The sequence below is a fragment of the Nyctibius grandis genome, chromosome 12 (assembly GCF_013368605.1).
Source record: "Nyctibius grandis isolate bNycGra1 chromosome 12, bNycGra1.pri, whole genome shotgun sequence".
NCBI classification, from domain to species: Eukaryota; Metazoa; Chordata; class Aves; order Nyctibiiformes; family Nyctibiidae; genus Nyctibius; species Nyctibius grandis.
Window position 1 is genome coordinate 3,575,691 of NC_090669.1, and position 110,124 is coordinate 3,685,814.

General features: G+C 45.4%; 6 protein-coding genes and 1 pseudogene across 18 annotated transcripts in view; 4 read left to right on the forward strand and 3 right to left on the reverse strand.

The window, feature by feature from the left end:
* The first annotated feature begins 2,081 nt into the window (after positions 1–2,081).
* PHAF1 (phagosome assembly factor 1) lies at positions 2,082–38,384 on the forward strand. Of its 3 annotated transcripts, none has more exons than XM_068411179.1 (18): positions 2,082–2,103; positions 2,462–2,589; positions 7,514–7,596; positions 11,430–11,513; positions 16,305–16,348; positions 16,643–16,722; positions 21,448–21,542; positions 24,291–24,388; positions 26,082–26,194; positions 28,207–28,340; positions 28,957–29,040; positions 30,144–30,226; positions 31,032–31,075; positions 32,855–32,898; positions 34,271–34,329; positions 35,864–35,936; positions 36,397–36,857; positions 38,190–38,384. In XM_068411179.1, the coding sequence occupies exons 2-17, from the start codon at positions 2,526–2,528 to the stop codon at positions 36,484–36,486; spliced, it is 1,272 nt and encodes a 423-aa protein (XP_068267280.1). In that variant the 5' UTR covers positions 2,082–2,103; positions 2,462–2,525; the 3' UTR covers positions 36,487–36,857; positions 38,190–38,384. The 3 variants fall into 3 exon arrangements, with proteins under 3 accessions (XP_068267280.1, XP_068267278.1, XP_068267279.1); XM_068411177.1 differs by lacking the exon at positions 2,082–2,103 and adding an exon at positions 2,127–2,194; XM_068411178.1 differs by lacking the exon at positions 2,082–2,103 and adding an exon at positions 2,252–2,312.
* Positions 38,385–44,219: 5,835 nt separating this feature from the next.
* Positions 44,220–56,410, reverse strand: B3GNT9 (UDP-GlcNAc:betaGal beta-1,3-N-acetylglucosaminyltransferase 9). 2 transcript variants are annotated; one of them, XM_068411240.1, is made up of 2 exons: positions 56,107–56,410; positions 44,220–47,601 (listed from the first exon to the last, which is right to left on the reverse strand). In XM_068411240.1, exons 1-2 carry the CDS (start codon positions 56,199–56,201, stop codon positions 46,290–46,292), a joined length of 1,407 nt encoding a protein of 468 aa, XP_068267341.1. In that variant the 5' UTR covers positions 56,202–56,410; the 3' UTR covers positions 44,220–46,289. The 2 variants fall into 2 exon arrangements, with proteins under 2 accessions (XP_068267341.1, XP_068267340.1); XM_068411239.1 differs by lacking the exon at positions 56,107–56,410 and adding an exon at positions 48,448–48,491.
* Positions 56,411–58,701: 2,291 nt separating this feature from the next.
* On the reverse strand, positions 58,702–72,267 carry TRADD (TNFRSF1A associated via death domain). 2 transcript variants are annotated; one of them, XM_068411067.1, is made up of 5 exons: positions 72,223–72,267; positions 69,688–69,839; positions 66,906–67,183; positions 65,848–66,040; positions 58,702–64,552 (listed from the first exon to the last, which is right to left on the reverse strand). In XM_068411067.1, exons 2-5 carry the CDS (start codon positions 69,827–69,829, stop codon positions 64,245–64,247), a joined length of 921 nt encoding a protein of 306 aa, XP_068267168.1. In that variant the 5' UTR covers positions 69,830–69,839; positions 72,223–72,267; the 3' UTR covers positions 58,702–64,244. The 2 variants fall into 2 exon arrangements, with proteins under 2 accessions (XP_068267168.1, XP_068267167.1); XM_068411066.1 differs by lacking the exon at positions 72,223–72,267 and adding an exon at positions 71,709–71,788.
* Positions 71,712–80,927, forward strand: FBXL8 (F-box and leucine rich repeat protein 8). 8 transcript variants are annotated; one of them, XM_068411062.1, is made up of 5 exons: positions 71,712–71,729; positions 73,031–73,252; positions 73,350–73,492; positions 76,615–76,836; positions 79,213–80,927. In XM_068411062.1, exons 4-5 carry the CDS (start codon positions 76,673–76,675, stop codon positions 80,186–80,188), a joined length of 1,140 nt encoding a protein of 379 aa, XP_068267163.1. In that variant the 5' UTR covers positions 71,712–71,729; positions 73,031–73,252; positions 73,350–73,492; positions 76,615–76,672; the 3' UTR covers positions 80,189–80,927. The 8 variants fall into 8 exon arrangements, with proteins under 8 accessions (XP_068267163.1, XP_068267160.1, XP_068267159.1 ...); XM_068411059.1 differs by lacking the exon at positions 71,712–71,729 and adding an exon at positions 72,306–72,386; XM_068411058.1 differs by lacking the exon at positions 71,712–71,729 and adding an exon at positions 72,311–72,393.
* Positions 77,326–79,295, forward strand: LOC137669148 (heat shock factor protein 1 pseudogene; annotated as a pseudogene).
* Positions 80,928–84,893: 3,966 nt separating the features above from the next.
* HSF4 (heat shock transcription factor 4) lies at positions 84,894–104,225 on the forward strand. Its single transcript, XM_068411586.1, has 13 exons — positions 84,894–84,958; positions 85,905–86,056; positions 87,188–87,315; positions 88,351–88,475; positions 90,723–90,798; positions 92,262–92,326; positions 95,224–95,323; positions 96,064–96,188; positions 98,084–98,308; positions 100,195–100,300; positions 101,742–101,807; positions 103,256–103,343; positions 103,937–104,225. The coding sequence occupies exons 1-13, from the start codon at positions 84,894–84,896 to the stop codon at positions 104,131–104,133; spliced, it is 1,518 nt and encodes a 505-aa protein (XP_068267687.1). The 3' UTR covers positions 104,134–104,225.
* A 5,068-nt stretch (positions 104,226–109,293) lies between these two features.
* The window catches only part of DNAAF1 (dynein axonemal assembly factor 1), a 13,566-nt gene continuing 12,735 nt past the window's right edge, over positions 109,294–110,124 (reverse strand). For both annotated transcript variants that reach the window (XM_068411493.1, XM_068411494.1), the window contains one exon: positions 109,294–109,794. In XM_068411493.1, coding sequence (XP_068267594.1) covers positions 109,396–109,794 — 399 coding nt within the window. In that variant the 3' untranslated portion in view covers positions 109,294–109,395. The remainder of the gene's footprint in view (positions 109,795–110,124) is intronic.

The following is a 110,124-nucleotide window of genomic DNA, read 5'->3' on the forward strand; positions in this document are numbered from 1 at the left end:
CGGCGTACGGGGGGTTTGGGGAGCAAAGGCCACCTCGGCGCGGCCGGCAGCTCCCCGGCAAGCGCTGGCTCGGCGGGAGGGAAAAGCGAATTACCCCTTGTCCACCCGAGCGCCGGGGTGTCCAGGGCAGGCTGGCTCGCTCGGGGCTTTCTGAGGATCGTGTGTTTGCCGGTGACACAAGGAGCACACGGAGCATCTGATGTGCTGGTGGGAAGGAGATGCAGTGGAAAACCTGGCAGGAATCCTGGTTTTATCTTTTTTTTTTTTTTTAAATGGATGGAGAAAGGATTGAGAGCAGCCCTGAGGAGAAGGACTTGGGGGTGATGGGTGACGAGAAGCTCAACATGAGCCGGCAATGTGCACTTGCAGCCCAGAAAGCCACCTGTGTCCTGGGCTGCATCCCCAGCAGCGTGGCCAGCAGGGCGAGTGGGGGGATTCTGCCCCTCTGCTCCACTCTCGGGAGACCCCCCCTGCAGTGCTGCGTCCAGCTCTGGGGCCCGACATCAGAAGGACATGGAGCTGTTGGAGCGAGTCCAGAGGAGGCCACGGAGATGCTCAGAGGGCTGGAGCCCCTCTGCTCTGGAGACAGGCTGAGAGAGTTGGGGCTGGTCAGCCTGGAGGAGAGAAGGCTCCGGGGAGACCTTCTAGCACCTTCCAGTGCCTGAAGGGGCTATAGTTGCCCAGAGAAGCTGTGGCTGCCCCCTCCCTGGCAGTGTTCAAGGCCAGGGTGGATGGGGCTTGGAGCAACCTGGTCTGGTGGAAGGTGCCCCTGCCCGTGGCAGGGGGGTTGGAACCAGATGGGCTCTAAGGTCCCTTCCAACCCAAACCAGTCTGTGATTCTATGAAATACAAGAACCCCAAACTTCTGTGGTTAGCTGAGTGAAGGGTTTTTGTAAATGGTTTTTTCCACCCTGCTGTGGGATATTGTGTGCAATGGTGCTGGCCTGCTGCAGACCTCCTCTGGGACGTGCTGGGCACTTGGGCAGCACGCAGGTGGTGGGGTCAAGCGAGGACCGAGCATCACCGCCCCGAGGGATGCAGCAGAGGAAAGGGGACAGGAGATGGGTATCACCTAAGGAGAGGTTTTTCTCTGTCACCACCCTCAGATAAACATGGGAAAAATGCATCTCCCACTGCTCCCTGCCCCTCCTGGAGCCTCGACCTGCCAGCAGAAGGAATTACAGCCGCTTCCAAACCCTCTGGACCCTCTTGACTTTTCCATTGAGTTTTCCATTGCTTGTGCAGCCCTGCTCCAGCGGCTGCATTGCTTCACGTGAGTCCGTACCCTTCATCTTTCCCTTGTTTATTTTTAATTCCCTGCTTGTGCTGGGTAATGCTTGACCTGATGCCCTTCATCTTGGATCAAGTTTCTGCTGTAAAAACGGGTGATGGTCTGACATGGGGTGTTTGAGGTGGTGGCAACATCATGGCGTTCTGGGAGATAAGCTCCGTTATCCTCGTTTGCTGGGTGGATGCTGACTGCTTGCACCTGGGGTCTTCGGGATCTGGGCAAAGGAGGTTCGTGTCTGGTGACCACCACCCAGGGGAACCGTGGACTTTAGGGACAAACACGTGGGTGGCACTACCCCTGTTTTCTCAAGTAACGCTGCAAAGCCAGTGACCTCGTTACTACTTTCCTCCTTACTGAGTCATTCCTGAGCTTGTTCCAGTAACTGTGCTCGTGCCACTGACTAATTGCTCCGTCCCTCTTCCCCCGCCCTGGCCTTGCAACTGGAAAAACTGGCTGCAGCCGGGTTGGTTTGGGTTTGGTGTGGGGTTTTTTAATCCTGAGCTTACCGTGGCGGGCTGTGGCACGGTGTAACCAGGGCTTGTGCTGTAGGTCTGACGCTCGTTGGGCGACAAGGACGGGGGGGGGGGGCAGTGAGGCTGTCCCCACCGTCCCCAGGGAGGCTCCGGCTGGCCTCGAACCCGCGGGCTCCCCCTTGCCAAGCCGACACCTTCCCCCTTCACCCACGGCCCGAGGGGCGGGGCGCACCACCCCGGCCCCGCCCCCGGCCGCCGCCCCGCCCCGCCCCGCCCCGCCCCGCGCGCGGGCTCGCCTGACGGCAGCTGCAAAGCACTTTTTCAGCAGCCGCAAGTGAGGTGAGTCGCGGCCCCGCAGCGCGGGGGGGAGGGGGGTTGTAACCCCCCCCCACCTCCGGTCCGTTTCCCCGGCGGGCGGCGGCCGCCGTCGGTACGTCCGGGCCGAGCGGCGGGCGGCGGCTCCCCTTTCCCCGGGGGAGCGGCTGCCCGTGCTCCGTGGCCGGCCCGGGCAGGGCGGGGGGAGGCGCAGGCAGCGGGGCCGTGAGGCGGTGAGGAGGGGGCTTGATCGCTGTGGTGACGGTGGCCGGGGTCCCCCCTCGGCCCGGCTCGGGGGGCTCCGCGGCGCCTCAGCGCTGCCCCCCGGGGTGGGTGGGGGTGGCGGGGCGCAGGCTGCGAGCTTCCCTCCCGCTTCCCGCAGAGGTCCGGCGCAGCGACCGGGTGACCTGCCGTGCCAGCCCGCGGCCTCCGCGCTACCTGAGCCAATGCTAGATCTGGAGGTGGTGCCCGAGCGCTCTCTGGGGAACGAGCAATGGGAGTTCACCTTGGGTAAGTGTGTGTGTCTGTGTGTCTGTGTGTGTGTGCGCCCCCCCCCCCCGACCCCTGGAGCTTTCCTGGCCGCCCCGGGGCCCTGTGTGCGTGAGCGGGGTGATCTGGGTCCACTCGTGATCCGGCTCTCGTGAGGTTTCTCCCAGCGCTTTCAGGGAGCTCCAGGAGTGAAAGGGAGAGAGAACCGAAGCTCATCTTTATCACTAAAAATACCAATGTACGAGCTTTAAGGATTCCATTTTAGCGTACAGTCTCATCTTTAGCTTTTGTATGTTGGCTCATGCTTTGTTTATCAGCTTGTATGCTTTCTTCTACTCGTTTAACTTGTTTTGTCTTGCCTTGCCATCTTAGACTGCTGGTGTTTTTAAGTAACTCCTAAAAGAGGAGGCATGAATGTACTGATGGTCATCTGAATATATGTCAGGTGATATCAGCATCTTCATCTATGCGCTAATACTTAGCATAAATACTGGGCTTTTCTGTGCAAACCCTTCATACATATGAGTTGAGTTTCACAATTTCTTTGTATCGTTGCTGGGTTGCAACATTGTAGTGGAGAAAGTAAACTTTTGAGAGGTTTTTCTCAGGGTTAGATAACAAGTATTTCTTCCCCTCAATGATTCTTATTTTTTCATCTCTCTGAGAGGTCCTTCCTTCCCAGCCATTTCTCTATTTACTGTGATGAGAAAGGACTTTCCCCCAGCTGATGGAAATTTGGCTGGTGCTCAGCCTAGGGCACTTAAATGTACAGTTGAAACTCAGATGGTGTGGAATCTTCAGGCGATGTGTGTTTTCAAGCAGATACTGGTAGTCCTTAAAACTCTCAGAAAATACTGTAGCTGTCACATTTGCCGAGTGATTGTTTGAGACACCAGCACTGGACTCTCGGGGTTTTCCTTCTTTGCTGTTGCTCTGTCTAAAGCACAGTTAACGGCAGTGGTAGATTGGCTCATGCAAACAGGGCTCTGCGTGGCAGCTGTCTGTATCTGCCAGAATTTGAGTTACACTCCTGCTGCTGTTGTCACCTGTGACAGCACGGGACAGACTGTTCCTTAAAACCACTGCTACACAGCTGCCGTGAACTTGGGTTGCACCAAAGGAGGGGTGCTGTGACGTGGAGTTGTTCACGTGAGCCCATCGAACACAAAGGGCTGTTTATGCTGCTGGGACTTCACGAGTCCAGTACAACTTGATGGTTACAGAGAGCGTTAGAATGGCTTTTGGAGGCTAATTATAGTACCTCGGGGCCCACCCTTTGAAATCTGGGTGATCTCCTTGTACTGCTAACGTGTTACTGGGCTCTCTCAGCTCTGCGTGACCTTCCGTGATCCTTTAGTGCCTGTATTAGCTGAAAAGAAAAGCCAGCTCGCATTAGATACCCTGACAATCTTCATAAATATGTAGTGCCAGCTTCCACCCATTCTCCTTATAAAAACAAAGAAAAGGGAAGAGAGAAAATGGTTTTAATTTTCCCAAGAACCCCCAAAGAAGCCCGTTAATGCAATCTCATGGTTAAAATTATATACTGTCTCTGTCTATGTGTACACACATGCATCGATGTGAGAGGGAGGAAACTCAGCTGTAATTCTTGGAGTAAACATAGCCACCACGTGATGTGTCTAATATATAATTAGCATGACCTGCTGGTATAGAGCAGGAGGCCGACTAGGTATTAAGATACTTAACTTTGTCCTGTGCTAGCGATATTGTATGAAAGTTATCCCTGCTGATAAAGCTGGTTCAGCTGCGTTAGTGGTGGCGAGGCTGGGAGCGCCGGTGTAAATGGGATGCTGGCTGTCAGCGGTGTTCTACTCAGCGTTCGTTTAGATCTGCTCTTAGCAGAACTAATGGCAGTATTCCTGAACTGCTGCTGACTCTGGCTTCCAGTATTGTGCCCACAACGGAGATGACTGAGGGGAAATGCCAGAAAAATTTCTTACATGAGTTTTTGGATTCTGTTTCTGGCTCCAGTCTTGACTCACTGTGTGACCAGAGCGTAAAAAATTTAACCAAGGCTGAGTTTTGTGTTCAATGAGATACCTGTGTCACTGCACCTCTCGGGCTACATTCCTGCCGTTCTAAAGGAGAACAATTAAATACTTATTCTGTAGTGCCTATAGCTGTATCATTAGCGTTTGAGATATATAATTTATAATGCGTACTTGCATTTGTGTTGCTTTTTATACTTTCTTTTCCCACAGTTTCACTTCTCTTTATTTAATGTGTTACGATTCATCTTCTCTTGGATTTTCTTGTGTTCTTCTCTTTTAATCGTTATTCACTCCTCTACCGCCCTCCCCTTTAACACACAGTCTTAGCATAGACTGACGCTTCAAGCCATGTTCTTCATGACCAGTGTTTGTGAGAGGAGCATCTTGTGTCAGTTGTAACACTCCAGCATTTAGAAAAGAGAAAAGTCTGTGACAGGAGAGCCCTCGAACTGGTCTTTGTGGGCTTTATTTGCCACGGCTCTGCTTGGTTGACTGTCTGATGTGCTGGAAACCATGTTTGCTTCCCCGTTCCCCCTGACTGGTGAGCAGGGGAAAAAGAATTCTTTGTTTTCCTCTTTGACTGCAAAGGCTGACGAATGTTGAGGAAAGGGGGGTGTTGTGTGTGTGAGAAGGGTGGAGAAAAATAACCCAATTTCTTTACTCCTCCTTTGGCTCTCTGCTAATGGAGCCAAAGGGAGGACAGTGGCTCCTCCACACATGTCTTAGGTTCTGTGAGCTCTTGAAGAACTGAAGTTGCTCGTCATAGTTTTGCTAAGCAGCTCTGTGGCAAAATCTGCTTGGTTCTCACATGCTGAAAACTGAACAAAATCAGTCCATGTCCATTTGCTTGCAGCTTGAGAAAGCTCTGAGTAAGAGAGTCACATGAGCCATCTGTTTGCACACTTACCAACCCCAGATTGCATCAGTTTACATCGGACTACAAACTGAACTTCGTGTTTGTGCGCACTTTTTTTTTAACCGCGTGCTCTTTTACCAAAACCTTACCTGCTCCTGGTGCTTGCCGTCAGTGTATGGATTCTGTCAGCTTGTTCGCTGGCTTTGCTTGAGCCTTTGACACTTGTTTTTTCAAAAGAGCTCATGGGCTGACCTCTGCGAGTCTCCTAGAAATATGAACTTTGAAAATGGGTTTTATACTTTTAAGTCATCTTTACATTTTTGGAATCAGCTTTTCGTAGGTCAAAGAAATGTGAAACTTTCACAGCAACATCTTTGATCTTAGCTTCTTGCTGTTATTTATGTTTCTTGTTCTATTTTGAAAATATTATCTAATAGATAATAACTGTCTTTTTAAAACTCAGCTACTTAGACTACAAAGCAACTGCTATTTCCTAGATAATAGGGAACAGTGCTGCTTTATTGTGTGGCTCTGTGCATTTTAATTCTGTTACCATTATTAAAATAATAACTATTCTTTTTTGTTTTGTATCATCTTTGGTGTATAGTTTCTAGCTGCAAAAAATTGTTTCCAGGATTACAGGCTAACGTGAAAAACAACATCACAGAAACAGTTGTAGATGGTATTTACAAATTGAATCACTGTAGGTCTAACCTATACGCCTGTTCTGCCAAAACTTGATTTCATTATTGCACAAAAGCTGCAATGTATGGGTGTGACAGGCACGTCGTTTAGTGCAACAGTGAAAATAATTATTTTTTTTTAGTGTTATGCCAGTATTACATTAAAACAGTATCTATGGTGAGCTAGGGGTGTGTGTGATATATATATATATATATATATATGGAGAGAGAGAGGGAGTTTTCTCACTTTGGTGCTGTGGATAATGTCTCAAAGGTGCTTTGGAAAATGACGTGTGGTCTGAGTTGGAGAGGTGTAGCTAGTAACTAAAAATTTGAATGCCTGAGCTGTTAACTAAACAGAAGTGTGGGTCCCATGGTAAATCTTCCCCAATCAAGGCAACTTTCTTAATGTTTAAAAACTAGAAATAGAGAAGAACGGGGCAAGGAATGTAAATAAAATGTCAGATAACTAATCTAAATTGACTTACAGCAATTAGTAGGGAAATAAAACTTCACAATTATGATCTCATAACCCCTCTTTATAAATGTGTGCTTTGAATCCAGGAACACGATCACGTTTCATTTGGAAAGGCAACAAAGGTTTTAAGCATGATAAAGGATGGGATGGTGTGGTGCTATTCTTTCTGCAGAATCAGCTGTTGCATTCCACTTTCAAAAATTTATAGCTGTAAAGATAAGATATACACTGAAGAAAAAGAAACAACAAAAAAAGCCCTTGAAATTGTGTTAGAGGGTGAATGACTATTAAGTGTATTATTTCAATTGAACCAAATTGTTCAGTATGTTTATCTTGTCTGTAAACTGAGAAGATGAAGTTCCTTCCTTGACACAAACGTAGCTGTATCAGTAGCTAATGTGGCCTGCGAGGTCTAAGGAGAATCATTGTTCCCTTCTGTGTATCTACTACGGCTGCTCAGTAGTTTATCAAGCTTGATAAAGGCTGTGCCATAAAATGCGGTCTGGGAGCCTATTGAATGTGAGCAGGAGTGCTCTAGCCAGCTCTAGGGGAGTTTGGCATAAGCTATTTTATCAGTTATCGGATTGTTGACCCCAAAAGCAGAAAATTTTGTGCAGGGATTGTAGGAAGATCTGTGCTTTTTCTGCCTGAACTTTGCTGTTTAATTTCGTGTGTAGAGATACTTTTCTTTCGTATGTGCCTAAGAAACTGGTAGATAAACAATGACTTTTCTGTTTCAAAAACAGGTCTGTGCTGATACCATGAGTCAAGGAGGCTTATTTGTTGATTGCATACCTTTCTGTTGTAATGTACTGTTTGCTGATGATGGCCCTGTTACCTCATCTCTAACCTTTCTGTTAAAAAACATTGTCAGCTGGTGTCTGAACTGAAGAAATGCAACTGTTCTTATTTACAGGAATGCCGCTGGCTCAGGCTGTCGCAATTCTTCAGAAACACTGTCGCATTATCAAAAACGTCCAGGTTCTCTACAGTGAGCAGGTGAGTAGTGCACGGTCTGGCCGGGTCGTTCACCTCATTGTGTCCCAGAGTTAAGGCGTTGGCGGGTATACTGGTACTGTGTCACTCCACCGTGTGGATTGTGGAGCTACTTGAAATTGAGTAACACCAAATTATTGCCATCACATCAGAGGTGTAGCTTTTATGACAGTTTCACGTCAAGTGTGATAATCCTCAGCACAGTGCAGTGATTTAACAGTTTTGTGTATGCGGTGGTGGGGTAGTATTGCTTTTCCTTTAAGAAGGGAAAGTTCTGTAATTAGCTGGATAGTTTAATTGTAGTCTTTTTACATTACCATTGCAGATTGTTGCAGTATTTTTGAAGTACTGAATCACTCATTACTTTCCGCTTTCGTGTTTGGTTCAGTGGTGATGAACCCCCTGAAAAGGCTTCCACACTTTGTGGATCTGCCATTTTGTCTGCAGAAAGTGGATGCAATAATTTAAACCAGCTATAGCTGGTTTAATTGTTCTTCGTAACTAAGCATTAAGTTCCTAATATGTTTGACTTCCATCAGAAAGGGGACTAGAAGTGAAACCTTTCTGCTAGATCAAATAAAATGTGTTGTATACCCACCTTTACCTTGAAGGAAGTGGAAGGGAAGAGGAGATGGGACAAAGGAGGATTGTGGCTCTCCAAATGTGTATTATGTGAAGTGCACGTTAATCAGAAGATGATACTCATAGGTTGTAGATTACAGATTTTTGCATCAGGAAAAAGGCAAAGTCTTGCTAGAGTGTCAGTTTGTATCAAAATACTGCTTGAGGCCCCATGCATTCGCGGTGAATACTGAGTGGCTAAGGAACAAGCTCCACTCTGGCGTTTACTGCTGGATACATATTTCATGTAATTAAATGGATTCTCCTTTTTTGTTTCACATTATGTAGATGTGTAAGTTTTATGATGACTGAATTGCAAATTAAAAATCTAGCTCCTTGTACTTAACGCACAGGAACATCCATCTGGCGGTGAATGCATTCCTTGGGTTTTGTAGGCTTTGGAGGTTTTTTAGTTTTTCTTACCACAGTTCATTCCAGAATTATTTCTAGGTTTGTTTAGAGAAATGATGAGATTCCCGTTCCTCTCAGGCCTGTAGAATCACAGAAGGATTACTGGTCCAGTGCTAGAAAGCAAGGTATACCACTGCTTGGCTCTACGCCTTTTGGAGAGCTACATTGTGCTTGACCATGTACACTGAATTTTTATTCTATCTGCAGGGGAGGGGCTTAGGGTTTTTCTTCCCAAACTGTAATAAATGTAAAGATGTTTTTAACATCTGCATAGTCCAACAAAATAGTAGTTCTCAACTTTGTGGAATAGTTGTGCTGATGATTTTTTTTCTGTATATTATTCTGATGTGGTGCCTGATACCAGTGCAATTTTTTCCACACGCCACTTAGGGCCTGCAGCTGGCTAGCTATATCCTCACCCTCGTGCAGAACATCATGCACTTCGTTAGCAGCTGAGCACAGAGAGCTGCTGGTGCAGTTCTTGGGAGATTCAAAGCTTTGAATAAACTTTGCCATGCACAACTTTTACCTAGCTAAACCACACCTGAACAGCCTTCATGTCTATCGTCTTTGCTTTCTAGAAGAATGCCTTTGAGCATAGTGATCAAATGTTAGTTAAAGCTGCTGCGTCTAAAGCGCTGAATTTCTGATCCTGGAACTCCAGCAGCGAGTATTTCCTTTCAAAAATTTATATGACAATTAAATGCAATTAGATCTGCCCACAGCTCTTTTTAACTTGACATAAATGGGATGCCCAAACTGTACCAAAAAAGTGTGATGAACCCTCTTCCGTGACTAAAGAATTTTAACTCCTTTTTGGTCAGTTTAAGTGGAGTGCTTAATTGCCTTCGTATGTTTTCCTAAGCCTCTTCCTCTGGAGTTGTGTCGATGGGGCTGTTCAGTGCTAAGTTTTTCCTGCAGCTTTATGTAGATTAGCAGTGTAACTGCACATCTGAGTTGTTTCCTTCAAGAAGGACTCTCCTCTTGCTTCCTGGCATCATCTTTCATACTTGAGGTTCTATTTTGTGCATTGAAAGTCACATGAACTAAATTTGTGCCCTTGAAACTTTCATTCTATTAGAAAATATGCCAGCATAGAACAGAAGCTATTTGCTGTACTAAATATCAAGCTTTTCCTCAGATGTTTTTTTTTTCTCCACCCACTCAAAAGTACTTGTAATGCTCTCATTAATTTTGGAATAACCTTATGACAATTCTGCTTAGAAACCAGTGAAATGCAGAGCATATCCCATATCAGAACAACTCTGGTATATTTAAATGCAACGTGGCACATGTTTTTTTGATCTATCTGTATCCTTTGTAAATTAGATTTATAAGGGATTTAAAAAAAGACCGTCAGGATCAGCATTAGACCTTTTTATCTCAGGCTCATGGCTATATTGCAGTGCTGCTTCAATTCTGCACAGTATCATGAAAGTTTGCCAGCAGTAGTGAAGTATTGATGCCATTGTGCAAGGCGCTGTGAGGATTTCATTTATAAGACAGCTTACACGCTAGAGCACCGGTGTTCAGGAAGGATGGGCTCGAACTGAACCTGCTTCAGGAAAAGCTACTGGAGTGATCAAGAGGAATGGGAAATCTGCGTCAGAGGGGACTGAAAGCCCTGTGGCTTGTTTTGACCTGGCGATGTGAAGTCTGGGGTCTGATTACTTAAATATATGGTTTGGGAAGGGGTGGGAGATGCACGTGAGAATGCACAAAAAGTATCCAGGCTAGAAGACAGTGCTGAAGTGAGAATAAAGAGGTGAGAAAATTCAGGATGAAAATTAGACTTCCGACAGTCAAAACACAGACCTTCTCCCTGTAGAGCAGAGGAGAGAGTAACAGTTTTTAAGAGCTTATGCTTAATTCATAGGAAGGGCTGTATGGTGGCTGCCCACATCAGAAGCCTGTGTATGCCCCAGATGTCCCATCCCCATTCTGTCTTTTGCTAGATAACTGGTGCAATTCTAGGGCATGAATATTGCTGCCTGCCTGTCGTTCAGCCTTTTTTCTCCTCTGAGGAGACAGTTGTGGAGGGTAGAGCTTTTTGAAGCCAACGTGCTTTAGATGGTACACGATCAAATAGCTGAATTAGGGCCAACTGACTGCATGCGTGGATTGTACCGGTGCGGGAGGGAGCCGCTTCCACAGCGTCGCAGCAGACTGAGATGGCGTCGAGCCTGTACAGACACCCGTGAAGCCGGTGGAATGTCTCCTATTGACTCCAGCAGACTGCAAATTAAGCCTTTAGTTGTTATGATTCACAGTAACTAAGGAAACCTAAATTCACAACACGAGAGCCTGAAGCCTGCCTTTTGAGGCCTGAAAAAGACTGTGACACTCGATTTTTCCAAAGTGGAGAGCCCTCTCACCATCTTTTTGTCAAGTGTATGCTTGGTTCTGATGCGAGACTCGGTGAGATGGGCTATTATTTTTGTGCACCAAGAATGCAACAGACTGTCCCTGCATGATGTCTCTGATGCTAAACTTGGAATGTTAATTTTCAAGGTGGTTTGGGTTTTTTTTTCCCCTTCACTTAAAGTAATGGACAGCTACCCTTTTGGGAGTTCTTGCAGGGTGCACATCTGACACAGGCACTTCTATTTCTTTTCATGAGGAAACTGAAGGGGTTGAGAGGCTTGGCCAACTGTATTTTCGTTATGCTTATTTGTTGAACAAGTGGTTGTTTTCTGAGGCAGTTTTGTTTTTCCAAAGTAACCAATTTATACTTATACAATGCTCTATATCTTAACAAAGAAGCCTTGAAATTAAAAGCCTAACAGCTTTTTTTTGTTTTACAGTCACCTCTTAGCCATGACCTCATCCTTAACCTGACTCAGGATGGAATCAAACTGCTGTTTGATGCTTTCAATCAGAGACTTAAGGTAATGAAACACCCTTTCTGCAAACAAAACAATGCAAACCAAAACCCTGGGTTGTATTGGCACTTAGCAGAGCATAAGTATGTGGTTCTTTTAGACATTGAATTTGCCATATATAGTGCTCTCTTGTGATAATGAACCGCATTTCTTCAGTTTGGGGGTTAAATCTTTGTTTATTAGGACTAAGACACTTCAACGTTGCACTGGGGACTGTAAGAGTGCTGTGGGAGTATGATGGTCCAGCGTGGTCTCACTTGCCCATCTTGTCTCAAGTTGCAGCAGAAGCTGCGAAAGGCCGTTACTAGAGCTAAGCCTAGGATTTGAAATCAGATCATTGGCTAATGCAAGCCAGACAGTGTTGTTTTCTGCCCAGGTTATTCCTTTATCTGTGCTGTCATTTTATTTTTGAAAGTAAACTTACTTCCTCCTGTTAGTTTTCAGTTGGGTTAAGTTCACAGAGTGACTATGAGTGCATGATTTCTCCTAGAAAGCTGCATGCAGGCCTGTTGTGAGCAGCTGCCTCCTGCACTGATTTGAGTTTGTTCTGGATGAGTTTTTAATCTTGTGATCAAAGTCCTCAGCCCAGCAATTCTGCTTCTGTGCTTTTAGGTGACCAAGTGTTGATCTGCCTCTCTCTAGGATGCTTTGTGTAGTTAAGATGCAAAATAAAGGGCAGGCTGGTCACTAACCTCCCATGGCATTTATGTTCACAAAATATCTGTTACAAAAGTGGTATGTTTCATCCATGCAAAACAAGCAACTGTGGGGCTGTAGAGATGTGACTAGATCAGTACAAAATTTTGAAACTTAAGTTTCTTAACTGAAACATTTAGAATATCTGTATGTAACTTCTTAGTTATTCAGGGTGGTCCTTTTGGCAGGACCAGCTGTGCTGAACAATTGTCAGCACAGTGTGGTTCTCACCTGATGTGCATAAACTGCTCTGGGTGTTGATTGGGCTAATTGGGTGAGAGTACTGCTCTAACTGCTGTGCTATTTAACATTTGACAGCAGAAGTGTGGGGTTAAATGTGGTGCTAGAAAATACAATGCTTACCCTTTAGGGTAAGTCTGGAATATGGTGCTCACATCCATACTTCCAAGTGTTGGAGCAGTGGTAGGTGGAGCCTTGTTCTCTTTATTCACTCACATCTCCGATAAAACCAGCAGCAAAACGACACTCTCCAACATGCCAGCCTAGTGCTTTGTCAGAAAAATGACTGTAAGAGTGTAGCAGTGTGCCATCAGCTGAGACCTGAGCTCTTCATGTACTCTAAATGAGTATATATACACTTGTTGAATAGCAACCCACATTAGTAGTTGTTGAAAGTACTTATTTCTCTAGTAGTAACCTGTAACACCATAGTATGTTTGCTTGTTTTCCAAAGAGTCTTTTATATTATCTATAAAAAAACACATTTTGAAGAACAATTTTCAGTTCAAATTAAACTCAGGTGGGGGATGGCTGAGCTTTCTTTTTTTTTGCCAGTTGTCAGTTTGTAATTGCCTTATGGAAGTGTCAGTTCATGGAGTCATTCCTGTAATAATTTTTGTTAAGATCTAGAACTTAGTTATTCAGATTGCATATGTGAATTTACAATTTTTAAGAGAATATCTTGAAAAATTTCCTTGTCAGATTGGATATTTTCAACATAAGCTACACCTGCTGTACGAAATCTTTCAAAAAATGTATTTAATTCTTAAGGAGACTGAACTCAAAACTGGCATAATCACTTCAAGTGCATGGCTTGCTTACTGATGTTTTGTGGAATGTCACAATCTTGTAGTGGTTTTGAAGTGCTGTACTTAGTGTATGCCAGGCCTCTTTATCTCCAAACAGTTTTTGAGGGTCTGGCTTTGTCGTTTCAACACCCAGTGTTCTAAGAACTATGTAAGAGCTTTTCTTCTCACCTTTCTCCACAATGTGTTTTGAAGTTTGTTTAAAAAACAAAACAAAACAAAACAAAACACCAAAACAAAACAGAAAAAGAAAACCCAAACCCTTCTGGTATGTGTTTTTTAGGTATGTTTTAAGAAAAAATAGAAAAAAACAATCTCTCCTGGTGTCTGTCATGATTCAGTGCTCTAGTGATACCTCTTGTATGTTTGTTTCAACTGTGAAGAGTCAGGCTGTGTAAATGCATACACTGCTGTGCAAACTTACACTTTTAAAAGCGCTCAGAAAGTTTTATGGAAGAAATTCTATGGGGTCAGTTCGGAAGTGAGCACCAGGACTTGTTAAAGAATAGTGTAGGTGTAGAATAAGTAATGCCTGTTCTTAAGATGGTATGACTGTTTTCAGTGTTGCTCAGCAGCAGCAAAACTGGAAAAATCAGGATGCTTTTTTCCTTCACTTTGTGTGTTGTTTTTTTAAATACATGCTTGCTATTAGATTTGATTGTGAAAAAGGCATTGAAATACAGGCTGCTAAAATAGAAAGACCTGACAGACCCAAAGAAGCTGGTGTAGGAAGAAAGCCACAGCAATATTCCTAAAAAGTTTTCTCTTTTTTTCCAGGGAGGGGAAGTGTTAGTACATTAGTTTTGAGCTAACGTGAGAGTAGATCCGGGACCAGGTTTTGAAAACATTACTGTGAATTTTAGCAACAAGGTCTCTTGCACACACTCCCTCTGAGGTGGAGAAAGAGTTAGATTTCACAGCGTTGGTCTGTTATTGCTGGTTAGTAAATACCTGAACGTTTTTGAGTCTTACTTAGTAGTAATTACCAAAACAGTGAGTGTGACAAAGCATCAGGTTTTAATAATTTAAACCAGCTGCCTTCTGACTGCGTAGTAAACCCATCACTGAATAGTTCTTGGTCTTCTCAATTGTTTCTTCCTCTGCACGTAGAAAGAATCACATTAATGCTTTTGTCACCGTAGCTTCTGTAGTTTAAAAAACAAATCCTTTCCTAGTGCTATGGTCTGTTGCAGTATTTCTTCAATATATGCATCTTTCATTACTTTCATGAGATCTTTTGACTACCTTTAAATTTTGCTAAGTTGTGATTGTTTCTTCCTCTGCTGTTAGCAAAAAGAAATGTTGACGTGGATAGATCTGTCTGAATCATGGGAAGAGGGCTCATGGCAAATCGGTGCCTGTTGGCTGCTGTCAGGATGTTTCTCTCATGGGGGACCTCGTTTGTGCAACACGCCATTCCTTGTAACACTGCTCCTTCCTGGTGTTCGACTCGTCCTTTTGTCTTCCAGCACTGCAGGAGAGCACCCGATGCTCTCTGGTAGTTGCTGCAAAACTAGATCTGTGTGTGGGGTGGCTTTCTCTGTTTTCAGAAACGTTTTTTAGGGGGTAAAGATGATGTGCAAGGTCACAAAAAAATGTAAAATCACTCCTAACTTCTCATAAAAGTAACCTTTGTTTTTAACAAGCTGTGCAGTAAAGGAAACCTGGACATGTCAAACTGCATTGGAATTAAAATACTGGATAACGAGGTTTTTCCAAGAAGCATAATTCAAAGTATATTTATTAAGAAGAAAAATTGGTTTGCTCTTCTTGAGGTTGGTTCTGCCAGAAAGTTCATTTGTTACTTGCTTTGTGCTGTGCTTGTTGCTTATATCCTGAAATGTGTCGGCTTCTCGAGCAAACAAAGTGCTTCAGAGAACTCTTCCAACTTTTTATGAGTCAACAGCGCACCATTAAATGTTGGGTTTTTTTTTTTTTTATATATATAGTGGTTTAAGCATTGCAAGTTGTTTTATTTAGGGTTATTTGCCGGGCATCTCCCAAAACCAAGACTTCCGTCTTAGCTGGTGATATTTTTAGGCTTTAAAGCCACATTTGGTAGCAAGCTCCCTGGGGAATTCTGCTTTATTCTCTAGCTGAAGAGTGAGTCCTTTCTAAATCTGCCAGTGATTTGTTGGAGGATTATACAACGCAATAAAAAGCGCTTTACTTTTTCTTTACAACTCTACGTATTTTCCTGCTGACACAGAAACACATATGTAGGGTAGAAGCAGCTTGTGTTTGATCAGGGTTACACGCCAAAAATGATCTGCTTGAAGCCCAGTCTAGCCTCAGGATCCAGTAACAGTCACATAAAAATCATATGAAATCAATCTCAGGTGCACGTTTGCAGTAATGTATTGAGAACAAAGGATCCATACCTAATATTATCTGCAGAGAGGGGAGCTCCTTGGGTTATTCAGTAAGGTCTAAAATCTTCAATAAATATCAGAACTAGATATTACGGCTTGCTCTGATTCTTTGCGGGCTACTCTTCTGATTATCATCTGTAATGCTTGGAGATGTCTTTTTATGTGGTATTGAAATGGAATACTACTACTTAGTCTTGCTGTGTTCATCTTTTACTTTAGAAGGAGTTGGAAAGTTAGAACAGTGCAGTCAGTGCTGGGTCTTACTACCCTGCAGAGGCATTCTTCAGGGTAGTAAGAGCAACCCAAGGAATGGCCTACTGTTTGACATTCATTAGAGGATTCCCTAATTAGCTAACCTTTGCTATTACTTTCCTTTGAACTTGCTTAAGAGTAATCTTTGCAGAAATCAAGATGCTGATGTATTAGTGAGAAGATTGCCTTCTGCAGGTCAGTGCTCATTTACACGGCATCTGGAGGTACCGTAGTGAGCCCGTAGTTGCTCTTCAATGCTTGTTTCAGGTGCGCGGTTGCTGAGTCAGTTTTCGAGTTTTGTCTCTGTCAAGGTGATTTATCCTCGCAGAGTCCTGTTAAGGAGGGGAGCAAGCAGCACTAGCTAGTCTTTGCTTCTGTAATGATTTGCAAATGTGTGAAGTATGGTAATGTTTCTGTTTCCCATGTTTCAGGTGATTGAAGTTTATGACTTGACTAAGGTGAAGTTAAAATATTGGTAAGTGATTTAAGACCTCCCGTTATTTCTTCTTGATTACAGTGACTGTTTTCTCTCCTTTTTTTTAATCCTGAATTATTTTTTTCAATAATTCTTGTTAAAAAAACAAAACTGTCAAAAAAGAATGTAGATAATTATCCTTTCTTAAACATAGCACTTGGTTAAATTACCAGTTTACTCTTTCCTTCAGTCTTGGACACTTCTTCCAATTTAAATGTGGTATTGCCATTAGTAAACGTTTGTAACATCCGTTCAATATTCTTAAAGCAGGATTCATTTTGTTTTCTTTTTCAGTGGTGTCCATTTTAACTCTCAGGCAATTGCTCCAACCATAGAACAAATTGATCAGTCGTTTGGAGCAACACATCCAGGAGGTAAGCCAAAGCATTGCTGAGAATCAGAAGCACGCCTAGATTGACAGACTTCTTTCTAGGGAGTCTTTCCTGTATGTATGCCTAGAGAAATATGTATGATCTGAAATTGTGTTCCAGAATGGTCATATTCTTATAGCTGGGATATCGTGTAAAATCTACTGTAAGTTCAGCTGTGGCTTTCTTCAAGTGAAATAGTAAGAGAGTCATTGGCACAGAATGGTGTGTTCATTAATGATCTGTTTTGAACTGCCACTACCAGAAAATCGTGAGCTTTTTGTTGACGCTGTTGTTTTTACACATTCTTATGCATGGTCAGCTCTCGAGTGTCCTTAGGGATTAAGTATACCATGAACATCCAGACATTTGAGCTGATCTCTGTGGAGTCAGCCAGGGCTGTTTGCTCAGGCTCTGCGCTCTGAGAACATGGTTATACCCCTGCTAGGACAGGATCAAGTCTGAGCCTGTGTATAACTGCTATATATGGCTTGCATCTCCCTGCACCTCCTTCCTGTTACTGGGAGCACTGGGGAGGTGTGAAACCAGCCTACGTGCAGCATGACCAGAACCAGGACAAGTTTAACCTGGCTGAACCCACTCTGACTCTTGCACAGCTACTTGGCTGTTCACCACCTCTGCAGCAGGAAAAATACTATCTTTAAGTTCCTTGTTTACATCTGAAAATGGAGAGTTTATTTCAGGGGTTTGTTAGGTGATGAAAATAAGCTAGTGGTGAATTGAAGAGGATATTTATAATAAAACTGCTCAGGAACCTTCAAGAAATGGAGCCACAAACTGGCATAACAAGAAAGACGATTAACTCCATATGGGCAAGATACCCTTTTTAGAGCATCATTTTCTATTTTTAACTTCACCCAGTCCCTTTGCAGTAGTCGGGCTGATCCCGAATAGGCTAGCTTTCTTTGTGAGTGATGGCGATTGAATATCCAGTCTTTGTCCCTGTTCTCTGCAGGCAATCTCTTGCACATTACAGGACAGGATTTATTAACTGGGGAGGGTCATGTGGCTGAAGTAATATCATTGCATAAAAGTCTGCTTCAGTAGATGAATATCAGATTGAGATAAATGAAGCTGGGAGGATTTCTAGCTGTAATACTCCAAGGACCAGAACTGGCCTTTTTAAACTTCACTTCAGTTATGATCTTAGCATTTCCTCTAGGCTGAAACTCTGAGATCTATAGTTAGGTCTGTTATGGAAATAGTATGTACAAGAGCTTGTGTAGAATTCAGGAAGAGTGAAAGGGGTTCCATGTCCTTGACAGTTTATAATTTGTACTTCCTCTGTGACAATAGTTTATTATGTTTAGAGGTGAAGTGCTTGTAAAATTGTGATATTATGAACTATAAAAATACATAGCCAGCTGTAAGCATTGCTTATGATAGGAATTGCGTGTTTTATTCCTGCATAAAATTGTATGCAAGCACTTAAAAACATAGCTTGGCACCACATGTACTCATGCTGAATTTGCCAGGTCTTGTGTGCCTATCGTATTCAATTAAGAAAACCTGCACACTTGCTTCATCTAATGGTAGTTTCTCATAACATCTTTTGATCCAGTGACATGTAGATATGAAAATGTCTGTATTAAAATGTTGGCCTCTATTACCGTTTCACTAGTGCATTTGCTTACTCAGTTTCCTCACTGGAAATCCAGTATGTTCCATTATTAGCCTACTTAGCAGAAGTAAATGATCTATATTAAACTGCGTGTCAGTTTGAACTGTAGCGTGCAATGCAAGTTTTTGATAATTCTTTGTGTTTTCTGAAACAGAAAAGGCAAAAAAAACAGAATAGTTTTCAGCATGTGAGAGGGATGATGATGGTGTTTTCACATCCCACAAAAATTTGAGCTGGGGTGGGGAGAGAAAGGTGGGAAGAGAGACCTTTCTCTCTTCTGCCCAGAGAAGCTGTGGCTGCCCCCTCCCTGGCGGGGTTTGAGGCCAGGTTGGATGGGGCTTGGAGCAACGTGGTCTAGTGGAAGGTGTCCCTGCCCATGGCAGGGGGGTTGGAATTAGATGGTCTTTAAGGTCCCTTTCAACCCAAACCATTCTATGATAATGTGACAAAAGTACCAAATGCCAGTTTTCATGAAAGAAAGTATGCCATAACCACCCCTTTTCTTCTCTGTACCGATACTTCTCCAAAACCCCAATGCAAGCCCTGTAAGTTTAAAAGTAGTTTATTGTTTATCTCTGTGCGTTACCTCCATTAGAATTTCAAACAAAATGTCATCTTTCACTTAAAACCAAGGTGGTTGCAGCAGAACTTTCCTGCAACAGGATACAGTGATAGTTTCAAAACATATTTCAGAAGGTTCACAATGGTTTTGTGTTGAAACCGACCTTCAGTGAGCAGTTTTGGTTTTGCCAAATCAGTGGTTTTAAAAAAAAAGAGTCATCAGGAAAATTGCAACCAACTTCATTACTTTTTGGCTAGTGTTAGTTTGAAACATGGTAGTATCTTTGTCATGGGACTGACTGAAATATGACCGCTTTGGAGGTCAATAGCTTCATCCAAGCCAAGGTTTTATCCCACATTTCCATGATTCTCTGACGTGACCTCCTGCTGGGAAGCGCTTGCTCTTGCCAGTGGTTCTGTTGAAATCACATCCTGTTCTAAGTCCTTCTGGACGTGGCTGTTCGCCGAAGTGCCATTCAGCACGGGTAAGGGCTGTGGGATTGAACTGAAATCATAAGGTAGAAGAAGGAAAAACATCCTTCCCTCCTGCCACAGTGACCTTGCAAGGACAGGGAGGATGCTGTCTTCTAGTTCTGTAACTCTCAGAGACTTCAGAGGTTGCCCACGCTCCCCTGAGGTGCCAGAAAAGTCATGTGCTTGATACCAGGAAGACTTGACTTTTGGATCTGCCTCTGCTTTTATCAGGACTGTGTCCATTCTGCAGCCTTGCTGGTGTCAGTGGCTTTGTCCCATCCTGCTCTACAAAAACATTTCTCAGCTGGTCACACTCTGCTGCTTTCCTGGAAGGCAAACTCCCTCCCTTTCCCTCACCCGGAGTGCAGCAGCAAAGCAGCAGTCTTTTTGCTTCTGTCAGCAATTTTGAAGAGAATTACTCTGCAGGGTACCTGTGTAGTAAATAAATGAAAAATAATAATAAAAAGGCTTACCTTGTTCAGTCACATGGTTGTGACATATGGTCTTGAGGGAGACATGAGAGAACTTCTTCAGGATAAAAAACATTCCTTGCCCTTTAAGCCTAAGCATCAACAAACATTGCAGGGATGGGAACTGATGCGATTTGTATAATCAGATATCACACTTGGCATGACTAGGGGAAAAACACTTCTCCAGCTGGCTGTGGGCTTTGGAAAAGATGCATCATAATTTATCACATGAGAGAGATTTGTGTAATTTTCCTGCGGATCAAAACATTTCCCTCTCCCTACACATTTTCTTTTGAGTGACAAGCAGGGAAAATGCTTTTAACCAGCACATTCTGCTGAAAAGGCAAATGATGATTTTTGAAAGCTTAATGCTTATTGCTCAACTATTATTTTTCTATCCTGGGCGGTCTGGCATTGTCCAGATATCTTGTGACTTGTCTCTGAGGTTGAACACTTGAAAGACACTTGGGAGGGGGGAATATTTATATACATTTTCCCCTCTATGCTATGTCATCTTAAATATAAAATTGTACACAAAAGAGGTAATATTGAACCAGTTTCCTTTGGTAAAGTGGAAGAAAGCAGCTTCTCTTGTTGGAGTGTTTGTTTTTTGCCTCTGCTGTTTTCAAACTGTTTTGCAAATGAACTGGATTCTGTGTGTTAGAAGAACACTGTGTTCCCTGCAGCAGCTACCGGGCACAGGGTGAAGTTTGGTAGCATCAATCCCAAAACTGTTCCCAAGCTCCCATTCTCCTGGGATTGTTTTTAAGCTTTCCACAGTCTCACAAAACAGTATGTCTTGTTACAGTAAGCACTGGAATGACTTTTATTGCTGTTTATAGTCGATGATGTGCAATTTATTGCAATAAGTCAGGACATCTCGTGCCGTGATGACAGCTGGAAGTCTGTGCATGTTCTCATTTATTACTGCTCTTTGTAAAAGCTGACCGACTGGGGTGTGTTTCTGGTGATACTATTTTTGATTATAATTGTAAATGGCCTAGGACCTGCGTGTCTGAAGCATTTCCTTCTTATTCCATATTACTCAGGAGCACAGGTAGCTGAACTGGAGCATGCAAGAGGGAGCTCCTCCTGGGGAGGAGAGGTGGAAGCGGCAGGGAGGTACCTGTGAGCTCCCACTCGGGAATGTGCTTCCCAGTGATGTGAAATACGGAATTTATCAGCATTCTGGGCACACCTGTCTGAAAGACTTTCTGGTTAATATGGTACAAGTGTTTCACATAACAATGAACAGAATTGTTTTATACTAATAGCTGTTTAAACTACTTGAGGGATATTAAGGTATAATTGATTGTGTCATATTGTATAATTGTATCATTAGGGATAGGTTGGTGCCTACAGGCTTGTATAGGCGACTCTAATGAATCTAAGGTTTCTCTTATTGCTGTGTTTCTACTGCCACAAATTAAAAGGAAAACTATTACTGTCCTGTGTAATTGTGTTCCTCCTGCATCTTGAGATGTAGTAAATTCATTGAGGTGATGAAAGTGCTGTTAGATCTGAACTGCAGAATTCTTGGTTTATTTTGGTATAACTCTGTATTTACTTTCTTTTCTCTTTTAGTGTATAATTCAGCAGAGCAACTCTTTCACCTCAATTTCAGAGGACTGTCGTTTTCTTTTCAGTTAGACTCCTGGACTGAAACTCCGAAGTACGAGGTCAGCAATCATTCTTAGTTCATGGATAGTCTTTTTGCCTCTGTAGTACTTGCAAAATATCACCTACAGCATGTCTTGCCTGCAAGCAAAAGAAACCAGTAATTTGGAAGAAATTTAACTCCTCAGTTGTGCTCTTATTCATGCTATGTAATCATTTCAAAGTTAAAAATTTTCTTCCTTTTAGCAGAAGGCATATGCTTAGAGGTTTTGCTTGCATCATGAACTGGGACTAGCAATTCTGTTGTTGAAAGGCGTCCTCTAAAAATACGAGCACTCTCTATGCGAATACGTAAATATGAAGCAATCTACTGGAAGGCTGTTCTTTTATCAGATATTTTTGAATCTCATCAAAGCGATTACGCAACTAAACTAGGGTAGAGTTCATGAAATACATTTTCCTCTTAAGTGTCCTTCAGTATGAGTGCTTTTAGAAAGCCAAATGAGTGAGCTTTACTTGTAATGCCTGTTTGCATATTCACCAAATGTTTGGATGAGTTACTGAATAATGGAACGTATTATTGTGTTCTCTGAAATCTTTGGAAATCACTGTCTATAGCGGAAGCAAGATCAGAGCTTCTGTGATTTCCACCTATACTAACAAAAATGTACGTATAACTTGTTTTGCATGAGAATGGAAATGCTCTCGGTTGTATTATCTAGGCTTATCAGTTAAAAAGAATGCATGCTGGATGGTAATAAAATAAAAAGGAGCACATAAAGAGCCAAAACAAAGTGGGAGAAATCAAACAACATGATGACATGTGTTTTTATGTCACAGCTTAGTACTTTAGTAGTTGTGTTTTGACGTGTGAGAGAATAGGGGGTAACCAAGGGAAGTTACTATTTAGCAGTAGCGAAGGTCAGTTGGGTTTCAGAAATACTGGAAGGTAAATAGAAGTGATAAGCCAAACAGAAAGAATGTCCCAACAAAGAGTAGTTGCTTTTCATGCAAGGGTTCCCAGGGTGTTTATGAATTAAATGGCTGAGCTGCTAAGAAAGTCAATTGTTATACGGAAGATTTGAAAAGATCATAGAATTGTAGAATATCTCAAGTTGGAAGGGACCCGTAAGGGTCATCGAGTCCAACTCCCTGCTCCTTGCAGGACTACCTAAAACTAAAAGACATGAAAATAAAACTGCTAGAATCAATTTTAACCACTGCATCTGTGTGTCTTGTTTTGGTATGTGATTCAACTAAGAAAATAGTTAGGGTTAGTTACAGAATGCTGGTGCGAAGATGCTTTGAAAGGGACATAGTGGGGTTCTTGGGGATGATACAGTTCTTCATAGCTGCCGGAACAGTGGAGAAAATAATTTTGCATTCTCAAAGTCTTTAATTCAGTTGTTCAAATGAGGTTAGTAAAAGGTTGTTTGCACAGAGTGAAAGGCAAAATTCTCGCCAGGATTACAAATAGGTAGAAATAGGATAGTTTAGAAAACGAGTAGTATGAAACAGTGCACAGGGAAGACTACTATTTGTGGGGCCTCTCAGGGAGGAACATTAGGAAAGACTGAAGAGTGAGATGAAATTTGAAGATGTCAAAACGTTTCAAGTTCATAGAGGATCACACAGGAATGCTAAACTAGTTAGCAAAGCAGTGTAATCTATGCTTATGGAAATGAAAAAACTCTGAAGAACACTTTGGGGTTTTTGTATAGCTGATAACAAACTGCAGGTGAGGAGAACATGAAAACCTCCTCACACTGCTTCTGTTAAGAAATGAGGCTTATATGGCCCAGGCACTTCCATGGCTCTAGAGAAGATTTCTCTGTTGCTAAGGCATATGTTAAAAAGTAATCAAAAGTCTGACTGCTTTAGAAAGCTGTGTTTTGAGGTGTTCATGTTCTGGGCAAATTCAGAAAGAGGATTGCAGTCAGGGCATCTCTAGATTTGCTGAGTAGTGGAGGTTCCCTTCTAAATACCTAGAGCAGTGAAAACCATTGCTCTGGGTTAATTTTTTTTTTTTCCTCAGAATAACTTTTTATCTTTACCTTATGTGATGTCCTGCTAAAGTAGACCAGGGTAATAGCTTGCATATTGTGCATCTTGGTTTTGTTGACTGCTTGTGACAAAGTTAGCTTATTTTCTGTCCGGTGCCTGCAAAGTATGTTGACAGACTTGAAGGTCCTGCCGTCTTCAGAGCTGAAAGAAATAGGCTCTTACTGCACTGAAATAATTAATCTGACTTCCTTAGCATGCTTTCTATTTGATGAGAACACTCAAAATCCCTATCAAAACAGTACATGTAAGAATGTGGTGATAAGGAGAGCGGAAAATCTATTTAATGAATGAGTCTCTGTTCATCAGATAAAGGCATTTTGCAAACCAGCGAAAATGTTAAAAGGCTGAAAGTAATGCAGTGGGAGAGAAAAAAGTTCTACCTTTAGGATAGCCGATTTCTTAGAAGTTAAATACAGCGTATCAGTACAAATACTTTTATATTGCTAGTTGCCAGTGATCAAACCAAGAAAACTTGAATTCTCAGTACACACCATGGTTAATTGTCAGACTAGTGCCATCTTTTGGTGGATGAACATAGCGAGCATTTCACCCCAGCCTGGGAATCCAGGAGTGGGGTAATGTAAAGAAACACCATCTAGAAGGGTTTGTTGTTGTTTTTCCCCCTTGTCTTTGGCTAGAGACTTGTCTGAATTGGTCAGCATATCCTGTATTCCTAATGTTATTTATAACTTTGACCTGAAATGTCCAGTGTGTCATGTAACAAGAATGATTTTGTATATCCACAGCCTAACTTTGCCCACGGTCTAGCCTCTCTGCAAATCCCACATGGTGCGACTGTGAAACGTATGTACATCTACAACGGAAACAGTCTGCAGGATACCAAGTATGTACAGCTGGTCGCGCTGTTTTGATCATTTAGAATATACTTTTTCTTCCTCGTTTATTTGTGAATGCTAAACATAATCATATACTTTTTTAGTTCAGTTTGGGTCTTTTATGAATTTGGTAGCGTGCAGAATGCCTTTAGATACCAACCTCTTCCAAATTTCCGTAGGCATTGTCCTCAGACCTTATAATCAAATATTGGGTTGATCTACGTTGCTATAAAATAAGCTTGGCTCAGGTGTCGTAGGCTAATTCAGTTGACCTGAAAATGAATTCATTAAGTAAAGAAGGAAGTGCAGTGAATCTAGTAAGAGATGCAGTTAGGATGTTCTTACCCTATATTTTGTTTGCATGCTAATGACCTCTCCCTAGACAAATCAAACTTGGTGTAGGCAGTCAGTCATTTTGTAATGTGTTGGTACTATGTGTGTCATGGCAGGGTCCTGCCAAGGGTCTTAAACTCTCTTGCTATATAAAAATAATAAAATATGTATTTTCAGGCTTAAGCCATATGCATAATCTACCATATATTCAATATGTTTGCAGTCACCTGACTGAACCTACCATTCTGAGGAAACTGATTTTCATGCCTTAATACTAATAGTTGTATTTTAATATGGTTAATGTTTTCTATGGTATTGTGTTCTGTCGTCTTTTAAGCAGTAGTTTATTGTACAACATCTGGTGTTTTGTTCTTTCTAAAAACATTGTTCCTGGGGTTCCTTACTCAAGGAAAATTGAAGGACTTCTGTAAACTCTTCCTTTCAGCTTATAAATACCCAAACTGATAAGGTGGCAGCTTTTGCAGAAACAGTTGTGTTTTAATGCTAGGGGAAGATTAACACATCTGTGGATTACTGCTCAGAAGGGAGGGAACCTTGTTTATGCAGATGTTGTCTCCTAATTAGAAATAAGTGCACTTCAGAAAAATGTTGTTGTCTGTGCCCATCTGTGACATGGTGGGCTTTACTGAAAGCACTCTGGGGGGGGTGTGAGAGAGCTCAAAGCCTGACTTTCAGCTCATGTTGTTCACACAGAGGAGAAAGTCACATAAGAAGAGTGAATTTTACAGAGCATATGCAAACTAACACACAAAAAAAGCAGCCTTTCCATTGAAAATATCTTTCTTGGGGCTGTCAGAATTTTCTCAGATATTTTTGTAATTGACTTAAAATGAGAACTGTCCCAGTAAAGCAGAACAATTGTCTGTGGTGTACCTGCACAAGGTGAATTCATGTTCTGGGCTATGGAGTTACCTTCCCAAGAGCAGTGAGAGCATCACAGAGAAGGCTTTTGTGCTGCATTGGGGTGATATGCCTGGTTCAAGTGGTAGGTATCTTTAAAAACTGTACAACTTCCATTTTCCCTGAGAGGAGTCTGAAATGATACGTCCTCATAGGGGTATCCAAAGGTTAGATACAGTTCCTGTAATTTCTGGAGTCTTTGAAACTTACTGTTTGTTTCATTAATAGTAAAGGTCCTGCATTTGAGTGCTGCCTTGTTGTTTCTCTTCCTTTTTCCCCAGACTTTCTGATTCTTGTGTTTAATATAACTTCTAATCTTCGATCTGAGTTAAATGCAGCTTTGTCAAAATTAACATGCTCTGTTCCAGTGAACTGGTACCAGCTTGTTAATGGCAAATTTGAAGATTAAGCAGATCCCATGCACATTTTTTGTATGATTGGTTACAGGGCTCCCTTGATGCCCCTCAGCTGTTTCCTTGGTAATGTGTACGCTGAGAACGTTGATGTTCTGAGAGATGGAACTGGACCCTCAGGTTTACGGCTTCGCCTACTCACTGCAGGTATTAGTGACTCTCAGAACACTGAACTGGTTGCTTTCCTCAGGAAAAGAGGGATAAACCTGTATAAATCAAGCATAGGTTGTTTGTGATGATTTTACAGGTGATATCAAAGTGTTCTATGTACCTTATTTTGAACTACTGAAAACAAAACACAATAAAAACCCTGTGAAGGGAGTCTGCCTGCTGCTGCATTTCCCTGGCCCTGGAGAAATCACGAAGGACTGTAGCCCTGTCCTCTGTGGTTCCAAGTCCTTAGAGTCTGTTTGCAGAAATTGAATTTGTCTCCAGGTGTATGTCTAGAATAAAACAGATATAAGTACATCTCTGAAAAACACATGAGAAATCAAGAAACCTATGTACATGTACTTTTTCTGAGATTCCAGTGAGCTGTATAATGTTGATATTTTTGTGATTAGTTCTGGAAGGCTTTTAAAAATGCCAGCTAGAGACTACATCAATGCTGCAGCCTTAGACTGCACTTTAAATTCAATTCTGTTTTCATTTGCTGTAGGAGACAGCAGCAAAAGTGACTGAGGCTGACGAATGCCTTCTCCTTATGTGTGTTTTCAGAGATGAGGGGGCTTAGAAATTAGGGAAGGTACAATGATTGCAAAGGAGCCTTGTTCAGTCTCTGTAAGTTGAGACTTGACAGGGTTTTTAAGAAAAAATACTGAGATGTTTTTAACGATTTTCATTAGCAGGCTCGTGCTTTTGGCCTCTTCTGATTACTAGCTGTATGTATATTGAGGGAACACTCGGAAGACATTCCAAATATGCAAAAGTTAAAAAGGAGAAAACTTAAGATGAAGAATAAAAACTTATGAATAAAAATGGAGCAGATGTTTTCAAGTTACTTTGCTTCTCTCTTTACAGAGGAAGATAATGGAGAGCTGCCTAGGACAGGGAACATATATCCTCGTGTACTAGGGAAGGAGTTAGCTATAACATCATAATAATGTAAATGATTTTGAGAAATTGGACACTTCTAAGGTAGAGTGTCAAGTTTAGTTAAAAATATATATATACAGATTAAGTGTTGTCAATGAATAAAATAATTATTACAATATATCACTAATGTTCAGGCGAAGACTTGCAGAGAGGCAGTCTGGACATGTGCTGTTCTTCTCTTGCTAAAGTTTGCAGAAACTCCTTTGTAGAACATCTTACATCTGCTAGCACAAGTTTCTCTGCAAGTGTATTAATTTGAAGTAACTCTTGCTTAAGATATCAAAGATGACTCAGTTGGATTTTTGTGATTTATTTTATTGGGTATCTGGCTACATAAATAATGTATAGTGAGAAAAGCTAAGTGTGTATTTGGAGCACATCCTGTAGTTTGCATGCACACGTGTGCAGCAGTTACTGCATTCTCGTAACTGTAAGATGCTGCATTCCTGAAAGCAGATGGGGTCACAAACTGTAAGAACTTCCCGTTTCTTAACATCCAGTAACGTATGTCAGCCATTCGTCTATGTAATGGCTGTTGAGTAAGATCCATTTTTAACGTTGTTTGAGGAGGAATATACTTGCTGTTGATTTAATAAGCTATGGGAATCTTGAGTAAAGATTGTATGTTTTCTGATACAGTTAATGTGGATGAGGAATTTCACTTCATGGGCTTTACTTTTTTAGCTGGAGATACATCTCTAGTTGCTAAAGTAGAATATTTTAAGGATAGAAATAATTCCTGGTACTTAACTGCTAATAACCAGCTGATCAAATGGAGACTGACTAGGAACACAAGTCGCGTTCACATGAACAGCAAGGAAGTGAAGACAGCACTGCTGAAGCTGGAGGTTAAGGTGGGGATCTGTGCAACAGTCAGCACATACGTCACTTGGACAGGAACTGTTTAAACTTGCAAAATAAAAGGCTAAATTTAGTTTGGCACTATTGTCTAAAGAATGCAGCTGGTTTGTGATAAATAGAGGAATGCTAAGCTTTTGGTGTTGATTTGCTGATGTATCCTCTGATGAGGAAGGATGAATTTTGAGTTGTTTTCCATTCCTCAGGTTGTGGCCCGGGTGTTTTAGCCGATGCCAAGATGCGGGTATTTGAGCGTTGTGTGTACTTTGGTGATTCGTGCCAGGACGTGCTGAGCACCCTGGGGTCTCCGCACAAAGTCTTCTACAAGTCCGAAGATAAGGTGAGGGGATTGATTCGGGCGCAGGACTCTGTCTCTGTGCAGTGCTGCCTCGGTTTAATCACAGGGCCCGCGTTTTGCAAGGCCAGTGAGGTTAAACTTCCATGTAGCACAAATTATGAGTGCTTCACTTGACATATAATAGACCAGGATGAACCATTATGTAATTTGATTTTAAAAAGCTTTTTTAAGCTAAATCGTTGCAAATCTGTTTAAATTTAAAAAAAAAAAAAAAAAAGCATCGTTTTAAGTGGTTTAAAAATTGATAAAATGGGAGCGCTTTTGAATCCAAATGAGCCTTAGCAAGTGTGTACTACCTATTTTTTTAATTATATTTATGTAAAATGACTTTAGCATATAATTTGAGCCTTTCCTAATGTTTTTACATAGCAGCATGTGAGTAATCCTTTTACTTCAGATAACTAAAAAAGAAAAAATCTGATGTGTCATTGTGCCTCTGCAAGCAGCTGACGGTCCTGTTGTGAAGCACAGTATCTTACATATTTGAACAAGGGCTTCAAATGAGATTATGGCAATTTGTTTGAATGTAGTGATGTTGTTAGTGGCATGCATCTTTGCAAGCATTATTAAATACATCTGAAAAATGTGTTTCTTGCAGATGAAAATCCATTCACCCTCGCCCCATAAGCAGGTCCCATCAAAGTGCAATGACTACTTCTTCAATTATTTCACACTTGGAGTGGTGAGTGGGAAGCTTCCTTAAATTCCTGTAAAGTTTTGGTTTAGCTACATGGCAAACCTTTCAGAAGGCCAAAGGCTGGGGAAAATGAGAGACTGCAGAACACTTGATCGCTGCCTTAGGAGTCTCTGGATATGAAGAACAACACTGACTTTTCTCTAGCACCTGCAGATTCAATCAGTAATGTTTTATCATCTCCACCAGTGGATGGAGGGCTCTTTATATTTGCGCTTTGACGTTCTCTTAGGTTTTCTCCCTCTGCCATGCCTGATGCATAGACAGACTAGTTCTTCTTTCTGAAATCCATGCTCCTGTCCCACAGAGCTGAGACAGGTGTATAAATTGTGAAAGTTTGCCAAGCTGTGGGATGTAGTTCAGCCTTCATGTCCATCCTTACAGCTATTTTGCTTTACTCTACGTTGCTGTCAATAATATGCAGAAAAACAAGACCTCTTTAGAAAACTTGCCAACAATAGCAAATAAAACTGCAGTTGTGATTGAGTGCTGGAGGAAATGTGCATTTATTTGAATTTACAAATGGTCTCATTTTCAAATACTGCTTTTCATAGTTCCATTCGGTTCCAATGAGGTAGATACATGTGGCAGTAACAACAGTACGCACAGATGAGTTTCAGATCATTGATGAATCTTTATTGCAAGCAGCATAGCTCTTTTTATACAGTACATGTTTCTACTTTCATCGTTATTCTGAAGCAGTGCTTTGTTTAATGTTTCATTCTATTTCTTGATACACTTTGTCTATTCATTTTGCAACTATAAGCAAGGCCACATATCAATTCAGCAGTTTCAAGCGCTCCTTACTCCTATCAGCAAGCTGCAACTTTCTTCCTCTTTCTCATGCTAGCCTAGCACCTGCTTGGCAATCCTCATTGTAGATTCAGCATTTCTCAATCCCTCCTTTGTTATGTTGCAATTTACTCTTGCCCTTGATTTTTCCAGTGAGCTATAACAATATTGTAACAATATTCCCCAACAGATACATATCACTAGATACAGGTACTGTTGTAACTAATCTCACATTAGTTTGGGGAAAGCCACCTTCCTCTACCAAATTGCTTCATGTCTGTCTGTTTTTTCTTCAACAGGATATTCTCTTTGATGCAAACACTCACAAGGTGAAGAAATTTGTCCTGCATACAAATTATCCTGGTCATTACAACTTTAACATGTGAGTGTAAAGAACTGATCTGTTAAAGAGTATTTTAAAACACCTGAAAAGGAAGTCTTATGTTCCCTTTATAGAATTCCAGTATTTTTTTCCCAAGTGTTTTTGGTGTTTCTGGTAACCCATGAAGGTTTCAGATATCATTATTAGCACATTTTTTAATAAATATTTTCTTTTTACTTTTAAGTGCCTTTGTATTGTCAAGTATGTCTTAAAGCAGTAAATCAGGTAAGGTAGTTCCTGGTCCAGCTATAGTGTGCAAACTCTCTTGCTAGAGGCAAACTTTGTATTACCAAGAGTGTCCATTTACTGGTAGGTAGGCTGCTGTCTTTTTTCTGACATTATTACAGTTAGTAATAGAAAAAAAAAAATTCTCTCATGCTTCTGAACATAACTTCTATACTTTTTAAATGTAAATTCTTTAGGGGAGTAATATGAGTTAAGGAACAAGTGATTGGATGTCTGATTAAAGCGAACGTTTTTTCAGGCAGTTGGCGTTAGAGAAGTCTGTACTACTGTTTCTAAGCTGAGTATTTTTCTATCCACTCTGTAACAGCGGAGTAGTTTGTGCTGAAGGACCTTTTGTGTCCTTTAGAAGATTATGTTAGGATGTTGCCAGGCTGCTGCCTTTTTTTGATGTAGAAAATAGAAATGAGAACTTTTCTTCTTAATCTGTTAGCATTGAGCCTCTCATTTTATCATTCATGTGACTTGTCATTAAACTGGTTGTTAAGAGCCCTAAGTTTGTGCTATGCAGTTTATTTTGGGTCTTCTGTTTTCTAATAGCTTTATGATTTGCACTTTCTAGTTACCATCGCTGTGAATTCAAGATTCCACTAGTCATTAAGCGAGGTGAGTAGTTCATCTCTTGTCCTGCTTCAGGGGGCATGTACCTCCAAATGCTCAAAGGGGAGGTATGACCAGTTTTCATTTCTAATGCATGCTTCGTTATCGGAGGATGCCAACAGTGAAAGTCGTTGAGACAGAGGAGAAGTTTTGGGGTTAGGTTTCTATTTGTTAAGTGAAAAAGGTACTTCAGGACAAGTTAGCAGTTCTCTGATTTTACTTACACTACCTTTGTTTACTTACTTGGATCATGTGAATACTTAGCTGCAACATCACTATTCTGTAATGCTGCCACTCTGCTAAAATCAATTACCTTGTGCCTGGAGGCTCAAAATCTGTAAGGCAGTGTTAGTCTGAGCTCATCTATCTAATCGACTGTTGAACTTTTTAATTCTGAACTCTCTCTTGAAAGGGTTATTCATGATTTTAATATAAACTGGTTTAGCTGGGAATGAGAACAAACAGCCAGAATATGTTGGCTCTGTGTGCAGTAGACAAACTATGTCTGTTGTGTTCACTTGAAAATCTCAACTTGAAAAAAAAAAAAATATAATCAGTAGTGCTGAATTCTAGAAGATATTGAGATGTGCCCAGCTCTGTGCATGTAAGTAATCCCAACAATGCGTGGGGAACCCTGTCTGCTTGAAGATCATAGTGATCGAGGTAGACTGCTTTTATGTAAGAATTAATAAGTGTACTGGGAAAGTGTGTATTTTGGTTATCCAGGGAATACTGGATGCAGGCTAAGGTTTTGGCCAGGGGTGCTTTCTTCAGTTTGATTGGTTTTCACTGAAAGTACTTCCTTGTGTAAAGTGCAATTCTCTGGTGGCTGTCACAGCAGTTTGAGCACGTAGAGAAATAAACACCTGGAAAACCAATGTCTGTATGTACAAGCTTAGATGAAAGTTGATTTGTACTTCAACCAAGAGAATAAGCATGAAAGTCCTCACTTTTTAAATTATTTTCCCTTAGGTTATTGTGCAATACTTCAAAGGCATTCATTTCTGATTATTATTATTCACCTCAAGTAGTGCCATGAACCTCTTCTGAATATGTCTGGGTTTTTTGTTTGTTAATTCACCTTTCTGGTCTCTAGCTTATGTTCAGGACATGTAACAAGTTGGAAACAAATGTTAGAAAATTTATCAAGAACCCATCTTCTTCCATCTGGTGGCAGCGCCTGATGCAGCTTTATTAAGTCCCTTCTGTAGTTCAACCTCAGACAATAAATTGACAGCCAGAGTTCAAGTGAACTCTTTCAAACATAAAGAGAGCATGTTTATTTAGCAGGTGGAAAATACAGAGGAGCTTTCAATCAAATTAAAGGCCATTTGCTATGTTTGACTTGTTTAGTGTCTAGGTCTGTTCCCACTGCTTCAGAAGATGCTTTCGGTATTCAGAAGTCCCCAAATGTAGGCATGAAACAGTGCTTGAAACTGCCAGCAAACAATTTATTTTTAAGACTGTAAGCATAAATGTAGTGCTGTTCTCACCTGCAGCATTTTAATTATTTAATAGGTGGACTGCAGTTCCCAAGCTCTCTGCCATCTCTGGTTTTGAAGGAGTGGCATTTCAGTTGATTTCAGGCCTGCCAGCTTCCTTTCCAAGAGCGCTTGGACGTGATGAGTGGCACACCATGTTATCTCAATGGGTGGCTGCGCTAGGCATGTTAACTCAGTGCAAAGAGATGTAGTTTCGTTTACACTGGCATTCTTCTATGTAAGATTACAGCTTAAACATCTATAGTGTTAGAACTATAAAGGCTTTTCTGTTTTTCTTTCCTAGATAGTGCTGATTCACAGACGGAAACATGTACAACATACAGCAAGGTGAGTCTGTGCAGAACTGAATGTTTTTCTTCTCTTAAACCATCTGAATGATCCATGCTGAATTTGCAGTACGCTTTGAAGAAATAATTGCAGTTGTGTCATGTTGTTTTAAAATAGAAAAGTTGAAGGCCAAAAGTTAATGTATGTTTTGTGGTTGAAACATTTTGTTGTGTTAAGGATTAAAGGCATTCGTAATAGCACACTTCAAGTAAACTAAATTGTTGCATTACTGCATGCTTTGTTTTTTAAGGTACCTGCAGGTAGAAGTAGAACAGTAAAATAAGTGATACAGGAAAGCGATAGTGGTGGCTGAATGTTGGCTGAAAGAGGTATTTCTAAACAAAATTTTCAGAGCTTTTCTGCTTAATGTAGCTCTTGAAGATGTGTAGTATTTAAGAAAGGGGATCTAGTGCACTTCCACTTTCTTCTGAAGGATGCCAGTAATGGGACATTTCTCAGGCAGCAGCAGGCCTTACAAAAACGTCACTGCTAGTGTGACAGCTCTTGATGACAGCAGACTCCTTGAAGACGGTACAGCCTTATGACCTAAATGAAATTCCCAACTGAGCAGTTGCTGCTGCATGTTTGAGAGCTACATTAAGTTGAAAAACTTCTCAAAAGTTGCGTTCAGCTGTGTCTCTGTGGTTAACATTCAGCCAGGGTCAGTACTGCTCTCCCAGTTTCTGGGGTGCCAAATGGAGACTTTCCTTGGTGAATTTTGGGTCCCATAATGGGAAGAAAAATTGGAGTCAGCAACCTGGAAGGTGCCATTCTTTGCTTTTTAATTTGAATTACTTACATCCTTCATTGCTTTGACTTATTTCAGTCTTGTGTGTGAAACTGCAGCTTGTTATTAAGTCTGCTTAGAGTGATGAAAACTGCTGGATGTTCTCAATTATTAAATAGTGCAGTTTTCCTCTTCTTTTCCAAACTTGTTGCTTAAATCAAGGAAAGGCTTTTGGGAGAGGTAGCAGTGATGCTGGTTTTCCCTCTGCAAAGGTATGTAAGAGGATATTTTGCTGAGGTTTCTCACAGCTGCTTTGTTCTCTGAGATGTCCCTGAAATGCCACAAGACTTTCCAGCTACATTTTACCCATAAGACCCATAGAATTTTTTATGTTAATAATCCTAATTCAAAGCTATTTTGAGACAAAAATGAGAATAAACCCCGAGAGGATTTCCTAGCCCTAGTAATGAATAGTTTCCATTACTGAGTATGGCTTCAATCACAAAATACTTCTGTAAATACAGCCTCTGTGTTATTTGGCAAATGAGCATGTCATGAACAAAAATGTACATGACTCTCTTCCTAGATAAAAAGAAGAGTTTTCCCATGCTTCATTTTAACACAAAGTCTTTGATGTATTTACAGTGGGACAGTATTCAGGATCTTCTGGGGCACCCTGTAGAAAAGCCAGTGGTACTTCACAGGTAAAGATCTCTATTGTCCTTGCATGCATTGAGCTGATAACAGAGGATGAGTTTAGGCAGAGGAAGGGTGTTCATTGCACTGTTACTTTTAGGCTGCTTTGCTGATATAGTTTCAGACATTTTGGCCACTAACAAGACTAAATAGCTGCTCTCAGACTGATGTGCAGAGTGAAGATTTGGAAAATTTTGAAATGTAATTTCCAAAATTCTTTGAACTGTAAAATCCGGAGAAGAGCTAAGCAGCATTTAAAGAGGTATCTCCATTCACGTGTAAAAAATACTGTAAAAAATATAAAAAAATAGATTTATTTTTTTTTTATACTAGTCACATTTCAACAACGTGACATCATATAGCACAGAGTGTAGTGTATACGATAGCAATCTGTCTGAAGAAACCTTGCTTTCATGAACATACATAGTTGTTCTACAGTTCTTTTAGGCTGACTGAAGATAGAATAGTGTGCTTACACTTGCCCAGTTCCTACAGGGATTGAGCTGGGTGTCAGGTTAAATAGGCATTACCTGCTTGCAGTGCTATCATTCTATGATATGATATGAAACAATGATTATCTTGGGACAAGTGTTAAGTCATGGGTACTGTGAAAATACTGCAGCAATTTCAGATATACCTAACAAGGTATTTTCATCGGGCTTTCCTATTATTTTGAGTTTGATTTCCTCCCCCCGCCCCTAAATCATTGGGCCCTTTGCTCCCCTTTACTGCTGTTCTATTCCAATGAGGTCGTTAGAGCAGAGGCCATGTAAAGTAAAGCTGGGAGGAAACAGTGATGACAGAGAGCGCTTCTATTTTTCATCTGTGTTGTAGAGAGTAGTTCAACCACAGTTTGCTTTACTGAGCCCATCTCAAATGCCTCAGAGGTGCAATTTGAGAAACTGATCAGTTACAAGGCCAAAAGGTAAATATTTTCTAGGGGGGGGTTTTGGCTGCAATCTAAAATGCGTTGCAGCGAACAGGAGTCTGCTGTTGTATATAAGATCCAAAAATATCGTAAATATCTGAAGGACCAAGTGATACTGTTTAATAAAATTTGGTTTATTGTATTTCAACATCTTGCAGGGTAATCTTTTAACATGATAAAATCAGTGAATGAACAGACAGCATGTAGTAAATACATTTGGGAAAGCCTGAGAAGTAAAGTAGATTGACGAGTGGGAAAGGATCTTGCACAAAAGATAATCTGTAATAAATTACATGGTGTTTCTCTCTTCCTATGTATCTGCTTATTTTCAGGGTTCTTCAAGTTCAGTGCAAGAGAGTTTTCCTGTAGAGGTCGTTAGTTACTTTTTGATTACTTTCTCCCTGAGTATTAATAGCTGCTCTGTGCCATTAAGCAGAGATGTCCTCTGGCTCACTTGGAGTCTAGCAGTGGTGTTGCATAACGTAGATCTACTTTCTTTTGATGAAAGCCATGATAAAGATGCCATGATTTACCTTATATTACTGAGTGGTTTTTCTTCCCTTAGAAGTTCCTGATCCTCACACATCCATTTTCTTTTCCTCTTTTCTGTTCAGATCGTCATCTCCGAACAACACTAACCCGTTTGGGTCAACCTTTTGCTTTGGACTGCAACGAATGATCTTTGAGGTTAGGAGAAAAACTTTCATATTTATTTGAGCAAGAGAAGACAAAGAGTTTGCTATTATTACTACGGGCTTCTTATTTCCCACTTCAAGAAAAGCCAGCACTTGGGAGTGGCTGTGTTTTTAAAACTAATGGGCAGAAACAGGCAACTTTCCAATATCTTCTCTTAGGTTGTACATTTGCATGTTAAAGCTGGAACTTGGAGTTTGTCACCTAGAACTCCTGCTAGCAGGAGATGCGTGCACTCAGCTCTGAGTAGTGGTGGGGCATGATGGTGTTTAAATGCGTCATGGAAATCTAGAGACTATTTTTTAGGAACTAGCCTAAGCTAGTTGCTTTCTTTTGTTGTTGGGATTTATTTTTTCAGGCAGATCAGTTCCATATTCGCCACTTTCACTCTTCTGAGTTCCTGTTTGGTGTAGAGTTCTTTTAATTTCCCTTTTTCCTTGCTGTCCTTTTGCAGGTGATGCAGAATAATCACATAGCTTCTGTTACTCTGTATGGCCCAACGCGGCCCAGCAGCCAGTTGAGAACATCGGACCTTCCCCAGTGAGCATCCCCTGCAAAGTCAGCTAATCTCAATGCTACAAAATTAGTACAGCGTGCCTTGATTTGCTGCCACTTATAATATGGAAAGCACGTTATGATTTTTTTTTTTCAATAAGCCTTTCCACCCAGGAGCGGTGTGGAGGGGAAATTCTCTCAACCCTTCATCATGGGGCATGGAACTGTTGATGGAGGAAAGCAGCTTAGGTGCCTGTGCCGTTGTTTATTCCTCTCCGTTGCCCTCATCCTATGCAGCACAGACCTGAAGAGACTGTCCCCCCTTCTCAGCTGGCAGAAGGGGGAAATGGAAAAGGGGCACGTAATGACTGCAAGAGTTAGAAGCACAAACTTTCTGAGCCTTGGAGCATCTGGAAGCAGGTATTGATTTTAGTCTGTTTGTGTTACTGTATTGATGTGGTGGTCACATTTTAAGAAAACGTGTGTGTGTATATATATAGATATAAACACATCGGTATTTCTGTGGCTTAGGACATTGTACCAAGTGTGACAAGGATGTATATATGTCCATGATTTCAGGCACCACATCTGTGTAACTTTAAACCAAGCAAGTAGCATGTGCATAATACTTGGTTGTAACATTTGCACTACATACACTTTAATTACTTGATAAACGTTTATCTTCACTGAGGAGCATCTGTGTACTGGGTGTGAGTGGGGTGAGATGGTTATTTAATGTACGCTGCGCATAAAGCTTATTTATACAGTGGATCAAATTTATCCACCTTCCTGCACTAATATGTACTTGATATGCTGAAACAATTTTTTTTTTCTGCCATGGCTGGTTTACTAATTTTTTTTTCATATGCAGTTTAAAAAAAAATTCTGGAAGGGGTTGTTTCTATGACTGAATTCTGCTTTAGTGAAAAAGTTTGATACAATTTTTCATACTACAGAAAAATTTAATGAAGAAATAGCATTGCCTCTTTTGCCTCTGTTCCAAAATCCTTTATTCTTACTCTGTTTCCTTAGAGAAAGAGAAGCTGTATATAATGGTATCTCAGAAAGAAATTCCCGAGCTCTGCCATCACCAAGAAAACCTTTTCTGTAACTTTTGATGTATGATTTTAATTTATGCCAAAGGTTTAGCCAAAGACATCCTTATTGTAGTTTCACCATTTCTGTACATAGATGCTAACTGCACACCCCACCCCAGCAGACAGGATATAGGCTTCTTTCTAGTTGGGAGATGCTGCTCGCGACATTTTATCCCAGGAGGATACTTTAGGTTTCTTGTTCTCTTACCAGTCTTATTTGGGGGAAATAGGTGGTCTGTCTTTGAAATATTGAACCCTTTTTAAAAATGGACAAGAGAAATGTATAATTTTATCCCATTTTTAATATTTTGGTGTAGCAACTTGTGATACATAGATGACAATTTTGTGAGTTTTACTATGTGTGTACAGATTTTGTAAATATGACATTTTTGTAATTTTAACTCCATGTACAGTGTAATCCTGTATAGTTTATCAATGAATGAGAGATAGGAAATCGAATGTTAACTGAAGTTTTGGATCCTGGACCAGTAGCAGGGATAAATGTGGTGTGTGTGTGTGTGTGTGTGAGATGTTCTTTGCCATTTAGTCTTCCTGTATACTGTGATACTCTAAACTGTTTTGCTAAAACAAACAAAAAAGCCCCACGGAGAATCTAATGGATAAGGAAAAAGTTACTGTTTACCTTTATCCCTAGGTGTCACTCCTGTTGAATCCCTGTTCAATCTGTGCTGTCTCCTGTGATCATTGCTTGCTAAGAAAATTCTATGCCTCAACCTTCCTTTTGTTTCCTCTCTAATTTTAATTTCATTTTACATAGCCCTTCTGTAAATTAAATGGAATAATAATGAGCATGTACACTGAAAGAAAAATAAAATGAGACTCTCAGTTACTGTTTTTGTGTTAAATACAGTTGCTGGGTGTTTTTGTAATAAAATCATGGATGTTTTTGCTTTTTTTTCTTATCAGTTAGTCATTTTACTGTCTTTCAGACGTTTTATTTGAAGTACCTGACTAGTGTTCCTCCTTTACAGCCGATACAGTATGTTCTCCGAAGAAGCAGTATAAAAACTAACATAACTTGCAGTCTGTTTCCTAGTAGATACATGAAAGCATGTTATAAATTGTTACCCTGAAGTGGAGAAGGAAAGTCTTTAAAGTATGGTAAATAACACCGTGGCTTCGGTAGTGTGTTCAAAAATGCGATTGTTGCACTTGCATCAGCCTTTGGGTATCATTAAAATCGATCAAGCTTCAAGGAGTTTGAATATCGTATAACAGAATAGAAGAAATGGCTGCAGTAAGAGGAGCAAACGTGAATTCTCATCGTGCTTTCGTGTGCCCTAAGGTAGGTCAATAGAAAAGCATTGCGAGTCCACTTACCCTGAAGTAGCTTAGAGGTTAATGCAGGGCGTAAGGAATGGGACTCCTGTCTCCATTCGCATTTCTCCCGCCCTGGCTGCAGGGCAGAGCACTTAGCTCTCCCTCCTCTAGCATCCTTCAGCTTTGGAATAGAAATGACCTTGCATAGTGCTTGGCTCAGTGTGCTCTTGGGAGAATTTTATGATCTCTGAATTGAGATAGTGTGCGTGCTTATGCTTGTTGCTAAAATATGACTGCAATCCTGCTAATAATTTCGATTAATTTTGATTAATCCTTTTCTAGTAAAGGCTCCAGATTAGCTGCAGGAAGAGGAAAATTCTTGACAGGACGATTTGAGTAATGGCTACGCAGATGCTACCAATATCCTGCTCTCAAGCATATTCAGTTGAAATTCTTCAGAAGTGTGAGGTCAGGACGCTGCTATAGCATGCACCTCGAGACTTAGGACAGGATGGCAGCAGCTAACCAAAGGTATTTAACACCTTCAGTGACTCCCATCTTCACTTGTCACACTCTGCTGAGTCAAAGCAAATAAAACAATGTAGATAATGAAATGTGCTCTTGTAACAGCCCAGATACTTCTCTAGGTCAGTCAATTAAAGGCAACTTTGCATCTTGGCCACTGCTGATGGGCTGAGTACAGAGCATTTGACTTTGGGGAGAGGCAGAGCTGAAGAAGGGCACGGGGAGATAATGTGGAGCAGGTCTTTTGGGTTTCCTCGCCCTTCCTTTGTGATCACAGCTGTTCATAGCTCGCTTCTCTGAGATGTTTTGATTTGATTGCTGCTATTTGCACTAAGCCAAGCCAAGCTGTTTCTGTGCTGATGCATTAGGGGAGCTGGTGTGGAGCCTTAAGGACTTGCTGGTGTGAAAAGTTAGGACTGGCGGCAGGGAGGACTGATGGAAGGTTTTGAATCACCAAAATGAAGAGAGGAAGGAATAGGGAGCAGAGGAGCTCTAGGGGAGAAGGTGAGGATGGCAAGAAGGAGGGGCTGGGACTAGGCTGTTTATTTAAACCAAAAGCTGTTCCTTACAGAGGAGCAGGGCTCAGGGTGCAGCAGTGTGCCCGCTCGCGCTCCGCGGGGCCAGCTGGGCAGCGTGCATCACCTTCCCCTCCCAAAGGAACCAAGAGGTGTGGGCTGTGTCAGGTCCCATCTCAGCAGGTGCCCTCGTTAGTTATGTATGGTTTGATACAGATCCTGCACATTGGCAGCGTGGGCATTGGTCCATCATTTTGGCTTCATATGATAAAACTGTTTGATATAACTAAGTATAATTACATTTTTAATAAAACACATTGTGCATATGATCCCATTTTGATGTGTGCCTTTTTCCTTTGTATAGAAATTAAGAGTGTATGTGTGTGTCTGCTTGAGTATCGCAGTATTTGCCACGGTACTTCATTTGTTTACCCTTATAAAACTGATTGTTGTGCCCTTCTTTTTGGAGGTGAAGCTGACATTTCTTCCCGTACTCTTTAGTATGGGAAAGGAAGTCCCTGGGCTCCTGTGAGTATTACAGGCAGTACTACATAGATCAGTGCTGCTGTGTGATACGAGAACCCTCTGTTCCCCAAAATGCAGTTCCTGTCAAGAAAATCCAATTTTCTGTTGCCAGGAACCAGCACACTGCTAATTCTAAACAGACTTTTTTTTTTTTTTCCTGAAATAGTAATGGGGTGGTGTGTGAGAACTGATTCATGCGCTCATGATTGTTCGTATTCCAGAACTCCCATCAAACCTGTGTAAACCAAAATCTTCCCTGCGGCTCAGCACTACAGCAAGATGGTGATTCATCGTTATCAGGGGCTGGCTGGGGGTTAGACACCAGCTGGCATTTTCCGAAGGGAAAGCGAGGGTGTTGGTGCCCCCTTCACAGCGACTTTCTACGTGTTGTGAGAGCTGGTTAGTCACTTAGCAACTCTGCTAAGCTGAGCTTCTGTTAGGTTTTGTGTTTGATGGCTCCAAATATCCAGAAGAGTAAATCTGCAGGTGTGTGTGAGGCTGTGTGGCTCTTTGACAGAATGTCCAATCTGTAGCTATTTGCTTGCTTCAGAGTATTCGGACAAGGACCTAGATGGCAGAATTTCACATGGGCTGGGTGTGTTTTACACTTCAAGGTCAGAATAATTTTTGGTGTCGTGATGTAAAAACATGTTATTCCATGCTAGCTCTGCAGATACAATTGTTTTCTGTCAACTTTTGTCCCATAAACACATTTCTTTGTTATTTTACCTCCTTTATCTTGATTACACCAACACAAAGGCACTCTCCTCTATGGCTGATCCTGTCAGACACAACCTGACACAGCACACGTAGCCAAATAAATACATCACTCTCTGTGTTTAGGGAGTTAATAAAATACAAATTAGTTCTGTTTTCTTCATGCAAGATGTGGCCCAGGATGTTTCAGAGATAAGGTAAGGTTGAAGCAAAATAAGGGGAAATGAAAAACGAAGCTTACTGAAGATGTAACTCTTGAGCATTAGAATAGGATCAGGAGTTAATGAAGTAGGGGGCTTTGTTCGAGGCCAGGGTATAACCAGTTCGCCGAGTGAAAACTGCACCTACGAAGGTATTTGGTCTTGCAGGAATGTGTGTGTTCCTTGGAGGGTTCAGGCTGAACTAAATACCATGTTCTCTACCTATGTGAATTTTAGCTGTCATTAAGAAAGTCACTGTTTAAATGTTTTATCTGCCAAACCTGATGTCCAAGGCTTTGAGTTTGTTTGTGGGGATGTGTATTTTTCCAGCAGGCAAAATTATTCCTTTTCCCCACCTTTAAGCACTGACCGCTTGAAACAGCAGGAAAGGTAAGCTGGAGTTAGCAGAGCAGGTAACTTACTGTGGTGTAACAACAGTAACTTTTGTTTTGGACTAGACTGTAGTGCTTTAACATAACTCTTTCTCTTTCCTACCCTAATTAATTCCCCTTTAAACGTTAGTAGTTTGGTCCTTTTAAAGTACTGCATATTGCAATTTCAGAAGCTGGTTTTAAGTGCCTTAATGTTATCACACCTACGCTACGTATTCCACGTAGTGTCTAAGTTTAATTCCAGTATTAATACCCTTCAGAGAGACATTTATTTTAAATACCAATCACAAAAAGAAGCCCTGCATGATTAGGCAGTGTGCAGTTTAATCAACTAAGTAATCACAACAGCCTGAATCCCTGTATTCCTTTTTCACCTCCACTGGTCTCTCGTAGACAAAGTGAAGCCCTGGACTCCCACGTTTGCCCTGTTCCTCGCTGAGCAGCTCTATTGCATCTATAAATATGGAGGCTACTAAGATTGCTTCACCCTTTTCTTCTTCTATGGCCGCAGTGAGTGTTTGTCTTAATATCAGGGCTTTATTCCCAGCCCAGCCCAGTCAGCCTCCCTGGGGAAAAGGCAGTCACGGCCGACCTGTGTTATTTTATGGTTTTTCCCCTTTTTCCCCCTGGTCTTGGCACTGGGCTTGTCAAGGGATGGGCTGGGAAAGGGAGGGGGAGAGAGAAGATCCGTGAGCTGGGTTTGGATGGATTGAAGAGAAAGTGTTGGGCTGGTCAGGACTGGTGGGGGAGCTGTTTGCTGCTCTTGGAGGGACTCAGATGCACTCGTCCTTTGGGTTTAGTTCCCTCTCTCATTTCTCAGTATGGTTTTCTTACTGACCATAAGCCTAGAAAATTATGAGAAGTTGGGATTTAAAAGTTTTACTGGTTTTATCCAGCATCAGTAGCATTAGTAGCATCATTAGGGAAATGGGGTGGGCTAATTTTCAGGGCTGCTGAGACCTGCGACTCCAGCTGAAAGGTACAACTCAGGGGCTCAGCAGTTCTGCAAACAGGGCTTTGGGGTAAACTTTTTTTACCCCCCCTGATCTGGCGGTCTTTCAGCACTCTCTGGGGGAGGTTCTGAGTGCTAATATTCAGTGAGGATTCTCTGAGCTGTTCAATTATTTTGTACTGTTTGATTTTGCAGTTGGAGTTTGCTTCTGCAGAACCTGCTGTAGAAAAATGAATAATTAGACTGCAGACAGGAAGCACAATATTTTAACACTCCATTGCTTCAGAGCTGTCTTTGTCTTTCTCTTTTATGATGTCTAAGTCAGCAGTGGCCTGACCGAATGATGGGTCTTGGCACTCGCTACCAGTTTATGTGTTCAGAGATGCATTCGGAGGTGCTGAATGTGAGGTTCACGCCAGCTCTGCTCGTTATAATGACCAACTCTGACTACTTATGTACAGTAGGAACAAAATTTGACTGTGTGTGGATCCCTGGGATTCAATAAAACCTACTGTACTGTGTTAGCTTCAAATGTTTGTGTCTGTCTTGAGGAAGTCTGCTTGCTTTCCTTGCTACTGGTGGAACCTACTTAGGATGTTTTTACATTTTCTTTTCTAATCGTGGGTAAGTCATGAAAAAAATTGCCAAGCAAGGCTTTGTAGCAAAATCTTGACCGGTGCATTGAATTAGCCAGTTAATAAAAGCTGCTCAGAATTTCATTCTGAAATGGACGGGTTTGGTTTTATGAGATGCATCAGAAAGGTTGGTAGAGGGTCCTTCCTGGCAGGTGTTTATACACACCTAGGGTTTTAAGATGTTCTGAAAAGACCTTCGTCTTTCAGGAAACAGTCTCCAGCTTGGGTGAAGTGAAAGACCTTTTGCCTGCTGTAGCAACAAGTAGAATTTAATAAACCACAGGGGTGCAGCACTGCTCTCCAGCATTTCCCAGTGCTCACAGTTGGGGTCTGTCAACGGCCAGCTCAACTGCAGAAGCAAATGGAAACTTTTAAAACCAGGTCAAATGGGTCATGCAGCAGAAGCTGATGACCAAGAGCAGATGTATCTTTCATTAATAGATACTAGATTTAGTATTCCTTGGTAAAAAGAAATGAGCTGTTCCATAGACTAAGGCAATGGACTAAATAGTTTGCTCTAGCTCTGCTTCTGCTAACTATCAGGGTATGTGCTGGCACAGGTGGATGTTGAACAACAACTTTGATCTGGGACAAAAAGCCCTCATTAATGCTGTATTGTGGGTAGGTTGCAGATCTGAAGACATTATAGAGGGAGGAGCCAATCTCTGTGCATCTCCAAGTTTAAAAGGAGTATCTTAATAAGGACTGCTGAATCTGACTGGCTGCCTTGTAGGAAATAATAAGGTAAGCTGTGGTTATTTTTCTGTCATTACCATTAAATTAAGTCCAGCATAAGGAAAGATTTACCAAGTTATCCAAAATAATGAATAATGTATTTTTCATGTTGCTGTCCTCATGAAAAATACACGTGGTGTTAGTCTTACGGTGTGTGTACAGATGTACTCAACAGACTCACTCTGACAACTAGAGGCATGTCTGCATGCTGTCTTTTAATTCTGGTATAAATAATTTCCCAAACTGTAAACTAATCACAGATAATACATTTCTGTACAAGCTCATAAATACATACATACCACACGTGTTAGCAGACTGGCTTTCTCCCACCAGCAAGTCTCTGGCTTATTTCCACACCCTCCAGAGCTCCTTGTAAAGCTCACATGAGCATTTTGTATTTCAGGATTGCACCCTGAAAATATCCCGAATCAACATATGGTCTTTTGATTTCTATATAGCTGACCTTTCCTTGGAAATGCATTATTGTAAGGCTTAAACTCCTATGATGGATCAAGATAACATGTAAGACTGTTGTTAATAGTGTACCAATAGATACTACCAGCTTGCTTTCCTCCATGTTGTGCATAGTTAATACCTGAGCCTGGACTGCTGGCTGGACCCAGATATGAAATGCAGCTGCACTGCAGGCCCTGTTTAAGGGAAAGCAACTTGCTAGACATCTATGACTGATTGTAGTTTCTTTGAAGCTGCGTGTTTGGGCCCTCCTGAAGAGGGATGGCATCGGGCGTTCTCCGATGGATGGGAGCTTTGTTGAGGGGGGGGGGGGAAATTGCAAAAGAATTAACAAACACAGTATCAGAGGTGAATGCAGGCTCTTTGCCCCATGAATTTCAGAGCTTTTTAACCCTGATTTAGAGGAACTTACTTCCTGTTTGATGTCCAAGAAAAAGATGTTCTTTTAAGGTAATCTGCTGCTGGAAAAAACAAAATGCTTCAAAGTACCGACTATCCTTTGACAAACTAAGCAATCCCGTGTTCTTGTCTGACACTTAAAATAGTCATGAAGTTACAGACTGACTGAAACTTGGAAAGCCCAACAGAAAGATTGCTGTGTGTTTTTGCTTTCTTGCAATGAATTTAGAAAGGCTTTTATTCCAAAGCTCTTGTGTCTGAAGACTACTTTCTCCCTTCACATGACACCCGCAGCAATATGAAAGGTCTTGGCTGCTCTGTGCAGCTGACTGCATGCCAGGTGAGAGCACCGGGGTCTATACAAACCAGCCCAGTCCATTGACAAGTTTTCCTTTGGTTTGAAGAAGCTCCCAAATGTGACGCAAGCATCAGCTCTGTGTGGTTTTACCCTCACAAGCAAAGGCCAAAGGATGTCTCCAGATGCAAACCTTCTGAAGATCTGGATTAGATGGTGAGAGAGATCAGATGCTGTGGGATGACTGAGTTTTCACTGTGTGCCAGTCAGCATAGCATAGAGAGCCTGAGCTCATGGAAGTGCCAAAAACCGGTCCCTTGAGTCCTGAGTGTGTCAATGGAGCAGATATTTGAACTGAGGTGTTGCTACGAATAATGAAAAACCAAGACTCGGAAGGGTCAACTCAAAGTTCTTCATGTCCTTTCTTTAAAGGCCCTTCAGAAGTCTGCCCTTTCCCAGTTGTCTACGTACCTGTCCTTTGCTCAACCAGCCTCAGCCTCCAGTTTGTTTTCTTGTTGTCCATCCTATCTGCAACGTATGGGACCCCATTTCAACAGCTGTCAGTTGTTCTTTTCTTCTTCTCTTACGAGGCCTATAGAAAGCCATCCAGGCAGTAGTGATTTGATTTGAGCATACGCTAAGGTGACTTGATTTCCTTTACTCTAGTTACTGTGTAGTTTGATCATTTCTCAATGAGTCCAAGTCAAGGTAACCAGTTGACAATGATCCCTGTGTTCCTTGGCATCATCTCTTAGCCTCTATCTTCCCTCATATCTCAAATTTCTAACAATGTTGAAAAATCTCCAAGGATTGCATTTTGCAATGTGCTTTTACACATTGGCTCACTAAGCACTGCTATAATTCTAATAAATAATAATAAATTAAAGATACTGTTATGATTATTTGGACTCATTAATGGAGAAGGACCTACACAGTATGTGTGTGCAAATGTGGAATTTTGGCAAATTCCTGCAATACTTCGTCGTTTTCTCTTAACATTGTAAATAACAGGTGCTAAAATACTGCTAAAGTTGGTTCGTTTGGTTGCAGCAGTTTCAGGTTCCCTTTCTCAGCTGGTTTGCTATGTGTTTTTGCTGTGGTCTGCCTGCATTATCTGAGGGGTGATGCCTGTGTTGTTATTTGAGCTTTCTTTTTCCATTGGAAAGGCTTCTTCACTTGCTTCTTCTGAGTACAGGAAAGACGTGGGCTGTGGAGCAGGTTCCACATTAGCCAGATCTCAGCAACTTTCAGACTGTGAACTACCATGAGATCTTTGTAAAAACAGGGGTCAAATGTCTGTAGGTGTGGGGCAGCAGAAGGCTTGACAATGCCAAAGGTCTTGAATCCTTCATGCAAAATGGGTTTGAGGTTGATTCTCTGTAGGCACATGCCCAAAAAAACATCGTCGATGGGAAAGAGTTCCACCTCTCTGCAAGCCCTGGAGAGCTTCCTCATGGTGCGGCTGGACAGCAAAAACCCTCCTCCTCCTGCATAGGCTGGATAGATGCTTAGCCCGTACATGGTCTCTGGGATATAGTATTTGCTCTTTCGGACACGGATAGGGCGGGCATTGTAGATGATGTCCCCAACAAAGAGGTCCTCAGTGGGGTCATGTCTCTCAAGGAAGTCCACAATGTTCTCGACGTTGACAAAAACATCGGCGTCACCTTTAAAGATAAATTTCACGTTGTGGCAGAATTCAGCAGCCCAGTTCAGGAAGTGGATCTCCTTCAGGGTCAGATTGAAGAAAGTGTCCATGAAGTCCCAGAGTAAAATGTCCCGATATGTCTGACTCTCCTGGTGGATCAGGGTGTCCCATGTCGCCAGCACTGTCCTATTCTTTGGCGTTCCCAGGAGGAACACTCGCTGGATCTGCTCCCCGTTCACCAAACCCTCCCTGCCCCAAGTTTTCCGGACAATCTCACGTCTGTCGAAGTCTTCAACTACCGATTTGATAGCAATGAGCAGAAAGGGACCTCCAGGTGTTTTCCTGCATTTCTTGGGCTGGTTAATGAGGAGATTGAAGTTCCTGTTATCCTTGTTTAGGAGATAGCGCTTGAAGTTGAAGGCAGAATCAGTCAATGGGGGTGGAGTTGTAGTTTGGACCCTGTTGTTGGCCACTTCTGTCCGTCTAACAATAGGAGTTACTTGGGATCTGGGTACCGTTGCCTCTGCTGGCATCGGTCTCCAAGGTGCTCTGGGTTCAGGGAATATTTCTGGTGTTACTGAAGGCTGCTTCTGTGTCGGCTTCTTGTTTCCTACTGGGACTAAATGTTCCAGTTGGGAGTAGAGTAAAGAGCAAAGCGCTACCAGCAGGAAGAGGGTACAGATCGCATCCCCTTTGAGACGAACTCTCATTGTCTCTGCGGTGTTTCTGGGACTGTTAAAAGCTGTGTTTGAGCGGCCTGGCACCAATGGCCATCTGTAAACAAACATACAGTGTGTCAGCAACGAGGATTCGGCAGCTTTGAAGCACGCAGGCAAGGCTGACTGGAACGCTATTTAAAAAATGAGCAGCAAAGTGCATTTCATTCGTACAAACACCAAGACGCTTTAAGGAACTTGCCAAAAGGCACACGGGTTGCAAACCTAACACTGATCCTAGTGCTCTGGCTCTGTGACTCGGTTAGTGAAGTCACCAAGCAGTCATCAGTCATCCCAAAAACCACTCCCTAAGCACAATGTGGACTCAGCCCTTCCTCCCCCATCCCTCTCTGCCAAACAGACTTTGCCATTTCGGAGATTTCACCGCTTTGGGAAAATCAAGGTGGAAAATGATGAACAATACCATTCTTCCATAAATAATTAGATTTTTTTTTTTTTTTTTCCCTAACTTGGTAACTGTTTCTTGCTGCTTTTTCCCCTTTTTGAGTCAGAACAGGGAGGCGCAGGGCTGGCTGTTGAAGGCCAGACTTCTCAGCAGCAGCATGTCCCTGGCGTTTCTCTGCACGGAGAGCTGCCTCTCGTAAACCAACTATGATTTGTGCCTTCAAAATGAATACATTAGGCCCAAGCTTCAATGCACGTAGGGCCCTTTCGCTGCCAGTAATCTTTATAAAATATTAAACTGTTATAAATACTTCCATTAATAAGGTTAGAAGGGGCGCGGGTGTTTTGCCTCTGCCAAATCACCGTAACCGATAAGCAAGGGGTGGGCAAATAAATCCCAATACGCAGAAGCAAGGCAGAGCCTGGTGTTAAGAATGTTTTATTCAAGTGTGAGAGATGAAGCTGCCTTTTGAAATACAAGATTTGATTCATTACTTACGCTTTTCCCGGAGATCTTCTGTCTCATTCGATCAGTTCTTCAACTGCAAACAAACAAACAAAAGTTATGAAAGAGTAGTAAGAAGGCCGAAAGCAGCATGTAACCACAGTTGAGGGAAAGAGCAGGTCAAGTGTCTGTAGCTGCAGCAGAGGCAGGTCCTCTCATCTCCCCTGTTTCCCACAGCAGCTCAACAACTAAGTTGGACAGCGGGGACCCGACAGTTGCTCCAGGCTCCTGGAGAAGGGAGGTGACAATCGTAATCCCTACAGTAATTAGCAGGGAGCATGTTCCTAAAAGTTTAGCTCTACCCAAAAATTTTCCCACAAGTGCCCATAACTATTCTTACATAACCCACTGATAATCTCTTACACTTGTGCAATTTCCAGCTCTATCGTGCCTGTGCTGTATTAGCAGAAGCTGCCTTTGAAGGTATTGGTTGTCTGTCTTGAATTAGCTGAGATCTTCTTACCCAAAAACTTCTTGACTGAAAGCTGCCTGGTTGAACGTCAGTCCGCCTTCACTTAAGGAATGCTCCTTACTGAGGACTGAAAAGGGTGGAGGAGCCAGGGCTTGCGGCTTCCTACGCAATTTATTCCTGCTGTTCACTGTTTTCAGCGTTGTTAGCCTACGCAGCACACAGGTGGATGCTCTGCCTCCAGTCGAGCCCCGTAGCCGCTTCATTGACTCAAACATCTAATGGGCAGCTACACGCTGGGTAAGAATATTGTTATTGAATGTGATCGTGACTTAAAACAGGACCCTCTTTAGTTTAGTGGCATCCGTTCCCAGCAAATCCTTTGTCACTGTCATGGATTTTATCACTCGCTCATTGTTTGTTAACCATCAGTTTCCTATCAGCCATAACATTATCTTTTCAAAGCTCAAAATTAGACTGACAAATCTGTAGTTATGAAGTATTGAAACAGTGGCCCAACATTACTTCCAGACCCTGTGGGATCTAGGCAATATTTCAAGACCAATGAAAAAAGCAAAATTAATAAACAGTTTGATTTTTTTGGCCAGCCCCTTTAAAATTCTTAGATGCACATTACTTGGACCTCATAATTTTAAAATATTTTGCTTTTCCATTACTGGTTAACTGCATCTCCAAGTTACTGTTGAAATGGGGAGTATTTCATCATCGTGTGGTATCAGATATCTTTTTCCCAAGTGCAGCTCCAAAATATTTACTGACCTCATCTGCTTTGTCTCCAGTATTACTGAAAACTTTATTGTAGCAAATGGTGTATCCGTGCCTTGGCAAGGGTCTTTGCATTCCCAGTGGATGCGCAGTCACTTCCTCCTTGTCCTGATGACTGTCCTTTTTTCCTCAGGCCGCCTTTCTCACCCTTTTCTGGCCTCTAACAGAGATTGCTGGGGTTTTCTCCATTTGTTGGCTTTTTCTACTGTAGCTTTCACTTCTCTCCTAGGCACGTTTTAACCGGCATAGCTTTGATATTGATAGCAGGATTGTAGAATTTCCTCTGATCTCTCATAAGTTGTTGTTAAAATGCTTCTAATAATCAGAAGCTGTTTTCTGTTTATGTTTTTTCTGCCACGTGACTTGGCTCATAACTATTTTCACCCTCGTGAAACAGTCTCTCCTAATGCGTATAGGATGTTAGTTTGCATTTTACGTCTGTCGCGTGCAGATCGCCCTTGGCAAGTCCTGATTGCGGTGCTCTGCAGCAACACACTGTGTTTCAGTTTTGTGCTAAATCATCCTTTATCTGCCAAGACATGGTTCCCAGCAGGCTTTCCCTCATGTTACCTTCAATAATTTTGAAGGCAAGCTCCGGGGGTATGAAAGGATGGTCCCACTACACCCAAGACACACTACTGAACCGGATCCACTAAGGAGAGAGAGCCTGTCCCTCCCCTGCCCATCACGAGCAAGAATTTTTACTTGCTGATATTCATAGAATCATAGACTGGTTGGGTTGGAAGGGACGTTAAAGATCATCTAGTTCCAACCCCCCTGCCACAGGGAGGGACACCTTCCACTAGACCAGGTTGCCCAAACCTGGTAGGTATTGAGATACCTAAAATAGGAACCCTGTCTTAAAAAGCTCAGAAGAACTAAAATTGAGGCATTTTTGCTCCTTCTGTTGCGATGGGATAAGCTTTATGGAGGTGCTATGCCAGCTCTGTGCACATGGTCTCCAGAGCAAGCAGGAGATGCGGAGTCCCTGGTGGGACCGATCCTGATAGCCTTGGGATGTTTGTGTATCTCCGCTCTTTGTAAAGTCTCATCTATTTCCCCACTGTAACACCATTTTCTTTTCCTTTTCTATACAAAAGTTTGATCTTATTTCAGCTGCCAGGCTCCAGCTGGTAATTAAGGAGCTGGATGAAAGTCCTGGCTCTTTCCTGTGTTTAATTCTATCGGCGAGGGTTTGGAATGAAATGTGTGTGTCATGAAACTCGTAATTTCCATGACTTACAGATTTATCCTGCCAGCATCTCAGAATCTGGCAATAAGCGCCCTTGGAAAAGCCAAGAAAAACCCTGGATTGTTACAAGCCTGGGCTGATAGCCTGAATTTTCTTCTGTATTTTCATTTATTGAAAGAAAAATATCTGAAATAGCGATTTCCATGCTGAAGTAAAACAGTTCAGTGCTGAATATAGACATCTCATTTTCAAAAGAAATTGCCAGCCCTTGAAGTGATTCCTTGATCGAATTATACGGATTTTCCAGTCTTTGTTAGATATTTCCTCCTTTTGAAGGAAATACCCTGGATTATTACACAGATGTGAGCTCTATCCGTGGATGTCAGTGTGGGAAAAGCCATCCTGTTCTTGAATTCAGAGGGATTGATGAGTCTGGCAGACACTCCAGTATGTCTGAAAGCCAGAAAGATTATTCATCCACCTCGACACTGGGGAGGGGAAAAAAATTACAGGGCTACCAAAGCGAGCAGAAAATATTTGATGCCAAACGAGAGATGTGAGCACAGCAGAGCATTTCACAGCACAGCATCTCGCTGCGTGTCCCCATCCAAGGCAGACACGCCTCTGCTTTGTACGCCGCCGTGGGGGATCTCCATCCAACTTGTGAAACGGAGCCGGGGTTGTAAAACTGCTGCATCGCTCAGTGCCCTGGAGAATGCAGGCTTCCCGTGTCCTCCAAGACTGGAAAAACGGGCACTTGTCCCTCCTTGTGTTGGCTACCCGGGGATGGCTCAGTAGGGATCTCGAGTCCAACTCGAGCAGGTGTGAATGGGATGGTGCAGTTTGCCCCAGCAGTGGGACAAGGGGGGTCCTGGGGCTGACCAGGAGTGTTGTGTGCTGGGCTGCAAGCACCAGTGATGTTAGGGCTCAGCTGGGATGAAGGAAGAGGCTGAGAGGTCTCGTATCCATGAGGTGACAACATGGGGAGCCCGTACATAGGGAATGTGCTGGAAGGACCAAGTGGTCCGCAGCCTGCATGGCCCGAGAGGCAACAAAATGCTCGAAAGCTGGAAGCGACCGAGCTGGGCACGGCACCCTGGTGAGCATCCAAGCAGGGAATCTGACCTGCGCTGTTGCACGCTCAGGCAGAAGGCCCAGTCCCCCATCTGGTTTTCATTTATTTGAGAGGAGGATTCTGAAATATGGCCAAGGAGTGCTGCAATAAAAGCAGTTAAATGATGATTTTTAAATTTTTTTTTTTTAAGCTGCTAGTCCTTCGTTCCCAGTTGAATGACGTGAAGCCTTAAGCTCATCATGGAAATGTCCTTCTTTCGCAGCAGCTGTCACGTCTCCATCACTTGTCACTTCTGCTCACATGGGCCCAGGTGGGGAAAAGCCTCTGGATCCTGTCCCTGAATTCAGTCAAGGAGCCTCCGTGATTCTGGCCTATTGCTTCGTGCCTTGAAGAGTGGTTATTCAACCCGCCCAGCCTCGAGAAAAGCAGCTGTGATGGCAAGGCAAGCTGGAAATGTGGTACACCGAGCAAGAGGGTACGAAACACAGCCGTGAACTCTGCTGCACGCTCAGCCCAGCCCGGCTCACAGGAGCATCCGTCCCCACCAAGCACGGCTGTGGGTTGTCCCCAGATCAACTTGCTGCCCCACCGCATGCGAAGCATTTCCAGCTCCCTCCTGGCTCCTCTCCTCGCTCCTGAAGCTGCCACTGGTAGGTTGGGGTTGGGCAAGGGAGGGGGTGCGTATGTTGTGTGGACCACGCAGTATGTGGGGCTGTGGTTGCCGATGGAGATGTTTTATCTGTTTCTCTGTACAATGAGCTGAAGAAAGTGTTTGGGGATCCAGCACCAGTGGGTTCAATGAGCTTTTTTGTAATCCTCAGAGGCACCAGTTTAGTTTAAATGTGTTGTTGAACACACAGACACGAGTAGCACTCTGTTTTGTGTGGGGCTCACTTGTTTTGCTCTCTTCAAACCATGCTGGGCTGCTGTCCTTCTCTTGTTCTTGTACAGAAACCTGAGGTGAAGCGCTAAGGCAAAGGTTTCAAGCTCTCAGCTGAGTTATCTCTGTATGGGTCTTGTGCAGGCCAAACTTTGACTTCGCCCGGCATCGTGTGGGTGTCTGGTCTCTTTGGGGTACCCACAGGGAAATGTGTCAGCTTCCAGTGGTGGGTTAGTTCTGCCCCACACAGAAAAACATGCATGAAACAACTTGGGTTTAACTGTTTGAGCTGGTTTTGGAGTGTTTAAAGGGGAAAAATAGCTGTGTTTGACCAGGGGAGCAAGCCCTGTTTCATTTCTGTGTTTGGCTGTCACGTAACAAGTTTTATTCCTGCATGGTTTCATTTTTGATTTTGTTGCTTGATTTGTTTTCCCCCAGGCAAAGTCAGTAACCTCATCAAAATTGGTGCCTCAGGTGGCTTTGGTGCCGGACAATTCCCCCCTCTGCGTTACAGGGTGTTTGTGACGAGGTCTAATGTGGAGCTGTAGGATTACAAAGCCATGCTGAACAATTAGAGCTTCTTGACTAGAAGACAGGACAGGCTGAAATATAAGAGATGCCCTTCGACACTGCCAAAGCCCTAGGAAAACGAAGTAACCAGAACAGTCGCTACACTGCCTTACCAGAAGAAAGAGCCCATCTCAGTCAGCCGCTTAGAAGTTCTGATGTCTATAAACAAACCGAGAATAGGCCATGGGATTTAATTAGCTGAATGGCTTGAGAGAGCTTTCCCAGGAGCCGGGATCTTGGGCCAGAGCCACAGAGCCAGAGCGCAGAGGGGCAGAGGCTCACAGGGCTGCCCCGCACACCACGGCACTGCTCGGGCGTTGCTGGCCGGTGCCATCGTCACAGCAGCACTCCGGCCCCGTGCGCACTGTCACCGGCACTGCGTCACTGCTGCCGTTACTTGCATGCAGCACCTGGAGGCAAAAGCCCTGTTGGTTGAAGCGCTGCAGGAGCAGGTAACAGAAATGCAGGCCCCGCTCCAAAGGCCGCTTCCACCTTTCCTGTCAGAGCTGCTTTTCGGGCCAGTGTAAACGAAAGGATGAGAGCCGTGCTGTTACAGGACAGGGTGCCTCACAGATCGCTCTGCTTGCCCCAGTCCTGAAATACGTCGTTTCATCAGCTTCCCAACTCGCTGAACCCGTTTCATTGTGGCCTCTCCTGTCGGCGCTGCCAGCATCGCCTTCGCAATGCCAGTCACGGTCAGGCAGCCGCTGCAGATGGCTGCTGTGGCTGCCTCCTTCAGCTGCCACCCCAGTCAGCAAAGCTTTCACAAAGCACACAAACTGAAATGCAAGGAAACTGCAGAGCTGCTCTGCGAGATGGATGCTAAGATGTCTGCTCTCATGTACCCGGGTCCCAGAAAGGCACTTGCACCGTCCCCAGCGGGGAATCGCGTGGTGTCGTGGCAGAAGGCAGCACAGTTGTGCACAGCAGACCCCGTGACCCCAGGCAGCGCTGGCTGCCTGCACCACCGTCCCCACGACCTCCGGGGAAGGCCGTCTGCCTGCACCACTGTCCCCACGACCTCTGGGAAAGGCTGGCTGCCTGCACCACCGTCCCCACGACCTCTGGGAAAGGCTGGCTGCCTGCACCACCGTCCCCACGACCTCTGGGAAAGGCTGGCTGCCTGCACCACCGTCCCCACGACCTCTGGGAAAGGCTGGCTGCCTGCACCACCGTCCCCACGACCTCTGGGAAAGGCTGGCTGCCTGCACCACCGTCCCCACGACCTCTGGGAAAGGCTGGCTGCCTGCACCACCGTCCCCACGACCTCTGGGAAAGGCTGGCTGCCTGCACCACCGTCCCCACGACCTCTGGGAAAGGCTGGCTGCCTGCACCACCGTCCCCACGACCTCTGGGAAAGGCTGGCTGCCTGCACCACCGTCCCCATGACCTCCAGGGAAGGCTGGCTGCCTGCACCGCTCCTCCCATCGCCCTGCTGACCCTCTGGTAAGTCACTCACGTACACGTGGCACGGTTTGGGGACTGCAGCTCCGCTGCATTTAAGCAGTGCAGGGTGTTTCCCCGGCCCTTTCAGGGCAGGACGCGCCGTGGGGCAGTGCCCATGCAGGACTGCGCTGCTGCCAGGCACACCATGGCAGACGCCAGCAAACAGAAAACTCCAGCCCCCTCCTAAGTGCAGCACCGCGTCTCTAACGAGAATGTTGAGCTGCCTGCAAGGTAGGGGAAGGTAACACGCAATTATCTTCCGCAGGCTTAGCAGCCTGGAGAGGTACTTTCCTAAGTCCAGATGGTCTGATTTCCAGAATGACAGAGAGCTCAGCAGCTCAGCTCGCACCCGGGGTGCTTCAGGGAGACAGGCCCCTCCTGGGGCAGCCAAGCACAGGGCGAGGAACTTGTCCTCTTTTGCAAACATTCATTTCCACCAGCCCCAGGAGGAGAATAAAGCCTTGCAGGCTCGTGAAGGGGTGAGAAACAGCCCCACTGCAACCACCACCCTCCTTTCCAGCCCTCCCCAGGCTGCAGCGCTCGCTGCCTCTTCAGCTCCCAGACCCTCTTCTGATCTGATAAATAATTTGCCTGATGTGCCCGAAAACCCGGCAGTTCCAGTGCATTAGTATGGACTTACTGTTGTACCCAGACGGGAGAAGGAGTACATGTACGTGCTGACTTGCCCCACTAATTTCAAGATGATACCCAAGGCATAAATTTATCAGAATCTGCCCAAAAGCTGTTAAAAAAACGTGATCAGTAACTGCTCATTTCACTGGGACTGAACTTTGTTTCCTTCTCTCTTCGCAACACTAGAGAGCTTCAAAATGCCCATGTTTTGCTGACAGCCCTCAGTGGTGTATCGCAGGGGGAAGACTCCTGTCCTTTTACTGACGAGGAACGGCTTGTAAATGTAACATGCCACCACTGGAACACATTTGTGGTTGGGAAGAAACCCTGGCTTGCAGCACTGGAGCCATTCTCTAAAGAAGCCCCAAACTTACTTCTGTGGAAACAACCTAAAACACACTCAGACGGTTCTGTGGGAAAGTGAAGTATAAAGCAGAGGTAGCGGGGCCAGAGACTCCATGCTCGGAGCCTGTAGCCGACCCTGCTGCGTGTTAACAATCACAGTGCAGGTTGCAAACAAGGCAAAGAGAAAAGAACAAGGCAAAAACAAAAGCCGCAGGCTGGAGGGAAAGGAAAGCAAGAAGGAGAGTCTCCAGTTCACGCTGCTTGCTGCATAACTCCCCCTAACCCACCCCGATCGAACATACATAACAGATACTTACATCCCATTTGATAGCGCTGATCCCGCGTCCCCTCGGTGATGTCTTGGCAGCGGGCTGCCAAGTGGGCACATCTGGATGTAGTTAGCGTTAGACATTCCTCAGCCTTTAAGAGAAACCGAGGAAATCCTCGCTGCGTGCAGCAGCCCTCGCTCCCCCGCGCTCTGGGCCCTTCTCATGCTCAAAGCCAGCAAAGTTTCCCCACTCTAGTGTGCCCACAAAGGGGGGTGCGGGTGCCAACGGGCTCTGGGGCGAGACGCCGGGCTCCCTCCTCGCACACCCTCGCTTGCTGTAGCCTGGTGGAAGGAGCAGCCGCGCCAGGGGAAGGAGCTGGGTCCGCTTCCCAGCGCCTGACACGTGATCGCGGGCTGGGGAGCGCAGATGGCCTCCAGCGCCCGAGCCCCGCGTCCCTGACTGCAGGGCCAGGCTGAGGGCTTCCAGCCGCTCTGCTGCTTTACCAGTTACGAATAACCACCACCAAAAAGGCTATTTTTTTTTTTTTTTACTGTAACTTTTTTTCAACAGGAAATGTACTAATTTTTCTGTCTTCTCCCCCCCCCGCCCCCTCCCCAGGACACACACAATTTGGCTTTTTCTTTTAATCCCCTTGTGATTATTTACTTTACCTCTGCAAAGGCTCAAAATTAGAAATTGAGTTTGGGTTCAGCTCAGAAGGAAAATCCACTTGTGGGGTCGGATTCTTTTTTTTCTAGTAGGGAACTGATGGGAGGAGGCTAAAGACAGATGTGAGGGTTCCTCCCAAACCTCCTAAAACACGAACAACAACAAAAAGAAAAACCACCCATTTTTTTCCATTTAATTTGAATTGCTTCAAAACAAAACGTTTTTGTTTGGATTAAATTGCCATCACCACCGATCTGCCAGCTGACTGCAGCCATGGTGTTCCCTATCTCTGTGGCTGTTTCTTTGTCTCTGCAATGGAAACGACGACCCTTATTCCTCTAACGGAGGCCAAGGGTGTGGAGAGTGCCCAGACCATGGGCCCTTGAATATGCAAAGTTTTTCATTTACAGTGAACTTGTCATAAAAGCAGGTTTTGATCTACTCTGTTGTTTTCACAAACACCTGACTGTTTTTTAAACATAATGTAAAAATGCTTTTTTGATGCATTTTTCATTTCAGCTCAAACGTTTTGCTTTATTGAACACAATGTCACCGTGACAAGCTGTCATATGGATGGGTTCCTGATGAGCAACCCTCAGGCCCTGCATCCAGGCGCTCCAGGCTGGGCAAGCCCTTCCCTGGTGATGTGCAGCTGTCTGAAACACGGCAGTGCCTCGCTGAATAGTGCAGCTGATTGGAAACCTCTGCCATAGATGTTACTCAGCGTCACGCTTTCCCTGTGCCGACCCCAGGTACCTTTATCCTTCTCCGCAGCAGCAGCCCCAGGCTATTTTTCATCCCTCCTCTGTAAGGAGGCAGATGACGGTCATGGAGGCGAAGAGCAGAGAAGCGTCCGCCTTTGCTCAGAGGGGCTGGCTGTGGAGCGAGGGGGACCGCTCCCCGAAACCATCGGGGACTCACAGCAGGTATTTCCACCGCGTTCCCCCCGCCCCAGGTTTTGGGACTGCTACCCTTTTTGTGTGCTCCCATGGGGTGACAGTGAAAACGGAGGTGTTCATTGCTGTGCGGTGCCTTTGTGGCTGCCGTGGCTTAGGGTGTCGTGCATGGAGCTTGGGAGGTGGAGGAGTTTTCTCCATGGGCGCTTCTACTTGGCTGTTGTCTCACCTGTACCTTGTTCCCTGGGCACCGATGCATGGCTGATCCATTCTTCTCACTGTCAGCAAAGGTGCCCTTGGTCTGTCCCATGATGTGTCACTCTGTCTTACAAGACTGGGTGAGTGATCTTGTTGACCCTCATCAGTAGGTCAGCCCTGTTGACCCCGGGTCGGTGTGTTGGCACATGGCTTTAAGTGAGCCTTGTGCCAAATGTCCTTCCCCCATTGCAGGGCAGAGCCCTGCTCCCCGTCACTGTATTCCTTCAGGCATCAAGCCATGCGGTTGGGAATACAGCTTTGTGGTAAATAAAGAAGGGCTGATCTTGTGATTTGCAAGTACTGTCTGAGATTGAAGTGACTCAGGGAGAAATACTGCTCTGCTTGAGTTTATGGCAAAAAGAATTTCCCCAGGTTCAGCTTTCAGGTCAGCCAGTGGCTTCCTGTGCAAAGCCGCTGGAGAAGATTTCGTGTCCAAGCTCCCTGGCTCCCTACGGGGCAGGCAGCCTTGTGAGAACGCTCACTAACAGTGAGGCACTCGGGATTACAGCGATGCTGGGGCCTCCGAGGAGTCCCAGATACATAATGGCACTGAAAGAAACACGAGGAGCTCTGCCAGGTTTGTGACAAACCTCCCCTTCTGGCCATGTTTGCTAAAGGCTCATCAAAGCAGCAACTGTTGGGCAAGACCCATTCGTGCACCCAGACACTTCAGCTGGATGCTCCTGAGAGCTGCTGATAGCCAACGTGGCCAGAACTTCAGTGAACCCCTTTCTTACCTCTGCGTTAAGTGTTTAATGAAAGTCTCTGAGGCACTTTTCATCAAAAGTATATATTTATTTATAAAAAAGAATGAGGGAAAAATAGACCAAAGTGCTTTTTTCTATAAAAGACAATTCCTTGGAGGTTGAATGTCCTAGACCTGAGTACACATGGCATTGCAGTCCATAGCGGTAGATGGCTGATCCAGATCTGACGCTGAGTATCACGGAAATTTGGAATTGGGTCAGAAAGGGATTTTTCCACTGTTGACTAAGGGACTTAACCACACTTCTACGGATTTCAGTTAGAGATGTATGGCCGAATCCCTTCAGTGGCTTTAAAATCCAATCCAGAGAAGAAAAACATAATTTTTGACTCTAGGCCTTACATTGCCTCACCATCTGAGCCCATCTCTGTACGAAAGACAAATGGCCAGACCCTTGTCCGCTGTAAAGCAGTGTATCTCCCCAATTTCACGCACACGCTCCAATACGTGGGCTAGACTGAAGAAACCGTCTTGGCTCCCGTTCTAGTCCCTCCTCGGTTTAAGGTGTACAACACCAGAGGTTCACGGCTGTTCCAGAATTTTCAGTTGAACTAAATGAGCAGTTTAAGTGAATTCGAGCTCCTCACTGCTGTACGTGCTCCCTTTTGGTTTCAGAGCCCGTGGGCTGCGGCCGGGGTGTGAGCCAGAGGTGGCTCTAAGGTACCTTTTGACACCACAGAGGGGAGGCGACACGGTGACCCAGGCAGCAGGATGGCTTCTCAACACTGAAGTGGACTTTGAAATGGATGGCAAAATTAACAGGTAAGGAAAAACCTCGCGATTTCCTCACGCTGGGAAAAGACCTTTGTCTGGAGCAGTGTCCGCACCAAGCACCTATGCCTTCTCTGAACAAGTAGTTTCTCTCAGCTCTAAGCCTATACGCGTTTTTCACCTTATGTTTTCTGCATCTTGAGAGTGGTACAAAGAATATTGTTTTCTGCCTCAGCTTCCCCCGAATTTTGAAATGGATACAGTTCTGAGACTTCCCAGCTATGACACTCGAGCAAACTGTTTTACTTGGAGGCTCTCATTTTTTCACCAAGCTCTGTAACCTGCCGTGCTGTGACCCTAGCACCCCATTTTGCACTACAAATAATCCAGATATCCACCTCTTCAATGGGAGGGCTGAAGCTGAAAATGGTAACCTGGAAAGGGTTGCTGTGAGTTGTCGAGATTCGTTCTTAATTTGACTTGCTATGAAAATCTGGAAGAAAGTTTTATTTCTTTAAGGCCCAGCTTGTGATTTTTAGTGCTTCCAATCAATAATGCTGAGTTAATAGTCCTTATTTCTGAGTCAAGCACTGTTTTCACCTGACAAACTGGCCCACTGTGAGCAGCTGTGGCATGTGAGAACTGAAGCTGCTGGAAGAGAGCACCTTCCCTATCTGCCGTGACGGTGCATCGTTGTCTTCAGCAGATGAATTAATCTATGGTATATTTTTAACAGGCATCTAAGAGGGTTAATGTTGGCCTTTCACTGACTCTGCCCTCCAGGACAGTTTGATATTTTTCCTTCGTGACAAATTTATATCAGGGTATACGCTCAGGTTTACTTCTCTCAGATGCCTCACGTCAAAGTGTATCTGGTGAGCAGTTTAACTCTCACTCTCCTCTCTGTTACTATCCACTTGAACACTGTAGCTCAGCTATGCCAAAACAAACCATTCAAATTCTCCTTTGGATGGACCTTTTATTCTTTCTGGCAGACTGAAAGGAGCCTCCTTCAAATCTGAAACATTGCTAAAACTACAAAAACAATCTGTACCACAGAAAAAGCCCTCTTGGATCCCTTCTTGTAAGCGTGTTTTGGCCTGGGTTCTCCTGTTTGTTTTATACTTTGTCTATTTCATTTTTTTTATATGCATCTGATTAGCATCTTTATTTGCTTTTAATATTGTGTGCTGGTTTGCTGCATGTTTGATTCTGAAATACCACCACCCCCCTGAAAATATATTGTTTTTTTTCAGACATATCTCAATAAATAGAGAAGAGCTGTTATGGGGTAAGGTGAAATTCACCAGCGGCAGCACTGCCCGCGGCTTATCTCCCACACTAGACATTAGCTAATCGCTATAAATAGTAGTAAGGGAGTGTCGCCTGCATGTCTGGCATCTGAGTAGGTGCAGTATACGTGCATCTAACTTTGCACAGGCAAGGAAGAAAGCATGAGCGTGCGTCTCTTCCAACAGCGTCACAGCCAGGCAGTCACCGGGGGTGCACATTGTAGCCCTTGGTCTAGCATATAGTGCTGAGTTTCTGGTGGATCACCAAGCAGCCCCAACATCTAGCTCACTCTTCAGTTCCACTCCTTGCATTCCTATCCAAGGTAAAGACACGCCTCTAATTTCTTCAACAAATCTCTGCTAATGTTTTGTTCCTCTGTGAGTGCTTCTTCCTTCCCTGCGTGATGCGAGTCCCCTTGTCTTTGCACACCAGTGCAAAACTGCTGTAAAATCTTCTGGGTGAAACAGAAGTAAAATTCAGAGTGAAGCCCCAGCCAAATGCCAAATCAATGCAAATGACATCGGATGCTCAGGATCCAATTGATCTACTGCATTCTCAGGCTTCTGTGAAAACTGTCTCTGTCTATATTTGTGCCAGATAATACTAAAAATCCCTACTCTTTTAGCAGGAAGGAGTCTGCTTGAGACCAGAATCGAGTTTTCATTGCATCTGATGATGATGATGATGATGATGACAACGACTGATCACAGAAAAGAAGGTACGAAACAGCCACTGCTATGGTCCCAAATGATGCCATGTGCTCAAGACAATTCCACCATGGAGTATCACTGGAAAACCCTTTTTCTTCGAGTCTCTGCAATAAAGGCACCTGTGAATGCTGTTAAAGATGATATTCCAGAAAGGTTGCCAGGAGCTCCAGCACTTAATGGCACTTTTGAGAGGGAATCTCTGAGTAAAAGGAAACACATATGCCAGTTGCTGGCAGAGGAATAAAATGCACAAGGTTTGCATTAAGAAGAAAAGCATTCATGCTTAGTCCTCTGGAATACAGTAATAGCAGCAAAGAAGTTTTTTGGACTTGAAGTAGATGCTGAATAATAAGCCTTTCTCTTTTTGAGCACTAACAGATGCTAGAAAAGCTAGCAGTCCTCACCACTCAGTGGCTGCCTTATAACGGCATCTGAGAGTTGTGCACATGAATAGAGATTAGAAATCTTCATTACAAATGAGACAGCAGGCTACGCTTATGAGCTTGTTTCTAAAAAAATCATTTTTGCAAAATCAAGAGCAAACCCTCTTGCTGTTAAAGTAATTTTCAAGTTTCTGATTTTTTTGTTTTTTTAAAATACCATTTGCCAGGTGGGTTGGTGCCAAACAGCATTCCCTAGCTGTGATCTGGCAGGAAAGCTAAATGCTTTGAGGTATGGTTCCACGGCAGCCTAAACTAAGATCAGCATCGCTGCGCTGGTCCCAAAAGTCCAACTGTTGGAGAGATAATTGCTTCATTTTGGGAAGAGCTTTGGTACTGCTGTAAGGGAGAGGGTAGGACAGGGAGCAGGAATGGGAGAGATGAGACTGCAACAGCACTGACATAGAATGGCTTAATAGAAGGTCACAGAGCCACAGTCTTTGTACAGATGGTGCCTACATGAAGTCCTGCTTCCTTTGAAGCTAAGGGCAAGAGAGAAACAGATTCACTCGCACCCTGAAAACATTCTCCCCATCTTTGGCCCCCTCCATTTCCTTTCCACACTGTGTACATAACCTTGGGGATTCAAAATCTGCAGAAAAAAGACAGGTTCCTCAGGCTTACCCAGAGGAACGCGATGCTCAGCACACCTGAGGCATGTGGACCCCAACTGGGCAGAAGCTGGCCATCTCAATCCTCCTAATCTGGCTCTTCAGTTAGCTGATGCTCGCAGCATGCGTTTCAGCAGAAGCTAAGGGAGCGGCACCAGCCCCAGGAGCTCGGATCTGAGCCCACACACCTGAATCCCACGCTGAGTCCCTCCTTACCACATTACAGCTTTGACTCCAGGAAGGATTAAGATGTGAGGTGTGGTTTAAAAGGCCATTGGGGCTTGCCTGTCTGAAGGCTGGTCCTACCGTGACTGCAAGTGGCCCAATACTTGCATGCACACACAGGCTTTACGTGTGCTGGCAGAGCCACCATCTGCATCTGAAATCATTTCCAAGGCCCACTGGCTATCCCCACAGATGGGAAGGGCAAAGAGGGATAGAATTAATGAAAAAGGATAAGTAAAAACATATCAGGAAAGTATAGGGAATATGTCAAAGATAATCAAGCTGTTGTGCTTCATGGTACCCATGTCATGCTAGATACTTGTTGCTTTGTTACGGGCAAAGGTGTAAACTCTGCTCTGTTGCAGTCTGCATCAACCATGCCAGGAGAGAGTCGGGAACTGGAAGCACAAGTCAGCCCTGGGGTGTGGGTGCTTTGTCCTTTAAGCCACTTTTAACCCTCAAAATCAGGGCAGGTAAATCCAGGCACGGCAGCTGATGCCCAATTGTCACACAGTGACAACACCGCCAGGGAAAGGCTCTGCGCAAATCCTGACTCCTGTGAGATGCGATGGCGTAAGCTGTCCTCTCTGGTGAACTCCGCAGGCCGAGGGCAGGTGGTTAAGAAGAGGGTGAAGGCACTAGAAGCCACGTGCTCAGAGGCAACAGCTCAGCTCTGCGGGCTGGGGTCTGGGTGGTATTCGATGCTGTAACACATCTTAGAATTGCAGTTCCAAGCTGCGCTGCACAGGTAACCTCCTGACTAGGAGACTCTCTTCCTTCCAGCACTCTGTTTTGCTTTTCACAGCTGCAGGGTCCCTCGGGTTGGTGGGAAAGAGCTAAGTGTGATGTAGTCAATATTTTATTGTCCACCACAGTCCAGAAAAAGTTGGGAATCCTTCTCTGAATTTGTGTTTGTCCATATTGCTTGTTCAGTGTCTGAGCTTTGTTCTACAGCAGCAGTCTTGTGCCCTGTGGAAGAATATGACTGTCCCAGGTAAAAGGGAAACCTTCAGGTGGTGAGCGGTGGGAAGGAGCTATACTAGGGTAGGGCAGGACAGATGCACTTGCCACAGATGTTCCTTGTTTGAAGAACAAAGAAGGAAAATAATATAAAATTGACTTTTCCTTAATTTCCCCTCTGTCTTTGCTTGATGTCATGCCTGAGGGCATAAATGTCTTCAGTATGAAAAAATATATTGCAGCTCTCCAGGCGATGGCCCTGGGCCACAGCCTGAGAAACAGTGGTGGTGTCTGCTTCCAGAGAAATTCTCTGAGATGCCATCCTTGCTTTTCTCCTCTCCCCACCCTCCCCTATGGCTCTCTACCTGTCTGGCTGCCTCCCTGTGACACTTCAGTCCTGAAGGAAGTCAGGCTGAAAGCCTCTCTCACCAGTTCACGGGAAGGTAACATTGACGTCTGGGAACAGAATGAAATAAGGCCAGAGGCCCGTGCTAGCTTCTGCGAGCACAGAACCACTCCCCCAGGCATTCCCATCTACACGGAAACCTGCGGTGATTTTCAGGACTTTACATTCCCAGACACCGGCAGCAGTCTCATACAGTAGCTAAAGCAAGAAAGCCCTTAGCAATGCCACTACCCTTCGGGCTCTAGGAGCAGTCCTCACTGGAATGGAGGCCCAAGAGCTCCTCAGCCAAGCTGATAAGACCATTTTCTTCCAGGGCTGCAATCAGCCGTGCTATTGTGGCCTTCTTCCCCTCCGACTGGATAAATCTGAGAAGCAGCTGATAGGCTTGTTCGTATAGTCCCTCTCGGTCATATTCAAGGGCCAGATTATCAATGACAGGATCACGCAGGGCCCTACAGTTCTTCTGCAAAGAGCGACCCACTTGCTTCCATTTCTTGGACACGAGCTTGGCAAATTTCTGGTGGTCGTCTGGTGTGAGCGTTCTGTTGGCTGAAAGGGACAGAGGGCAGGTAAAACACAGGGGTTTCACGGCTGATGTCATGCAGCTTGGGCCAGTCCAAGGTTTGCAGATACCCTGTGGAGCAGGGAATCTGTTCCATATCCACAGCACGTCATTAAACTGCTGTGGAGCTGCTCTGCTTGTCCGCCAGTGTTTTAACACCAGGGCAGCGCTGTGAGTTTGGAGCTGAAGTGCAAGAGCAGGGAAGCGAAAGAGCCTGCCCTGCCATGGGCAGGGGGTCCTGCACACGGGTCTGTGTGCTCTCATGGCAGCCCTCCACCACCGGGAAGGGAAAACCAGCTGGAGTAAGCCTCGCCGCTTAGGATGTCCCTGCTCCCTGTGTACGAGCTGGATGTATCCGCTCTCCCCACAGTCTGCCATCCCCAGGGCAGTGCTGGTGCCTCGGGTGGCAAACTGCAGCATGTGGTGACACGCGTACCCGCTCACAGCCGTCTGCCCGGGCACATCTGAGCTCCCTGCCTTGCTCAGGCTGTTCCCTTACTGAAATCCTCCCACAACATCAGAGTATCTGGGCTTGCCCCCATCCTGCAAGCTTGGCAATGCCTATTTTCCTTTTTATTTCCCTCCCCCAGGATGGGATTGTCCTGTGGTTTGCCAAAGCTCGTTGGTTTTGTTCTAATGGCCATCCTCTTTATTTGTTTCAGCCTTTCAAAAGCAACTTGGCAAGGCATTTCTGACCAAGTCCTGAAAATACTGAAATGCAGACAGGAGCTCTCTCCTTGGCTGTTTAGCACTGGAGACTGTATGCACAGCTTAATGATCTAGCTGATCTCAAGCTAAAATTGCTACATGAGACTCTGAGAGCTCTCTGTAGGGGACAGACCCCAAAGACAGCCAGTATGCTGCAGGGAGCCTGGGCAAATCAGCCCTGGCTGAAAGCAGGGCTGATGGTGTCTGTAGGAACCTTCCCAGTCTGATCCAACCTATGCTATGAATTCACCTCAACCAAATGACGTGGCGGAAGAGAAAACTACTCTGTGTTCTTCCTTTCAGTATTAAGGAGTTTTAAAATGTGAGGAATCTGGAAGGGACACAGACTCTGAAGCATCTGGTTCTGTGCCACCCCAGAAATAAAACAGGTTGAGGCCCCATCTGAAGCAGTACGGCAATATCTTAGGACTATTGTAATTCCTTCCTTATGGGATGCTGGGGACAGCCTTGATTTAGCTGAGGCAGATCCCCATATGTCATCACATTAATCCTCCCTTTTGGGCTTTGAGGTGAGGAAGACCCAGGGCTCTCTTGTTCAGTTCTAGCTACTCACCGAACTGTTGTCCCTGGAAGACGAAGGTGACTTGTGCAGAAAGGGAGCTGCCTTGAGAAGGGTGGGGTAGAGATGGGGAGTTCAGAGATGCACAGTCTTTTACAGCCATATTGTTGTTGATGCTCTGGTGAACAATCAGGCTCTTGAGACATTCCTCCAGCTCCGTGATTTCCTCGTCCCGCAGGCGGTCAGGCTGTAATGCAAACAGCATCAGTGATTCGTGCCAGGTTCACCATCTCACAAAGCTGTAGATGCTGGAAGGTGCAGCTTAAGATGATGGTGTCAAGAGAAGAGCAAGGGGATAACTATAGCCTGAGTCGTAAACTCATCAAATGGGATAGTCTAATGGAGTTCCGGCTGTAAATCTGTGAATTTAAATCTGTGATGTGATGTGAAAGAGGCAATCTCCCCCTCCTGGGTTTCTTGCATGCAGCAGTGAGTGCTTACTAGTTGCACTGAACTGCTACTAGTCTGTGTTGATTTTCAGCAGCCCTCTGCAAGAATTAGGGTGCACCACAGGCACTGCAGCTTCTCGGACTCACTCCACATGAAGGTCAGACACACAGAACAGGGTGACCTGATCCAACAGCTCATGGCCATCAAAGCAGGCAGCTCCTGCTACCCCCTTCTCTCTCTCTGCCCCTCCATTACCTAAGTTTTGTTGTTCCTGCATCCTCTCCAAGCCAGCTTTTCTCACTAACCAAGAGAAAACTAGTCTGACCTCCAAAAAGCAGTTAATGAGAAAAGGAGTAAAGAAGGCAAAGCACATGGGAAGAGTCAAACCTGGCAAGTGCTCTGATTCAGTCAAGTGTTTAGCTCATGTACAGCAGGCTGGTACCCAGCACTGCCCTCAGCCAGTGACGGCTGTGCCATGGTGTCATCTGTCTGACTGTTGCGCTGTTAGGGCAGAGCTGTTTCTCCATGTTACAGTTGAGAACTGAAGGATGGAGAAGTTAACAACCCAGCGTGCTGCAGCAGAGCAAGATTTGCACCCACGTTCCCGAGTCCTGTGCTACTGCTTCTTATTGCTGCCTGGCCTCCCTCCCTCTCACATTCACCTTTTCTCTGTAGATGCACTCCAGGCAGCGATCCTCATCCTTCAGCATGTTGTCGAGGTGCTCGTTGCCAGCCTTCAGCTCCATTTCAAGAGGCACTGTGGTCATGACCAAGGAGAGCTGGAGGTGATTCTGGAGGGACTCCCGGAGCGCTCCTTCCCGGTAGCTCTGCAGGAACTGGCGGCAGTTCTCCTGCTTGCAGAACTTCAGCTGGACTATCAGGTGCGGGTGGCTGCAGTGCACTTTGAGAATGTCCACACCATTCATGCTGCCGGTGGAGTCTGGCAGGGAGAAGTGAGCAGAGTCACTATCCAGGCATGAGACACACAACCCAGACCCACTCCCATCCACCACCAAGCCTGCAATGGAGCAGCTTTTGAATTCTCTTATGTGATAAAGTCCTCTGGGACGAAAAACCTGTATGTAAAACCAAGAAGAAAGGATTAAGTTTTGGCTGCCCTGCCACCACCAATCCCCATGAAGTATGGTGTGCAACTGAAGCCGTACGATACTACAGCCCAGGTAATTATCCCAACACTGTTCACTGGGGGAGGTTTTACCTTTGAGGTTCCATTGCCAGGACAGAAATGGTTATGCTAAACTAGCAGCACAGCAAAGTTTTTCATAGACAAAAATGCATAGTTCAGCTCAGCCAGATTTCAGTCCTTGTGACTGGAGTCCTCTGCAGTGATGAAGGTCCTGGAAAGAGACCCAGCCTTTCCTCTCCACCCTGTGCCTAGAGGTAACTTTTGGCTGGCTTTGAGTGTTCAACAGATCTCACAAATGGCAAACGATGGACACAGCCACAGGAATTCAGGCTGCTTGAGATGGAGCCTTGACTTCTTAAGCTGCTTTGCACAGAGATTCAATTGACAGTAAAATCTAAGCAAGGAGAAGCCAGGGATGAACCCTCTAATACTAGTGCAGGGGGACCACGAGTGATGTGGACAACAGAAATTGGTCAGGCCTTCATTCCTCCTTCTCCCAGCAAAATTTGAATAGCTGTGCACATTGACCTCCTCTCCACAGGGATTTGATGTGCTGCTGATGACAGTTTACAGTATGTGTTTGTCTCTTTTATTTGCAGCGGAGGCCTGTGGGAGGCTGGCTGTACTGCTTCCAGACCTGAATTCACCTCTTGGCCAGTACAGCAGTACTGGCTCAGACTGGCACTACCTCAGGTATTTCTAAACCACACGTCATGGCATTATTTAGACATGCTTGGAGGAGAATCTCAAGGCCAAGCAGACTTGTGTGCTCCAGATTAGGCAGGACAAGCGACCTAGCATTTAAAAGTATGTGGTCTAACAGCGGCCTTACAGGGCTTACTGAGTCCTGGTTGCATCAGAAAGTCTAGTTTGGACCAGATGTGTAACTAGGACATGGGGCTAAGCGCCTAGGAAAGGCATTTTAATTCACTGGAGCTGACCAGAACTGTATTTTTATTGCTTCCTTCATGCTTTGTTTTTTGGGAGTGCTGGTTAAACAAAAGCTTCCGTAATAAGGCTGGGGAGGGAAAATCTGCCCAGACATGGAAACCTTTATGAATGGTGTACAAGACAGCTGTAAAGCTACCTCAAAAGAGAGGACTTTGCATGTGTTTCTTCAGAAAACTTTAGACAGCTTCAGATTTCATGTCCTTTTTAGGTCTGAATAAGCACAGTAGGATTTAGCAGTTTTGTGGGCTTTCCTTTAAATGTGTGAGCAGATTCACATTCCAGGGACACAAAGCAGCCATAAATTGAGCCTAACTGGACAAACGCGTCAGGCTTCCTGCTGCTTCACATCTTTGGCTCGAGATGCAAGATGAGCAGGCCTGTATTGGGTAAACTGGCTGACTTTGCTAGACTGGTGACCGCCAGAAGAAATCACAGTGTAGTTACACAAGCCCAATTAAACAATATAGGCTCAGCTGTATGACAGGTAAAGAACACCATGAGAGTGATTCTAGGTAAATATGATAAACTTGGTGCAAGGATGAATAGAGAAACGTAGTTTTATGGCCATTTGCATCTCAAGTCCTTTTCTGGTGTAAATAGGATCACATACAGCTGAAGCCAATGTAATTGTGCCTGTTCATATCAGAAAATACCTTATACTGGCTATCAGTCATTTAAAAAATTGGCTTCTCAAAGCAGAAATCATGTTTCTGTGGTGGTATAAAGACAGAAATTATATCTTCTTTCATAGCAATTGCAATCTTTTCCCCTCTTACATAAATCAGTTTAAACAAACATTCATAAAGTAGGATAACTCGCAGGATAGTTCAAGTTGGAAGGAAGCCCAGAAAATCTCTAGCGCAACCTCCCATGCAAAGCAGGGTCAGCTCTGAGGTCAGACCAAGTTGCTCAGGGCTTTATCCAGTCCTGTTTTGAAAACCCCCAAGGATGGAGAATACAGTCACTCTGGACAACTGCTTGACTGTCTTCATAGGAAAAATGTTTGTCCTTATGTCTGGTTTCAATTTGTGCCTGTTGCCTCTTTCCCCATGCCCCACTGTGAAGAGTGCAGCTCCATCTCCCCCTCCCCGTAGGTGCTGGCAGGCTGTCGGTAGGTCCCCCAAAGCCTTCTCTTACCTATGCTGAACAGGTCCAACTCCCTCAGCCTCAGTTACAGGACAAGTGCTCCAACCCCCAGCCATCTTGGTGGACTGGCTCCACTTTACTGTCTTTCCTAAATACAGTGAGCACCAGCCTTCCTCACCCATGAGCATGAGATTAAAGAAAGGCACGGCATTGCATGAAGAGATGAGACAGTGTGCCGAGATATCGGAGAGCGTGGGTACCTGCAAATGCCAGCTTCAGCGCCTTGAACACACTAGGTTTCTTCTGGGAGCTTTCGTAGAGAGACGGCAGAACAATAGTCTTGCACGTGGACTGGAGGAAGAGATACGCGCTGCCGATCCAAGGAGCGGAGCTGCCTGCCATCTTCAGCACCCTACAAAATCACACAGGTGAGCTGGGAGACCATAGGGAAAATGGCCTGATGTTGGGTGAGTGCTTACAGCAACCACTAAGCACAAGCATGACAGGATTATGGGGATTTACCCTCATTTCCTAGAGGAGGTGGTGACGTTAGAGCAAGTGTAACCTTTAAGGAGTTTACTGTTATTCTGCAAAGCACAGCACAGTAGGACATGTTGGCAGCTCACAAAGCTCTGCATTCATTTTCCACTGAAGTCCATTCATTTTATCGTTCAAAGAGACTCTGAAGCAAAGAGTTTCAGTCCTTGTGCTTCTAACTGCCCAGCCAGGACACATAACTGGGGTGCTCCAGGGAGCACCCAGCAGTCCTGGTGCCGGCACATTCACACAGACTGAAACCCTACTGCAGGCAGAGGCATTTTGCCGAAGGTCCCGGTCCCCTGGTTGTCCTCACTAAAGGATACATTACAGAGCCCAGGGCTCAGGTAGCAGGACATTCAGGGCCATCCCTTTGCTTTACACACCAGCTCATTCATTATTCTTCTCCCACCATTCACCTCTTGCAGCAATGCACCTAGAAGACAGCACATCCACCTCTCCATTCTCGTCATGCCTGTTCCTTGCTGGCCAGCTAATGCAACACTTGTATCTAACACAGCTGCACCCAACTCTGCTCCCAAGGCAAAGAGGAACCAAAGCACCTCCCAGGCTATGGGTACTCAGAATGGAAGAGTTGTACTAGATTGGGCAATGCCAGACTGAGCTGTGACAGCTGGAGAGCGCATATCTGACAGCCCAGGAGACAGGCCACCTCTCCTTTCTGGTGAGTACAGACTGCCTGAGCGTGTCCGTGAGCTGGTCACCGCAAGCCCCCTGAAGCCGCTCCCACAGAGAGCAGCGCTCGGAACCAGCCCTTCCATCACATCATGGGAACAAGTAATTTGGGGCTTTTGGCTCAGCCCCTGTCCCAAGTCCTGCCCCCTCTCTGACTACTTGCTTGCACCTCTGTCACACCATCAGCTGCTTCCCCACAGCTATCCCTTCCTTCCTGCTTTCTGCCCTGTTACTCAACCCCAACAGCCTTCCCTTGGCTGCCAAGCACTAGCCTGACAGTACAGCTGCTGGCCGTGACAGCGTCCCTCTCTTCAGATGTCCTTTAGATTGTGGGTGTGAAGGTCTTTTGTCCCCAGGGGCTGCCAGACAGAGAAGGATGACTCCTATGGACAGGCTGTCCTTCAGGTGGTGGCTGGGGCTGGGAACCATTTCCATCCCTTGCAGCACGTCAAACAGGGCACTGGGATGTATGGCCCACCCTGTTTCCTTACTATAACCTTAAAGTGTACCCAGCACGAGCACCTTTCACTTTTTCAGAAAATATAGGAAATAACCAGCAAATCATAAAATTCACACAGAACTCAGGGGTTCAAGGAGTGCCTGCAGGATGCAGGAGCGAGTGTTTCCAGGCCGTGGGCTCCCATGTCACATGGGCCTTTTAGAAAAGCATCTCATAAAGAAGAAAGAGGATGCACTGCTGCTGCGAAGTCCAGGTCTGGTCTGAGCCTCCAGACACTGGGAAGTTTGGGATCTGGGCACTCATCTCCTGGCACGCAGAAGGAGGGTAACAGAAATCTGAGTAGCATCTTAGAAAACTACAGCCGTGGAATATTTAAAAGATTTAACCCACGGAACAATTTCTATTTTGCAGTGCAAATGCCTGAGAGCTCCCTGCCAGCCCAGAGGCACATGAAGCACAAGGACCCTGTTTCATCCTGCTGCCATCGCTGCAGCACGGACCCCGCTGCCCCTGCACTCCTTCCCCACGCAGACCAGGCTCCTGCTCCTCTGGTTCCACTCAAGCAACGCTGGGGAGCCTGGAAATTACCGGCGGCTTGCAAAAACTCGGGTAAGGAGCCCTTTGCTGTCGTGCCTCTGCAGCGTTATCCCAGCAGCGCAACGGGCGCTGCCCCATCCCCGTCCCCTCTCGGCACCGGGGCCCTCCCGCCGCAGGCCCGAGCAGCAGCGGCGGCCAGGGCGGTGGGGGGTGCTTCAGGAAAGCCAACCCCAGGCCGTGAGTAACGGGTGCCATCGTCCTTATCGCCTTTTTCGCCGGCCTCTGGCGCTGCTGCCGCTCAGCTCCCGTACGGCAATAGAGCCGGGGCAGCCGCCAGCCCCGGGCACGGCCGGGCCGCGCCGCCGGCGGTGACACCCCGCTCTCCCCGCTCCCGCATGTCCCCACCAGCCCGACCGCCGGGGCCCGCCGCCCCGCCCCGCCGTCCCCCCGCGGGGCAGCCCCGGGGGGGCCGCAGGGCTCCGACCCGGCCCGCGGCCCCGCGCCCCCGGTCCCCTGCCCGCCCGCGGCAGCCCCGGCACCCTCCGGCGGCTCCGGGCGGCTTTACCTCCTGCCGCCGCCGCCGCCCGGCCTCGGCGCCGCCACTTCCGCCCCTGCGCGGCGCCGCCCGCTGCTCCGCCGGGCCGGGCCGGGCCGGGCGGGCCCCGCTGGGGACCGGGCCGTGTGCGGGCGGGGGGGTTAACGGAGAGGCGACAGAACCCCCGCTGACACGTGAGGGGTAGTACCCTTCCCGTGAATATGGCCCGCTGTTCTCGTACTGCCCCCAGACCGGCCCCGGGGCTGGGCTCCCCCCGCGTTACGGCCGGGGGAGGCCGACGGGGAGGGGTGCTGGGCGCTGGGGAGGGCCGGCGGCTCTGGCCGTGCCGTGACGCCTCCGGGTCCCCGCGTCTCGAGGCGGCCGGTGGCTCCGGCGGCAGCGGAGTGCTCGGCCAGCTTCGGGCACTCGCGTGGGTGAGGCTGTAGATGGTCGGCACTGACGCTGCGCAGGTGGCTCCAGAGCTGCCCGCCGGCGGGGGCTGCCTGCGGGCCCCTGCTCCGTTGGGGTCCGGGAAGACGGGGCTGTTTGAACCCCCTGCGTAGCTTGTGGCACCACAAAGCTGGTGGGTCCTGGCCGCACTCGCCAGCTTTCCCTGTGACGCTGCTAACGAGATTAAACGGTGAAAACGAAGATTGGTTGGGTTAGTGATTACTGAGCAGCAGAGGAAGTTCAGCTCTTACACCCTCCCTTCCCGGGAGCTCATTTTGAAAAGGTGTCCTGGGATAATTTGAGGAACGCAGTAACTCTGCAGCATCTGTAACAGCGTCCGTTTGCTCAGGAGAGGAGAGGGATTAAATGATGTTGTTTCCTTCTCCAGGCAAATCCAGCAGGCTCGACAGGTCACTGCTGTCCAAGGGTACAGTGGGCAAGAAGGAAAGCTCCCAACAGAAGTGAGCAGGGAGCCTAGCACCGTTTGTGAGAGCAGCCCTGATGCAGGGGACCTCTGGGACTCTGCTTAGCAAAAGCAGAGCAGCATGATACTGAGCACGGCGAGTGGGTAGGGACACCTGGGCTGGTCCTTGCATCTCCCACTAGAAGGGTAAGATGATGGTGTCAGTATATTATTCTGCTGGGCATTCTGGTTTCGTCCTTCCTGCAGTGACACCTGAGTGATCTCCCACCTCTTTCTGAGCCAGGTGAGGCTGTTAACTCCACTGTGCTCCTCTGATGAACTGAACGGACAAGTAGAGAGAGTAAAGCAGCTTTTCCCGAGTCCATGAGAGGTTCTGTGGCAAGTGAAGCAAGGAGCCGGATTTGGGTCTCCATCGTTCAACCTCAGGTAGGAGCTTCCTGCTCAGGCTGTGTTTGTCTTGCATAGAAGTCCTCCAGCGAGCGGAGGGGTGACAGCAGCTCCCTTGCTTGTCCACAGCTGTCGAGAAGCTGGCATGGGCCCGGGGCCAGATTTTGTGCCCATGTGTGAGCTGCCGTCACTCCAGCTTGGCAGTCAGTTTGTGCAAACTCTCCGGGGAACTGAACTTCAAACAAAAGCGGAAAGTGTTATTAAAAATGTATCTATATATATATTTTTTAAAAATACATATGTATTTAATGCTATTTTACAAAAACAGCTTTTTAATGATATTAACTAATTGGTTTGCCAAAGGAAAAACATAATTGAAATAAATCCTTGAAGGGGTGAATCCAGGCTGTCTCTCCTGGGTGCTCTCCTTTACAGGGGCATGCAGCACCCACAGTCCCCTTCAGGGTCAGCAGGCCTGGTGGTGCCAGCGCTTCTGGCGACCAGGCATTGACTTGCTGACAGTTTAAGCAGCCACTCGTGAGTTCATGCATTTAAGGGTTAATGGGGTTAAATGAACCCAGACATCTTTCCTTCCCGTGCAAAAAAACAAGCCTGAAGCAGTGCTGGCTCCCAGGGTGAGGTGCTGTGGGGACCATCACCCACCCATGTCCCATTAACATTTCTCCTTGAATCTAATCTGTTTGCTGTATATTGAGAGGGTAAAAAAGGAAAGGATAGCTGAGACACGGGTTTCTCTTCTGCTAACCCTTGCTGAGTGCGTGCTTTCAGGGAGCATCCCGTGTGGTGAAATCAAAGTGCTTGGAGTGTCACCCTGTTGTTTCCCATTTGGGAAGCAAAGATGGCAGTGAGGGGAGAGGCTGCGGCTCCGTGGGGCTCAGCTGGCACGAGATCTGGGTGTCGTGATTCCATGGTGTGTGTGCTGGGGGAGGACAGGCTGCCCCCGGGCCTGGCAGGGTCAGTGCTGAGGCCCTTCAGGGAAGTGGGGCGTTAGGGAACTGCGGGGGCAGGAGGAAGACGGGGCTGTTAATGTGTGCCTTCCCATAAAGGACAGCACCGCATCCTGGCTCCCAGCCCGTGGGCAGGGAAGGCGCCTCTCTCTCGCTGTTATTTTCGGTCTCCTCCTCCGCTCCTCCCTCTGGGGCGCAGCCCGTGCCAGGAGCCGCGGGCGGGGAGCGAAGAGGACGACAGGCTCTGCTCCCAGAGGTACGCTGCGCCCCTTACCCGGCTGCCCCGTGGGGCCTGCGTGGGGCTGGAGGGGATGCGGTGGTGGGGGCCTCCCCGCTGCTCGGCTCGCAGGGCGCATTGGGCGTCTCGCCCGGGCGCAGCCACCGCCTGTTCCTGTTCGGGCCGCCAGCCGCTCGCTCCAGCCAGCGTCTTCCTTGACTTCCTTGGGGCCTGCTGTGCTGAGAGCTGATGAAGCTCGGCGCAGCAGCCGGCAGCGCTCCTCTGTCGTGTGGTTAACAAAGCGCGGAGATCCTCGATGGCTCCGGAGATCTGGCCCCAGCCCAGCTGTCCTCACTGGGCAGGCACCCGAGGTGGAGCCACGCCAACCCACAGCGTTCACGGACTGTGAACCGTACTCCTCGCTGACTCAAAGCCTTGCAGTTACTTAAAGTAACACTGATAATTTTGCCTTTCTGCCTGCCTTCCTGCTCTCAGACCGTATGTTTAAGCTTTTCCAAGCAATCAGCACAGCTAGAAATGCACTCTTACTTTCTGAGAGATTCAAGGTCCTTCTCACGTGACTCCAAGGGCTTGGGCTTGGAGTACAATTTCAGGTAGGGCAAAGAGCAGTTTAACACTTTGGCAAACGTGTGTTAGGGATGGTATTAAAAGCAGCTAAAAGTAGATGAGCAGGGTCCGAGCTGTCAAGGTGATTGTCAGAGAGAATGCCGAAAGACATCCAGTTCCCAGGAAGGAAGCAGGACTGTATCGCTTGGCCGTTCTAGCTCAGCGGTGGGTGGAAAGGGGGTTGTCACTGATCTGATGGTGGATAAGATAGCACAGCTGCTATGCTGCTGCCACCTCGCACCCAAAGTAATGAGTCACACTTCAAAGCAGCGTAGTCTAGAAAAATGTGCAATTGTGTTCCTCTCTGCATTACGCCTTTTGCATCGCTACTCCGTACTTGCTGCGCGTTTTTCAACTCTTTCCCTGCTTCGAGGGTATCTGGAAGCACAGGTTTTCATTTAAATGAGACCTGTGATGCTGTGACTCCAGGACATGGGGGTTCAAAAGCAAGAGGGCATGCCAGAGGGACGCTGCGAGACTTGGCCCGTGCTCCAGTGCTGGCCTGGGACAGGGAATGTTTGCATTTAAAATCCTCTCACTTGTTTATGAGAGGGTTGAAAAAAATATGTCATGTTGGTAGTTTTATTTGCGCAGAAATCTCCGAGATGGATAAAACACGTTTTTGGAAGATTATTGATTGCATTGTAGTTCACATGAAAGGTTAATCACAGAATCACAGAATGTTAGGGATTGGAAGGGACCTCGAAAGATCATCTAGTCCAATCAAAATATGCTTTTCCCTTTCTAAGTCAGACGTGTAGAAATGTAATTTCTGAGAACTGGAGTCACAGTAATAAAAGATTTATTTCAAATTGTCACATCTCATCACAGGCAAAGCCCACTGTAATTAAGCTGCTGGTTTCTACTGTAGGCCTTCTGTTTTCCTATCAGTAAAAAATGGGTATGTAGGGCTGTTTTCTGTGCAGAGCTTCTGCTTGCAAAGAGGTTTTTTTCCCACCCCCCCCACAGTTTGAGAAATCTGTCTCAGCTTTTTGAATACCAGTGCAGCAGTACCAGAAAATTCCCTTGCATTTTTATTACTCAGAGTAGCAAAACCTACTGCAGAAAAAAAGGTGCTTTTTTTTTTTTTTTTTTTTCCCCAAAGCTTTGACCTGACATCTTCAACTCTTGAAAAGTATCACCCAGCTTCTTAGGATTGACAGAAAAAACTGCAAAACAATTGGCCAACAGATTTTCCTCATTTTTGTGTTCCATTTCAAAATTTGGTGAAATTTCAAGTTTGAAAAAATTTTGATCTCCTCTGTGATCCAGTTGCATGGGTTTGATTTGTTAAATAAATCCTAATGTGTGTGTCTCTTTTTTTTTTTTTTTTTTCCTTTTCTAAACAGGGACTTTTGAGAATTAATTGCAGTTTTGGAAGTTTCTCCCATTTTTAAACCTGACAGAATGCCTGCTTCAGTTCCAGAACTGTGGAACTACATCCCAGAAGAAATCCTCATCCAAATTTTCTATTATCTTTCTCTTCGAGATAGATACACGGTCTTTCAGGTGTGCAAGCAGTGGGCTGCAGCTGTTTCTTCTAGCTCTGTTTGGCATTTCACAGAGATCAGGTAAGAGGAATGGGTTTCTGATGTCCAAACATCTTTGCAGGCATAACCAGATCGTTGTTTCCAGTGCGTGTCAAACATTTGCACCACTCTACTATGACATTATTGACATGGATTGTGACTTCGATGTGTGATATTATCTGACATGACTAGCAGCTGTTCATATAATAGAGAAAATTGTGTTATGTGCTGTGTTTTTTCAGTTGCTGACGATGATTTGGGGTTTATGGGAAATATTAAATTCTTATTTAAGAATTGTCTCCCAAGATGGCAGCGGCCATGCTGGGCCCCGGGGGCTGCAGTGCGCAGGCAGCGGCTCGGCCCCGTGGCTGTGGCAGCCGGCGGCCCTGAGCCCCGCGCCGCCAGCCCGCCTCGGCCCCGCCACTATCCTCCTCCCCCACACCTGGCGGCGGTTTCCCGGAGGGGGCGCCGGCGCGCCGCGGCCTGCCCCGGGGCCTGTAGCTGGGCCCTCAGGGTGCAGCAGCGGCCGCCATGGAGGGGCCTGGCGCGGCGGCGGTGGGCGCTGGCCCCGGCGGCAGTAACGTGCCCGCTTTCCTCACCAAGCTGTGGACCCTAGTGGAGGATCCCGACACCGACTCGCTCATCTGCTGGAGCCCGAGTGGAAACAGCTTCCATGTGTTTGACCAAGGCCAGTTTGCCAAGGAGGTGCTTCCAAAGTACTTCAAACATAACAACATGGCCAGCTTTGTACGGCAGCTCAATATGTATGGCTTTCGAAAGGTTGTGCACATTGAGCAGGGAGGATTGGTGAAGCCAGAGAAAGATGATACTGAATTCCAGCATCCATACTTCATCCAAGGCCAAGAACATCTCCTGGAGAACATCAAGAGGAAAGTAACCAGTGTATCCAGTATAAAGAATGAGGATATAAAGGTTCAGCAAGACAATGTAACCAAGTTACTGACTGACATCCAGGTGATGAAAGGAAAGCAGGAGAGCATGGACTCCAAGCTGATAGCCATGAAGCATGAGAATGAGGTGTTGTGGAGGGAAGTAGCCAGCTTGAGGCAGAAGCACGCTCAGCAGCAGAAAGTTGTCAATAAGCTTATCCAGTTTTTGATTTCATTGGTGCAATCCAACCGTATTCTTGGGGTGAAGAGGAAGATCCCCTTGATGTTGAACGACAGCAGTTCAGCACATTCCATGCCGAAATACAGTCGCCAGTACTCCTTGGAGCACATCCACGGCTCATCCCTGTACGCAGCTTCTTCCCCAGCATATAGTGGCTCCAACCTGTATTCCCCGGATTCTTCAGCCAGCTCTGGTCCCATTATCTCCAACGTGACCGAGCTAGCCCAGTCCAGCCCTTCAGCATCTCCCAGCGGCAGTCTCGATGAAAGGAGCAGTCCCGTGGTCTGGATCAAAGAAGAACCCCCTAGTCCCGTCCGCAGCCCCCAGGTAGAGGAGGCCAGCCCAGGGAACCCTCCTGCTGTTGAAACCCCTCTGTCCCCCTCCACGTTCATTGACTCCATCCTGCAGGAGAATGAACCCAGCACTACGACCGCTGCAGCCGGCGACAGCACCACGCAGCCTCAGCCCCAGGAAAAGTACCTCAGTGTTGCCTGCCTCGACAAGAATGAACTCAACGATCACCTGGACACCATCGATTCCAACCTGGACAACCTTCAGACGATGCTGACCACGCACGGCTTCAGCGTGGACACGAGCGCGCTCTTGGATCTCTTTAGCCCTTCAATGACGGTTACAGACATGAACCTTCCCGACCTGGACAGCAGCCTCGCCCAGTATTCAGGATCTCCTTTCGTCCCAGGAGCAGCAGAAACCTACGGAGACAGAGGCCAGTGCAGCGGACACTGGGAAGCAGCTGGTTCACTACACGGCCCAGCCCTTCTTCCTGGTGGACTCGAGCGCCATGGACGTGGGGAGCGGAGACTTGCCCATCTTCTTTGAGCTGGGCGAAGGGCCCTATTTCACAGACAGAGATGAGTACTCAGAAGATCCCACCATCTCCCTCTTGTTGGGGACGGAGCAGTCCAAACCCAAGGACCCGGCAATATCCTAAAGCTGAGGGCAAGGTGGGAGAGAGGAAGAGAATGAATCCTTGCTAAAGGGAAATTCTTAGGTATGTTGTTCTAAGTTGCCATTTGAAAATGGCAAGAGAAAGTTACTGAATAGTTGTCATTGTTGTTCTCTGATGGGTCTTTCTGGGAACTGACTCTTCTCACCTCGTGACTCCTTCAGTGTTTGACCTTACAGTGACTCTCCAGGCATCAAGTGAGAAGAAATGTCTGGGGAATCTATTGATGTTTGCAGAAACACTAGTAAAGGAGAGTTATCTGCTCTGTGGTTGCTCAGCTCAGCGTTCGCAGTGACTAAGAGTTTGTTTTACCCTTCCAGGTGTGATTCAGAGGATGAGGAAGGCGTGCTGCAGAGCCTGCTCCAGTTCCTCAGCCAAATCAAACACCTGAAGATTGTGTTTGACCAGTCCAAGGAGGTCAACCGGAAGAACGTGACACACATCTTGGATGCGTTGGCAAAGCAGAACCACAAACTGCAGCAGCTGTGCATTGTGTGCCATGGGGAGAACCCCTATTTCTACTCTGGCCAGGACATCCTACAGAGCATACGGAACATATGTGACACTAAAAAACAGATAGATCTTCAGCACATTGATTTTCGAAAAATGCCCTTCACTCTCGATGGTGAGCTTGTTGAACTCTTAGCTACCACCAACCCAAACTTGCACAGTTTGTTCATCAACAACCGCACCCTGGTATGCAACGTGGCACCAGACACCATTAGGAAAGTTCTCAGAGCATGTCCCAAACTCTCAGCCTTGGGGGTTTACTATGCCAGTTTGTCTGACGATGTATTTCAGGAGCTGCTTAAGCCCGAGAGAGCAGCTTTCTCCTATTTAGACATTTTCTGTGAGCGCCTGGACAAATATATACCAGTCATCTCAGAAGAGCTCTGGGCTGCTGTGAGTCAAAAGCATCCTCAACTCTGTGTAGACCTAGAGTTTGATCATACGGTCCCTGCCTGCAAAATACCACGGATCCTAAAGCTGAATATACCTGTGAGCACACTGCAACTTAATACCTATAATTACATGGTAAATCAGATTAGGTTTGTCACCCAGAGCTACAGCAGTACTTTAAAGAAGCTGACGCTGCAAACCACGTCCTCGGGGGACTTAAATTCCTCGCTAATAGATCTGGCCAGGCAGTGCAGAAATCTGTTGGAGATCCACTGCTACTGTGTGGTCAGCCAGGAGGTGGTAGAAGCGTTCCTCACGCACTGCCCCAGTCTGAAACAATACACTCTGAAGGTCACCAAGGAAAGGCACCCCTGGAAACCAGTAACGGTTCAGTGACCAGCTCCTACCCACTTCCTGGGGAAATCATGGGGATCTGCAAGAGGACAGGGAAAGATGATTTAGGGCTGTAAGGAAAATGCTGCAAAATGCCCTCTGCTCTCACTGAGAACGTGCTGTTTCACCAGCACGGGCTGTTACGTATGATGCACACCTACTCTGCAGACCAAGCATTTACACTCAAATGTGACAGAGAAAAGGTTATACAGAGAAATAGAATTGCCTTTTTTTTTTTTTCATTTTTCTTTCTTTCTTTCTTGGGTTATGGAGGGCAGGTCTGTTTTTCTCTGCTGCTTTATTTAGCAGTAGCAGGAATGCCAAGTTTACCCTTCATGGGTTTTTACTGAGGACCTCAGCAAAATTTAATTTTGATTTTTACATTTTAAAAGCACCTCGAAGTCAAGCACACTGTGTCAAGCACCCAGAAACTACTTAAATAGTTAAGGAAGTGGCAGCTTCAATGCAGCTATTTTCAGCCCAGTGGGGTACTTAGCCCTGCAGATTCAGCAAGCTATAGCAACGAGCTGTGGTCATCTGATGGAATATCCCCTCTAACCTTGATAATTCCTCTTTTGGCATTTCAGGGATGGTGAGCTCACCCATTATCCAGCTGTCAGGTAGCTTCCAGCTTGGAGGGATATAACAGGAGCTGAATTATGTAAGGAAATACAAGCAGGAGAAAAAGCACTTAAGGAAAAACATTGGCAAGGTAGTAATAAAAGGCACATGGCCTGCAGATTTCCTTGTCCATCTTGTCTTTCTGTTGCTCAGGAATGCAGATTTCCAGGTTATAATTCGAATGCCTTTTGCTAAGACCTTTGCTTTCATTATATTGTTAGTGTTTCTTAGGAGAATCAAGAGTTGTTAACAGTTTTTGCATCCGATATCTGCATTCACATGCAAGTTATCTTGCATCTGGATTAGGATGTGTGTGTTGGTCTGTTGTACCAAAGGTTTTGGTGAATGTTATTTGAAGAGCGGTTTCTGAGTTGAAATGATCCTGGCATAAAGCTACACTGCGAGCACCTATTTAGAGCTATCTAAACATTCATCATCATCATCATAATAAAGCATGTTGTCGTCTATGTTTGTATGTGTAGCTGTTTTAATCACCCTGTCTTCTTACCTAAGAGCCCAGTCGTTTCTCTTGACATATAGCATGGAATCTGTAGCCAAACCAACTTAAAATTTTGACTTTTCAAAACCTTGCCAAAGATGCGCAGCCCTGAGGTCTGGCCAGCCCTTGTTCATCTGTGCCGGCCAAAGTTTAGGACAAGAAAATTCCAAACTAACAGTTCAGGTGCCTTCACAAACCTGGTGTTGCTGTGCCTGGGCATCCCACGGCCCCTCGGCAGGTAGGTTCGCTCCGGTGACTTGCTAACCTCCCAGCATAAGGTGCGCAGCACGTGTTCCCCCTGCATGACGCTGCGTATTTATTCACAGCTCTGTGAGATCGGCTGCAGTGCAGTTTCATTCTGTGTATTGTTCTCCGGGGCTGGTGATGCCATCGCATTGTGCTGAGTTTTTAAGAGTGCGAGCGGCACTGCTGATGTGACTCCCTGGGAGCCCACTTTCCACTGGCCTGGGATAAAATTCAGGGTTCGTTCTCTGTCGGATGCACACGCGTGCAGGGAGGCAGGCGCGCCGAGAGCGATGGGGTTAGTGTAGCTGGGGCACTGAAAAACTATGCAGGATTCTCCCAGCTCTCTGGTGATGGATGGATACTCCAGCAATGTGCCAGCCTTCCTAACCAAACTCTGGACGCTGGTGGAAGATCCCGAAACGAACCATCTCATCTGCTGGAGTACTGTAAGTACAGCAAATGTCGGGTGTCACTGAGTGCCTGGGACACGAGGGGAAACTGAGGCACGAGGCCCAGATAATACCACAGCAACTTCCCTTTGCTTTGCAAGTGCTGGCCAGCTAACTGGGAGAGTGAAAGGGCTGGTGGTTTGTTAGGGGACCTTTTGGATATACTTGATATTATTTATCTGCAATGTTGTGGCTTTTCTGTTTCAGAGGCTCAATTGGTTTGGGAGTGTTTTAATAATAATATTTACGCATTCCACCTGAAGCACCTTAAAGGGTGTCTAAAACTGAATCTTGTAAAAATCTTTAAGAAAGAGAGATTTTTCACCTTGCTTCAATCTGCAGGTCCCTAAAATTTTCTAGAAAAGGTGCAAAGCTCTTAAATAATTCCACTGCTGTTTGTGTTACTTCACATGTGTTTGTTACCAGCCTTTCACAAATGCCTTGGAAGAAGGCAGCAGATAAACAGCGTTCAGACCTCAGCCTGAAACCTGTCGTTTAAACAGACTTCAGACTGGCACCCTAAATAGCTCACGTTTTGGAAAAGCTTTACTTGATTTTTCAATGAGTCTGTGTGATGATCATGGTGATGTGTGGATGTATTGTCTGTACGGCTTCATAGGGATACATTGCTTTGCTTTGGCTTCTTCTTTGTCACTGAGGCATTCATAGACTAAGTGCAATCAGAGAATTAAAATTGTTTGTACCCCTCGTACAGCATTTTGATACCACATTGTGCTTTTGACCTGACTAAGACTTGCTGCAAAGAATGTGATTTGTCTTCAGCAGGGAGTGATCAGATAAGTTGTGTGCGTAAACTTGTTCTTCAAAATCAAGAATCTATAACAAAAGCAGATTTAAAGGGAAGAAAAGTCTAGATCAGCCTTTCTGTCATGGGTTTGTGTCCAGTAGAGTTTTCATTCAAAACTTGAGAGGGGTTTGAGCTGTGTTGCTATCCAAGGCAATGGTGGATGTCTGATGTTGGTATTACATGGCCATATTTCTGAGAACCACCCAGTTTTGGTATCGTGTGTTTTAAGTAAGGACTTTCAAACCAGGAAGGATTTTCTGACATATATAAGTAGTCCCCTCTCTGTTACACTTAATAACATTGGGTGTTTTGACTGACCACCACCACCATGCTCTGCTTTCCTCCAACCTGACATAGGCTACAGCTACATTCTTGGGAGGTTTTGGTAAGGCTTTTTGATGTCTAAGTTTCCCGTGTTGCTTGTTCCTGTGCTTCCCATGTTCTTCCTCTTCTATCTATCAGTGTTGTTGGAGCTGAGAAATTGTGTGCATGCCTAAGACTTCTGGATGTAATTAGAACTCTTAGAAAATAGGACCTATGAGGACCTATGAACTGTTTCTTAGCATGAAGGAGAAGAGGTGGAGAGGAAACGTGGCAATGGTTTATATATACGCTAAAGGCTGTTGTAAGGTAGAAAGGAAAAGTCTGCTGTCTGTGTCCATGGTAGACTAGACAAGAAGTAATTAAATGAATTTTTGAAATGAAAGATGCAGTTAGGAAGAACTCCTAGCAAATTCCTGGAGTAGCTTGTGTGGGCTGGGCACAGGGTGTCTGCCACCATGGGTCTGTCAAAACCAGCTAAGATAAGCAACTGCCAAGACTGACATGCTGCAGAGTCAACTTTGCCTTGGGCAGAGAAGTGTCTCCCAGCTTGTGCTCCCACGATGTAAGACAAGCAAGGCACAACTGCTGTATGGGACAAGCTGGCACATGCACGGTTCATGGGTGAACAAGCAGTGACTCCAAAGTCTCTTGTGTCTGTAGGAAGCCTTTTGGGTGTGCCAGCTTCTGAGAACATTGCAGCCCTGAATTCAAAGGAGTGACCTCTCCAGAGAGGCCATAAGGGGATGTTCAGGTACACGAAACCCTCCTGTTTCTCACTTTACGTCAGCCTGCCCAGCCTGGGACACGCAGCTGTATCCCAGGGAGAGTGAGTGGGCAGAAGCCCAAGGGAAGCAGGATAAACCAGCTCTGTCCACAGAACAGCCTTTGCAGCGCTGGGAAACCCTGGTGCCTGCTGTCACGCCTGCAGACTCAGTCTGTGAGGATCATTTCAGCGTACGGATTATTAGTCAATCTCTTAAGCACTTAACCAGCCTTTGCTTCTGCTGCATGGGGTAAAGAGGATAGGAAAGACCCTGGTGATGGCCAAAGGGCACTGTTGGGGCAAACAGTCCTGTTCGGCGTTTGCAGCAGTGAACAAGGAGCAAGAAGTACAGCTGACCCAGAGCTGCATGTTTTGGGCATGCCAGGTTAATTGTTAGAGCTGACAAACGAGCCAGAGCACAGAGGGAACTGGCACCGTTTGGTGAGGGAAATGTGGTGGCAAGGAGTAGCGCAGGGCAGCAGGGTTTGCCAGCTGGCTGTTTTCTGGAGGCCATGGGCAGGCTACAGGCACACACCAGCACCTCTTTAGTCGCTGAATTTTCTCGTGGTCCTGATTACACTCCCTGTTTTAGAAACTTCCAGGCAGCCCTGAGAGCACCCATGCAGCTACGGACCCTGTGGTGGGTGCATGGTGGTACTAACTCTGAACACAGCAGGAGGGTGACTGTGGCTGTGCTGGTCTCAGACCCCTCCCTGACAACATCAGGCAGACCCTGGTGTCTTCAGCTAGCTGTCCCTTGAAACTTAGCTGCAGCTGAGTTGGTAAGTCTCTGATACCTGCTGATGGCTTTGCCCTGGCACAGGTCTCTGCATCTTGCCTGTCCCTCCATAAAGCGGTGGTGAGCTTAGGTTGCATAGCTGGGTGGTTCCCCCGGTAGCTGTTTGCAGCTCTTTGCAGCTCTTTCCCTCTCCACAAGCAAAGCCAGTGTGAGCCCCTAGATACTATTTTATACAAATGCCACGTGTGCCTCCAACTCCATGTCCAAAATCATGATTCTTCATTCCTCCAAATTCCCTGTGCTGGCCTCCCATCCAGAGCAGAGGTAGGATTTAAGGGGGTCCCCTTGTCCCCATATCCTGGGGACACTGAGGCTGTTGAGGTTGGGGATTTAGAAAACGTTGTTCCTAAGTGTTGGTTACACATGAAAATTAATCGCCAATTCTTCTGTCCCTTAAAAAGGTTGCGTGAATTGCTGTTTGCAAAATGTTTCAAGGCAGCTGCAGTGTGGTGTGTCTCACAGGCCCTCTCTGTACCAGCTTGACTGTCAGCAGGTAGAAGGCCAGGCAGGGAAAGCCTATGGCCTGGAGTGTGTCTGTCTCTGCCAGGCATGCCAGGCAGTTTGCCTTGTTTTTGCAATCGTGGATCCTGGAAATGCAACCTCAGAAATGGATATTTTATCTGGTTAACATACACGTTGCTAGCTTGGGCTGTAAAGCGTGGGTGGTAACGTTTTGCGGTTGCCCTTGCGGTTGTGTACTTTCACAAATAATCAAGAGAAGGTGCACAGACCTTCTCCTTGAGTGTGGTGTCTCCAGAGATGCTTTGCTTGCTTGCCTTGCTGTGTTTCTTGTGCCGTGTCTCCAGGCGGTGCTACTTTCACGACTGCTGTGCTCTGGAGCAGATGGGTTGGAGTTAGACCTGTACAAGCAGATCGAGGGGGTTATAATGGCAATTCCCACTTTCCAGGGCCTTCTTCAGACACCAGAGTCTTTCTGTGAGGTCTGTGCAAGGGAGGACAATCACAGGCTACCAGCTGTTTGCATGCAAAAGTCTGCAGTTTCTTTCTCACATCCAAGGCTCCAAACTAAGCAGTGGCAAAGCTTAGTAGGAAAAGGTCAAAACTGCAGTCATAGAGGCCTGACCGTACCAGAGCTGAAAGGAGCACATCCGTCATTGAAGGCTATTGTCACTCTTCTCAGCTTGAAGGTGACAATTCAGAGAGCACGACTTCCCCCGCTGTAGGAGTCAAGGGCCCCTCTCGTGGTCAGGGATGCTCCTCTGACTTCGACTTTGTCCTTGTCTCCTTTGCAGAATGGCACCAGCTTCCATGTGTTCGACCAAGGACGCTTTGCCAAGGAGGTGCTGCCCAAGTATTTCAAACACAACAACATGGCCAGTTTTGTCCGGCAGCTGAACATGTGTAAGTTCAACCTCCAGAGCCTGGGCTGTGGGGGTCCTACAGACGCGGCGGGAGTGACCAAAAGTGCAGTGGGACAGGAGGCGTGAAAGAGAACTGTGGGTAGAAAAGTTGAGATCTCACGTATATGCGTTATTGTGGCATTATTGATTTTGCCAAAGAGAACTTGCCCCTGAGATCCCAGGGGAGTGATTTCCTTGCACTGACCTTAATTCCAGCATGAAATTTCTGTTAGATTAAATCGTAAGATGTGAGCTAAGAAATCTCAGCTACCAGGTTTTCTGCTTCTCTTGCATCAATTTGATGACCTAGTATTATTTCTTTTCCATTTTATTCTATATGGGGCTTTTTCCAGCATCCTGATACTGTGACACCTCCTTCAGAAACGGCTGCTTTCGAGGGTAACGTGCCCAGTATTGCTGAACTAATAACAGGCAGTACTTCTCCCTGCAAACTTTGACTTGGTGATTGGACATTTTCACCCCTTAAAGGAGGTCTAGGTGTAGTTTTCAGCCACATCTAGACCACGACTCTATTAAATATGGTTCTTTTCTGATAGTTTTTGAAAGTTTTTCGATGACTAATTCACAAAGCTCCTCAGTAAAGCTTTAACTTTGCTATTTTACTGTACAGTAGCACTATTGTAAACCTTAGGCCAGTCTTTAGATACAGTTTAGAAACCTTTCTAGGACTTCAAAGTACTCAAAATAGATTTCCAAATGTGCGTGTGACCCCTTTTTTTTTTTTTCTGAAAGTGGCACCTGATGCTGGTCTGTGCCTTTGAAAAGCCTTCCCCTGAATCCCTTTGGCTTGCAAATCAAACCAGAGATTTCGTAAGAGCAGGCATTTCGGCTCCTGGCAGAACAAGGTGCCCAAGGGATTGCCTACGAGGCTTTTGTGGTGTGGGCCAGCGGCAGGGGTGGCCCATGGGATGCGCAGGGCTCTCCCTCATGCTGGATTTCTTGTAGGTATGGCCCAAAAGTGTGCCCAGCTGTGGGGAGGGGGCACAGCTGTGCCTTGAGCAGCTCAAAAAGTGGGGGGAGTGAACAGAAATGTCTTCAGAAGTGCTGGGGGTGGGAGGCAAGGAGGAAGGCCTGGGTCCGTCTGCCCTTCACCCGCGTCCTCTCCACGCAGACGGCTTCAGGAAGGTGGTGAACATCGAGCAGGGGGGTCTCGTCAAGCCCGAGCGGGACGACACCGAGTTCCAGCACCTCTGCTTCCTGCAGGGCCATGAGCACCTCCTGGAGCACATCAAGAGGAAGGTGAGGGGGTAGCAGGTGGGGGGACACGCGCCAGCCAGGCCTCGGTGAGCCCCTGGGGCGCCACAGATGCCTGTGCCAGAAGGTTCCACAACATGGAGAGGCTGCGCGGTGCTTCTTCAGAACATCCCTCAACAATACGCCCCACAGCTAATGGTCTGTGTGGAGATGTAGCTACCATGCTATACACCGCTCAGCATAACTCCAAGATCACCCTGTGGTCTGGTGTCTGTCCTCTACATATACGTGTACAGTTGGGGCAGGTGTCCTTGGTGTGCAGGGCCTGGCTTTCATCAGAGTTTTGTCTGCGTTTTTTTGCTGTGTTGCTCAGTATCATGAGACCTTCGTGTAGTGCTGCATGGCCAGGCTTGCTTTGCACCGCTCTGCTTTTGAATCATTACCTGCTTTTCTGGATCAGTACGGCAGAACCCCTGCAAGGTCTCCCAACAGTCATCTCCTGTTAGTATAGAAGAGATAACCTACTTCTGCCCTCTGTTTGCTCTTTTAACCTGTTGTTGATGCCCCAAAAGGGCTGTTCCCTTAAGGAATTAGCATAGCAACTTCAGAAAAGGGACTTCAGCAAAAGCCTTCTGGAAATCCAAGTGTAATATGCCAATTTGAAGCATTACCTCAGGCTCATCCCTGTAAAACATGAGGCTGGATTGGGTGTCTCTGTAGTTAAAGTAGAAAGATTTAATCAAACAACCTAGTACAATTCCTCCCTGGTCCTCAAAATATGCCCCTCCCCACCCCCCCAGCTGATTTGAAATTAGTCCCCACTCTGGTGAGCAATGTTCTGCTGCCAACAGACCCTCTGTACGAAAGGATTTGTCCTGCTCTTTGCTCTATTTTATCACTTTGGCCTTTGCAATAATACCCTAAGGATAGTTGAGACTCTTGTGCACGTCGCCTGTCCTAGTATTTCAGCACATCAGAGCCTGGCTGGTGGAAGTCCTGCACCCGAGCCACAGCAATGACTCTGTCCATGACCCTTCTTGCGTTGGTAAAATCCACCTTTGATTTTTTTTTCCTCCTCAGGTGTCGGTAGTGAAAAGTGAGGAGACCAAGATGCGCCAGGAGGACCTCAGCAGGTTGCTATACGAGGTACAGATACTGAGAAGTCAGCAGGAGAACATGGAGTGTCAAGTGCAGGACATGAAGCAGTGAGTTGAATCCTACTCAGGCTGCTTCTTGCGGGCATTTGCTTCTCTAGAGTTGTTGATCTTGGGGAATGTTTGAAAGGAGGAGCCTTACACACCTCCCTCCCAGGGAGCATGTGCTGAGCCAGGGACTAATCGTAGCTACTAGATCTGTTGAGACAGTAACATGTAGGATATTTATGTAGACCTGATGATCTACAAAATATGAATTAATGCTCAGCTTCTCTGTCTTCTGTGAAAGGCAGACATATTCTCTTCATCTGTTTTCCCTTTACACATGAGGAAAGCGCAGAGGAGGCCATATAGGAAATACATGTGTAACCTGGAGACTTAACTCAGATAACTGTATTTCCTCCAGATAGAAATGATGGTGAAAATGTAACTCTTTTTCTTACGTGTAGAAGAGTCCTTGGCAGAAATGTGATGGTGTCCGCTCCAGCTATTAAAAAAATTTTAAAATCTCTGTCATCCTCCACGTATATAGGAACATATGTTCATATATAAGAACACAAGAACTGCTGTAGCATTTAGTCCATGGACCCATCTCTCTGAAGACTCTGTCTTCTGACATGGCCAAAATTGTTGTATAAGAGCAAATGCAATGCTTCTTGCACATGGCTGCCTGGCTGGCAGCTGTCTGAGACTGGGATTTTCTGAGTCAGACATGGTCACTAGGGATTTAGTAAATGGATATGGTTTTATAAATCATGGACTTGGAGAGTGTTTTATTTGCCTGCAGAATTTTAATCCTTACAGAGAACTTTGCTTAAAAAGCACTTGAAAATCAAAAAGACTTAAAAACCTTCTTTTATTATCAAAGGTGATAGTTATACATCACCAGATGACACTGGCATCCTGGGCCTTGAGAAAACACCATATACTGTGAAACTTCATCCCAGCCCAGCACCTTATGTGCAACAGATAAATATTTTTATCCTACCTCAATTTTTAATGACTCCCACACTTAGCACATGTGTGAAATCACACCATGAAATCCAAGTACAGTGGCAATGAAAGAGTTTCTAGGCTTGTATCTTATTTGTAAGGAATTCCAGTATTGATGATTTGACCTTGCCTTTAGTTTATTCTCCCTTTTGATTTGCTCACTCCCTTCCTCCATCTGGCAAAAGGCAAAATTGCATTCAACTGATGAAAATAATACAGTTTGTATAAACTAAGGCAGACCAGAAATCCCAGGCTGAAACCACGTTAAGAAATTTACACTGGTGAAGAGCCATTAGGACATAACTCCAGTACAAGCTGTCAGATGCAGGAAAGCTGCTTTGCTGAAAATCCCATCAGTACCAGTGCAAAAAGCTCCCTGCAGAGATTCTTGCTGTGCAAGCTGCTATACTAGGGCAGCTACTGTGCTCTTTTGAGCCCTGGACCTTATCTTCCCAGTTCTAGCATCAAACCACACTAGAAAGACTAAAACCACCTATGGGATATGTAGCAAAAGGATTTCTAAATTTCACCAGTATGACAGGTTTTGCCTGGCCTGTTGGATTTGGTACATCCATACACTCTTGAGATAAATTGACTGGCAAAAGCTTTTTCAGCATGGACTTGGCTGGCATCCAGTTTGGAGGCAGCACAGCAAATAAACTCTGCATCTCCCCATCCCTCTTCTGAGGCTGACTGTTCAGGTAAACCTGTAAGTCCCCTCTGTACTACATTTATAGACAGAAAATAAATATGCTCTGTGCAGTTGCAAGCTGGACACAGGTCTGTGCTGGATCAAATCAATGACTCCCACTAATGAAATCATTACAATCCTTCTAGTTCAAGGCTCTCAGATGCAGACGCATCCCTTTAGCTGCTCTAGTCACTCTCAAACATGCCTTTGTACCACCATGTGTATGAGGTTGGGCTTCCTTGGCTCCTGCAGGAAGAACAGTCTTGGTCATCCAAATCATTCAACGTCACAAATCAGGCCTTGCTGAAATTCTGAGTTCAGGGTAAATGCTCCATGAAAACGAAACACACGCTCTCTTGTTACCATCCCCTGTAAGTGTTGACTTCTCTTTATTTGTTCTTCCTCCATGCTTTGGTCTGTAGTTCTTTTGAGGCCAAGGAGAAACAAGGGAAGCAACTGTGTGACCCCGTTTGGGACACCTGAACAGAGCCAAGCACTGCAAGAGCCCCAGAGCGAGACCCACTTTGCCCAATTGGCTCTACTGTGCATCGTGGCAGCACCGTGGGCTGCTGGGGTGTTTCTGTGCTCACGGGAAGTTTCTGTTTCACTTTCAGGCAAAATGAAGTTCTTTGGCGGGAAGTTGTTTCTCTCCGGCAGAACCACTCACAGCAACAGAAGGTGATCAACAAGGTAGTGGTCATATAAACTCCAAACTTGCTTGTACTGCATGGTGTATGTCCTCCTCTGTTTTTTTTTCTTGTCCCATAATCTTCTCCATACTCTGATATCACAGTATATTTATTTTCCCTCTCTTTCAAATTGTGTGATGTTCTTACGTGTCCTGTGGAAAGTGGTCATTAACAAAGCATAGATTATGCCCTCGAGCAAAAGATTTTAATTTCCCTTTCAGTCTTTGCTGTGATGTTAGAAACCCCTTTTCTGTCCAAGTCCTGAGCATGAGAGCACAACTCTCACCAGTTGCCCCGTATTGGCTGTGTTCTGGTTGTGTCAATGCTTTTGGGCTTCCTAAATCTTTCCCCTCTCCTTCGTGCGAGAGAGCAGCCTCCCTCTCCTGCCAGCACTGAAGCTGCAGGCAGCAGAATTGGCTTGCCATTCCCCCAGTGGGGACCTCCAGCAAGTGTTACATTTTCTGGTGTTACTGGTATAGATGAGGAATTGTTGTACAACCTTTTAGACTGAAGGAGCACTGCGGGGCCATCTCCCTTAAAATCCAGCATGGCCCGTGCTAGAAAAGGCCTCTCCAGTGATTCCCAGATGGTGCTGACATGACTGAGCACGTCACATTTCCCAGTCCCCCTGAGAGCCACGTTCTGACCCTCACGTGGCATCACAGAGTCATAGGACTGGATAGAAATGCACGAGGCTATCAAACCTTCCTCCAGCTCTGAGGCTGCACCAGCCACACCGCTCATTGTAGAGGCATTTATGCAACTCTATTTTGTTATACTGAGCAATGAGTAAGAGGCAGCTGTGATATATAATTATAATGCTCTCTTTGTTTAGAGGTCAAAGCAGAGCATTAGGCTCAAGCTGACCTGGGAATATGTTGCTAAGTGATTCCTCTCCAAAGCCATTCTGCATCCTTTTTAGAGTCCTGATATATCAACACTGAATTTCACAGGGCTGAAAAACTCAACTGAAAGAGCTAAGACCTCCATCCAGGTTCTTCCCTAGGGGGTTGCCTCTTTCACTTGCAAAGTCTGCCAGCCTTTATAGAGCCTCTTATAAAGGTCTCTAAAGACTTTTATGGAGGCCAAGTCTAACTCCAGGCCTCCATACTTGTGTGCATGTGTACTTGGCAGGCAGACTCCCAAGTCTCATAGGGCTAGCTGGAGTTCTGCATGCACAGAAGTGACAGAGAAAGCGCTGAGCACATGCATCTAGCAGCCTTCGCACAAAGCAGGCACCTGGCTGTGTTTCCTGAAAGCTGGGCAGGTCGTTTGTGTTCTTGGAAAGCTTAGTTCAGTTTTGGGCTCCGATGTCTCATGCAATTTAGCTCCCGTATTTCATGGCTGCTCCCAGCTTTGGGGGGGTGTCGGGAGGGAGGAATGTGTGAGATAAGAACGGCTGCGAGAGCAGGGAGTGCTGAATCACTGTGCTGATTAACACCGGATTTTGATCTCTCCTGACAGCTGATTCAGTTTCTGTTTGGCCAGCTCCAATCAAGCCCTAGCAGCGCTGGGATAAAGAGGAAGCTGTAAGTACCCTTGTGTGGTGCACACACGCTCACGGGTGCATAATGCTGCCCCCTCACTAAAAGCACAAGCTCAGCTCGCCCAGGCAGGCGGTCACCGGACCAGGGCACCATGGTGATGGGAAATGAATGGGCTGAACTGCTGAGTCAGACCTGCTGACATGCCCCATTCAGTGGTCTTTAGAGAAGCACCGTGTCAGCTCGTGACCTTTATTTGGGGAATACAGAGTGAGATGGGAGATGGGAACACTAACTAGTGGGAGGGTAAAAGGGCAGGACCCCACTGCTGGGCCTGCAGGTTCCAGTTTTGCCACTTGTCATCAGTGGGAGCAGGGCTGGGTCCAGCCATCCTACAGACACATTTAGTTTGACCCACAGTCACTGAATGGGGTGTGTATCCGACGCAGGTTTGGTGGCATGTAACCTGCACGCCTTACAGAGAGGAAGGTGGGAAAAGATTTTAGCTAAGGGGTATCTTTAGAGTTATAAATAAGCTCTTCAAGGCAAGTGAGTAGAGGAGCTTGAATTAGGAGGCTTAGTGCCTTCCAGGAGAGCAGCCATGCATTTCTTGCTCCATGGTGTTTGTGATCTAAAGAGGGAAGACAGGCTACTAAAAGGAATTTGCCTTTGTGGCTCAGGCTGAGCCTGCCTCCTGTTCCCACCTTTATTGCCCTGTGGCCTTTGGCAACTCAGAAGCTTATCCATGCCTCAGAGAAAGGAGCCCGACTTCCCCAGGATGGCTGCTCGGGGAGGTTGATTTTCTTTAAGTCAGTGTCCTTGTTCTTGGCTGACTCTTCTTGTGAGGATTGTAAAAGAAACACAGGATTGAATGAAGGAGCCCTTAATCCGTACAAGCAAGCTGGGTACTCTTACTTCTGCCTACCCACTCTCCTGAGCCTCTTGGAAGGGATGAACACTGCATGGAGAATGGTAGCAAAGAAAAGGGCTCAAGGGGAGGATATCAGCTGCTCTGAGTCGCTGAGGTCCATGAGTGGGGAAATTTTCCTCCAGTGGAGCGGGGAAGCAGAGAAATGAGATGCCAGATCTGATCTCTCATTTCCACGGTCAGGGCCATGCCCTCCCTGTAAAAGCTTTGCAGCCCAAGAAATGTTGTCTTAGACTACAGCTTTTTGAAAAAAGCAAATCATTAGTTAGAAACTGTGCTGAAAGGGGCGGAAGAGCACAGAACTATCTGCATAACAACTGTGTTGGCCTCCTTACGAAGGGGGATCACACTGATCCAACCCAGCTGCTGTTTGCACAGTATTGAGCATGTTAATCAGAGTTTCTGCTTCCTTGGACAACAAAGGTCTGTGTTCAAGGAACCTCAGCTCTTGTGTCTATATCTGCCCTTCTGTCTTTCACAGTTTTGTTTTCCTGCCTCTCTGTTAAAGGACTGCAGGGAAGCATAGTGTACAGCCTGGAGCAACTGTTGGCACAGGTCTGAGCGCTGACTGGGGGCTCTGGGTAGGTTCGGACAGGGTGGGCAAATCTGTAGGTCCTACAGGCACGTCTGACCTGGGAGATTGCTAGGTGGGTTAGACGCCAAAGTTACTTTGATGAGAAATGTTGGATGGGGAGGTTCATGTGTGGCTCCTGGAGCAGAGCTGACACTTACAAGTTCATAATGTCACAGGGCTGGCTATGGTATCTTGGTGTGTACTGAAGGGCAGCTTATGCCATAACAAGGTCCATGTCAGGGTGACTCTAATGTTCTTTATTCTGTGTCTTTAGTTAATGTCATAGAATAGAAAAAGGCTGTTAACGAGCTGTTAGGCAATACTGAGATCTCCAGCAGTGTGGTCACTGTGTCCTGCTGTATAATGCCCTTCACTGTGGGAGCTAGTTGGAGTCTGAGCAAACCCATAATTTCTCCCAACATATCCAGCTCCAGTGTCTGTAGGATGAAGGGAGCTAGAAGTTATCTTCTGTCAAGCCTGTTAGACATTACTGTGGAAAAAACTGTTGGCTTTCCCTGGTGTCCTCTGCCAAATCTCTGTCTTCTAAATGAGCGCTGCAGATGCTTTTCCTGGCTGCGGGACAGGGGGAGGAGAAGAGGGATTTGCTAGGCAGTTTTATAGGATCATCACAGCAGTAACAATAGTGGGTGTGTAGCAAAATAGACCAGTTCCCAGCTTCTCTGGGACTGTGTCACCAAGGACTGCCACCCAGGAAGTGTCCTGATGGAAAGGCCGTGCCACTTTGAGGCTCATTCTCATTTTCTCTTGGTTTCAGTCATTTACTAAACATAAAGCACTCCTGCTACAGGACCCAGCACGCAGACCCGCTGCTTGTTGTCAGTGGCCATCTGTAAAAGCCTGTCAGTCATTTTTTTTAAAAGCCTGGATGCAATGAGTTTGGGCTGTGCTTTGCTTTGTGTCTCCCCTTGGTTTATTACTTACTTAGCGAATGCACGGGTTCCTTTTTTGCAGTGCTGTGTGCTGAGATGTAGCTTTGCCAAAGAGGCCCTGAGGGCGAGGGAGCTGGTAACGAGGCCAGATTCTCAGTATTGCACTAATAATTTCAGCGCAGCTACCTCCAGTTAAACAAGCTGAGGATCCAGCCCAGAGCTTGAAACCACTAGCAATTAGAAGAAAATATTAATTGGATTTGTTCAATTCAAAATATGAATTCATTATTTTACTCGTGTCTTTCAAATAAGGCCTAGAAAACCCAGATCGTCCCTTCTCTGTATGGCTAATGCCCTTTTTTAATGGTGACCTCCTCCAAAACTGTTGTTTCACTTCCTCGTCCATAACACTGGACAAGAAAGTACCTTACAGCTGAGGAAAAACAGAGTACCCAGGAGAAAACAACCCTTGGCTGAGAGACATTTCTTGTGTGAGCAACCAGGAACCAGGCAGTATGTGCTGGGAAAACAAACTGGTTTCTCTTCACAGACCTCTGATGCTTGACAACGGGATCTCAGCTCCGCAAGTGTCCAAGTTCAGCCGGCATTTGTCTACGGACCCCCTCCATGACCCCTATTTCATACAGTCGGTAGGTTTACGCCCGCCTCTGAGCTTTGTGGGATCTCTTTGCCAGGGTGGAAAAATGTTTGAAGCAATAATACAGATTACACAGTAAGTAGTTTGGCAAGAGTTTGGCAGTGAAGAAGAGAAGAGGTTTGCAAAGCTGAGTGACATTTATTACTTCTTCAGCTCCCCAGTTGCAGGGAGGGGTGCAGGCTTGCGTGCGCTTGTGCTGTGTGTTCATGTGGGAGGCCATAGGTCGTGGGAGGTAACACCGAACTCTCCGTGGTGTTACCCCAGCCTGGCTCCCCTCAAGGGCAGAGAGGAAGAAGTATGTTCTAGAAGTGGGTGCTATGATCTTTCTGACCAGAGCCAGGTTTTTGCAGCCGCAGAGGGATCCCCACCACCCTTACCCACCAAAGCAGACACCAGACATGTGACATGTCGTGCAGTTAAAATACTTGGGCTGGCACGAGAGGCCCATACTCCCTCTGGAGGAAGTTAAGCAGTCCAGGCAAAATGTCAGACGTGGTAAAACCTCTCAGTAGCTGACAATTCAGTCACAGGGCTTATTTTACACCTGCACCTCTGCGTGGTTGGAGGAAAGACCAGAGGAAATTATAATGTTGCATAGTAGGTAAAAGCTTTCTTGGTTTCCATACAGGGAGGACTCAAGGGCGCAGTGAGTAAACTCTATCTATCTTAGGGCCTTGGGCTTGTTCTGGTCCTCAGAAAGTTAAATCTATATGATTTTTGCTTTCCTCTTAGCCATCGACAGAACCTGCCTCTTGCTTAAACAGCCCTGCAATTGCTGGAGGACCCATCATATCTGATGTTACTGAAGCATCACCATCCAACATCATAAATATGCAATCCCCTCCTGAAAATGACAGGTAAACACATTTGTGATTAAAAACAGGGCAAGTCGGGTATGGACATGCATGACTTCAAACGAGTTTTTCCTGGCTGTCATTCTACCAAAGTTTCTGTCTGATTCGCGAATGTCTATAGAGATGGTGGGCTGAAATATTTTTTTCCAGTTTGCAACGTGGGCCAGATTTTCAGAATTAGGGGGGGATAATAACAGCGTAACTTTTGAAACTGTCATGAGTTTCATGCTGAGAACTGCCACTCACCTCTTTGAGAAGTATTTCATGTTTCTTTATATTTTGTTCTCAAGACAGGGGCTGTCTCAGACTTTATCAGATAATGAGATACTAACACTTTGTTGGGTTTGTTGAGAGAGAGAGAGAAAGGAAGTTTCCTTTTGGCTTTGACAAAGAAGAAACAGAATCAAAGTGTACATCTTTCTGCTAATGAGAATAAAAAGGTTGCATCACCAGAACTTCCGATGTTTAACAAACTTTTCTGTGAAAAGGTCTCAGTAACTTAAGAACGGAATGCAGAGGTATTTTAATGCTTATCTCTTCCTGCCGCAGACATGCAGTGTATTTAGGGCTAGTAGCAGAAGAGCTACAACTGTGTCAGTGGAAAGTAAGTAGACAGATGAATCATGGAAACAGTTTCTCAGGCACAGAGGCAAGGCAGTTGTGCTCTAGAAATTGCCTGTAAATCTGCCTAATAATTTAATTTTGATTTTAATTTTTTACGCCATACCCATAAAATTCGCTAGAAGCATATAAAGAGCTCCAGACAAAAAAAAACAACACACAAACAAAAACCAAAAAACAACACACCAAACCTGGAAGCCATTTCTAAAGCAGAAAATTTTTAATATAACTTTTAAGTTAAGTTGCTTGTTTCTGCTAATTACCGAGTGCCATCTGGTGGCTTCTAATCTGTGCCGTGCCTGCATGCCTCGGGAATCAGCCAGCCACTGATGAGTACAGGAGTGTGGTACTTCCTAAATCAACATGAGCTTCTGGTGGGAGTTTAGATTCACAAGATGAGATGATCAGAATGCAATGCCAAGGAAGGCTTTGTAGTGTCACATACCATCCCCTATATGTGACACGCTCATGTGTTGTCTTGCAGCAAAGTTAGTCTGGGAGTGTTGTAAGATAATATTTTTTCAGTATGGCTTTCCGTGCCCCGTGCCTGTTGATCCGCATGCCTTTGTGGCTTGGCTCCAGCTGTGCGCACTCACAGGGAGCTCTGAAGTCTCCCAGAAGTAGCATAGAGTAGATTTTTACTTACAAGATGCTGCTGTTCAAAACTTCAATGTGTCATATGTGCATCTAGGAATAACGTGGGGTGCCTCTCCCGGGGAAAAAGACAAACGTCTGCTTCCAAACAAGTAAAACATCTGACTGGGACTGTCAGGTCTTGATAGGTTCTGTTCCCAGTCCTGCAGGGCCGCGAGATCCTGACCTGTGTCACTGGGATCTCTAGAGCGCTTGCTGGTCCAATCCTCACTCCAGCGTGCGAACGTCTTACTGATCCCATTCCTATCTCTAGGGTGGAGACTTTTCTTTTTCAGGGGAACCTCTCTAGCCTAGGGACCCTTTAACCTGTCTCAAGCCTAACACTCACCTGAGGAATGATCAACACATTAAAGTAGATTTTCCATATTTGCAAAATGGGGCAAATTCAGTATAGCTGTGGCTGATGAAGTGAGTGGAGACATTCCAGCTAAGCATGTTTCTGGAGCTTGCTGAGAAGAAAACAAGGTTGCTTGTTTCTTTTGCACATCTAGGGGAATGGAAAGACTCTGTGGGGCAGTTTGCTGGGAAGTGGAGGCAAGCCCTTGTGCTGTTGCCCTTCCCAGTAGCACGAGGCCTTTGTGGAGCAGCTGTGTGCGTGGTGCTAACTCTTGTCTCTGATACAGGGAGAAGTGCCTCATGCTGATCAAGGAAGAGCCAGTCAGCCCCGGAGTGAAAGCCACCGCTGAGCCTGATGTCCCCCTGACAGGCTGCCGGGCTTGCTCTGAGCCGCCTGTGCTCCCGGTCGCCATGGTTCAGTCTGTTTTGGAAGGCAAAGGGAGCTGTGGTGCAGCCCCACCAGGGACTTCACAGCCATCGGAGAGAAGAGGCAGAAGGGCATTGCTGGACAGGTGAGGGGAGCGAGGGAGAGCTGTGGCCCTGCGTGTTTCATCGCCCTTTCTTCCCATTAGTGGAGGAGAAGGGGAGGCTGACTTTAAGTGGCCTAATGCAGCCTGGTGAGCTCCATCCTGTACCTGTGGCACATGCTTAGAGGACCCTTGAAGCCCAGGGGACAGTTCACAGGGGTAGAGGGTCTGTGGATGACTTGCTTGAAGGACCCAAGAGAGGAAAAGCTGTTAGAGCATGTGCATCAGAGTCACAGGAACAGGCTTTGTGCAGTGCGAGGGATTTGCCCCAGGTCCAAGTGCAAGCTGGAGCCCAGACCAGCACCCGTGTCTGCTGACTTGCAGGCCCCTGGACTGCACTACACCTCCAGCAGCTTGCGTGCCTCTGTCATTTGTTTTGTTGTGTATTCAGTTACATAAAGTCATAAGGAAATATTTGTCACTGGTGTTTCTGTGCAGTGAATAAGGTGTCACTTGTGTGCCAATACGCAGGCAGTGATGGAGGATGACAGTCAATCATCATCACCATAACCTCTGCATTAAGTGGGGCATAGATCTGATAAAGCATCAAAGCAGTTATCAGGGCCAGGCTTGGGCTTGAGAGCTAAATAATTTACCCCCTTTCTTTTCCTCTCCTGTGCTGTGAAGTCAGACTTTTCTCTTTAGTCTGCTCTCCCTTTGCATCTCCTCCTGTCACCTTTCCAAGGTGACTTTCCTGAGTCAGCACTAGATCTGTCTTCATGGGGCAGCCAGTCACTTTAGCCCCATCACGTGGGCCACATGTTTCTGGGGAGGTACCGGGGAGCTGACACTGCAAGAGATCTCGGCTTCCCCATCTCTGACTAAGAGTGAAAACCCAGACTTAGCTGCATTGCTGTGCTTGTCTCCTGGGACTGGAGGGGCTCAGTAAAACACTAGGGAATCCAAAGCATGGCTTTATAAAAGAGTATAAAATCATGGCTTAAAATCATGAAATAGCAAGTGAGGTCACTCGCAGGGATGGGGAGTTGGGAGTTTGCGTTCACTGAGTGCAGCAGACTGTTACAAAGGGATGGAGGTTTCATTATTTTGAAGCGAGGGCTTCAAGTACTATGCGTGTGACAGTCGCCCAGAGGATGATGTACCCTTGCAAGGGGGATTAGGACAGTGTCGTTGTGCTCAGCCACAGGGCGATCTGGGTGAGCTGCTTTTGGAGCTGTGGCCTGCCACGGTCTGAGACTGCAATCCCAACAGCACCGACGTTATGGGTGAGTGTACAGCAGACAGCAGCAGCAGGAAAGTGCGTTTGCAGCTTGGTGGATGACGTGGAAGTTAACTGCAGGATTCATTCTTGATGGCAACTGCAGCAATGTTAGGAGGACTAGGGGGGGAAAAACCCAAAACACTCAATAGGGTTATCAGAAAGGCTTCTATTCTATTCCTTTGGGTCCTTACAGAGAGCCAAATTCCTCCTTCTGAACCCACTGGCTACTTAAAAACATTTTATTAAAAGAAAAATCATCCTTTTTTAAAGACTCTGGATTTTAAGAGAAATTTTTGTAGGTTTTTGCGGGGGTAAACACAGCAGGGCCTCACAGTTTCTCCTTTAGCTGAATGTCTCTGGTAAACACAGCCGGCAGGCTGAATGCCTGCAGGTAAAGGTCACTCCTTTAAAAGCCATTAGTTGACAGTAATTCAGCCCTCTTGGACCCAGGAGGATGGGAATACAGCCTGCTCTGGATCCCAAGTGCCTCTTTAGAAGGATTTCCTCTAAGGAAAGCTTTATTTTTTCCAGTCTTGAGGAGATGTGCAGAGACTGTCCAACCTCCTGTTGGAAGGCTGCCAAGTCCTGCTTTCTATTTGTATCTATGCAAATCTCATTCATGGCAATATTTCCCCTTGTCTTTTCTCAGAACAGATATTTCAGACCCGTTGGAGGGCACCGACTGGAGCCTGGAAGGGCTGCAGCTGCTGCTGAGGAGCCAGCAGTACGGCCTGGAGCCCGCCAGCCTCTTGGATGTGAGTGTTTGACCCTTGTCTGGGGCGGCTGCGGGAAACAGTTGCCAAGTTCACAGTGGTACCTTTGGGCTGTAAATCAGATCGTGCTGCTTGTTCTTGTGTGGCACTTTATCTGTCGCATGCTTCCAATAGAGTCACAGCTCTGTATTGACCTGCTCATAAGAACTGGCAGGATTTCAGACTTTAAATGATGCTTTCTCACATTTCTTCTGAAAATAGACATATTTGAACTTCTAGGAGCACAAAACACAGTGCATTTGGTAAAGACATCATCATGAGACCTAATGCATTTATGTAAAATAGATTAAATACGACTCTTTAGCTAGTTTGGTAATTGCTTTGGGTGAGTTAGTTTATTTTCTGTGTATTCTGCATCTTAGATACTCCTAGACTGTGTTTAGCTCTACTACCTTCCCCTTTTCCTCACTTTCTGGGAAGTGTAGCTGATGTTGAATTCTCTCTCTGCTGAGAGATTTATCTGTCTGCAGTTCTCAGGGCACTTTTCTTTAGAAATGGATGGTGGCTTTTTTCTTAAGTGTATATGCAGAAATATGAAGGTCTGTTTATTTCTCTCTTTCACTCTCTCTCTCCTTGTACACATAGTTAGTATATGAAAGGTTTTTGCCAAGAATCAAATAACTCTGTACATGGCAAAAGAGTATATATGTCAAAGATGTGCTCCCTTGAGGAGGTGCTTCAGATACAGGCACGTGCTAAGCTTGCATGGATACACAGGAATACAAAATCATTTAACAAATCAATCTTATTCTCTTAAAGCCAGTTCCCAGGTGTCTGTGATTGATTTTTGACTTCACGGAAAGCTTTTCTAGTGACTTGCTTGATCATTGGCTCCGTTGGTTTCTGTTTCTTGTTTCTCATTAGGCGGTATTTTCCTGTCACTGACACACTTTTCTCTCTCTGTGCAACTGAACATCACCAGAGTGAGAATGAATCATAAAACTGCACCCCAGATCAACAGCTCCTTTTCCCAGATCGCTCAGACTTCTCAAGAAATTGCCATTGATGCAGCAGTCATCTGCCCTGTGCTACTGTGTTTTGGAATGCTTTTAAAAAAACGTATGAATGTGGAAGGGTCTTAGGACCCAAGAGCAGCCAAAAAGGGCTTTGACCTGCATGTACAGTGACACAAACAGCTGTCCTGGTGTATGACATGACAGGCAGCAAGGCTGGCGGGTCAGCACAAGTGCCCACGGCTCAGCCCTTGCTGTTCTGGCTGTGCTGCACATCAACACACGTGCGGCTTTGCCTGCAGCTTCAGTTACTACATCAGAGCAGGTGAGGCACAGGCAGATGCTGCTTTCTGGCACCTCTGGCAGCAGGGCTACAGCCCCCAGCAGACAGCCAAGGAAGAGAGCTGAGGATACGAGTATCTTGAACCTTTACACCTTTCAGAGCCTTAATTATATTCTTCTCCCAACAGGTCTTTAATCCAAATTTATCTTTGAGTGAGTGGAATTTGACTGAAATGGAAGCCAGTATGTCCCCGGTAAGAAACGTGTATTTCTGAAATATGGTAATAATAATAATGTAATGATGAAGCAGAGCTTGTGCCTAACTGAAGAACACTTAGTTATTTTATAGCCAGAGGGGAGAGTGTGGTAAAGCACAGCAAGCACGCATCTCCTGAGGGCAGGCTGAGAGGTTATCTTATGCTCTTGACCTGTCTTTTGCATTCAGCCAGAGCTTGTTTAGAGACGGGTGGGTGTCCTGGAGTATTTAATTGAAAGTGTCCGCTCTAAACTTTCTCTTAGAGTGAATGTCGTGTCCTACTAATACCATAGGTTAATAAAGTGTCTTTGTGCCAAAGCTCTTTATAAAATATGCTTTTATAAAGTGAAGCCATCCCTGTACATTTCAGGACCAGTAAAACCACATGCAATTAGAATAGAGGTTCATGCATACCCGTACAGGAGAAACAAGGAGAAATTGTTTGGCAGTATTTGTTTGGAATTGCCATTGACACAGACATTTCTGAAATGCATATGGTGATCTAATACACAGCGAAGGAAATGTGTGTTTCGTGGCTCGGTTCGTTTTCCTGCTTGGTGGAGGGTGAATTTCTGAGCCCTCACTGCCACAGGTCAGATAAAGACTTGGATGGTTCTGCCATCTCTGCAGATGCGCAAGCAAAGTGTCATCTATTCTAACGAAGTGTGGAAGGTCTCTAAGTCTTCTTAATGATATCACTATCCTTTTTAGGTTTTGATTTAATAATTTTGAATTTACTAGGTAATTCCACTTCCCGAGAGTTAGGAAAGAGTCTCTGAAGAGATGATAATATTAGCAAGTCTTGGAAGCAAGGGGCGGTCTCTTCTAAAAGGATTGCATGAGAGAAAAGGCCGAGAGGGAGGCTGCAATCTTCAATAGCTCAGTCCTCGAGTCCTCTGAATTTCCCAGCATTTGGTGCAGCCTACCCTTAGGCTTGCTCATCCTACAGAAAGTCATGAGCGTAGAGAAGCCTGGAAGTAATTCCTGCAGCAGCTCCACGCCTAGAAGCGCTGTGCCAGCAAAAGCTAGGTTTACTTTAAAGACAGTCATAAGCAAATGGAAAGAAAATTCCTTTTGTATTTGTTGCTGGCTGCAGAGGACTGTGGGTTTGCTTTGCACGGCAGCCGGGCAGGGACAGCCACAGTGACACTAGCCTGGCCCCTTCATGTGATGTGAGCTTCACACCATACTAGCCACTGCTACCAGGGGATTACGTCTGCCTTAGCCCTCTCCTTCAGGCATATCTGCCCTTGAGCACACGCTTTTGGCTGTTTTAACAAAGCGCAGGCGAGGCTGGGAGGAGAGGCAGGGCAGGGAGGACAGCTTGCGTTACTGGTAGGTGTTGTGCAGCATTGATGAAGCACTGATTTTCAGAAATGGCCTAGTTCTAACAAGCTCCCCTGTCTTTGTATAATTGTACATTGTAGTTTATATTTTTGCATCAAGATGCAGCGACTCACAGTGGATCTGGAGAAGAATGCAAGTGAGCTGTCCTCAAAAGCGTTCAACCCACCGTTTAACAACGCCTGCCCAGGTAGGAGCACCAGCAGCTCTCGCAGACTCGGGAATGGGGGTGTAATGGAGGTGTTAAACATGTCAGCAGCTTGATGCAACATCCAGCACTGAGCATTTGCCGCTTTGAGGGAACAAAAGACGTTGGCTATTTTTCTTTCATGATAGTCAGTCTGCAGTGTTTCCACAAGAACTGCTAAGCTAGTTACTGAGCAGTGGGAAATGCATGGGGGATAAACTGAGGTTAAATGCAATTGAACTGCCTCTGCTCCTGCTTGGGTCCACATCAGTGTCTCCACTGTTTTCTCTGCATGTTCATCGCCACCTAAGAGCAATGGGGTGATCCAAGTGAAGTAGGGGTGGTAAGAGCTGTACGGGTCCTGGGTTTCCTCTGGCTCCTGCTGCAGAGGAGGTGACCCAGTAGCTGCTAGCTCGATTTTAACGGGCTTTTGAGTGAGTCCAAGTTTGACTCAGGTGTTTCCATGCATTTTTTTTCCTGGAGTGAGACCCCTCACCTCCTGTTGCAGTGGGGATTTGCCACTTTTCAGTTCCACATATGTAAAGTCTGGTAACTTGCTTTCCAGAAACTGAGTTTTTTGTTGTCTGCATTCCTAGGGAAAGATGTCGTTCTTGAAAGCACCCAGCAGTTCCTCATTGATCGTCAGTCAATCTTTGGAAATGACCTCATCAGCTTGCCTGAAAGTTCATCACTTTATGTTCCATCTGAAAACATGGCTTCCTACCTGTCCTCTGTGGGTGTCCAAGGGGATATCCCATTAAACCTGAGCTCTTCAACTGACAACAACCAGTGATTTCGCTTCCAAGAAACAACATCTCCCTCCCACCCATCCAAGCATCCACAGGTTTGAATGTAAAGAAACAAAAGTGACTCAGAAACACACAAGAGAGATTTTTTTTTTTTTTTTTTTTTTTGCACCCTTTCTTTTTGAGTAGATGGAGATGGTCAGTAGCTGTTGCATGACCCTCCCTGCACCTGGATTTCAGTGTTTGCCCAGGATAACAATTTTAAAACAAAAAACTGCTTTTGGTGCTTGCTCCTGTAGGGAGGGAGTGAGGACTTGGCAGGATTTTTTTTTTTCTTGAAAATGCTTTTAGAAATTCCAAATCTTCTAATAAAATTTAAGTGAAGAATAGCTTGAAAGTACATCAGGGACTTCATAAAATAAAGTGATCCTGACTAGTGTCTGCAACAGCAAACTGTTGGATTTTATTGGGGCAGCACAGATTAGCTAAGATGCCTGACCCTTCTGGATGCTGTTTTTTAAATAGGAAAATAGTTCTATATGCCAGTCCAATGCTCTAAAAATATTCTTTTATCCATTTTCTGGTTTTGGTGGGATGTACTTGTGCCTCTCCCTTATCCCTCTAGGGTGAATAGGAAAATGAAGATCTCTCGGGGTGTGCAGAAGATCATTTTCTGAGTGACCACTCCAGGCACGTGTCTCTGGCTCCTAGGGGAGCTACAGACCATCACAGACCCCAAACACATCCCATGCTAAGTTGAGAGGGTTTGTTGTTTGGGATTTTTTTGCCCAAAATTTATTTTCTCTAACATAAAGGCAGGGCACTCCATACTTTAAAAAAAGGGATAGTATCTTCTGCACACGCAGTTTTCCATGTGCAAAGAGGACTGAGGGAGCGTACTCTGGGTTTTGGTGCTGGCTGAGTATTCCATGTCCAGTCCAATGATTTTTTTCCTTGGCCTTGAACTGTTCTATTTCCCCTGAAGATGTGCCTGTTGATTCATTGATGTGTAAAATCTGATGAACCAGTTTAATTGATTGGATCCCCTTTTTAGAAGGACTCTCAGCTGCTCAGTGTAGGAGAGAGGCAGAAGGGTTAGTCCACCATGTCCCACTAACTTTTCTTCTGTCCTTTGTGCATCTGAGACCAGCCTCCAAAGGTTGAATTAATCTTCCTCTTCCATGTGGTTTCTGAAAACTGAGTTTCTCAACAAAGCAGAGCTTTGTTTTTTATGCTGTAGTTCTAATGAGAACGTATTATTTCTTTCAGTATCCTCTGAGTTGCTTTTCCTTAGGAAAGCTACACAAATGCAGTGAGACAGACCCAGGAAATTCAACTAACTCAGGCCTCCTCAGGGCTTAGACAGGGAGGGAGAAGCCGTGCCAGTATCATTTGAAGAAATGCTCTGCCCACTTTCATTGCCATGATGATTCTCGGTTCTAAACCGTATTTCTGAGCATCGTGAATGGTCAAGCAGCATCTACCCCAAAAATGTAGTCAACCAATCAGATGAATGCAGGCTCAAATTCTCCTTAATAAGATAAGCACATTTTAGGTGGACCTTCCTGTCTCAGCCCTTTTCTCCATCCATTTACCAGTATGTGAACAGATGTGTCGTTAGTTCAGAAACATTCACTTCTGAGCCCGTTTTTCCCCAGCTAACTACTGTGTGCTGGGAGCTCTGTCACCACTTCGGTGGTGCGGTCTTTGCAGAAGCGAGGTTGTGAGAGCTTCTGAATTAATTCCAGCCACTGTTTTTGTGTTCAGGACTAAGGGAAAATTTTTGCAGCCCCCATTGGCCTGGTATTTAGATGATGTGCTTGAGTGTATCATGAACAAGGTTTTCCTTTTGACAGGTTTGTGCTTAGAATGTTCACCTAGATCAGCCCATTTGCCACTGTGTTTTGTAATTTCCAGCGACGGAAAGTCATTGAGTTGCACTCTGTTTACTTCTTTTCTCATAGGTAATTGAAAACTGTCTGGTGTCTCGTATCACCAGACAGAGTATGTTATCCCCGTTCAAGATTTACTTCCTTCTCTGAGCCTTCACACACTAGATATTGCCTTAATGTTAATACTGAATGTATTGATCCAATAAGGTATTTAAGCACGTGCTTAACTTCAAGCTCCTGAGTAGTTCTCCCATATTTTCATGAAGCCTATCACATGCTTGAGGTTAGACGTACACTTCGGTGTCTTACTGGATTGTCTCGTTGGGGTTGAAGAATGAACCATCCTAGGAGAGCTACTTGTGAGTAGACAAAGGTGCAGCTCAACCAACAAGGGTGCCTGACACCATCTCAGGCTGCAGCATTTTTTATGGTGCCAAGCGTCAGAGTGCCGTCGCTCTGAGCAGCCACACAGGATGCTGCTTGGGTTTTTCTTTAGGCTTTTTGCTCTACTATAAACATGAGATTGGAGCTTGATGGTGAGAGAGGAGCCTCCAGGAACAGTATTCGAGAGCCACTCCTGTGAAGAAGCAAGCTTGTGTTCCTTGGCTTTTTACATTGTTAATTTTACTTGAAGGTGATGTGCTGAGGCTGCGTTTTTGCACTATGCTGTACATTTGTAAAGTTTTACAGAAAATGCTAATTAAATATGTTTCCTTTTTCTCATTTAGTCCTGCTCTGGCATTTCTCTCACTACTTTCGCCTACCCCTTATTCCTTTCCTCCTTTCCAAGTCCTCACTGATTGATAAGTGAAAATAGCTTGAAGGAATTCAGGAGGTTCATCTGTGAGATAATGTAGGGCCCGCTGAGGGGTTGTGATCATCTGTGTGAAAAAACAGGAGCTGGGGAGATCTAGCGTGTAAAATGTGGCAAAGTAAACACAGCCCAGAAAGCAGCTGAGTTCTTCAAACTAAAATGCCAGTCAGGGTGGGTATATCTGGTAAAATCAGGATCAGAGTAAAAGAATGTATACTTTTTGAAATTACTTGCATTTTTTTATTCTTTAATCCTTTTTTTCTTGCTTTCGATGATAATAGAGCTCAAATTTCACTCTTGGAATTACTTTTTAAAATCTTTTGTTTATAAACATTTTTTCTGTTTTCAGTGTGATGTGATACTTTCTGCTTATCCCTTCTTAGTGTAATAAGGGGGTACCAGGACAGGCACTAAAACACACCACAAAAAATGCACAACCCAAAGCCCTCACAGCAGACCTTATCCAGCTTTCTGTCAGAAAAGGGAAGCAGATAATTTTTAGGACCGAGCTCACAAATGTTGTTGGCAGCATTTGCAGCTTTCTAAAGAGAAGATTCCTGGGAAGATGCTTTCAGACAGGCCCTTGCTCATCCTCCTGCCCTGTTCTGGGGGCCAAGGATTTTACCAGCACGTTTTCACTCGTGGAAGGTGGAAAATGGCTGAAGTTTAAAGCAATCGTGTTGTCTTCCCTGGGGGCTTTTACGATTATTTTGCATTATGGTTAGGACCACCAGATGGCACCTAATCCCAGCTAATTGGAAATACATCTTTTCAACAAGCCCATGGTAATTTTTTTTTCTTTAAATGTGCACGTCTACAAGGCCTGTTCAATTCTATTTATTACAAATTATTAGAGATTTATAGAAATATGAAAAAAGACATCCAGTTAACTAGGGTATGGCTTAATGAAGTGAGGTCAGCTAAAGCCTAGCTTATTCCTGATGTTGAGATTGTTCGTTATATCATAAAAACGTCAGCCCTTGAAGATGAGGCCAGTGCTTTTATATTGTACTTAAACAGTGTACAGTTATTTTTTTTAACTGACTAGCACAGCCACGTCTGCGTTAGGAAAACAGAGCCGTTAATGCCTCAGCAGAATTGGCCCAGAGTTGTCCATCTCCCCCAACTCTTTTTTTGCGGTGTCGCAGAGGAAGCACTGCTCTCCAGCACTCTCCACTTCCTTGAATTTTGTTTTCTAGCTCAGAAGGGGGAGAAGGAAAAAAAAAAAAAAAAAAGAGGGAAGGGAAGAAGAGAGAACCCAGCTGAGGCATCACTGCTGTTTCACTTTGGCACAAGAGTACCACTGGGATGTAAGAGAGAAGCTAATGAAAGAATTCCTTTGGTCGGCTTTTTACACCAAAGCTGTCTTTCTGCCGCTACTGACTGGCTGTTTTTTTTCTGTTATATTCGAAAACTGGATCCTGAGACACAGCTCACAAGGACAAATGATGAAAACGGCAGATCTAAGTGTACGCTTCATCACAGGCTGCCCTAAAAGGTAAAACCACATTTTCCGTGCATGGGCACTGCATCTATTTTTGCATAAACAATCATAATGTCTATGAATATTACGAGCCATAAAATGTCCTGTTAAGAAGCAATCTCCATTTGTCGTTGAAGTCCATCCAGTATGCCATGTACTGGTAAGGAGATGATACAAGTTAAAATATACGTGGTTACAAGCAGAATCCTTATTTAGCTCAAATGACAGAAACATGTTACATTATGCACTGAAACTATGTATGTAATGAAACCCTAAGATATAAACATGTAACTAAGTAATTTCTAGAAGGATGCAAGGGGAAAAAAATGACGTAAGAGAGTGGAATTTAACCTTAAAACAGTAGTGCCCTCACTTTCACAGGTAGCGAACGCTGCCAGCTGCCCTGAAGAGCTCGGAGCCGAGGGACCTCCAGCAGATTTGGCGGTGGGAGCACAAGGCACTTGCCACCTGCGGGTTATAGAGGATTATGGGCTTTCTTCACGCTGACGTGACCAAAAGCGTGGCCCTGGAGGGTGGATGCTGGAGGCCGCAGCAGCCTCTGACTGACGGAAACACTAACTCCTGCCGTTGAAGGCAGTGGTATCACAGTAAGTACTATGTCAGTGTTAACTGATGGTCCCATTGCTGAGCTCTGCATTTTGAGAATAACCACATACCCTCAGCCAGGTACTGTGCCCCACATTTGGTCTGTTTTTTTTCAAAGTGATTAATCTAATCCACTCTCTCTGTCCTTGTCATCTTGTGCTTCCTGAGGACATCCTTCAGCCTTAGCCAGGCACTGTATTTCTCCATCACTGCCAGGCCCTGTTAAAAGCATGAAGGCAAAAGGCAAAAGAAACTCACTGGTGGTCTTTAACACTGGAAAAAGAAATGTAGAGCCCGTTTTTTTTAAACCATCTAAATAAAACTCAGCAGGAACTTCTGTGTAGAAAAAGAGAAGCCAACATTTTAATTCCTAATTTATTAGGATTCCCGCATAAATAAAAGGAAGAGGTGATTGTTAACTAACAGTGGATTGAAAATTTATTTTGTCAACAAGAGCTGCACAAATCCTTACTTTTAGGGTGTATGTGCCATCCATCTCTTTCTCTGCGATTAATTATGTCACTGTAATCTTACTTGGGCAAGTAACTGCAATTTTACCATCTTCTTCCCATGGGCTTGGGTCATCTGGTCGATTGCAGACTGGTGACAACAGCAGATTATCCTTGGGCTCAGTGATAACCTCTTGTATCAAGGGTTTCGAGAGGGTTGATTGTTTATCTTTGATCTCCAGATAGCTCTCTGAATTAGCAGGCTCTGTAAAGAAGCTTTTAATGAGGGGTCTTAAGTGCTCCTTTTCATGCTCTTTAGGTATCTTACACACATTTGAAAAAATTGCTGTTGGAACTTCTTCTCCTGTTGAATTCTCCAACATGTTTTTATTGTTTTCTTCCAATGCAGAATCGCTGTCATTTGTCGTTTCAGAAATTATTTCAATCTTTGGGTAATATTCCTGCTGTAAAGGTGGAAAATGTAATTGAAAATATATTACTCTAGATGTAAAAGCTAAAAGATGGGTGAATATCTCTTGGATTCACCTAACAGCTGTCAGCTTTGGTGTGCTGTTCTCCCAAAATGTACGGAACATGTGCTTCATACCCAGAGCTCTGCTTCTTTGTGAATGAATCTTGGGTTAACTCTCAGGCATTAGCAATGAACTGACCAAAACTATTAACAGTTCATAAAAAGATGACCCATTTCAGCAATTCAGCAATGTGTGGGCTCAGTTCTATTACTCTACCTCCAAACAGAAGGACCTGACTAATATCTTCATCCGACTTTGGTT

Bases quoted from the DNA above. Each gene is read 5' to 3' on its own strand.
- HSF4 (XM_068411586.1), top strand. From the start codon at position 84,894: ATGTCCAAAATCATGATTCTTCATTCCTCCAAATTCCCTGTGCTGGCC. The intron at 88,476-90,722 runs GTGAGTTGAATC...TTTCACTTTCAG, and splicing joins CAAGTGCAGGACATGAAGCA to GCAAAATGAAGTTCTTTGGC. The intron at 90,799-92,261 runs GTAGTGGTCATA...CTCTCCTGACAG, and splicing joins AACAGAAGGTGATCAACAAG to CTGATTCAGTTTCTGTTTGG.
- FBXL8 (XM_068411062.1), top strand. From the start codon at position 76,673: ATGCCTGCTTCAGTTCCAGAACTGTGGAACTACATCCCAGAAGAAATC. The intron at 76,837-79,212 runs GTAAGAGGAATG...TTACCCTTCCAG, and splicing joins TGGCATTTCACAGAGATCAG to GTGTGATTCAGAGGATGAGG.
- TRADD (XM_068411067.1), bottom strand. From the start codon at position 69,829: ATGGCAGGCAGCTCCGCTCCTTGGATCGGCAGCGCGTATCTCTTCCTC. The intron at 66,041-66,905 runs GTGAATGTGAGA...TTTGCATTACAG, and splicing joins AGTGCATCTACAGAGAAAAG to CCTGACCGCCTGCGGGACGA. The intron at 64,553-65,847 runs GTGAGTAGCTAG...TGTCCCTTTCAG, and splicing joins CTTCCAGGGACAACAGTTCG to CCAACAGAACGCTCACACCA.
- B3GNT9 (XM_068411240.1), bottom strand. From the start codon at position 56,201: ATGTCTAACGCTAACTACATCCAGATGTGCCCACTTGGCAGCCCGCTG. The intron at 47,602-56,106 runs GTAAGTATCTGT...GTTTGTTTACAG, and splicing joins TCAGCGCTATCAAATGGGAT to ATGGCCATTGGTGCCAGGCC.
- PHAF1 (XM_068411179.1), top strand. From the start codon at position 2,526: ATGCTAGATCTGGAGGTGGTGCCCGAGCGCTCTCTGGGGAACGAGCAA. The intron at 21,543-24,290 runs GTCAGCAATCAT...GTATATCCACAG, and splicing joins CTGAAACTCCGAAGTACGAG to CCTAACTTTGCCCACGGTCT. The intron at 32,899-34,270 runs GTGAGTCTGTGC...ATGTATTTACAG, and splicing joins CATGTACAACATACAGCAAG to TGGGACAGTATTCAGGATCT.